This window comes from Rhipicephalus microplus, chromosome 9 (genome assembly GCF_043290135.1).
Source record: "Rhipicephalus microplus isolate Deutch F79 chromosome 9, USDA_Rmic, whole genome shotgun sequence".
In the NCBI taxonomy this organism is placed as follows: domain Eukaryota; kingdom Metazoa; phylum Arthropoda; class Arachnida; order Ixodida; family Ixodidae; genus Rhipicephalus; species Rhipicephalus microplus.
Window position 1 is genome coordinate 102,367,689 of NC_134708.1, and position 144,179 is coordinate 102,511,867.

Sequence of the window (144,179 nt, forward strand, 5' to 3'; positions counted from 1 at the left end):
AAAAAAATTATCTGCAGTTTAATGATTTACTCCTGGATTATTGAGGTAATATTTTTATTGCTGTTAAAAGTACTCAGTGTGTTTTGAGCATTCTGTTATTGCCTTTCGTTCCCATTTTTTTTCATAGTTTGTACTGACGCCTTCATCGTTGTATCGCTACTACTGCTTACAGCCTTCATAGGTGAGCACTATATTGCTAATAAATAAATAAATAAATAAATAAATAAATAAATAAATAAATAAATAAATAAATAAATAAATAAAAATGGTTTATCAGTTTTATTGTTAAGGTGCTATATTTCGGTCAAATATGGCAAGAGCACCACAAGTGAACCACATTATCAAATAATTTTTCACAATAACAGGTGTCATTTGTGCCAAAGATATACACATTTAAAGTCAATTAAACTGCTCCTTTATAACTGTTTATTTTATTCTCGCGTTAATTGCTGCCAACTCGCGTCGAGCACGGCATCACGGTTTCGTCCACATAAGATATATATTTAAAAAAAAAACTTTGTCATTATACTCTTGTGCAAATGGTTGGACTCAAAAAAAAAAGGTATTTCTTGATTTTGGTAAAATCAGAGTCATTTATTTATATCAATACAGGGTCAGTATTCGTCCTAAAAGAGAAACAATACCGCTAATGGGCGTTGCGATAACAAGAAATAAACGGGCTACCCTATTAGGCAACCCTTAAACTGGTTGGTGCCAACAGCACGCATAAACAGCGAGAAAAAGCCCCTCCAATGCGCTCTTCCCTGGTGCCTAATTGCGTACACGTCTGGAATATATAAACTGTATGGCTACACTTAGAAGTGACTTCGATATATAGTGACGTAAACACAAATTTATCTTCAATTAAGCCAAACTCAAATAGCACCGTTCTCCCTCCTCTTTATCTGTATTTTTATTAGCTTATTTGACTCGCGATGGTTCATTTCTTTTTTCAACATGTAATGGCCTATTGAGGCTAACATTTTAAAGAAGCAACTTAAAGTAGAAAGTGTAGATAACACACTGTTTACTTATTTTTTGTCAATCGTGTCATGCAATTGTTTTATCTTTTTTTACATGAAGTCGTGTGTGTACGTGACAGTTTTGCTTCCAGCTCTTTTTCGCTGTCACCCTGTAGAGGTTGGCGTTGCTCATCAAGCTGTCTATGACAGCTTTCTTGCTGCTCCCCTGTCACTGTATTTTCTTGGGGCAGAAATAAACAATATGTCTTTTTTGCACACATCATGAGGACGTAACTGTTTCGCTGGGAACGGTGTAATAATTTATCGATAAGCAAAAGCGAGCAAACTACCATGAAAGTAGCTTGTGAAGGTTTGCGAATAAAACGTTCTCAGCCTTTGCGGTCTGGCTGTCCGCTGGAAAGAACGTGAATAGTGTAAGTAGAACCATACGGCGTTGCTCTGCTATGATTGACATGTAGCTGGTTTTTTTTGTCTACAGCTGAGCACAGCACGGCGGCTGCTCAGAAATGAAGCTTTGGGCTGGAAAACTGAGCAAAATGGCTCTTAGTCATGATGTCCAACAGCGCGAATGAGAAGGAATGGTAAAAAAGAGAATAGGACAGACGCTGCCTGAATGAATCCAGCTGTTTCCTATATGGCGGCCACCCAACAATTCACGCAGTGGGAAGTCAAGCAGCTTTTTTCTTATTGCTTGCGTTTCAGCCAGTGGAGCCTCTGATGAGAACGGAATTCTTTCGCTTATTTCCTATCCTGCAAACTTGTGCTTCCTAAATACTTGCAGAGATCAGAAGTTTCTGTGAACAAGGAACGACGACGCCTGGAAACAAATCCACCTTAGACAACGGAACTGCAAGATCGGTAAGGAATAAGCTCGTATTTTTTGTGTTCTGCTCTTTTTCCCAATTTCAGGTCTCCAAAAAATAACCATAATCATTTACGTCGTTGTAAAAACATCCACTGTCTAGGCTGTGCTACAATAACATTAGTTCTAAAGATGCCACCTCTCCTATCTCGCCGTAGCATAGCTTGCCTAAAATAATAATCATCAGCATCATCACCCTGTATAAGCTCAATGCAGGGCAAAATTCTCTCATGATAGCCAATCAACCCGGTCTCGTGCTTTCTGTTGCCACAAAATACCTGCAAACTATTTAATCTCATCGGCCCAACAATTTTTCTGTCTCCCCTTCATGCGTTTGCCTTCTCTGGGAATCCACTCAGTTGCCCTTGATGACCAGGGGTTATCCTGCCTACGTGCTACGTGCCCGGCCCATGTTCATTTTTTCTATATTTCAGCTAAAATATCCTTAACTGCGATTATCTTCCTGACGCACACTGCTCTCTTCTTATCTCTTCATGTTACGCCTATCATTTTCCTTTCCATTACTCGCTGTGCCATATTAACTGTATTGTCACCTTAATTCTATTAGCCATTTTTTGTAAAAAGTTTGTAGAGAACGGATAGAAGCTGCTCGGCCTGTAAGTTCTTAAGTACTTCACGTCTTCTTTCGTATAGATTAATACGATGTTGGCGTTGTCGTACTTCAAAGATTCCGGTACCCTTCCGTCAAAAGACAAGTCGTGTATAAGGTGGCTCGTTTCTCCGCCATTTTCAGCAATATCTCCCCCATCCTACAGCAGATGAGTCTTAACCTTATCCTCACCAGCTACCCTGCCTGTTTGCATTTCTTCTATAGCCCTTTCCTCAGCTTTCCTATGGTTATTGGTAGGATGTCGAATTCCTTTGTACTGTTATTGTTTCTCACGATATCAATTTGATTGCTTCGGTTTCTGTACAGCTCACTGTAGAACTCCTCCGCCACCTCAACTATCCTATTCATATTGGTTTTGATATTGGCTTATTTGATTCTTATTGCATACATCCGATTTTAGCCTATGCACAAGTTTGCTTTCGCAACTTCCAGGGTTCTTACGCTTACTACAGTATGCTCCAATCTCCCAATGTTATACCCTCTGTTGTCAGCTACCTTACGCCCATTGATTAACTTCGAAATCTTCACTAGCTCTATTTTGTCAGTTCCATTTGAGGACTTCGTTGTTCGTCATCTCAAAGATATTTTTCAACTCTTGACATAGTTTGCCAGTGTCATGTCTAGTGACGGTACCTCCGACTTTATTGCACACTCTTAGACGATACTAGTAAAATTATTATCCATTGAGTTAACGCTACTTTCGGTTACCTTGCTTAGAGCCCTAAATCTATTCTGAAGGTAAACTGAATTCCTGTACTTCCCTCTGACCGCTAGCCCCATATGTGGTTTCTTGTGTATCGGAATATGCCTTTGCTTATTTTGTATCTCGGTGAACGCGTCTTACCAATATACCATTCTATGATCACTGTATCAGATCTTGCCAACTACTTCTACGTCGTGGACCATGCCTGGGTGTGCACACGGAATGAAGTTCAATTTCATTTTATTGCGATAACAGTATTATGGACATTATCAGCTAGCTGTTGCCGTCCATATATATATATATATATATATATATATATATATATATATATATATATATATATTGTAGTGGGGAATTCGCAAGGCAATGACCACTGGGACCATGTGTGAGTGCGAAGCACGAGCGTGTGCACGAGCTGTAGATGCTGGACTGCTTGAGCATTTGTGTCCGTACCGGCTGTCTGCCTATTTTCTGGCGTTGCCATTAAACTCCCTTGCAAAGTGGTGGAGGTGCTGGGTATGACAAGCAGCCATTTACGACCCGCCACTTGATAGTTCCGACGGTATAGCAGGCCATCCCGTATAGCGAAATGCATTGCTTGGCGGCGAAGAGCAGGCGGGTAACCAGAATTTGATGCGTCAGAAAGCATATTCAAGAGCGAGAAAATCCAGGGTTCCTTCAGCTGTTCGAATGGCGTGTCTGTGACGCTGATGGCAGAGAGGGGAAGGTCAAGGGCTGATATTTCCGTATCATCAGATTTCACGGGTGATCTTGATAGCGCATCTGCATCAGAGTGCTTGCGCACCGGTCGGTAGATGACGCGTATGTCGAATTCCTGGAGGCGTAGTGCCCAACGTCCGAGGCGACAGGAAGGATCTTTCAGTGAAGCCAACTGACAGAGCACGTGATGGTCAGTTACCACATCAAAGATTTGGCCGTACAAATAGGGGCGAAACTTGTTGATCGCCCACACAATCGCGAGGCACTCTTTTTCCGTAACAGAATAGTTGGCTTCTGTCTTAGTGAGGGCGTGGCTGGCATAGGCGACCACATACTCCGTAAAGCCTGGTTTGCGTTGCGTGAGTACTGCACCAAGGCCGACGCCACTTGTATCCGTGTGTACTTCGATCGGCGCATTAGGGTCGTAATGGCGCAGTACGAGTGGTGAGGTAAGGAGTTGGCGCTGTGTTGCGAATGATTCGTCACAGGCTGCTGTCCAATTCGAAAGATCTGCAGGGCCAGCAAAGAGTTTGGTGAGCGGAGCGATGATGGAAACAAAGTTTTAGAGAAACCGATGAAAATAGGAGCACAGGCCCACAAAGCTTCGTAGTTCCTTAACAGTATAGTCGGCTTAGGAAATTAAGCAACAGCACGAACCTTGCCAGGGTCGGGAAGGATGCTGGTTTTCGAGAAGACATGACCAAGTATGGTGAGTTGTTTAGGCCCGAAGTGACATTTCTTCAGGTTAAGCCGAGCCTGGCGTTGGTAAGGCACTGTAGAATCTTACACAAACGAGTGGTATGCGAGGTGAAATCAGGGAAACGACCACAACTTCGTCAAGATAGCACAAGCATATTGTTACGGATAAGATGGGTTTATTTACACTGAAAATGTCAGCGCTCTACTGTCACTGCCGAATCACCATCGCTCGAGAGCGTCCGATCTCTTCTTCTTGCTCGTTTTTTCAGTCCGCTTTACACTTAACTCCAGGCCAGACGAAGCTCACCGAGCGAGTAGAAGCGATTGGTTCTTGTAGGCCTTCAATCGGGCAATGTGCACAATTTGTGTCTTGCACGAACACCGGTTCGGAGCTGTCACTTTCGCAACAGCGTAAGTGATGTCACTTAGGCACTGAGTTATGACGAATGGTCCTGAGTACTTAGAAGGAAACTTCTGGCAAAGTCCCTTCTTTCGAACGGGCGTCCACAACCAGACCAAATCACCTGTAGCGAAAGTCACGGGCGGGTGTTTTGCGTTGTAACGGTCTTTCGCGCGAGCGTTGGTGGAAAGAGTTCGGAGCCGAGCAAGTCGACGAGCTTCTTTGGCGCGACACAAAGTCTGTGCGACACTGGCGTTTTCGTTCGTCGCAAAAGGAAATATGGTGCCAAGGAAACTTTTGGGATGACGAGGATAGAGAAGAAAGAAAGGCATAAAACCTGTGACTTCGTGTTTCGCGGTATTAAAGGCGTATGTAACAAAAGGTAATACGGCATCGCAGTTCTTGTGATCCGCTGCGACGTACATTGAAAGCATGTTGATGATGGTACGATTGGTGCGCTCAGTGAGGCCGTTGGTCTGAAGGTGGTATGGCGTGGAATGGCGATACTAATACCCACAAAGCCGTACCAACTCTTCGACGACGTCAGCAGTAAACTGCCGGCCACGATCACTTAACCCCACACAAGGGGCCCCGTGACGGAGTACGATCGAGTGCAGAAGAAACCATGACACATGAGATGATGTGGCTGAAGCAACCACCATCGTTTCAGTACACCGCGTCAGGTAATCTACGCACACAATAATCCAGCGGCGGTCGGTGGTAGACTTGGGGAAAGGGCCCAGTAAATCTATGCCGACTTTTTCGAATGGTGATGTCGGTGGCTTAACCGGCTGCAGTGGGCCGGCCAATAGTGTGGTAGGTTGTTTGTGGCGCTGGCAGACATCACAACTTGCGGTATTCTTTGCGGTCCACAAATTGCGGTCACAACTTGGTGGTCTTCCAGAGTCGAGGCCAGTAAAAACGTTGTCGAATACGGTGAAGGGTTCGGGCAAATCCAAGGGTGCCCAGACGTGATGTCATCGTGCATGGCTTGGAATACCGCAGGACGCAGGCGTTCTGGCACGACGAGGAGTACTGTGGAACCATAGCTGGAGTAATTCTTGCGATATAGTAGGGCGTCATGACTCACGAATGGCGTGGTGCGTTTAGAGCTACGAGCCACAATAACCATTGGTTTCAGCGAAGGATAACGCTGTTGCTCGTGACGGAAGACGTCCAAATTTGCGAAGTCGGGTGAGATTGCGGCCAGGTAGTTGTCCAAATCATCATCATCAGCATGCACAGTCGGAGATGGAAGACGAGATAACCAGTCGGCATCTGTGTGAAAACGACCGCTCTTGTTGGTCACATAAAAGTTATATTCTTGAAGCCGTAAGGCCCAACGAGGCAACCGACCGGTTGGTTCACGTAGTCCGACAAGCCAACAAAGAGAATGATGATCTGTGACAATCTTGAACTGCCGGCCGTACAAATACGGTCTGAACTTTTGGACAGCGAAAACAACCGCAAGACATTCCAGTTCGTTGACCGTATAATTCCTCTCCGCCTTAGTCAAAGTACGACTTGCATACGCCACGACGTGCTGGCGGCTGTCGTGATACTGAACTAGCACGGCACCAACATCGATACCACTAGCATCTGTATGCAGTTCCGTGAGTGCCTCTGGGTCGAAATGGCGCAAGAGGGGCCCGGAAGTAAGCAAATACTTCAGCTGTTCGAAAGCAGCCTCACACTCAATGGTCCATCTGAATGGGGCGTTTTTGTGGAGCAACTCTGTCAGGGGATGAGCAAGCTGAGCGAAGTCTTTGAAAAACCGACAAAAATAAGAACACAGGCTCGCGAAGCTACGAAGATCCTTCACAGACGTTGGTTGCTTGAAGTCTCGAACAGCACTGATTTTTGCGGGTCTGGCCGTATACCGTCCCTGTCGACTAGATATCCAAGCACAGGGGCTTGACGCTCACCAAAATTACACTTATTTGCGTTGAAAACAAGACCAGCTTGTTTGATTCAATCGAGAACAACGCTAAGCCGATGGTTGTGCTCATGAAATGTCTTGCCAAAAGTAATTACATCATCGAGATAACACATACATATCTCCCTTTGAGACCGCGAAAGATGGAGTCCATGAATTGCTCGAAGGTAGCTGGGGCATTACATAAGCCAAACGGCATAACGTTGAATTCAAATAACCCATCAGGCGTGACAAAAGCAGTCTCTTCTTTGTCAGACGGATGCATTGGTATTTGCCAGTATCCAGACCTTAGGTCGACGGACGAAAAGTATGTGGCCGAGTGCAGACAATCAACAGCATCATCGATGCGTGGTAGCGGATACACGTCTTTCTTTGTGACGGCGTCGAGACGGCGGTAGTTTACACAAAATCGCTAAGAGTGGTCTTTCTTTTTTAGCAATATAACAGGAGCTGCCCAGGGACTGCTTGACTCTTGAAAAACGCCTTTCTGCAGCATGTCGTTGACCTGATCGGCGATCACTTGCCTCTCTGACGGGGATACGCGATAGGGTTTCTGGCGTATCGGTGTAGCATCTCCCGTGTTGCGGTGGTGCATGCGGGATTCCGGCAACATTGAACAACGCTTGTTTTGAGCGAAATCAAAGACTCCCGCGTTGCGTGTAAGCAGCTCCTAGAAGGCATTTTTCTCGGAAGAAGGCAACGACTTATTGATCATACGCTTCACCTCGGCTGAGTAGTTGGGCGCAGTCTGACTGATGGCTGGAAACTCTGATACCATTCTGACGTCAATTGTGGCCTGCTTCTGGAACATTCCCAGTTTAAACCGGGCGGGTATAACAACAGGCTCTGAGGTTGCACTGAGCGCCCACAAGCAAGCATGTCCGTCGATGGATGTAAAGACAGACCGTAGGACCATCACATTCTTCTTGAGGGCGTTTGCATGATGAGGCTCCACCAGTCCAGTGCAGGGTCCTGAGCGAACATGAGAAGAGCATACGGGTAAAAACACTGCTGTCCGACCAGGGATCGTCACATCTTCAGACAACAAAAGCGTATCGATGGGTAGTGTCCGAAAATCGTCAACTATTGCAGCGGTCAACGTACTTTGTAGAAGAATCTCTCCAGTTCCACAGTCAAGCGTAGCGCCGCACTCATAAAGGAGGTCTATCCCTAAATTGACGTCATGAGTTGCGCGAGCCAGTACAGTGAATTCAACTCTGAAATTTCGTCCACCAATCGTGAGTACAACTGAACAAATACCAACAGGGCATGACGCTTCGCCTCCAACTCCATGAAAAGTTTCTTTACGATTCCACGCGAACATAACTTTGTCACCCAAGAAACGATGTTTGAAACGAAGACTCATAACTGAAACAGCAGCACCAGTATCTACACCGTATGGTATCGCTGCTTGGGGAAACACGTATGACTGTCATCTATCACCCATTCAGAACATACAAAATCAGGCGATCCGCATTATCACTAATAGCTCACGATACTCCAGTGCAGGCCATCTACTCCAAGACAACAAAATCCTACCTGTTCGTAAGTTATTTTTTCATAGCATAGCCGTTCTTCTGTTTCAATTGTGCAATGCCCTGCTACCGTTTGAGTTCATTGATTCAGTTTTCTTACAAAACAACAATGTAACCAGATTTGCAATGAACCTCAACTTTTTGCTACCCGCGTCGCGCACAAATTATGGAAAAATGACCTCTGCCTTTGCGGCCATTACTTTTTGGAATAACATGCCTCTTTCTGTTAAAACGATGCCCACATTGTCATCATTCAAAAAGTTGCTTAAAAGTTTTCTGTTAAATTATTACTGCCTGTATATGGGCTTTTTGGGGGCTTTTGCGTTTTTGGTTATGCCATTTAGATCATTGCATTTCGATTGACAATGTCCGCCACTGAACGAGATGTTTTTTTTCGTTCTTTCTTTTTTCTTTCCTTATTTGCCTTGCTTTTTGTTGCCTGATGTGTCACTTAGCCTATAATAATTACTCATCACTCTATATTGTATAATTGATTTCCATTCACTCGTTGCTTGTTAACTTGATCTGATTTATTGATTGTTATAATGCATCGAGGGTCCCGTTACAGTTTTTAACTTTGGGACCCTCGTCTGTATATTAATATTACTGTACTACTTTTTTGAAATGAAAAAAATAAACTGAAACTGAAAAATAAACTGAAACTGAAACCGCCTATACACACACGCACTTTGTTCATCAACATCACATCAGAAGGAGGAACTGGCGAAACTGACCGTCCTGCGACCGCACCTCCACCAGTCGCACCAGTAGGTTTCCCAGCTGATGCGGGGAAGGTGACCGACGACGCGGAGACGGCGACCGGCAGGACCGTGTCGGAGGCGGTGTCAGGCTTCGCTCGGAGGCGGGGGACTCGCTTTGAAATTTGTTAGGCCGTTGCTGTGCGGGACGGTGGTCGGCCGGGTGAGAGGCCCAGGTTTTGTGCATACGAGGTGGGTACGTCGAAAAACGTGGCGGCACAGGCATTTCGTACATACGAGCCAGATACGTCGAAAAACTTGGTGGCGCAGGCAGCCATCTGGAACAGAAACGCGAAATATGCCCTGGGAGACTGCATGTGTAGCAAATGGGGACTTGTCGGCTTACATTAGCAGGAGCAGAGGTGGCAGAAGTACGCGGAGACGAGTCGTGCTCCACAGGCACATTTTGTGATGACGCATAGTAATCTTCTGCTAGAGGCCTGGTTGACGACGGTCGGAGGTCCACAACGACACCTCGAAATGATGACATCCAGTTGTGGCCGTGGCCCATCAGGGAAAACGGAAGCCGCGGGGTAAAATTTGCAGTTTCTGTGCGTGGTTCGTTTTCGACATTGCGCTCTCGCATCCAGTAACGAGGTGGTTCGAGGCACGCGGCGAACGAGCATTAGTGGGTAAGTCACCTGCTTGAAGTCGCATGAGCTCTTCTCGAACTACCCGACGTACGAGGAAGGGAACGTCTTCGCAGGTGGCGACGTCTATACTTGCAGCAGTGCGAACATTGTCCAAGCGCCCGAACTTGGGTAAAATTCTCCGGGTCTTCAATGCATCGAATGCGCGACACTGCTGCCTGAAAATAGGAGTGTTCAAGTTTTCTTTCGTAATCAGAAAATTGTACACGTCCTCAGCGATGCCTTTAAACAAATGACCGACTTTGTCTTCGTCAGACGTATTTGCGTTGACAATCCCGCAAAGCTTCAATATTTCTTCAATGTAGGTTGTGCACGTTTCGCCATGAAACTGAGCCCTACATGACAGCGTTTGCTCAGCTTTCTTTTTCATGGAACTCGTGTCCCCAAAGCAGGCCTTCAGTTTCTTAACAAAAAATGCCGCCATATCCACGAAGTGAATGATGATGAGTGGGCGAAGCTCCGGAGGTAAACCTGGTAAACCATGAATCATCCGTACATTTTGCCCACTCGATTTTATTGCAACGCTCCCCCTAGCGTACGTCGCCGCACTATATCGAACGATGACACGCGCCATATGTGGCATCATTCCTATTTTATAACACCTCGCATCTTTCATAATCAACTACACGTACCGCCGTCTAGTTTATAACATCTTGCATCTTTTGGACGGACGGACGGACGGACGGACGCATGAACGGATGGACGGATGGATGGATGGACGGACGGACGGACGGACGGACGGACGGATGGATGGATGGACGGATGGATGGATGGATGGACGGACGGACGGACAGACGGACGGACGGACGGACGGATGGATGGACGGATGGATGGATGGACGGATGGACGGACGGACGGATGGACGGACGGATGGACGGACGGATGGACGGATGGATATGGCTGTACCCTTTAGATCGGGCGGTGGCTAGCGTAATACTTAGAACTGAACGAGAGGTGGCTACATACAGGGGACGCACAGCCCACGCCTTAAGGAGCTTCGCTCCTAATATATCCAAAGTGGGGAGGACATGTGCATGGTTCTCAAACCAAAGCAAGGCTGTCCCGGCAAGGAAGAATACTACGTTCACGAGCTTCACCGGTGCGCCCCATTCGTAGTAGCGGCTCACTTTGTCGAAGTGTTTCAGCCAAGCGTCCACGTCCTCGTCAGTTTTACCTGAGAATATTCGTGGCTCAGGTGCCCAGTTGCCTGGTTGTCGAGGTTGACGGCCACCTTATGCAGTGTCGGTGGCACTGAAGGATGCAGCAGTGTAGTGCATCAATGGTATTTCTGTGCCGTTGTTCATGCTGATGTTCTCCAGGTGTAGGCCAGCTAAGCGTCTTCTTCTTCGAAGAACTTCTGCTGCGGGGTCCAAGATGGCAAGTTACCAAGCACCGCTCTACCAAAGCTGTTACGAATGTGATGGGTTTATTTACACTGAAAAATGTCAGTGCTCTACTGTCACTGCCGAATTACCATGTCTCGAGAGCGCCCGATCTCTTCTTGTTCCTCGCTCTTTCAGTCCGCGTTACAATATGTTCCACTTAAGACCGCTTAAAATGCATTCAATCATTCGCTCGAATGTGGCGGGCGCATTGCAGAGTCCGAATGGCATTACGGTAAATTCATAGAGGCCATCAGGTGTGACGAAGGCCATTTTCGAACGGTCGGACTCAGCCATTCGGACCTGCCAATAAACTGAGCGAAGGTCAAGCGAGGCAAAAAACTCGGCACCTCGTAGACAAGTGAGAGCGTCGTCTATGCGGGGAAGAGGGTAAACATCTTTCCTCGCAATGTTGTTTAGGCGCCTTTAGTCTACGCAGAAAAGGATTGGTTGGTTGGTAAGAACATTATTGATAGTCCGGCAGAGCTTTCGCCGACCGGACCTTAGGTCTCCCGCGTGAGGACGTCAAGACCTTGCCTGACCGCCGCTCACGAGCCTGCTGGACGGCGCAGAATTAATCACCGAGGCTGGGGCTGCACAGGGCAGCGGCGGAAGGGTTCCGGATTTAGCACCTTGCGGATTTCTAGCGCACTCCCAGAGCATGTGATTTAATGTGGCAACCTCACTATGGCATATCTGGCATACATTCGTCGGATATATCTGCATCTTCATCTGCATTTCTGCATCAACAAAGAACCGGATCGAACCATTTTTTTGACGAGTACAACTGGTGAAGACCAAGGACTGCAAGAAGGCTTGATGACTCTACGCTGTAGCATGTCGTCTACTTGTTCTGCAATTACGCGACGCTCCACCGGTGACACACGATAGGGGCGCTGGCGCAAAGGAGTACTCTTCCCTGTGTCAATTGTGTGTGCAACTGTGTTCGTTTCTTCTAGCACCGCTTGTGGAAAGTCAAATGAACGCCTCAACCCGTGCAACAGGGTAACAAGCTGCTCAAGTTGAGCCTGGGCGAAATGGCTGTCAATGGAACGGTGAAATGCATCGGAACACACGCTGTACGAAGCTAGGTGAGGAACCAATGCTTTCAGCTCCATATTCGGCTTGGTGTCAAAGAAATCGGCGGGCACGATAGTACCTTCATCGATAGGCTGAATGTGGCCGAGCGTCTCGTTGCGGCGCAAACTTAGGGGGCACGCGTTTAGGCGTTCGTGCCCCCTCAATAAACTCCCTTTGCAAGGGAATTTAATAGCGACGCCAGGTAGTAGGCAGACAGCTGGTACGGACCCAAATGCTCGAGCAGTCCAGCGTCTACAGCTCGTGCACACGCTCGCGCTTCGCACTCACAAATGGTCCCACTCGTCATTGCCTTGCGAATTTCCCACTACAATATATATATATATATAGATATATAGGAACAGAAGTGTATACCTAAGGGCTCGTTTTTCCGTGTTTTAACACAATATTAATGAGATCTAACAGACAGTAATGCCAAGGAATGTGCAGGAAAAGGTATTACAACCAATGGAATGTAAATAAGAAGAAAGAAAAGGGGATGAAAAAATAACCAGCCATGAGCAGGAAACGAACCTATGACCTTCGAATAACGCGTTCGATGCTCTAACCACTGAGCTACCACAGCGGCCTTCCTTCCATCCACTTTTTTTGGATTTATATGTGAGTTTAGAATAAGGAGTGACAGTCAGCGCCATCTATAAGCCAAACGACGAGTGTGAAAACACTCATATGCGCATGTTTGGTGTCACGTAGCACGTGAACTTATTATGAGAGGGCAGCTGATTAATTTTCCCTCTTATACAACCTCAACACACGACGTCTGCCAGTACGAAACCCTCGTTCTATGAAATAAGGGAAAGAAGTGTATACCTAAGGGCTCGTTTTTCAGTGTTTTAACACAACATTAATGAGATCTAACCGACAGTAATGCCAAGAAATGTACAGGGGAAGCTATTAAAACCAATGCAATGTAAATAAGAAGAAAGAAGAGTGTATGAAAAAATAACCAGCTTTCCTTTCTTTTTATTTACATTCCACTGGTTCTAATTACTTCCCCTGTACATTACTTAGCATTACTGTCTGTTAGATCTCATATATATATATATATGTAAATATATATATATATATATATATATATATATATATATATATATATATATATATATATATAGTCCAGTAGATCCTCCGTAAGCGGTCACAACGTGGTTTATTTCGACGTTACGACCTAGAGTCTGGCAAATAAACCACGGTGTGACCGCTCACAGAGGATCTACTGGACTATATGCAACGCTACGGCCACTCAACCACCATGCCTGCCTCTCTCTCTCTCTCTCTCTCTCTCTCTCTCTCTCTCTCTATATATATATATATATATATATATATATATATATATATATATATATATATATATATATATATATATATATATATATATAGGCCTGGAAGGAAAACGAAGTTGAGTGAGCGTGCTGGCTGCCGCAAACTGGAGCAAGATGAAAGATGACGACGCTGCGATGAGCAACCTGTTGGCCGCTCCAGTGCTACTCTTCGCGACCAAATAAACGGCCCCTTTAGCCGTGTATATCTTGGTCCTCTGTGTGCGTAACAGATTGGTGGAGGTGCTGGGTTAGACGAACTCGATGACGGGAGCTTCACTACCAGAAGTTTGCCGCAGCCGTCGTCTTGCCGGACTCCCGCCTGCGCCTAGTGTAATGGCCCAAGATCAGCCATCGAACGCTTCAAAGCCAACTCCAATGGGTTCTGTGCCATACTACCGAGTCCCACCAACCTTCGGAGTAGAATTGGGTGAACATGTTGAAGCGTGGCTCGTCCAGTACAAATGTGTCAGCAAGTGCAACGGCTGGGATGCCGCCACTCAGCTCAGCAATGCCGTCTTTTGCCTTACGGATACTGCGCTCGTGTGGTACGAAAACCACGAGGACACACTGATGACGTGGGACGTTTTTGTTGCAGGATTGAAGGCGTGTTTTGGCGACTCAAGCGTCAAAAGCAAGTGGGCAGAGCAGACATTGTCTCAACGCACGCAGCTGCCATGTGAGATATGCACCACGTATATAGAGGTTGTGCTGAAGCTCTGCAAAGTGGTCGGTGCTCAGATGTCAAATGACTGCAAAATCTTGCATTGACTGAAAGGCATAGCCGAGGATGTTTATAATTTTCTCATCGAAAAAGAGCACCTGAGCTCGGTGTCCGACGTCATTTGGCATTACCGAACTCTCGAACAGCTCAAAATGCGCAGGATTACTCCAGAGTTCGCCCGGCTCATAAATGTTACAACGGTTCCCAACATCGAGACGAGCTCCTGCCCAGACCTGTCTTCGACGATTCGACAGATTGTTCGCGAAGAACTTTCTCGCTATGGAGAGAAGACACATTTAAAGTCTATCACCATTCTGCGTACGACCAACATTCAGTATACGTGCCACGTGACGCTGTGACTGCGCCGCCGCCTTCTGCGACCCCTTGGCAATCGATGGTTAGTGCAGCAGCTGTTGAGTACTGCACACCCACGCAGCCAAAGAGAACACCACGCTTGCCAGCTCTTCGCCATGACTGACGCCCTCAGCGTCCACTTTTTTCGCGACGCCCGGTCTATCCCTATGATATACGGGATGAACCAATCCACTACACCAGGGAAGAACATATTCGATTAATTGACAAACGGTGTTTCGACATCTCACAGTTTGCTATTCCTTTGGTGTCCCCAGGCATATTTAGTGAATTTGCAATCTTCGACGTGTAGCCCCTAGATATATATGGCCACCTACAACATTTTGCACGACTTTCTGAACGACTTCGTGACGACCCGCGATTTACGTACTATGGCCCACCACAACACTTTACATGATCGTTTGATCGACCGCACGACGACCCGAGGGCAACACACCTGCTGCCTCGCGACGACTACTGGACACGCAGCCTCCAGAATCACTCTCCTACATCTGACAAGAGCTTGACGCCTCCACAACCTCGTGTTCTCCGTTCGCCCACACCGCGGCATCACAACACGTCTCCTTTGCCGCAGGAAAACTAGCAAGTGCGGCCGATAGAGGTGAGGTCGCCGGAGATGTGCAAACTTGTTGAGATGTGTCTGCTGTGTTGATGCTCAAGAACAAAGTGAGTGTTTTTGCTGACGATGTGCCTGTGATGGCTTCGGTGGACACGGGGGCAACAATTTCTGTCATGAGTGCGTGTTTTAAAGATACCTTGGGACAGAAAGTTTTTTATAAAATAGAATCAAGCGTCGCAGTTTTGCGGAGTGAGCGGTGAGCCACTGAATCCTGTGCGAGAAACCTGTGGTGCTGAGAGGTTTCTCGCAGGTCACGTTATCTCAACGGTGTTCGTGATTACTCCGCAGGTGACACATGATGTTATTTTGGGTATGAACTTGTTGAGGGAGTGTTGTGCGACTGTCGACCGCCGCACAGAGACGATATTCTTGAGTGATCACGTGCCGCCAGCACTCTTGGGAAACCCTGTGAATGGTGAGACGGCATTGTGTGTCTGTGGCGACACTATCATACCACCATCATCAACCATTCGTGTACCTGTTTGTTCCAGCGACAGCTATTCCGCCAACTTTGATGCCAACGTAAAATCAGTGTACACCAACTGCATGAACAAAAGTTTTGATCCCACATTGTGTGAGGTCGATGAGACATGAATGCACTTGCTTCTGGACTGCCAATTTCTCCATAGAGCCCGTGATGCTACCAGATTGTCTAAAGTTAGTCATCGTCAGTGGACAACACGAGGCCTTATTGGTGACCAAACTTAGAGATGCACCGGAAGAGCACCGTAATCACAGTTGGAGAACGGCTCTTCTGCCAGTGGTAAATAAGTGGCTAAGCACAAGTGAAAGCCGAAAATTGGTGAATGTACTTTCGAAGCACGTCCCTGCATTCGAATTTGCGCAGGAAGACAAAGCACCCTTAATCCCTGCTTCTAGGACATGTCACACCATTACCACAGGTTTGGCCAATCCCATTAGACAAAAACCATACCGCGTTTCACTATCTCAATGGCAGATTATTAACCAGCGGCTGAACGAAATGAATCAAAACGGAGTCATTCAAGAGTCTGCGAGTCCATAGGGCAGCTCCACTGATTTTCGTTAAAAAGAAAGATGGATCCTGGAGATTTTGTTCCGATTATCGCCGATTGAATGCTGTACCGAAAAAACACGTGTGCCCACTTCCACGTATTGATGATGCCATCGACCGTCTACATTGGGCCTCTTACTTTTCTTCTGTAGATTTAAGGTCGGGTTACTGGCAAATTCCCATGCATCCTGAAGATAACGAAAATACCGACTTTGTAACCCCTGACGGCCTTTTCGAATTCAATGTGATGCTATTCGGACTGTGCAACGCACCGGCGACGTTCGAGTGATTTACGGACACTGTTCTTCGTGGCTTGAAGTGGAGCATTTGCATGTGCGACCTCGACGACGTCGTCATCTTTGACCGCACCTTCAGTGAACACAATTCACATCTGGATATTGCAGTGACTTGCATAGGAAACGCTGGTCTAGTTCTTAACTCGAAGAAAAAATCATAGCATATCCACGGAGTGAATGATGATTGGTGGGGCGCAGCGTTCGTCGGTCTGTCTGTCCATTTGTTCTTGCATCCGCCTATCTGGGTGATCCTTAGTGCATCCGTCCATTTATTCATTCGTTTGTCTGTCCGTCCATCTCGTTTTGCGGCCATGCCTCTGTCTGTCCGTCCGTGCGTGTGTCAGTCTGTTCGTCCGTCCATATGTCTAGTGAAAACTCCAAGCACAGCCATCTCACATCTTTTCATCATGTATTCAGCATATACAAGTGGCCCCATCCAGCAGACATTGTAAGGACCGCTATTTCGGGTATGTGCCACTAGTGGTTACGTACTACGAGGGACGCACAAGCCACGCCATAAGGAGCTTCGCCCCTAAAATGCTACTTCGGAGACCGACAAACCCTTGCTCTCGGACACCTCGTGGATCAGGATGGAATCCATCCAGATCCCCAGAAAACCGCAGCCGTTGAAGCATCCAGTGCGCCGAGCTCTTTTAAGGAGCTCTGTGGCTTTCTTGGGCTTTGCTCCTGTTTTCGCCGCTTTATACCTAAATTTGACGATGTCACGTATCCGCTGACATGTTTGCTACGGAATAATATTCCATTCAAGTGCAATATTCCGGAGTACGACTACTCTTTTCGTCATCTGAATTTCCTCCTGACGTCCTGGCCTGTCCGTCACTGCAACCCATCAGCTCCAAAAGAACTGCATATGGATGCCAGCGGCAAAACAATTGGTCCGTCCTAGTTCAACGCTACGGTAACCGCAAGCACATGATCGCATACGCAAGTCGCTCCTTGAGCACGCCCGAGCAGAATTACACTGTCAAAGAACAAGAATGCCTCGCGGTAATATTTGCGATTCAGCGGTTTCCGTCTTGCCTATATGGACGCTCATTTACAGTCGTCACCCACCACCGCTCAATATGTTGGCTCGTCACCCTTCGGGACCCTTGCGGAAGACTAGAGCACTGGCACTCCGGCTTCAAGAGTATAGCTTCACAGTCTTGTATGAAAGCGGCCGACGACACATCGACGCTGATTGCCTTTCGCCTAAGCCACTGAGCACTACAGAATGGGACGCCGATGACCTCGACTACCTCGTAGCTTCTGTGTCACCAAAGCTTCCCGACCTCAGTACTTTCAAAGACGAACAGCGAAAAGACCCCAGACTATCATCGCTTGGTACATCTCCCACAGCATGCCATATCTGTGTACGCAACGGAATTCTGTATAAAAACTTTACCAGCACTACCACACGTTTTCTTCTGGTAGTGCCGGAATGCTTTCGGCCAGCGATTTCAAATGCTATGCACGATGACCTTACGTCCGGACATTAAAGTTTTGTGCGGATGCTCGCTGTGAGAAGTAACGCTTTTATTACCCGGGAATGTGACAGCCCGTCGAGGTGTATGTGGCCAGCTGCATGCAGTGTCAACGTCACAAACGCCCATATACTGCACCAGCTGGTCTTGTACAGCTCCTTCCACCTCCAAGCACACCTTTCCAAGAAATGGGCATTGACCTCGGGGGCCTTTTTTCAAATTCGGCTAAAGGCAACCGTTGGATAATTGTATGCGTGGATTACCTCACGCGCCATTGCGAGACGGTGGCCATACCAACCGCAACTGGCAGTGACGCCTCTGTTTTCCTGCTGGAGTCCATTATCGTCCGACGTGGCCCACTTCACGTGATCATCAGTCATCGTGGACGATAATTCAGGGCAGATATAGTAGAGAGCTGCTTCGATTGAGTGAGTCCCGCATTCTTCCCTCCCGCCATACCATCCGCAAACAAATGGGCGCACGGAGCGCAAAACCGAACAATTGTGAACATGCTCTTTATGTATGTGGCTTCCGACCACGAGAATTGGGATGACGTGCTACCATGTCTAGCGTACGTGTTCAACACCACTAAGCACGAGACAAAAGGCTATAGGGCCTCTTCCTTGATGTACGCATGAATGCCACGGCGCAGACTCGACACAGGTTTGGCATTCTCAACGCACGAGAACCTCTGTGTCACCGAAGTCCACTGGCTTGCAGAAAAGGCGCGTCTATTGCTCGTTTACGCACTTTGGCATCACATGACAAATCGAAGACATGCTACGACGTCCGCCACTGGCCTGTAACTTACAATGCAGGCGTCGCTCTGGACTCCGGTACGAAGACGCGGGTTATGCCACAAGTTCCTGGCCAGATATGACGGACCGTTTGTTGTTCCCAACAAAATCACGGAAGTCACGTACACAATAACTCGACTCATGAGAAATCTTAGAAGGGCCGCTAAAACCAAGCAGTCCAGGTCGCTACTGACGTTGTACACACCAAGGTGAATCAATTGCCTCGCCCGGCAGGCTTCGTCTGCGAGGGGAGGCATGCTGCGCCTTCCTGGAAAGAAAAGAAGGATGGCTGAATGCGCTGGCCGCCCCAAGTTGAAGCAAGAGGGAGACGATGATGCTATATATATATATATATATATATATATATATATATATATATATATATATATATATATATATATATATATATATATATATATATATAAATATATATATATATATATATTGATTGATTTGTGGGGTTTAACGTCCCAAAACCACCGTATGATTATGAGAGACGCCGTAGTGGAGGGCTCCGGAAATTTCGACCACCTGGGGTTCTTTAACGTGCACCCAAATCTGAGCACACGGGCCTACACCGTTTCCGCCTCCATCGGAAATGCAGCCGCCGCAGCCGGGATTCGAACCCGCGACCTGCGGGTCAGCAGCCGAGTACCTTAGCCACTAGACCACCGCGGCGGGGCATAAATATAAATATAAATATAAATATAAATAAATAAATAAATATATATATATATATATATATATATATATATATATATATATATATATATATATATATATATATATATATATATATATATATATTGTGATGAGCGAGACAGAGAACAAGAGACAACACCCGATCCTGGGCCAGCTGTTCTTATTCTGACTTCGTCTTCCTCCTCCTTGATCTAGCTATCCGCGCGCCGAAGCGCCAGCATCTTTCTTGGTCATGACACTCGGCCATGACTGCGCGCGCGTGGAGCTGGCGGCAAAGTTTCTGGTGGACGGCACTGGCTGCCTCGAGCTGGTCGCTCTTTTGCACGCCACGATGTCTTTTGAAAAAGGGCTGTGGACTCAGGCGGCCGGCACTGGCTGCCCCGTTGCGGCCGACGCTCTCAGCCGCGATTTGGTCCCGGTATCTGCCAAAGGTAGATCTGGTGGTCGATATAGTGGCTGCGTTTCGGAGGTCGGCCTTGGCCACGCTGAAACTGGGTGCCAGAGTCTTCCACAAGTCTATCGGGAGGTCGAGACTGGTTGCTGTCTGCATCTTGAGCGCCAACTTTCTCCTCATGATCTTGGTCAGTGACACCAGCAGTGGTTACCTTGGGCTCTACCGGCGCCATCACCGTAGGCGGTTCAAGCATAGGATATGCTGGTGTCTCCACTTGCCTCAGTAAAAGTGATATTGGGGCTGGCTTCTCTAACTAGCTGAATGAGGACTGGTATCAGCCTCTTCCACTGACATGATAGTATCGTGTACCGGCGCGGGTACTGAGAGCAGCAGTGGCGTGTCACACCTGCGTCTGACGTCATTCGTACGACAGGCGGAGAAGCTTTCTGCCGCGCGGATGGAGGGCTCCGAGGAACCTTCGAGGTGTTGCTCCACTTCAGCTCGGTGTGGGAATGGGGTTGCGTCGGTGAAGGGCAATGCAGCACAGTCGAGGTGATTCTCTGCGGCTGTTTCGTTGGAGAAACGCCCTTCAAGAGGTCCGACTTCGGTAGCGGCCTCTGGCCGCAGTGCACTTGCTTCGGGAACTTCTCGTGTGGTAAGCTGCAGCGCACAGCTGCAGCCTCGAGGTGAAGGCCTCTGGAGCTTGCTCCTCGATACCGGCCAGGTTGGACGGGGTGGTGGTAGAGAGGAGGTAATGATTACGACCGAAAGCAGCTATGAGCTTGCAGCTCCACTCCGCCCATGACTGCTGCTTCCAGCCTTCATACCGGTGCCATGTCGCTGCACCTTCCCTAAGATGGTCTACAGCCATGGTCCATTTTTGATTTTCTGTCCAGGCCTCGCGCATTGCTATCGCGTTGACGGTTGCCACCCAGCTGTCGGCGTCGTTCCGGACCCCGTGGAATTCGGGTAGTTCGCAGACGGCTGGTGTTTGTGAGGTGGCAGGTGGCAACGCAGAGATCACCGACGCGAAGCAGTCGAGCTGGTGTGAGAGCTCGATCAGAGAAGACCGAAGCTCCCTGCGTTGCTCCAGTGTGCTTGCCTCAAGGTCGTATGAGGCAGCTACATCTAACACTGCGTGAATGTCACACAATGCTGGCAACATTGTAGGAGCTCACTCGGCGATCAACGCTGTGAGTTCGCTATAGTCTTGACGTGGAGTAGCCGCAGGTCCGCGGTGCTGTCGGGCGTTAAGCTTGAAGAGTCAGTGGTCGTGGTCGTTGAGTAAGTAGCAATTGCGGCACTCACCCCGGTGAAGTCGACGAGCAGGCGAGCCTGGACGGCGTTCCGTGGCGGCTCGTTTGTTGAAAGAGTACCGCAACGGGAATGTAGGCCATGGAAAACGTGAGCGGCATTCCCAAGGGACAGGAGCCGGTGCGGATCCCTGCCGTGAAGTGGTAGCATAGTGTCCATTGGGTGATATGCCCTGGTACCGCAGAGGAGGCATGGACACCGTCCCTTAGTGTTCCGATGGGCAGCTGAAGCGGCGGCCGGGTTGTTCACTCCATCGCCCAAAGAAGCGTGAACGGCGTTCCTGGATGGAGAAGCCCGCACTGCCGATGAACCACGAAGAAACGTACCGGTGGCTTTCCACAGAGGGTTCACTTGTCGTCAGAATCCATAGCCAAGGACACGTGGACGGCGTCCCTTGTGAAATAGTACCGGTAACTTGTACTGCAGCCGCCGAGGAGGCCTTGACGCCGTCCCCGAACGGTGGTGGCAGTGGCAGCAGGTGAACCACCGCCGAGGAGGCCTTGACGCCGTCCTCAAGTGGCGCTTATCACGGCTGTCCTGGATGAAGATGCCGGGACGTAAGACTTCTTCTTTGTCGACTGCGACATTGTGATGAGCGAGACAGAGAACAAGAGACAACACCCGATCCTGGGCCAGCTGTTCTTATTTTGACTTCGTCTTCCTCCTCCTTGCTCTAGCTATCCGCGCGCCGAAGCGCCAGCGTCTTTCTTGGTTGACACTATATATATATATATATATATATATATATATATATATATATATATATATATATATATATATATATATATATATATATATATATATATATATATATATATATATATATATATGACGTATGAAGCGATGGTTCGTAGAGGCAGAGAAGGAAGAAGTGAGATTAGAATAAACATGGGGTATGAGCCAGGCCACGTCACCCATTCATCATAGCGTCATACGAGTCGACAGGATGGAGACCTGCCTGCCCCTTCATCAGTCACTCATCATCGACACCCTGACCATACATTGACTACCAAATCATCGCCTAGGATGACAACGACCAGCACCATGACAGAACCATCGGCTGACCTCGACATCCCCAAGTACACCGAATCAGCGGACGACGGACCCGTACAGGCCTGGTTCAACCTAATCGAGGTCCACGCCGCCGCTGAATCCTGGTCGGAACGGGAGATGATCATCAACTTCACTGACTACATCTCGGGTGAGGCATTTAAGTTTTACCTCACCCACATGTTTGAAAATGACCAGTCATGGCAAAAGATCAAAGAAGAGATGTTCACTTGTTTTAACGACTATGAACAAGACCTACTCATTGCCAACCATCTGAAGAAAACCGCACACTATCATCAATTCCCTAAGCAGTCCTCAAGCATTCGAAAGCCCAACGCGAATCGAGAACAGCAACAAGACGAAGTGGCACATGCGTTTACCATGCGTGTTTTGGGAAAAACCTTACCATCAAGCACGCCTCCCTTCTACATGAAAGTCAGCATTTCGAAAGTTCTCGCTCAAGGATATGACGCGAGGCGTTGCTCATCAACCTGATGCTCTTAATTCTTCTCCTCGCATATGCGGTCCACCACGCGGTTTTCCATCACCCGGCTTTTCAAGCGCTCCTATCGCTTACCATTTGCCTCATAGGTACGCTGCGACCACGGTGGAGGACCTGACGCTTCACGAAAATACCCTGTCAAGCCATGCTCCTTCCGGACGAGTTCATTCATTACCGTGCAGGTCACACACACTAGACAGTCGAAACAAAGCAGAAGGCTCAGACAAATCGAACACCGTACGCTGCCAAGCGCTAAAGCCCTTCGTAGTGAACAGTGCAGAAGAAGCCTCCAAAGACCTTTTTGTCAATTCTAGTGCACAACCTTCATTTTCTTTTGAGAATCACGACAACCCAACGACTACCAACTATTCATTGGTCACACCAACTATCAAAGAAAAGCAGGCTCGTGTTACTAAAGGAGTACCACCTCGACAGATTCCGCAACATCAGCAGTGCCATCAAGAACTCAAAGAACTCCGGAAAGTATGGCAGTTACATCAAGCACTACGGCGAACTAAAAGAAGATCACAAGCAGATGTGCGGCTTAAGGATGGTCGTCAGGAACGACACCAACTAAAGGAAAGACCAAGTCAACATCTGAGCCATATTCGTAGAAGGAAACGTCAAGGAAGTCTTCTGTACCAGATAACAAGGCATCATGTACAATCCTATCGACGGAGATACCACCACAGACTGAACGCTACCATTTGCAAAGTTCAGGAACACAGACATCGTATCATCAACTTCGGTTCTGGCAAACGCCAGCTGGAAGAAATGCTTCTGTCTCAGCCATGACACAAAATACAGCACCCAGGACAGAAAATTCGGCGCATACAACGTCTGACCATCGAAGGCTACAAGGACGTCCAACCTCTTTAGTTCTTCGCAGCTGCTGAAGCCGTGTCATGGTCAGTGCAGTTGTGCAAGACGTGGTTATCTTTTCCAGAACGCCACCGTCAGCCTCGCCCACCCGAACGCCTGTGTTAACCCCGGACTGCTGCACTCCCTCCTGAAGTACTTGAAAGTGCACTGAACTCCTCTGGAGAATAGAACCAATTGTGAATTTTGACATTTGTCACTTTCCAAACTCTCCTTGTTCACTCCTTGTTATACATACATATATATATATATATATATATTTATATATTTATATATATATATATATATATATATATATATATATATATATATATATATATATATATATATATATATATATATATATATAGTGAGAGTGAGAATTCAATGGGCCAGTTAGTCTTCATGAAGGTATGGGAGGCGTGAGGCATATTTTATTTTCACAATTCAAACATTAGTAGCCGACATCAACGAGGACCCCGGAAGGCTCTCCTGCCTCCGAGAAAATTGGTGAGAAAATTGGTGACAGGAGGAAATTGGGGACAAAGATTGATAGCTGGAGACCATGCTTGTTTTTCCTGACTGACTCGTACCTGTACACTGTCCTTTCTTGTTATTTTTCTTTCCTCTTTTTTTCCTTTTTTTCTTTTTTTCACATGCACATATAAAGTGTTTATGTTCGCCTACCACTTGATGACCATTGAAGGGAAACGAACGAAGATGAAAGGTAAAGAGCCGACCGACCAATTAAGGGGAAACCCTTTCCTTCCGCACGCCGTCACGGACCCCTCCCGCCACCGCGGCGACAATCTTGGGTGGCCCGACACACGTCGAGAACTGACCAGCACGGGATAAGAACCGGATGTGGACGTACACGGACATTTGGTTTCGTTCTCAGTGTTGCCAGTAGAGACATTTGGTTTCGTTCTCAATGTTGACAGTGGTTCTTCCTTTTTTACTTTCTTTCTTTTCTTTCTTTTTCTTTTTTCTTTTAGTTTTTTTTTTCTTCTCTTTTTTCCTTTCTTTCTTTCTTTCTTTTTTTAGTTCTCTCTCACTCTCGCAAACATCTTTCAAGGCAAGAGGACCGCGGCAGCAACGAAGTTTGGAAGTTCATATCAGTATAACTTATCCCCTGACGAAGGGAGGACCCTTCCCGATACTGTTCGGAAATAAATATATTTATTCTTGTTGACAAAGCTCCCGTTGTGTGTGCCATATCCCATCCCATATATATATATATATATATATATATATATAGCGAGGATGCGCTATATATATATATATATATATATATATATATATATATATATATATATATATATATATATATATATATATATATATATATATATATATATATATATATATATATATAGCATATATGTATATATATATATATATATATATAGCATATATATATATATATATAGCATATATATATATATATATATATATATATATATATATATATATATATATATATATATATATATATATATATATATATATATATATATATATATATATATATATATATATATATATATATAGAGCATCGAATGCGTAATTCGAAGGTCGTAGGTTCGATTCCTGCTTACAGTTGGTAATTTTTTCATCCACTTTTCTTTCTTCTTATTTACATTCCATTAATGTTAATAACTTCCCCTGTACATTCCTTGGCATTACTGTCTGTTATATCTCATTATTATTGTGTTAAAAACACGGAAAAACGAGCCCTTAGGTATACACTTCTTTCCCTTATTATATATATATATATATATATATATAGCGAGGATGCGCTAGCCTCCTATTTCTGCGGTGCGATCATCGCTTTTCCAGCGGGTTCATCTGAGAGTGCGCTTATATTGTGAGCGAACAAGGGCGCGGGGGGGGTGGGTGGGGGGCGTTACGGTTGCCGCACTAACGCGGCCGGCAACGATTAGCGCGTGGCTCTTGCGATCACAGAATTCGGGAGCTTCATCGGGCTGCGCTCTCAACAAAAAAAAATGGTGCCAAAAGTGTACTTAGAGCAGCCGTCTACATAAAAATGTGCTCTACACACAACGAACTGGCACCATTGGCGACACATGACGTATAGCCCTTTGTAGTGACATGTGCTGCCCACGAGAGGCGCTTCTCATCAACGCCGTGACTACGCATGAGCCTTGTTGTGGTTATATACTGTGGTTTGCTTCGTAAAACATTTGAATGTACTGCTATCACATTCATTGCTACGGCCTTTTGACTAAACTGTGACTGTTTCATTTCGCTATTAGGGCTTCGGCGCATCCACTTATGGTTAGGTCATTTTCTGAAGAAGGTAATCGAAATCTCTATATTTCTCGTTCTGCGCACTTTACTAATAACTCCTTGCTGTGGCGTTTCTAGAGCCGATTCCATATTCTCTACTGCATGTTCTTCAGCCTGTTTCTTGGCTTATTTGGGGTTAGAGTCGCCCATCAGAACAGCGTACTATGTCTTTACGTTATTGTTGGCTGACCTCAGGTCTCCATAGAAGCGTTTGATCAAGTGTGAATCATGGCTCGATGTAAGTGCGTAGGACTGTACGACCTTCATCTTGTAACTTTTGCTAAACTTAATAGTAATGGTTGTCACCCTCTGACTGATTTTATAGTACCCCTCTATGTTGCCAGCGATATCTTGTGTATAAATAAACAGATCCCTAGTTCTTTTCTGTCAGCTAATACGTGGTAGCATAGAACGTGTCCGCTCCTGAGCCCTGTATAAGCCACACGTGCCGTCCTATATCTTTTCTGAGCCCTAATAAACCCCATTTACCATCCTCTAGTTCTCCGAAAAACACAGCTAGACTAGTCTTACTAGATAGCGTTTTAGTGTTGAACGTGGCCAATTGAAGATTTTAATGGCAGCCTGTCCAGACCCAGGAATTCTTAGCACCCTCTGCTGCGTCGCAGGTCTGACCCCCTCCTTGGACAGTCGCTTCGACGCCGCTGGAGACCAAGGACCGAGATTTAATTTGCGCGTACATTGAAAGGTGAGGGCCGAGTACTTCACCAAGGAGACCAATCCTGCTTTGGTGAGGAAGTGCATTACTGGCAAGTGTTCGCCAGTGACGCCGCACCTAGACCTCTTGTTTTTTTTTAAAGCGATTACTTTATCATGCGTTTCATGTAAATATAATGATGCTGATGGTCCAGCATCTGCATTCAAACCGAATTTTGTCATTCCATGCTAGACTGCTGTGCTATTTCTAATAGGAGTTTCTGTTGGACTTTCTAAGCACTGTACAGTACCACCTGACCCCATCTAAGTTTTCAACTTAACAATACTAATAGCTCGCGTGGCTTTTCCTAACTGTTTAAAGTTCATAATTTTATTTAAAAAAGAAAAAGAATGGTGTGGCTTCGCACCCCTGACCTCGAGAGTTTAAGCCAGCTTAGTGCCAAAGATAAACCTCGTTCTCACGCGTTTAATCTCTCCTACCTTGCTGCTGTGATACAAAACTTTGACATCGTTGGCTTCAAAGTGTCAACTGCTCCCTACCAACTGACGAGTTTAGAGCTCCTGTTTTGCGAAATAATTGGTGACATTTATGTGATTATTACGTTGAGCCTATACGTCGCGGGTGGTTGGAGTGCATGAAAAGGAAACGCGATAAGTTTGTAACTAATGAAAAATAAGCTGGCTCTGCCTTTAAGGCTGTATCCTATTTTGTTGGCGTTTTCAAGTAGTGAATAAAACTCTGGTAAGTCGATATAGTAGTGGTCCTCATTCGAGAGTCAGATTTACGTACTGGTAATTACACCTACGGTGAGCCTAATAGCGCAGAATAGTGGAATAAAGGCAAGGAGCGAATCATTTCTAATTCTTGAGAGCGGCGAAAGGTAAGAAACTTTGTACAAAGTAATGATGAGTCTGCATAACTCACCGCAAAACATCAGATTGAATTGATAGACCCCGATGACATTCAGCAACAAACATATAAACAATGATAAGTCCGCATGACACGTTCGCTTGAAATATTTTGTGAACTATGTCAGGAATACTGCCATCGTAATTGGGTTCTATTTCCGCTGCTCTTCGTGCTTAAAATAGGATTATTTATTGTTGAACTACCATTCTTGGTTATCTTTGTTACAACAAACTGCGCATGTGTGAAACCGTCAGAGAGGAAATATTTTAACTATTCAAGTTGCTCAGGAGCTTTTGAAGTGCTCAGCAACTTTGGTACACTACCAAAAGTTTTACTCGTCTGAATATTGCTGCTGTTATGCTCGTTGCGTGTGTCAAACACCAAGAGCAGAGAAAGCTGTGAGTCAGTCTCGCAGATGAGTGAGGCACCATGAGAAAGTATTATTATGCACTTTCGTACATTCATCCTTATTCCTGAAACTTAGTCACCCTTCACAAAACTTTCTGTGTTTTACACATTATTTCAATTTAATTTAATGTTGCTTTAAATACAAATAGTTAAGTTGAAATTGTTGCGCGTAGCGTGTGGCAATTACTGTCGAAGTGATTTTCAGGTCCCAAGCCACTATTCTTAGTGCCACTTTTCATTAGGTGACACCATTATTTTATAATAGGTTTGTTATACCTTAGCCACTCAGGTGGTGCTGGACCATGAGAGTTGAATTACTAGAAACATAAGAGTGGGTGTAGCACATTCGGCAAGCATTCCTAAATCCTGGCTAGTAGATCGCCACTATTTGTCAAGAAGAAGGTATATAACATGTGCATGTTGCCGTTACTTACTCACAGAGCAGAAACTTGAAGGCTTACAAAGAGGGTTCAGCTCAATTTGATGACGACGCAGCAAGTGGTGCAAAGGAAATTGACACGGGTATCATGAAGGGACAAGAAGAAAGCAGAGTGGATCAGAGAAGAACCTGGGGTTAAATTAGCATAGTCGAAATCAAGAAGAAGAAATGGTCATCGGCCGGGTACGTAGCACAAGGCATGATAACCACCGGTCATTAAAGATCACAGACTATATTCCCAGAGAAGGCAGAAAGTTAAATCACCAGATGAGATTAGGAAGTTTGCGGGAATAAAGTGGCAGTAACAAGCACAAGACCAAGTTGACTGGCAAAACATGGGAGGGGCATCTGTTCTGCAGTGGGCGTTACTGGCTGATGATGATCCACTCGGGCCGAATACCCAAAAAGTTACAGAAATAAACTACAATGCTATAAAAAAAATACACAAGCTCCCGCTAAAGAAAGCCATGTGCAGATGCGAAGCAGCGGGCGCTTAAGCTTACACTAGGGATGGCGCTGACACTGGCACACATTGCGGCTTTGCGCAGGAAAAAAGCCTGGGCAGGCGGAAAGCATGCATTGATGAAGCGGTGTTTCATACTGGGACAAGCCGATTGCTGCTAATGAGCAATGTGAGAGGGCACACTCTCATTAGACACAGAGCCCAACAGTCCGCTTTGAGTTACTGAGCACGCGGTGAATATTTATTGTTCAACAACGCACAGGTGAAATCGCGCACTGACGCTACCTTAAAGGTCAAGATTCCGGGATTATATACAAGTGGTGGCCAGTGAATCGATCAGCGCGAACAGTAGGCGTTTTCAATGGAGAAGCTCCCCAGCAGACGCTTCCTGCGTTGGCATTACAAGGCTAGAGGATGGATCGCAGGATACAAGAGAGCGGGAGGGGTCTGAAAATGCGCTATGAAGTTGTGAACGACGCTTGGTGAGACTAGAGAAGAGACAGAGTGAGCGAGCATAGGCTTGTAGACGCGGCCTGAGTGGTCATTCCGGGGCGAGATAATGGGATAGGGTAGGCGAGCGGAGGGGAAGTGCGTGTGCTATGGGGAAGTAAATAGCACAGGAAGGGGTGCCTGGCGGAAATAGAGGGGGGGGGGGGGGTATGCGTGGACAGGCAGACGCTGCATGCATCGGCGTTGCGAGACGAGGGAGGAGAGCGTAGGAGAGGAGGGGCAGGACACGCGCGTGCAAAATGGAGCTGTAAATGTAACCGGGGAGAGAATCCTATAGGGGAGGGGGGAAGCGAGCGTAAGCCAGTAGATGGTGCCCGCGTCGGTGCTGCGAGGTGAGAGAGGAAGTAGCGCCGGATCTAGAGAGCGATGGGCACGAGGACGTGCATGCGTATAAGGATGTTCGCGCCGTACGCCGGACAGAGCTCGACCATAAGATACTTGGCATCTAATAAATAACCTAAAATCGTTTGAAAGCATTTCGTATACTTGAGGACAGACTCCAGTGGAGTCCAAGTTAGCGCACCACCGTTTCGCTTGGTGAGCGAATGCGCGTCTTCCTACGCCTCATCGACACGGGAAAGCGCGGCCTCGTAGCGTCACTTTTATCTCATTGGGTAGGGGGCTTTATAGGAACATGGGACAAAGAGCTTGACAGATCTCTCCGTACGCTACTCATGCGCACTTCGATAACGAGCAAGAGTTTGATAAAGCGCAGAGACGGTTGCGCAATGTCGCTCACCGAGATAGTGGATCTGCCTAAAAAACTTTTTCTTGGGCCGAGGAAGCCCTGCAGAGCTACCTAAACCATTGGTGTCGCCAATGCTCTTGTAAGCAAAACTGTGAGAACTGAACGAACGGGAATACCTGCATGCCCATGCTGAGGGCTTCTTTAGATTTGACCACAGTGGACCTGTCATATGTTTTAGGGTTGAAGCTCCTTACGCCATGGGTCGTATGGGCCGTGTCGTAGTCGCAGTAGTTCCGTCTCGTTTAGTCCTTAGAATATCCGCTGGAAGGTGGTTTTTCTGTATGTTGAATATATGTGAAAATTTGCAAGATGGCGGTACTTGGAGTGCTCACTACATCACTAGATGGGTGGACGCACAGATGGACCGACAGACAGACAGAGAGATGGACGGACGGACAGATAGACGGAGAGGTGCTCGGACAGATGCACAGACAGGGAGACGAACGAATGGACGGACGGACAGATGGACAGTAGTGGCGGCACCACAGTGAGCCGAAGTTTCAGTTTCTTTTTACAAATATTAAGAGAGAGATGCAAGACAAGAAATGACACGCTCCGATGACCGCCCCACCCTCCGCGGCGAGAGTTACCAGGCGCACGGGTGGTTTGCTACCCTGCACTGGAGAAAGGAGGAATACAGGGGTAAAGAGGCAGCAGAAGAGAAAGAAGAAAGACAGAATCTCGGCTGAATTTTGGGGAGCACATCTGGACTAAACCACCCGATTCAAGGCCGATCCCCCGTAGGTTCGAGCTATAAACTCTGGGAACATCATCACAAAAGAAAGGAACAAGCAAGCAAGCAAACATGTGGAGCACAAGCTTTCGCTCGAATTTGTTGAGTTTAGGTATTTTAGTAGCACTTCAGCTGCTGTCAGCGCTATCAAAGTACACGTCCAAAGTCCAAGAATTTTCTGTGCTGAAGATTATGTGGGGTCAAGTTGGTTAAAAACCAGCCGGAGGGAGCATCACTGGCATCGTAGCGAGAGCAGCTTGTGCACAGTACGTGTTCGAAGGACCAAACGTAGCTAGCGATTCTGTATGCAGGATTAGCAGGTAGAGATGTCCATCATACCAATTCGAAACAGCAATGGCTCGGTGAATGCGACACCCAACCAAAGGCGGCATAAAATCGTCCCATCGTAGCGGGAAAGCTGGGAAAGTTGCAGTTTGAGAGAAAGATCAAATTACAATAGAAATATTGTTACGAATAAGACACGACGCTGTATCGACGAGGCTGTAGAAGAGATTTACTTAAAACCAGCAGTAATGTCGTGACCGTTTCACTAGCGAACGAGTGGAGAGCACCTTTCTTCCTCTTCGTCAGGCACACACGCCCATCGTCCCACAAAATATCAACATGCATGTAGCAGAATCCCCGGCGGCCGAAGCGCCGTCTCGGCGCATCTGGATGTCAACGTCAGCGGGTGCGTGGTAAGGCTTCAAGCGTGCGACATGTACGATATCGGTGGTCTGTGAGGCAGTTGAAGGCGATGGGGCAGCAGGCGTAATTTCGTATGTCACAGGAGCAACTTCACGAAGGACTCGATATGGACCTGTGTAGCGGGAAGGAAGTTTTTTCGACAAGCTGACTTGACGGGTCGGGGACCACAGCAGCACCAATGAACCGGGTAATAAGTGCACGTCGCGGTGCCGTTGATCGTACAAACGCCGCTGGTTCTCTTGAGAGGCCAGGAAGCGAGTGCGGGCGATTTCGCGTGCGTTGGCAGCCCGAGTGATAGCGTCAAGGGCATATTCGCTGCTCGGTGTCGTGGTAGACGGAATGACTGTATCTAGGGGTAATGTAGGTTCTCGGCCGAATAACAGAAAAAATGTGGAGTAGACGGCAGTGTCATGGTGAGAAGAATTGTAGGCAAATGTGGCGTACGGCAACGCGAGATCTCAGTCGGTATGGTTGGTAAAAACACGCTTAGTGAGCATGTCTGTAAGAGTTCAATTTAGACGATTGGTTTGCGGGTGGTATGACGTAGTCAGCTTGTGTCTCGTTTGACAGGACTGCAAGATGTCGGCTATGACCTTCGACAAAAAAGGTGCGGCCACGCTCTGTAAGCAGCTGCCATGGGGCTCCGTGTTGCAAAATCACGTCCTTCAGGAGGAAGTCGGTGACATCTGTGACGCATCCTGTTGGAAGAGCTCGTGTGATGACATAACGCGTGGCGTAGTCGGTGGCCACGGCTATCCACTTGTTACCCAAGGAATACAAAGGGAAAGGGCCAAGTAGGTTCAAGCCAACGCGGAAGACGATTCTGACGGAATGTCAAGTGGTTGAAGGCATCCGGCGGGAAGCGTCGATGGTGTTTTGCGGCGCTGGCATTTCTCACAAGCCGCAACGTATCTTTTGACTGAGCGTGCAAGGCCTGGCCAAAAGAAGCGTTGGCGTATTCGGTCGTAAGTGCGTGACACACCAAGGTGACCAGCAGTCGGAAGGTCATGAAGTTCATGTAGAACTTCCGAGCGAAGGTGTTTCGGAATGACAAGAGGCAGGGTCAGTCCATCCCGCTCAAAACTTTGGCAGTATAATACACCATCTCGGAGCACGAATGAACGATAGGGCTGATCGGAAGATCGTGATTCGAGGCGCTCAATGATAGCGCGCAAGGACGCATCATGACGCTGTTCTTCACCGATGCATGTCATTTGCGAAAGGAAAAAGACGCAAGGCTTGATGGCGGTGTCAGGCATAGAGCTCAACTCAGCAACTGACTAGCGTGACAGGCAGTGTGCGTCCTAATGTAGGCGTCCGGACTTGTACGTTACCGTGTCGGTATACTATTGCAGTCGCAGAGCCCAGCGGCCGAGCCGGCCAGTAGTATCCTTCAGTAACGAAAGCCAACATAGCGCATGGTGGTCCGTTATTACAGAGAAGCTCGTGCCATATAAATATGGGTAGAACTTCGTGACGGTCCAAACAAGAGCAACACATTCACGCTCTGTTATTGAATAGTTGCGCTCGGCAGCTGTAAGAAAGCGGCTAGCGTATGCGATGACTCGGTCGCGTCCCCGCTGGCGTTAGGCTAGGACGGCTCTAATGCCGTGACCACTTGCATCGGTTCTGACTTCTGTCGGAGCGGACGGGTAAAAGTGCGCCATATAGGTGGAGTCGTGAGGAGGGTGATGAGCTGAGAAAAAGCGGCAGCTTGAGCGGAACCCCACGTAAAAGTCACGTCTTTCTTCAGAAGGTCGGTGAGTGGTCGAGCGATTGTTGAAAAATCTTTCACGAACCTTCTAAAATAGGAACAAAATCCCACAAAGCTCCGGACATCCTTGACAGACTGGGGTACAGGAAAGCTCGTGACGGCAGGAATTTTCGCTGGGTCAGGCTGCACACCTGATGCATCGACAAGGTAGCCCAACACCGTAACCTGCTGGCGGCCGAAGTGACATTTCGACGAGTTTAGTTGAATTCCAGCAGTGCCGAAGATGTTGAGAACCACTGACAAACGCTGGAGGTGCGTCTCAAATGTAGGCAAATATACAAGGACACCATCTAGGTAGCACAGGAATGTTGACCACTTGAACCCTTGCAATAGCGAGTTCATCATACGCCCAAGCGTGGCTGGGGCGTTGCATAGCCCAAACGGCATCACCTTGAGTTAGCATAGGCCGTCGGGAGTTACAAACGCAGTCTTTTCTTGGTCTTTCTCGCCCACCACAATCTGCCAATAGCCAGAACGTAGGTCAATTGAAGAAAAGTATCGCGCGCCATGAAGACAATCGAGGGCGTCATCAATTCGGGGCAAAGGATAAACGTCCTTTTTTGTGATTCGATTAAGATGGCGGTAATTGACGCAGAATCGCCACGTGTGATCTTTCTTTTTAACGAGCACAACGGGAGATACCCAAGGGCTCGAGGAGGATTCAATAATTCCTTTGGCTAGCATTTTGTTAACTTCTTCTTGAATTACTTTACGCTTTGTGGCAGACACCCGGTATGGTCGGCGGTGAATGGGAGGAGAATCAGCAGTACTAATGCGGTGCAAGTCTGACCGAGCGGACGGCTGTCGGTGTCAAATACGTCGCGGTAGGAAGCCAGAAGGCGGAATAGGGTGTCGGATCGCTCAGGTTTGAGTTTCGGGTCGATCATGGGGCGCAAGGCCGAATCGAGGGATGTGGCATCCTGCGGGCGACATGGACGATTGATTGGAGCATGCATCTGCCGCAAAAGCGGTGACGTGGGCGTCTATTAAGGGTCGAAGCGTGGCGACTGAAATTTCGTTCGGCAGTACTTGCTGCGTGAAACCAAAATTGATAATGGGCAGACATGTTCGGTTAGAGGCCATAGTTACGACGGAGTGTGGCACAGTGATGTCGCGCGCCAGGAGAACCTCAGGAATGGGCGTGACGACATATTCACCGTCAACAATGGGTGAACTTGTTGCCAATTCAATGAATAAGAGGGCTTTTGGCGGTATCCGACTGAAGTCTGTGGTACAGAGGTTTTTCGGCATCTCGGGGCGAGAATCTGGAAGAAGAGGAAGTTATAAACAGAGAGTTCCGGCGTAACAGTCGATCAGCGCCGAATGCGTCGATAAGAAGTCTATCCCGAAGATGAGATCATGAGGGCAATCGTCGATCACGGTAAATAAAACAAGAACATGGCGGCCAGCAAGGCTAATGCGTGTGGTACACATACCAATGACGGCCACAGTTTCACCATCGGCGACACGAACGGCTCATGTTGCGGCAGGTGTGAGTACTTTTTTGAGGCGGCGACAGACACGAGCACTCAAGATCGACCCCTGAGCTCCAGTGTCAACTAAGGCCTTCAAAGAAAGACCGTCGACATGCACTTCCAGCAAGTTCTTATTAGTAGGGAGCGTCAACGAAAGATTTGGGTCACTCGCACTTGATGCATCACTACCTCCAGGAGCTGCACAATCTAGTTTTCCGTCCGGGAAGATCCGTAGTTAGTCGGCGATGGATCGCGGTGGGGTTGGGGCGACGGTGAACGGCGGCGTTACGGTGACGGTGAACGAGTGGTAGAGTGGCTGTAAGGTGCGTCGGAAGCAGGATACTCACGGCTGGGTGAATACCGACGGGGGTCCACGTGTGGCCGAGGAGAAGAAGAAAATTGGCTCCAAGGGTGGGGCGTCCAAGTACCGCGACAGTAGCGGCAGACATGGCCAACCGGGTGACAGCGGAAGCAAATTGGCTTGTCGTCTGCTGTTCTAGATTCCGTCAGATTGCGGGATCGCGGAAGAAAATATGAGTCGTGGAGCGGTGCATTTATTGTCATCAGGGTGGAGGCGGGTGGGAGACAGAGCAGGCCACAGGAAATCCGAGCTTTGCAATTTCTTGCCTCACGACGGCTTGAATAACGGAGACCGCTGGAGGCGTTTCTGCAGCGCCATTGTCGAGTGGAAGTGAAGGAAATGGCGTCGGACTTGACGCCTCAAGCTCCCGTCGAACAATACGTGTCACGTTCTTCTGCATGGGTGGCATGGCAATGAGATCGGCACAGGTAGATGTAGCAGGCGTGTTTGGTAATCGCGTAAATTGAGACAGGACACGGCGGCTTTTGGCCCTTTCGAAGCGGCGGCATCCTTTGATAATCACATCGACGGTCGTGACGTTAGTGCACACGAGCAAGTTGAAGGCATCGTCCGCGATGCTCTTGAATATGTGACCCACGTTGCCACTCTGGCATTTGCTCGTCAACTTTCCGGCACAACGCGAGCACGTCCTGTATGTAAGAGACATACGACTCTGTTGAGGATAGCACCCGAGCGGCGAGTTCTTTTCGCGCTTCCATTTGGCGACCAGACAGGTCCCGAAAGATGTCACGTTGTCGCTCCTTGAAGATATCCCAGCTGGTGATCTCGGTCTCATGGGCGTCAAACCAAACACGTGGGGTGCCGTCCAAGTAAAAGATTACGTTTGCGAGCATCATAGTAAGATACAATTGGTGTGTCTGGCTAACACGCTCATACATGCGGAGCCAGTAGTCAACATCAAGCCCAGGTTGTGCGGAGAATGTACCGGGATCACGCGGGTAGGGCATCGTCAGGTAGGTAGTGATTGGAGCTGCAGATGGAGACGCAGGCGGGTTGTCATTGGTAGCCATGGTCAGAGACGGAACGGTGCGGCCACTGCGAAGCTTCGTGGTGAGGACGGGGAACGTTCCACCTCCACCCAATATGTTACGAATAAGACACGACGCTGTATCGACGAGGTTGTGGAAGAGATTTACTTAAAACCAGCAGTAATGGCGCGACCGGTTCACAAGCGAACGAGCGGAGAGCACCTTTCTTCCTTTTCGTCAGGCACACACGCGCATCGTCCCACAAAATATCAACATGCATGTAGCAACATCAACTGCATCATAATGGTTGTAGTGGCGGAAATGAACAAAAATTATGTACTGATGCTGGAATCAGCAAACGCACTGCAAAATTTTTTTCATATAAATGCTTCCATTATAGTTCTATTATAGTTAATCGTGCGTGTGGCTTCTTTACTGTACACCCTTCATTGAATGCACGTTCCACCACAGTCAGGTGAGCACCAAGACCCTATCACAGAAGGCGAAATGGCAGTATTCACGTTGGGAGACGTTCAACGCCTGGCAGAGGTTAACATGCAGGAGGACGTTAGAACCTACATTGCCCTGAAGGCAGGTCATGGAAGGACCTTTAGGGAGAACACAGAGGCCTTCAGCAGGTGTGTACACACTACGTACTATATATAGAACGTAAGTTTTGCTGTGAAAGCAAGGAAGTGATTGTGATAGAAATGAAGTAGAATGTTCTACACGGAAAGCCTAGCGAGTCATTCATTTAGCAAACGTGGCTTTTGTTGTTGGCCAAGTGACCGCTGCAGTTTCTATGAATCCACAGCGTACTTTCGTGACACGAGCACAAGACGTACAAGACTATCAGGTATCAGTTGAATTCCCGTATAAGGTAAAATTGGGATGCCCTTCATCTCTAATATGCCTGTGTCATGACAAAGCAACGCTGATTAATAGGTGGGGCCCGAGGGTGCAAGGCAGACGCAACTTGCCATTACCCTTGCGGTCATCTTGTAGTGCTAACGGATCTGTGCAACTCTATGCAGAAACACTTCACAGTCACATGCTTACTGCGGGGCTTCCCATACCTCACAAACAGCTTTGTAAGTTGTCACACATTCTACTATACTACTAAAATTTGTGCGCCACACCGAATATAGAGGCGCTCGTACAGACATTGAATCGCGGTTCTACAAGCGAAATTGTCTTCAAAGCTTCTAGGAGGCGTTGAAACTGTGCCAACAATAGCCGATGCAACGTCAAACGCTATTATACTAGCATTAGAAACTGTGCCTCGATTCGTTTAGCGCCATGTGTTCTTTGGCAAAACACTAGTCTCATGCGAGACTAGTGTTTCCTTGACGTAGTGAAGGGCTCCTCATTTCTGATAGATATATCAGTTCTATTTATCAGAAATGAGGAGACTCATCATTTTACTTCTCATCTGTGTACAGGATAGTTTTCCGACCCCGGATCTTCGTGGATGTAGAGAAGGTAAAGATATCGACCACTGTGCTCGGCCATGAGGTAGCTCTCCCGGTTGGCATGGCTCCATCAACTGCCCAAAAGATTGCGCACCCTCAAGGAGAGATTGGCACTGCGAAAGGCAAGGCCCTCCAACTTGTTCTATATGCTCATCATCACCATCATTATCATCATGAGCTGAACTACGTGCTCAGCAGATCAAATGCCTCTCAAACATTTCGCTAATCAACAGGTAATGTGCTTTAAGCAGCCACGTCATCTAAGTTCGCAATCTCAACTCTCCACCTAACTTTCTGCATTTCCGTTGTGCGCTTGCCCCTTAGTATCCTGAAATCCAGTCTGTTACATCCAATGGGCAACACTTAACTTGTCTCCGTACTAAGTGCACGGCCCTTCTTGCTTTCTCCTTCGTTGCGATAAGATGTCCTTGACATCTGCTTCTTTTTTGACCCACTCTGCTTTCTTCTTGTACCTTACGGTTACACCTACTATTTTGCTTTCCGCTGCTGGCTGTTTTCTCCCGAATTGAAGTTGAGCTTTCATAGTAAGCCTCCCGGTTCTCACTCCGTAAGAGACTGATGGTAATCTGCTGCTGTTCTATACCTTTCGCATGAGGCTTGTGGCTATATTATCATTCATGAATTCAGAATGTTTTCCGGAAAAGTTCAAATCATTCTTTATTGTTCTAAATAGTAAGTCTTACGTTTAGGCTGTGTGGTAGACATATTTTTTTACACCGTCGAGTGTCTGACTACATACTGCAAAGCGCTGTTGTGCTCCGAGACTGTTCAAGGTTACTTAAGTTTACTGCATATTGATGTTCAGATCTACCATTCAGCTACCCCACTTAGTAATCATGAATTGCAGTGAAGGCCCTTAGTTACTCATCAGGGCATTGTCATCACCGAATAACAGGTTACTGAGGTACTCTCCGGCAACTCATATCCGGGACTGTTACCTGTCTAGCCCTCTGAAAATGTCCCGCAAGCATGTGGTGAACGGGTTGGCAAGGACCGTGTATCCTTGCCACACACCCTTCTGTACTAAAATTTTAAGGCTTTCATTACGATGAATATGACAGCTGTTGTGCCGAGTTACACTACTTTCAGTATTTATTTATATAGTTTCCCGACACCATGAATCCGTAGTTTCCACATGTATACCGAGGTTTCGACCAAACAACTTGTCTTTTCGTAAGGCACGATAGCTTCTAATAGGCGCTTGTTACATCACGCTGATTTCTTCGCAATTATTTCCACTGTGGCAAGGTGTCCTTTTGTCGAGTAGCCTATGCTCACCCTGGGGCTCAGTTCAACTCAGTGACATTTTAGAACGGAGTTTCATGTGGAATGCAGGCTTGATCTTTAGCGACGTCTACGCCAAACAACGAGCACAAGAAATCTAGGGGACCACCTCCAAGTAGACGATGCTGGTACGTGAATACATCATATTGAAAGATCACAGGTGATGAAAATTTGTGACGAGATTATGACAACGCACAATGCCTCACTATATGATGTCACTCGATGGCGTATAATTAACTAACAAGTTCAAAAGGCCATGTGCGGTCTGATGGCAGAGGCCGCGCAAAAAATAATTAGGCTGTGCAGTGCACCTTTCATACGTATGTCATCGCTTCATTCGAGCCCAGGCGCTTCGTTGACAGAGTCATGCACAGGGTTGCCGTTCAATTAAGAAGAAAAAGGGCCTCAAATTCAGCAAAAAGTAGCGAAAGATGTCATGCTAGCTATTTTGCGGCCATTTTGTTCACTAATTTGAAAAAAAAAAGTTAAGGTGAGGGCATATTGCAACTAATAAATAATACTGCTTTGTGTGAGTGATACTAACAGCAATTATTGAAGCAATTTGTGGTAAAACAACCATATGATTAAGATAGACATATTATTGAGGTCTGGAAATTGTGACCACTTTGGGTTCGTTAAAGCGCACCGTTAAAGCGCACCGTTAAAGCGCACCGTTAAAGCGCACGCGGGCCTCTACACTCGGTGACGACTAGACTCGACAATTCAACGTCATTCGTGTTGCTTTGCAACACAAATGGCGCTGAATTGTATTTTCATAGCCGTTTCTTGCTACTGGTCAACATGTACAGAGGTTTTATAATGACTTGTTCGGTACATGTGTGCGTAAACAATTGAATATTGAGTAGTTTTTTTGCGCAAGCGACGATATAGCAGTGTATACAACCGGCGTGTCACAGTGTAGATTTCCCGTTATTTTGATACCCACAACCTAAATATTGCTCAAGAAAATACTAATACAACATGCTGAAAAGTTATGCAAGTGCGTTTGTTCCCTACGGCGTACCAAATTACTGACTGAAGATTGCGTGTCCATACGAGGCAGAGAATTTATGTACTGGCTAGTGCGCGGCCGGCAGCTTTCGCTAACAGTCTGCGTTGCTGAAATTGCGACGCATCATTGGTCATCGCCACTTTTTGGGCACCGTACTCGCTGAAGAATGGTTGATTTGGATTGACGAATGTCTAAAGTATATTTTACACTTCTTCGCACATTTTGAAGTTATGTGTACCTAAAGCAAGAAGCGCCGGTAACATGTACACCGATGCTGCCAGCGCGATAGGCCTAATGCTTGCTGGGCCGGGCATGGTTGAGACCACTCTCGACGTATCTGAGCTGGGAAGGTTAAAGTTTCTGCATTTAGCTTTCGAGCATTTCTACCCGTTGCCTAAACTCTACCTGAAGTAAGTAGAAGGATAAGCATGGCGAGACAAGCACTTACGGTGTAGCGGAATCGGACGACAGCTGTTTGTTGCGGCTCCACAGGGACACCTTGTGGAGCGATCGTGAAAGCCTCATTTACATCTCGTCAGCTTTGCGGCGTGAAAGATTTCCTGTTTCTGTTAGGAATGGCACCCAGCTCCAGTCCTATAAACGCTACAACATGGAATCATTACAGCAATACACGACTGATTCAAATATGTTATACGTAGGGCAAGCAGAAAACGTGAAATAATTGCTGAAATACGTACGTGCACCACAACAATTACTGCTGTTATTGACGCTCTGCGTGAATATTAAAGTAAAGTGTTTTCGAAAACAGAATAATCACCGTTGGCTGCTTGAAGTTATTAACATAATTTTTTTCCTCATTCCGAAGGAAAACATTAAAAATGGCAGTGATTACGCATATCTCACACTGTAAATGTCTCGGGTTTATTCTCTATCTCCGCCAAGCGACCAACTGTGAGGCATGCTCGGGACCTGTTAGAGTAGCATCTATCCGTGCCGTCAAATCAAGTGTTTTATATTTAACGATACCGGAACACTCTGCTGCACACGCAACATTAACAGGCACGTGAACTAGCATAAACAGTGCGCACCAGCGCATTTCAGTAAATATTTCAGCCTTTTTAACGCTTCCGAGTGCGCGCCAGCGTCACTGTGGTCAGGCCAGCGCCCCTACCATGTGACCCAGTTTTTTTTACCATTCGCGAATAAAATAGTTTGGATGCGTGTGTTGCTGATCTTCCATCCCATGCTTTTTCTTCCATTCGAGCTGTTGCGCAAATATATGCAAATTTTGACGGTGCGAACGTGTGCTCTGTTCGACTGTAATACTGCTTTTTGTTTCCTCACTCCCCTACAGTAATGCCCACTTGGGCGATGTAAGATGGCCTAATAAATAAATGAATAAATAAATACATACATAGTGAGAATTTATTAGAAGGCAGAGAGGTCGGCAATACATACATAAACAAAAACGTAAGTAGTGATGTAAATTTGATGCTGATGCCGGACACTGATCTAATTCATGTGGTGTATCACGTAACTTTAACACAAAACTCTGAAAAGGCTCAGCGCTAATCTTAGCAGCAGCTCAGCACAAAACGAACTCATATACTTTTGTACGCCAGTTGTTCTGCGAGATACCTTTCTCAGTAGCGTGCTTCGCCAGTGTCATCGATCGACATGCATCCGCTGACGTCTAGCATAAAAAAAAACACGTACGACTACGTCATGGAAAAGTTACCGCACCACTTAAAGGTCGCTTTATTTCATCCTGACACAGCGGCTGAAGACGCCGGCACGGTGATGATCCTGAGCAGCTTCAGCACCGTGTCACTCGAAGATGTGAGGGCCGCGGCTCCCGCCTGTCTCCTATGGCAGCAGACATACATCTTCCGTGACCGAACCATTACGCAGTCCCTGGTGGAGAGGGCTGCCGCCAGGGGTTTCTCAGCCATCGTGGTCACCGCGGACTCACCCGTGTACGGAGACGGCGTGCAGCGTCACGCGTATGCGTACGATTTGCGGCGTGGCCTCAGGTACAGTATTACATTGCACGCAGTTAGGTCCTATGTGTTAACTAATAACATCGACGTCATAACAATCTTGAGAAGGTCGAGTATACCGAGCTACACTCAAAGTATACACAATTCGGTCTTTGCTTGTTGACTGTTTGAGCGCTGGCGCTAGGAGTTAGGTCTGCTTTAAAAAAAAAAGGTCGGGGGCCAGCTGGTGCTGCTGTTCGTCTACTGAACTCAGTCACTGAGAAACAATTTCATTTTTTGACACATTGCTTTGCTAGGAACTTTAGAGCACAAGACAATAACTTGGAAATCAATAGGGGGATAACACAGGCTACACAATTTCACAAGGCTGCTTCCTAATGCGGTTTTAATACAAGGAAACTGAACTGGCACTCAGACAAGTAGGAGTCAAATCAGCCAAACCATACTTTCAAGTGCTTTACTGCGGGCATTGTTTCATTCATATATCTATCCTATTGCAAATTAGTTTGGTGGAATCCAGCAAGCTGACAGCAGAAATAGGAAAGGGATGTTGTGCTGCAAAAGGTGATGACAAGATTCGTACGAATTTCTCTTTTTTTCCCGTTCTCAATTTCTGCCTGCGAAATTATGAGCGCTTGCATTGGCACGAACGGAGTGAGATCACGCTTGAAGCGGGCGACAAATGCGTCCAACTGCACTCGTACTTTTCTGATGTAATTGTTTTCACAGTATGTGGCTCTTGAAGCTAATACAGCGACTGTTCTCTTAAAACTACAAACATGCTGGAAAGGTGCGTGCACCCCTAATCACACATGTCGTTTTTATGGGTCATTTGTTTGCTATGCGTAAAGATGAGTACTGTGGCACCAGTGAAACTAGAGAGAGCCAAGAGTTCGATATTTCTTCAACTTATTTTTAAACCAGATTTCCGACACAAACAATTTGTTTCGTCAGAAATGGCGTGTAACTCAGCTGAATCTTCTGATTATTTTGAATAATTAAAAGTAAGTATATTAAGCCCGCTCATGATGTACTGGTTGTGAGCAGTTTAAGAATCACAATGTGTTTAACTTGTTAGAGAGACGAAAGAGCGTCACCGGTCACATCATAAGTTATGGAGAGCTAGCCGTGCATCACGTGCAAGTTCTGTGCTACTCAGCGCCCCCATAATGGTAAACGCAAGGCGCAACGTTCATCAATGCACCGTACTTTGAATTTCTGCTTCATGGCACTACGAATCATTGCCATGTGAAAATGCGCAGAACTTCGCGGTACAGTCAACTGCTGGTGGTATAGTTTTCACCTGCTAGCGTTATTTTATGCAGTCAAATTTTGTCCCTGCGTTGCTCTTGTTACTGTCCTCGAATAGCATTGGTCTCGTGGAACTCTTATCAGTGAGTCTTCGCAAGTGAAGAAGCAGAGCGCGTCGCTCGTTCGTGAAAGTGGACGTTCTGGTTCCGTCTATTAGTACACCTTGGGTGCTATTCTAGGCAAAGTCTAGTTCCGCCATATTGTCGAATTTCGCAATGGCGACATTTTAAGTCAATAAGAGAGATCGTAGCAGCTCACTTGGCCAATTAGCATTCATAACTGGCGGAATCTGACAACATGGCGGAATTCGACAATGTTCACAATAGCATTTCTCATCGTTTCTGACCCATTCTGACATCTTATTTGTGAAGACAAAGTCATCTGCTAAAGTTTGTGAAACAACACCAGCCCAAAAGTGCGGCGCCCGCTTCGGGCAGGATGGCCACTATGTGCAGCTAGATGTAATCAGAAAGTAATCAGCTGAACCCTTCCGTCGTCAATGAAGCTGATGAGTGGTCCTTCGGGAATGGTGAACAGTTGTTCTCGGTGGTCACGCTTTCTTAGTTGGTCGTGCATCATTCAGCAGCATTCCGGTCTTCAGTTAAAGCGCTGCACTCCAAACTCAAGTGCTCTTGATTGTATGTGATCTGTCTACTTGTGTTCTATTTTTCGTGGCTTCTTGCAATGTTTCTTTATTCTGGTCTTCTTTTCCCAAAACTTGGGTCATTAACCAGAAATGGCAGTTTATTTTGAATAAACCAAAGAATGAGAAGTGTCTTCTTGAATTTCATCTGCTAGAGCTCCGTGGAAAAACATACACAGTACCTCTGCAGTGCTTGCATCAGAATTAGGAATTCCTAAATCTAACCGACGCCTGACACGATCAGCACAGACTAAACAGAGGAGCAAACACTTTTTAAAACTTCTGATAAATCTCACTGAAATTCCGTCCAAACGAAGTAAGTACATCCGTAACATACTCCAGAGGTGCCCGCAAAAGCTCCGGTTAGCCGGAGTGAAAACCCGCGAAAAATGTTCCGGAGGTTCCACGTAATCACTTCGGCCAGCGAGAGCGAAAGTCTTGAAAAAATGTTACGGTGGCGCCACGCAATTACTCCGGCAGGCCGAAACGAAATATCAGTGAGAAATGTTCCGGGTGTGCCACGCAATCACTTCTCATCATGGGCCGGAGTAAACAGCCGGAGTACACTCTTTGCTTCGGAGATCTGGGGCAAAAATTACTGCGAATTCTGGGGTCGCTAGAAGACGACCGTTTTACTCCAACCTCAGAATAATTTTTTATAGTGTACGGCTAGCCATGCCGCAGAGATAAATCGTTCTAAGAGCTGAAAGTGCAGAGAAAAAGTAGCTTGACAGCCCGGATGATGAATACGGCAGTCATCGAGATATTGTTAGTCAACTAGGGCTTTACAATGTACGTTCGTGGCAGGTATTGTCGCCTTGAAATGTTGGAAGACGTTAGGAACGTGAGGTAGAGAGCTAGGTTCCAGCTTGATGCAGCGCTTCTAGGGAAGGTTATCAAGCCAGTAGACTAGATAATGTTGTCCCGGAGAAGACAGAGAAGGCAGCTAATAACAAAGCTATGAATGAGTTGTGGCTCTTTATGAAGTAGGACAATAATAATCCTATGGGTAATCTGGGCTTAGCAGATGCTAAGCAGATGGTTTTCTGATGTTCTAGTTAGTTGACCAGAACAGCTAAAACTAAATGTTGTTTACAGAGACAGATAGTCTTCGAATGTTTATGCAAGCAAGTAACACTGCTGAAAGAGCAGTTAGGAGAAAGTGTGTAGATTTGTGGAGAATGTGATCTGTGCAATTTGTGTGGAACATGTATTATGTATGAAAATTCATTAATTGGCTCATGTTAGGCAGCAAACATTCTCAAGGAATTTGGTCTGTTCAACATGGAGATCATATCATCTAGCCATTACGTAGTATGGTTGCAACATCTGTACGTCATTTCAGATATTTATTGTTCCTGTTCAAAGAAGCCTAGGTGTGCAATCAATATCGGGGTATAGTACTGCTCTTATATTTTGTAGTACAACAAATGAGAACGTCTTCTACATTTGTGAAGTTTGGCGACTTGTATGCTTATATCAATTTACAGTGGGGAGTGTGCATATGTTCCTGAAACATGTCATATTAGAAACAAATCGGCTTTTGTGATTAGTGTGTACTTCTAGCTACATGAAAATTGAATTAGCAGTTCTATGTGTTGTTGTTCTTTTGCTACTGTGGACAATGTTTTTTTTTCTATGAAAAGAACTTTCTTGTGTGTGGAGGGGGAAAGTTATTCTTATGAGTCAACAAAAAAGACTGCGACGACAGCGAAAGTGCGAAGGCGAGCACGCTTGATTTCCTGCTAACTGTGTGTGTGAAGCTAGCAAATCAGTTGGTGACCTGTGATGGCCTATAGAAGTGGCATGTCATGATTGGACCACGTGTTAGGATTGCGTGGCGAGAAGCTTCATGGCTGGGGTAGAGCCAAAGCTGTGGCAGATTGAAGGGGACGATGCAAGCGCGCGATGGTGCAGGAAGTGCTGCGCTTTGGCTCCGTTGATTTCCGGCTCGAACCACAGGCAACTAACCGTACCCCATCACGATCAGCATCAATTGTTTCAGCGACTCACAGGCCCGACGTAGATACCAGTATCAGGACTCGCTCTCTGGATTTCGTGCCGGCCGGTTGTGGCCCCGCGATCTGCGGTGACAGCACAGCTCTGGCCAACTGGGCGCGCCCTACGCCATCTCCTGCCGCCGACAAGAGCTCTCACCGAGTGGCGCCCGTCCTGAGACTCCTGCGACCATGTCCATCTTTCCTTTCTCCTCCTTACTTCCGTCGTTTTCTGTCATTCACTGTCTCTGCACATCGCTCTCTCCTTCTTCTGTCTCTATCTCTTTAACTTTTCATCATATCTTTTTAATTCCTCCTTGCCCCATCCCTCGTGAGTTACTGTTGAGGTGTCGCACTCTTATGCAGACAGTTACGGGGCTCACTTTTCTTTTCTCTTTAGGAATCACATACCAGTATCCTCCAGGTGGGTAGTTCTGGACAACCTTACGGTAAATTTTCACTCGACCACATAGGTGACGCCGTTAAACCAAACAGCGACGCCTACGGCCGGTGACGTATAACCGGCGTTCAGAGTCAACATGGCCTCGTCTACGCTCACTCTGCGTGCATACGACCCACATTCCAAGACGTGGGAGACCATTGCGACTTCCGAAGTGTCCAATGCTGCTTCTTTATCGAGGTTTCAGAGCCAAGCTCTCAATGACGTGGTTGAAAGACATTCTTAAGCCAACGCCAAGAAGGCGGTGTCTGCCGGTGGCCCGGTGTCCGGCACGCCGGTTGACAAGACGCTGCATCTCGCTTCGCGCGCTGCATGACGCAAAGGCAAGACGCTGATCAAGTGAAAACCTCGCCTTTTTTCAAAGCCGAATCTGCACGACTATGTACTAGTCGTTAAGCTACGTGAGTACGTCTCCTTGTGTCAAGCTTTCTCGGAGAACTCGTATGGGACCGAGTTCAAGGCATACCTCGGGCCTGAGCGAGCTGAGACACTGACAGTTCTTTCCTCGAGAGAGCAAAATTTAATCGTCAATGACATGGCGGACAAAGTCATTAGGGACTTCGCGATAACCATTGAGAACAGGCAGGTGCTTCTCCATAGACACCTGCGACAATATTGTGGCAACGTCTGCCACAGAGTAATTGAAGTCCGCAACTCTGATACGACGGAGACGCTCCGAGAGAGTGTACGCTAGAGTTGAGGCATCATTGTCGAGGGGCGCGAATTTGGAGACATCGAACAAGGCGCGTGTAAGTTTCGCCGGAAAGGAGAAGCCGCGCTCTGTTCACTATGACACAATGCTGATCCCAGTTAACCCTTACTAAAGCATAATCCCGGTCTTCGGCAAGTTCGGTGTCATCGGCCATCGGATTAAAACTTGTCCTAACCCAAGACCTGACACATGTGCCCTGTGTGGACAGCATTCCCCTCACAGAAAAGTGGGTGTGGGCTCATGATTGTCAACTCATATGTTTCGTGTGTAGTGGAGCACGTGCCACAAACCCTCGTGCATGCACAGAAGAGTACGGTAATTCCAAGGTAGCCACTCAACAGACGGGAAGCCTAGAGGGGCATCCAAGCAACGCCGCAAATATCACCATCCCAGTGAGCCACCCCGCTGGGAGGTAGTCAAAATAGACAAGCCAATTTCTTATGCTGGATTCGTTTGGCAGCCACCGTCAACACCAACGCATGGCGGAATCGGGAAGTAGGGTTCCTCGATGCCCGCGCCCCTTTAAATGGCGGAGAGGGGCGTCGGGAAGCAACTGTCGACGCCACCATGTGGTGAGGCTGCGTGCTGGGCTAACGCCATTAAAAACGAAGGCCAGATGAGTGGTATGAATAGAGCTGCCTCTTCATTACCCCAGATTATTCCTTCTTCAGCACGTAACACCGACCGAAATATTATCACTAAACTTCAGTAAGAAATCGACGAGTTGCCGAAAAGACCAGCGCCCGCCGAGGCAAAACAGACCGAAGTTGTTTCATCTCCCCTAACCCCCGCAATAGAGGTAAAAAAAATGAGACTGGGGTGACGGCAGCGGACGCGGTAGCCATATTCGAGGCTCGTCGGAGCTCCCTTGTGGTCATATCGGCCTCCGGCTGACTGTTCTCAAAACCCAAATCTCAGCGGCCATAAATGCCACCATTTATAAAACGATAGAGGCTATTCACACGCTCATAGCCCAACAAGTTGAGCGTTTGACAAGACGAGCTGGCTTAATTGAGGACGTGTCCGCGCCGGTACCTTAAAACGCCTAGGTAACAAATGGAACTCGAAGATGGCGACAGCAACTCAGCCTCCGGATTTGAGGAGTCCCACCTCTTCACACGTGCTGGCTTTAGAGCGCCGTTATCACAATCACTCGTCAACTCCGCCGACCATGGCGGGCACCCTTATATTTCGGAAACCTCCGCAATTCGATTCGGCCAATGAAATCGAAATCACTCAATAAAATTGTCGGGGCTTAAAGGCTCACCACAAGCGCGTCAGTCTCTGGCTTTTCCCAGAAACATTTGAAAACCTGCTTGCAGTGGCAGCCTTCCAGGAGCCAGGGATTACTGCCACACTCACAAACTATACGTTTCAGCAGGATTCTGTATTCTGCATCTGCGTGCACGAAGCTTTCACCGCCAACATAGTTGATCTGGATCTTAAGCCAGAATTTTGTAGGTGATAGTGACACCTCGTCTGCTGCGTAAACATGACCTAACCTACTACGTGCTCAGCATTTATTGCGCACCGCGACTAGCCAACGTAACATTTGCAGGCCTTTTTAGCCACGCTTTAAAGGCTGCTGGCAAGGACCCGCTGTTGATCGTGGGTGATTTCAATGCCCCTAGTGCACTTTGGGGGTACGTGCGTGAAGAGAAACGGGGTCGTAAGTTGGCAGAAGTTATGCCCACGCTGGGCCTAACTCTCTACACCGATCCTGCCTACCCAACTCGCGTGGGTAAGTCCGTGAATCAGGACACGTGTCCGGACCTTACCCTCACAAAAACACTCGTTGGATCAACAACGAGGAGGCACTTGGCAGTGACCACTGCATACTCAATACTACTATTCGCACACGTCTTTCAGCAAGACCACAGGGACAGGCGAAATAGCCTCATTGGACGAAGTTTCAAAAAATGTGCGCTGACTGTACCACCATTGAGGAGCAAGGGTACCATGCTTGGTCCGAGCAACTGCTTTTCCTTTCTTCGCTCCACACAAACACACAATAAACTCTCGGAGGTGACTCCGGTGGTGGGTAACCACCTTTTCCACCTCTGAATGTCCCGGCACAGGCTTGTCCGCCGATGGCGCCGGCAAAAACAGATTTTAAAAACTCAAAATTTGCATCTCCGAGCTCACCCTATGAGAAACAGAGTATGCAACCCAGCTCGCTGACTTTAACTGGGTGGACCGATGCAGCATGGCTGCTTGCCAAATGTCCAGCCTGAGTACCTGGCGCTTTTTCCACGCCTTGATCAATCCGACCCAAACTCGAACAGACACAGAAAGGCATGTTCGACGAGCGTTTCACAGTTTCGATAAAAACGTGGCAAAATTGGCATATACACTTCGAGACCAATGCCTAGACATTGATTCTTCCGATGCCCAAGAGAGAAGAAACCAACTCAACAGAATTTTCAGTACCTCCCAAGCTAACAAGCAAATAGTCATCACAAAAAAGGCCCCAAAAGTGGTGCAGCTTTTGTGAAGACTCTCAAAGAAAGCGGAAGTTCAGGAAATATTCTGTCCTTGAAAATATTGTTAATTAAATTAAAACATTACTCATATATGAGCACCAGTTGAAAGAAATCACTTTACATACTTTAGACAGCCAAGATATGTTCGAACATGAATGAAAGCACGTAATTATTTTTTAACATTTCAGCATTCGGTTGAATGCACTTTTAAAGACGCATGATTAACGTTACCTGTTGAATAACCCAACTTACGCCCGACTTGAACAGAAAATTACCGAATGTCATAAATGAACGAAAAGCGCGTTATCAATGAGTGCTCAAAGAATTCTAATAAATTGAAAAATGTGAATAGCCCCCCCCCCTCCTTCCGAACGAAAAGAAAACAGCGCATCTCTTGAAAAATTTTACAAGCAATTCGGCAAAAAAATCTCAAATGCACCTATTGTTACGGAGACAGGTAACTCTGCTTCTGAGCGTGCATAAGCCCGAGACCTTGAACGTTCTTGTATTTTCGCAGTTTCGCCAATGTCGAGGCAGCAGTTCCGAATGGTTTCAAAGCATGTAAGACACGGGACGAGTATACGTGCCTATTGGATCCTCTGCCTTCGGCCACCTGGGATGATATCGAATGGCTACGCAGTCTCTCGAAGCTACCTGTAGTGGTCAAGGGTGTCCTCACTGGTAAGAACACTGTTTCTAGATTCGGTACAACCGAATATTTTAAGAGAAAGTTTGTTTGGCTGGTGACGTCAGAAGCGCGAAAGAAGTAGCCACACTGAACATAAAAAAAGACGTGGTTGATCCCTTCGTAATAGGCATTGGTATAGCACGGAAGTTATATGCGTCTTTACTGAAGTAGTTTAGTATTTTTGTTACATTGATATAATGCTGGTGTATGACAGCTGTAACACTATTTAATGTAGACGCATCCGCGCTTACCCTTAGTGAATCAGCTTCATCTCGACGACTGACGTCCATGAATAATGAAAAAAGGAAATCTTGAGGTCGTTAATGCTTGTGGTAGCTGTACTAGTTAACGGGGAGAGCGAAACCAGAGAACGCAGTATCAGATCCAGAAGAGCGTGACTGGTTGGACGCCGAACTTGGGCTAAGGTTGTACACTCATGGCATAGTCTTGGCATGTTATGAATATTGAACGTCAATGCCCGACTAGAGGAAAACACAACGCGCGCCATGTCTTCCCTTTTGACCAGCAGTGATTTGTCACTGGGCAAACTTGAGGTCGAAGTTACAGCCGGGTTAACCCGGCGCCTCATAAGGCGCGTCGAAAAGCTATTTTCGGTGTGAATTGATGCTATAAGCAATGCCGACGCTTGGGGTAAGGTCACCACCGGGCTTTGTGTTAAGGCATTGGCAAAATCGCACTTCTGTTCGAAAGTTGCCTAATAGAACCGATGCGTGGAAATGGCGCGTTGACGGAATGAATCGTGCTTAAATGTCGCCGTCATGTCGAATTACTTCACTTTACTAAAGACACTGCTAGATACAAATTGCGTGTTTTGAACGCCTACAAAGTGCTTGATCGTGGTGCAGAGGATAGCGTGCCCGGCATCTGCTGCCGCGGACTCAGAAGTCAATTGACTCCACTCCCTTTGAAGAAACTTTTTTGTGCTTTGAAGAATTTTTTTGTCCCATGATTGTGCGTGTTTTTTTGATGTAATTTGCGTAACAGAAGCACGTTACTGCTGCCTTGGTGAACTCCTGAATTCACCTGTCATTGCAATACTGCGTAGCGTGAACTTTCAGCGCTGTTTCACGCTGCTCTGACAATGCCAACTGCGTTTGAAACTCCGGGTATCTTCAGTTGTAGCATTGTAACACTCGCTACGTATTGTCACAGACAGTTAAAGCACTCAAACACTGCGCACCCCACTCTGCGCATTGAAGGCGTCGCGAACCAAGCAAGGTGCCGACGTCGTTCAAGTGTTACTTCGCTTTGCAGCCGTCGCTTATCAAGCGAAACACTTAGAACCATACAGTTTTATACAACAATACCTAGAGGGAAAGCTGGCGCTAGTGTCTACGCGGGCTTCTTCAGCAGTGCTTGTACTCCCATGGTAATTATGGGAACTACAGTCTTCGGATCCGCTTCAAAAGGATTACGTTCTTGAGATTAGCGACGCTGCTTTTCCGAGTATAAAAATATAATATGAACCTATATTTAATTGAAATTTGCTTCATTTATTTGTACGCAAACTATATTGAAAAAAAGTTTTTGTGACCAGGCGGCAAAAGTTAAACCTGGGCAAATTCAACCGTCAGGGTATGCATTGCTCTGCCACTGCGTTCCCAATTTAACATAAAGATTTATTAAATTATTTTTTGCAACACTTGAAAACAAACATGCTTGTTTTTCTTTGGAAAGTCCGCATTATCTATTTCTGGAGATATCAGTACAGTATTGAGTAACAAACGCCTAACGTTCCGTCTTCTGCGATGCTAGGGGGGTCTGACCAAGTGGTTTGCTTCCAACGCACCTCTGGTTTGTTGTCAAGTCAAATAAGCGGAGCGTGACAGTGCATCTACTTAGCTTCGTCATCGTTTTGCAGTCGATATAAAACGAGTTTAGGCAAGACACGCTCGTGAAAAAACATGAACTCGTTCAAATATCCTGAACTGGCATGAGACGCTACAACTATGCGCAGCGGTGAGTAGACGACGCTTTGTTTAAACTCCCAAATATGACTTTTAAAGCTCGAACGTTGCAGCAAATCAAGAGACCCAGCAGTCATCAACATTTTTGAAGAAGAAACGCACTGCTTCAGTTCTTCGCATCCCACTCCACTACCCACGCTTCACGAAGAACGAAACTGAAACTGTAGAAAAAAAAATGGCAGCATATACACGGAGTGAATGATGGATAGTGGGGCGAAGCATCCATCCGTCCATTTGTTCTTGCTTCCGTCCATTCAAGCGTGCGTCTGTGTAGCCGCCCGTGCGTCCATCCCCCCGTCCGTGCGTGTGTCTGTTCGTGCGTCCGCACGTTCATCTGTGTGTCCGTCCCTGCTTTCGTCCATGCATCCGCTCCTGCGCCCGTCCATCCGTCCGTGCAGCCATCCGTGTGTCCGTCCATGCATCTGTCTGTGTGTCCGTTCGTCCACCTATTCAACACTCCAAGTACCACCATCTCGCATCTATTCATCATATATTCCTCCTATAGAAGCACCACCATCCGGCGGACGTTTCAAGGAATGAACGAGAGGAGGCACACACACACTTTCTTATGGCATGCGCTTTGTGTCTACTTCCCACCTTTAACCACCTCGAGTTCATGGTTTAACCACCTCGAGTGGTGTAGTTTACTGTATTCATGGCACTGTGGCCCAGCACTCGCTAAACCTTTCTAAAACCTGGGAGGTTACGCCCAGCAAGTAAAACGTAGCAACCCTTTCTTGTCTCCTGTGCGTTGTTGAACAATAAAAAAATTTTCAGCGTGCGCGTTAACTAAAAGCCGAGTTCTCCTGTCTCTCATTCCCTTTTAGCAGCCATTGGCATGTACATCGAGCACTATCTTTTATTGTTCAACAACGCACAGAAGAAATCTCTCACCGGCACCACCTAGGAGGTCAAAATGTTATACTTGTTACACACTACTACAACGGCTACGAGGGATGAACAGGTGCCGCTATAGGGAGCTTCGCCCCTAAAATAACGGCAGCATATCCACGGAGTGAATGATGGAAAGTAGGGAGAAGCATTCGTCCATTCATGCATCCGTCTGTGTGACCGTCCATGCGTCCATCCGCCCGTCCGTGCGTGCGTCTGTACTTGCATCCGTCCCTGCGTTCGTTCATGCATCCGCCCCTGCGTCTGTTCATGCCTCCATCCATGCACATGTCTGTGTGTCCGTTCGTTCATCTATTCAGCACTACAAGTACCACCATCTCGCAATTTTTCATCATATATTCCCCATATAGAAGCACCGCCATCCAGCGGACATTCCAAGGGCTAAACGAGAGGTGGCACACGCACACTTTCTTACGGCTTGCGCTTTGGGTCTACTTCCCACCTTTAACCAACTCGAGTTCATGGCATATACTAGTTCACTGTATTCACGGCACTGCGGCCCAACGCTCGCTAAACCTTTCTAAAACCAAGGAGGTTACACTCAGCAAGTATAACGTAGCAACCATTTCTTGTCAGATAGCGCTCAATGTACATGCCAATGACTGCTAATGGGAAATGAGAGACGGGAGCATTCGGCTTTTAGTTAACGTGCACGCTGCGATTTTTTTTTTTAATTTTTCAACAACGCACAAGAGAAATCTCCCAGCGGCACTACCTTGGAGGTCAGAATGTTACACTTGTTACTCACTACGACTACGACTACAAGGGACAAACGGGTGCCGCTATAAAAAGCTTCGTCCCTTAAAAAGCGGCAGATTGCTCTCTTGGTATTATGCTATGAAACTCTATGCTTAGAGCCATGTTACAAGCCTTGCCAGCCGCAGCGCACGTGCTATCCCTGTGTGCGCACAAGCTCCAGATGAGGGTGTAGCGCGCGTGGCGGAGGAAGAGAGCGAGGTAAGCGCCTGTTCACACTAGCGGCAAGCATGCCTCGCTGTTTGACGCTTGACGTTCTCAGGCAGCCGTGCACGGTTGTTTCCTTCGCGCCCATCTGCTTTTCTTCGTCTTTCAAAATATGGGTCCGAGACCAATTTTCTCACCGTTTGCTGTTTTCCGGAGGTTGACGCTGCAAATCAGCAACGTAGAAGTGACATGACTGAGCGGCGTCGTCTGTTTTCGCATATCCGCATCCTCTGCATCGGCCGCGGGACACTCCGAGCTGCTTGTGACAGTCCAGTTTTTCGTCCTCAACTTTGCAGCGCAGCCTTTTCCTGCTTGCTTGTTTCTCCACAGCTTTCACGCTATGTCGCACATGTTATTCCCAGACTACGTTCAAGCAGCGAATAGAGCATTCTAGCCCATACATTATTCAAAAAAGCGCACAGCAATTGAACATTATGTCTCCCAAAGCAGGCGAGTGGACAAAAGACGGCCGCCATCCAGCATGAGCAATAAATAACCAACGTGTAACGTATGCTTTCCGATATTTGGGAAAAACTGCTTAATCCAACAGCCTCGAATATTTGCTCTCAAAAACGGTGCCGAATTGATTCGAGTACAGTGTTGTAGAAGCTAAAGGGCTTCAACCTAACGCGAATGGAAGCATCAGTTGAGAGCTTACGAGCTACAGAGCGCACGGCGGCTGCTTAATAGATTCAAGATGGTCGACAACTGCATTCGGAAGGGCAGCCATGTTTGTCGGAGGCTGAAATTCCTTGCCGGTGAAGCTTGCCGTGCATGTGAACGGCTATCCCGCAGACGGCGGCGGCCGATGGTCTATACGGCATTGAGCCGTTACGGCAGGCTTGCCGCTAGCGTCAACCGGCCCTTAGAGGCCAGTCTTCGTGATAGCGACAATTGGACGCCGCCAAATGCAAGAAAGGGTTGCTTAAGAATTGCTCTCTAGAATACATGACGACGCGCGGTTAGGAACCGTGACCTAATTCATTCAGGAAAACGCATATTCATGAAATGGTTGATTGTAATACCCCTCAAATATAGGGGAGAATGTTGGTAAAACATACTAATCTCGGCGTAATCACTTCACGTGCTGCTCACTAAATGCAATATGGGCACACAGCAGATGAAGCCACAATAGTTTCGACGGCTAATCACACCCGGCCGACTCTCTCTCTCTCTGTGTTGTTCTTGCTGCCGGTATTTTACCGTTGTTTGCCTGAAAAGAGGTTTATTACTGCCCTCCTTCCACTTCTCGCAAAGCGAGGAAGGATACGCGAACATTAATTGGTGGGAGTATACAGTAATTCCTTGGCTGGCACGAAATTCACGCATATGGCCTTGCACTTCATCTTCCCATAACTAAAAGCTATAAGCGTATACAAGCATTGCAGTGGCGCGTCATGCTGATACCGCTAAAGCGTGTCACGCGTAGCTTCTTACGGCCGCCGGGCTGCTTCCTCATACTTCTATGTGAAAAACATCACCATCTAATGGCTGGCGTGTGAAATGGGTGTACGTTTTGTTGGTCTCCGAAATCTCCGGCCCGTAATAAAGCTTGGAGTCGATTTGTCAGAAGGCCGGGCATCAGTGGCTTCACGCTAAAGCCTGATGTTGTTCTGTTTGCAAATCCAGTTGGTGCCTGATCTGAAATAGAGTGCATATGTCTTACTTAATATTTATAAGCATATATTCATAAACAGAATACATGTAAATTAAAAAAAAACAATAAGGTGATACGAATGTCCATGTCATCAATATTTCAAGACTTCAGCCGGCTCAGCGAAAGAAGGAAAGGTAACTTTTTGCATGTTTGTTGGGAAAGCTTTTGGCTGGGCACACTAATAGCTGCTCTCACATGTCCTGCCGCACAGACCAGGCCCCACTGGCCACCTGAGATTGCGTCATGCGTGTTCGCCCAGTCACGCGGGACTCAGAAGAAGGCATGGTGGAGTACCCCATCCCTCTTTATCCTTCAGACTTTAACAAGAAGTAGCTTTGATAGGTTTCAAACGCCACGTGTGAACTGCAACCCAACGCAGTTATCAAAGAAAAACAGAAAAAAAATTCATCTGCAATATATGACAGCCCTTCAATCACTAAATCAACCTCTCAACGTGGCCTATCTTCCATATCTCATTAAAACAGTGTCTTATTCTTTCAACGAAATGTCAGTACAGCATTATCAGCCCGCATTCTCACGTATTCCACAAGTTATACTACCAAGCATCAATGCCTACAGGCTTTATGCCCATTTACTACACGTGCCAATCACTTCTTTTTTTTAGAACTATGGTAGAATAAAACAACCTAAATGACATAAATACGACCCTGGAATGACGATGGCGATGTTAACCACACCTTGACTGAATAGCATTGTGACTGTGAGATTATTTTTTTTGTTTATATCTCCTTGCATTGTGCATGAGTATCCATCTGCTTTGAAATAGTTAGAGCAACGGTACTTGCGCTCTTGTTTTGCGCCTCCGGTGCATGCATGGAGCTAGCTGACTGTTGTTATATTCATTACCGTTTTCTTTTTTGCACACTTACCTATTCAACCAGGCATAAAAATCTTGCATTGGCTCACAGTTGTTTCAATAAAAATTAAATAGACCTGCAACTACTTCGCAGCTATCATCCAAATTTGTTAGCAGATACTCTGGCTTCCGAAAACTCAAACGTTTAGTGAGAAGGCAAATTCTACATGACAGAATAGCGCAGTATGGAGCCTGTCGTCGTAGAGCGTATTGCGAGAGTCTCCAAGTCCTGCATGGCAGGAGGATAATCTGCGCTGCTTGATTCGCAACCATAGTTTTCTCCTTACTACGTACCATGAGACAAACCTCCTAAAAAGAATGAAGGTTTACCACACGCAAGAAATGCTGAACGCAAGACAGGCGCAAGCCACAAGCGTCTTGCCTCCGTGTCACGTACTATTTTCGCCATTTTTCGTGAAAAAACACACGCATAGTATTGCCTATATACAAGTTTTTTTTTTGTTGGATTCCAGCCGAAGCGGCTCTTGCTGCGCATCGGCACGGGGCAGCAGCCGTGATCGTATCGAACCATGGCGGCCGCCAGTTGGACGGGACTCCAGCTACGGTGAGTGAGGCATCTGTGGACGACCGTGAGTGAGGTTAAGCGTGCGCGGAACCGACGGATGAAAAGGATGAAACAAGGAGAAAAGGCACTGTCCTGTTTGTTTACCTAGTGCTGCTTGCTTCTCGAACATGCAGATGGGGCCAGCTATAGGAATGTGTGTTCGTGTGAAGCGCTAATTCGAGCTACACTGGTACAGTGAGAAGAAAGAAGGAGAGAAGCGCTTAATTTCAACTAAGCATTTTTTTAGAAAGGCGAAGACATATCTAGGTGAATAAACGAAAGCAAGACCTTGACAAGACGTCGTTCCAATGCGCGTTGCACTTACGCGTTATGAAGATGTATTAAATCGCTGAAAGTGCTATTTTAATTTTCTTTTATAGACAAGCTATGATGATACAAAAAAAGCGCTTGACAAGAGTCTCAGCGCATCGCAATTATGCTGCGATAGCAGCGAATATATTAGCAGTTGTTCGATTCCCAGAGATTAAAAAGAGAATAGAGTAATATGCTGACACCACATAAATAGTTCTGGGTAAAAGTGCAAAAAGTGCCTTTCCCTCGGTAAAACTGTGTGCGCAGGCGTCACTTAGAAAGTAGCCAGAGGACATTCTACGTGCATTATCACTCGCGCAGAATCTCCTGTGTCAGTGGCATGTGAAGCATTGTGCTTGTATACAGCGCTGTCGCTGTATAGCTTGGGGAGCATGCACTATATGTAGATGGACGAAGTGAACATCTACAGCCGTGGCGACGCTGTCAATGCGCAGTGTTCCTGCTGCAGAACATTCAAGTTCATTGCGAAAGTAGCCCAAAGGCAATGTACGGAAACCTTCAGCAGTAGAAAAAATTGCATAATCTTGGTGAGTTTTTCAATAAGGAGAAAAAATTGTAGTACTTTATCAACAGCTACCCACCACGGTGGCCCGATGATTATGACGATTGACTGCTGAAAGGACTTCGCGGGGTCGCATTCAGGCTACGGCGGCAGCTTTTTTAATTCAGGGTAGAGGCCTGTCTGCTTTGCGTAAAGTCTGCGTTAAAAAACACAAGTGGTTGAAATATCCAGCTACCTTTCACTGCTGCGTGTCCCATAATATATCACTGTTTTGGGAAGTAAACGCCAATGATATAACCGTGGTGTGCATGCTACTGCCATTCATATTAGCAGCCTGTCCGATTCGAGAGATGAAGCTTCGTGCATTCTTTTACAGCCATTTTTGGTTTCATGATAGCTGATATTTCCCGACACAGGCATGTATACGTACGAGGCGCATCGATATCTACGAGTGACATTGCTCCTAGCTGCTGCCTTTACACCTTCGCAACAGTGAAATGAGAGATGGAATAAGGTTAAGAGAAAGAAAGCCAATCAGGGCAGTGCATGGTAGGCCACCCTACACCAGGAAAGGGGAATCAAAGTTAGAGAGGAGGACAGAAAAGCACTATTGCTGCCAACGTAACAGCAGTTATGCGTTTGACACCACAAACGGTGAGTCTGTATACTATAAGTAAACAAGACCAGTGCTTTGGCTGCTTTGTGCAACTTGTATTTCTGGTTCCATTCACTCCATGTGCGATCACCGTGGTGGTGCAGCAGCTGTTCGCAGGCAATGGCCTTCAGTAAGCAAAGTCCTGTAATCCGCACACTGTCGTAAACTTCTGCCACTGGTCTCAAACTTGTAAAAGTGACTGTGCCGCCGAAAGTAATCATCACGAAATACTTTTTCAGTACGACGGCTAGATGACCATGACGCTGTGCAATCAAAAACCGTACCCACGGTGCGTAGCCTTGCGCGGTAATATGCATTTACCTCTTGGGCGCTGCCTGATATCTTAATCTGATGTGTTGGAAGGGGGGAAGGGAGAGCTTTACAACCTTTATTAGGTGAGCTCGTGTGTGTGTACGTATGCGTGTATGTATACACATGCAAAATTGCAAGATTTAGTAGAGGGCATGCCATCTGCCAGCCATTCCCCTTCCCTTCACTCTGGCATTGCCATGGATGCATACAGGGGAGATTCAGACACGTGAACAGCCTGGTGCACTGTTTTTATTACACTCTTACTTTGGAGACAATACCAAGATGCTAGAAAGTTTCTTAACTGTATCAAGGATCAATACATTGGCTCTCTGCCAACGTCAAGATGCTATACCACTTAGAACGACATGCCAAGCAGGAGAGATTGTTGATGCCGCACTATGCACGTTTCTTTCTATCGCCATACCCCGTGGCAACAGACAACAGTTCTCCGATACTTCGAAGCCACTGACACAAATGTTGCAGATTGACGTCCTTCCCGAGGTAGTGGCTGCCGTGGGGAACAAGATGGAGGTGTACCTGGACAGCGGAGTGCGCACGGGCGCTGACGTGGTCAAGGCGCTCGCTCTGGGAGCTCGGATGGTCTTCGTGGGACGGCCGGTGCTTTGGGGACTCGCGTACGACGTAAGCTAGCTGAGTGTTTCAAGCGAAGCGCGTTATGACCTATGAGTTCACAAATCGGTGGCAGCGTTGTCGTACGCAAAACACTCGGTGCCCATCGGGTACAGAAACGCGGCCTTCATAAGTGTGCTGGTTACAAGCGTATTTTCAAGCGCCCTTTTTCTACAAATGATCGCATTCTTAACAGCGATCATAATCACTTTCATCTTTTGTAAAGTTTTAGTTTCATGTTCATACACTATTTTGTTGCCTGGCTACAGCGCATTACATCCCGTGCGGGCACCGGTTCCTGAATGTCATTGAATAAACAGGATACCAGCTGCCTAGGTGAGTTCTCATGCCCCACCCACAACCAATTACAAACATTTCGCTTTTGCCGGGAACAGAAAGACAGAAAGAAACAATGATAGAGTGAGGAAAGGATAGGCAGGTTAAGGAGAAATATTTCCGGTTGTGTTGATAGCTAGTGTCATCATTAAAATAAAAATTGTAAGTGGGACTATTGTTGAAGGCTGTGCGAAGCGGTGCGTGAGGCAGGCCCCATTTGTTGGATATGTAATTCCAAATAAAAGAAGATCATTTATGTTGGGTAAGTGTAACTAGGGTTACGAAACCGCCACTCAATGATGCTTCAAGTCACTCGCAGTTGATTAAGATGCCCATTCCTTGCACCACTTTGCAAGCAGCGCTGGATAATTTCTGTGCCTATAAAATGCGAAACAGCTTCATCGAACAGACAAAAAGGCTGTATACTGTTCAATATCTGGACAACATGACATCCATTGTTAGTACCAAACTGGTACGTGTAATAAAAAAATAGAAGGAGCTACAGGGAGGCGGTAAGAAGGTCACAGATAAACTAAGAGCGGTGGTGTAGTAACATATTGAACAGAACATTCAAGTAGAACATGGCCGTTTCATGTAGACCATAAGAATAATTATGTGCCAAGCCCGGTAGGCATAGCTTCTTAGGTCCCCTTAGAGGGCACCTCATCTAGTGAAATAACGAATCGTAGTAGGAATCTGGAATTTGTGGCGCCTCAATAAAGAGCAATATGCCACGAGAAATTCGCTGTTTCTTTAGAAGCAGATAAAAACATATTTCAAAGCGGTGCAAAGCCATGATGCGAGGAGGAGAGCTTGAAACACTTGCGGCTCGCTCCGTGTACCCTTCACGAGCCAAATGTATTCCCTGGCTTCTTCGGCACGTGCGTAGGTAGATAACATGGCCCAAATGCATATACAAGTCATGTGGCACACAGAGCCACGAGTGCATGGCCTGCCGAAACTAGGGAGCGTTTATGTGTACACCTCCGTTCTATGTTCGGAGGTGCGTACATGAAGCTCGCTATTCGACCATTCCAGCGACTATAGGCGGCGCAACGGTACGTCTAAATGGAGGATGAGACGGTGATGCCACGAGCGTGCACGTGAGCGTCGCAGGGCGTGTAGACGCGTTCATTGGTTCATGACTACTGAGAGACCGAACTGCGTCACCAGATTATCACCATGTGACAGTTTCGGAGAACGGCTGCATGGCGCCGCCTGCGTCGTTGGAAGGACCGAATTGCCCTGATCACACTTGAAAGCTTCTTATAATCCTGATCACTCTTGTATCACCCGTGACGTGCTGCTGAGACAATTGACTCGCAAAAGAGACTGAATTTTCGCCTCAATGTTTGCTACCTAACACTACTTTGTTAATGCCAGGGCAAACAAGGTGTCGACAAAGTGTTCCAGATACTCAGGCAAGAACTGGAGAGGACCATGCAACTGATCGGTGAGTTGTCTCCATGTTTTCTCATTCTATTTATTGTACACTTGACATAACTGTAGCGTTTCTGGAATTAAATACCTAAGTCAAGCTTCTGCACCAAGTTTACCTTTGTGTTTGACTAGGCGTTACGGATTGCGTCAGTTCTCGTGGTCGTCACTGCGTAGACTTCATCGCAGCCTGATGAAATTGTGGTTTTCTGCAACCCATCATTTGAGGGCTTTTTATTTCTCTGTGACGCCAGTGACTGCGTTAGGGAGTGAGCACTTCTACGCTTCCTGATCAAGCATATATTACTGACGCAAAGAATTAGTGAATTAGGCTGTATGTGATGATGCACCTTATGTTGCTACCATTTTGACCTTCTTGTCACTGCCTTCCACCTTCCTCGATATGTTCTCATCCCCCTCAACACAACCGACCGCCTACTTAAATGGCACAATTTGGAAGAAACAAAGAAAGCTTCTCTTGAAATATACTTGCAAGAGTGAGAGTAAACTTGTAGTGCCGAAACGAAAAAAAAGAAAAAACCCAGTCACAAAAATAAACCAACGAGAAAGAGCGAAGAATAACTAAACCGAACTGTGCACTGCAAAAAATTGTTGAAAGGCTGCATCTGGTTGTGATCTTGTGCTTGCCGGTTCTCAATGTGCCTCGGGCCACCGAAATTGTCGTCGCAGTGGACGAAAAGAGCCTGCGCCGACCAATTAAGGGGACACCCTTCCCTCACGCGCGGAAGCGCGGGCTTCTTTCGCCTACAGCGGCGACATTTGTGGGTAGCCCAACGCACGTCGAGTACCAGCAAGCACAAGATCATAACCAGATGCAGGCTTTCAACGATATCAGGCCGTGTACAGTTTGGCTTCGTTATGTCTCGCTCTTTCTCGTTGGCCTATTTTTTTAGCAGCGCTTATTGTTTCTTGTTCTGTTTTTGTTCTGTACTTACGAGTGGCGTGGCAGTAAACAAGTTTAAACGTAGACGTTAGTGTAATCATGGCTGGGCTAGAGGAGCGGCAGGCGCTTGCCGCTCGTCCTGCCCAGCCGTTGTTTAACCCAATTCCTGACGAAGGAAGGATCTCTTCGCAAACTGTTGGGAAATAAATGTATACATCTATTGGGGCACCACTTCATGTAGGTTATAACCCATATATATACACACACACACACACACGCACATATATAAATATATATATATATATATATATATATATATATATATATATATATATTAAAAGAGACAGAGAGGGAAAAGACACAGATAATAGCACTACCACTTCGTTCCCTTAAGGTCGCAAAATACCTTCTTTCTTTCCTTTTTTTTGTGTTCTCATTCTAGGTTGTTCCGACATCAGGCACCTGTGCGAGGACTTCCTCTTAAGAAATAACCGCTCTTTGGTGCATTGCAATTCATGTAAACTTTGAAGATGTTGATGGATTGGTTGTACAGCCTGGAGGTGATCTACGCGGTCAACATGAATTTCGGCCATGACACCAGAAGTACTAATATAAACTTAAGTGTACGCCTGCTTCCTTCAACGGACAGTTATATATTTGTGTCCATTGCGTTGTATTGCTTGCGGTAAACGAAAGAGCATTGGTGAAGTAGATCATCATGTGTTGCCAGCAGTTTTCATCTCACGGTTTCATGTGAAAACTTGAAAACATTACAAGAAGCGCATACTGCAGCGAGTTTAATGGTTGTGTTCATTCGAAAGTTTTGCAACTCACCGTTGATATAATACGTCAGTACTCCTTAGGCTTAAATATAGGCTAAATACTGTCTCAGTTGCAAATTTTTGCTTGCTGTAATTAAAGAGGCTGTGAGAAACTAGTGCGGGAACTACTTGGAACATAATGCAGGTAAAGGCATCGCTGCAATGTTGAGGACAGAAGAAACTTGACTGAACAGACAACTGAGGTTGTCTGTGTAGTCCAGTTTAAAATACGAATGCATTTCTTATGCCTAGTTCACACTGAAACATCCGCTTTCTACAGCGACCGAAATTCCCCTGCCGCCGAAACGCAGCGTCGTTCGCACTGGACGCGCCCCGCGCCGCCGAATATGCCATCTACTACGGGGCGGACGCGGGATGGATGCGCTGTCACCCGGTTGTTGCCGCGGCTCGCAAACGCGCTTACGCTATCCGGTGGTGTATACTTCGACGATTCTCGTACGCAAGAAGCAAAAAAAGACAGTACTGCTTACTTTACTGGCAAGTGGCTGTCTTGTAATGCACGAAGAGCAGAAAAACCACCGACGCCAGCGGCGTTGGTAGGTTCGTTTTGCTTTGCTAGACCGCAACAAGCTCGGTCACGCCAACAGCAACCTCGGTCACCTCTTTCACGAAATACGGAGGTGAAGTAGGCACAGAGCAGGTTAAACTCCCATTGGTTTCAACATTCAGTTACGTGCACTGCTGCATAACAAGTGAGTAGGGCTTGGCCGCCATTTTTCAAAATTCCTTGACTAGCGCTCCTATTAGTCCGCGGTGACCGATTCGGCGGCAGACGCCGCAAAAATCGGTCCGAGAGCGATCGGCGCGGAGAGGGCCCTTTCGGCGGATCTCGCCGCCGCCAGACCGGATTCGGAGCACTTTTGGCGGCCGGATTGCTCAGTGTGAACGTGGCCTTAGTCAGGCTATAGGCTATGTCAAGCGCCCATCGGGATCCGTGCACCACCCTCTTCCATAGCAACAGCTGCGCGTGCGCACGTGCCTAGCAACCGGAGCCCTTACCATGCCACGCTTCGGCGTAGGCACGTGTCAGCAACAGCTGCGGGCGCGCGTGCCTATTATCACCCCTAGCAACCGGGGCCCCAGCCTCCTTGACTTGAACGCGACTTGCCACCGTCTCAATGCAGTGCGATTGAAATGCGTTTGTAGCGTTTGTGCTGCCAGTGCTTGTGTGGTGTTTTTTTTTTACCCATGTATGCTAAAGCCAGAAACGCATACCACCTTTCTTGCTACAGAAAAACGCCACGTGCAACTAACAGTGCTGTTGGCGGCACGGTGTAAGGAAAAAAAGCATTATTCTCCGATGCTGGGTTCTCACGTTCCACACGCCTCTATGGATGCTAAGCAATGCAATCAGATTTCCTCACGATCCCGTTCGGGGGTGTAGGGGCCTTTTTTTTTATGGGCGAATATCCTGTTTAGAGAAATTTATTCTCACAGACAGTGAACATCAATTACAATCCAACAGAACATTGCGACAGAACACAACATCCACAGACACACCAAAAGTTGTTACAAAAAGATATGTACCCGTTTACCCCTCGTAGTCGTAGTCGTAGTCGTAGTCGTAGTGTGTAACCAGTCTTACCTTTTGACCTGCAAGGTGGTGCTGGTGGGAGATTTCTGCTGTGCGTTGTTGAACAATATAAAATTCGCAGCGTGCACATTAACTAAAAGCCAAATTCTCCTGTCTCTCATTCCCCATTAGCAACCATTGGAATGTACATTGAGCACTATCTGACAAAAAAGGGTTGCTACGTTATACTCGCTGGGCGTAACCTTCTTGGTTTTAGGAACGTTTAGCGAGCGTTGGACCGCAGTGCCATGAATACAGTGAACTAGTATATACCATGAACTCGAGGTGGTTAAAGGTGGGAAGTTGACAAGAAGCGCAAGCCGTAAGAAAGTGTGCATGTGCCACCTCTCGTTTCGTCCTTGAAATGTCCGCTGGATGGCGGTGCTTCTATATCCGGAATATACGATGAAAAAAACGCGAGATGGTGGTACTTGGAGTGTTGACTAGGTGGACGAACGGAGACACAGACAGATGCATGAACGTACGCACAGATGGCTGCACGGACGGATGGACGCATAAATGGACGCAGGGGCGGATGCATGGATGAACGTAAGGATGGATGCACGGATGGATGTGTGGACGCACGAACAGACGCACGCGTGGACGGGTGGATGTACGCATGGACGGTCACACAGTCGGTCGCATGGATGTACGGCAGCAGAAATTCGGTGGTGTGAGCACCGTCTGTGGAAATTCTTGAACATGTTCCCGTTGCAGTCCACCACATTTGCCGAACAGTGTAAGGCTGCATCTTACAACTGCCCAAATTGCCAATCACCTTATGACGCCTCATTTAAGGAATGCCCGAAAATAAGGCGCGAAATTTTCGTTTTGAAGAAAATGGTTAGGGACTATTCGACTCACCGGAAAACAGCTGCTGTCGTCAAGTCACATTGTTTTCGTCGCAGACGCCCATCAAGAAAGTCTCCCTACCGAAGCATGCTTGCAGCAAATCCATTTTTTGGTGGAATCTACATTGTTAGCAACGCCGAAGTCAAAGAACACGTTCACTCTGAATACTACACCCGAAAAAGAGACTGTGGAATAAGCATGACCATCACTTCCAAGAATAACAGCTGTGGATAAGGTGCAAAGCGCACCGGTGGCACCACACTCCGCATCTCGCCCAGATGAAGCTAGAGAGCGTGACCGTCGAATTTCGACGATGATCAAGTTTTCATTGATGCAATACGCAGCCTTATAGGTGATATGAATACCCCAGCAGCACGATGCGCCGTGCAAGTATTCGATGCTCTGAGTCCAGTGCTTGCCAACCTTGCGTAAACAAAATGGCTCGCCCGCCGCCTTCATTCCGCGAAGAAGTGCGTAGTGTGATGGTCTTCCAGTGGAATGCCAGAGGACTGAAAACAGATTTCCTGTTTTCACCGGCATGTTTTCGGCAATAGATTTCCTATATTAGTAATATGCGAACCAAACCTGTCAGAACCGATCAAGCTCTCTGGTTACGAATCATCGACCTGTTGTGAACCCAGCAAACTAATTGTAGGTATTCGCTCAAATCTAACCTACATGCCGCAGTTGGTGCAGCCCCACAACGAAAATCAGTGTGTGTGCCTCCGCGTTACAAAACAGAAGGTAGCCTTCACGTTTATTGGAGCTTACATCTCCATCTCTTCAATTCGACGGTGAAAGACTGCATGACATCTTGACGGCTACACCTGGTCCCAACATTATCACTGGCAATTTTTGTGCTAATCACTTCTTTTGAGGTAGCACGAAAATTGATTCTAGAGGCCGGAAACTTGCTCACTTCACCTCACGCCACGAACTTCACACTATGAATGACGGTGATCCAAAGTATATACATGATTTCAGTTACGCACAAGTTACAACAGCAGTTTAGATTGGGCGCTGGTGTCATGGCAATTCACTCAAGAAGTGCGATGGTTCACCGATATTGAGACTCACGGCAGTGACTATATTCCAACGTAATTGAAAGACACAAGTTTTGCAAATTCCTCTTCACAGTTTACAGAAAAGTTAGTAGGTCAATATATAGGACGATGGAGTATGAGGCTTCCGAAGGTGTCACGTGCTGTCTGGAGGAGGTTATCAGAAATGTAATGGAAGCGGTTTAGAGCACCATTATGCACACATCAAAACGCACAGAGTTTGATGCGGAACTTGAGTGACTACGCATGATTTAGAGGCGACTGAGAAGAGGCGCAGGCGAACTAATTTAATTCATGGCCGCAGAGATGCTCGACCTTTACAAAATAAAATCCAACGTCGAATGGACAAGCTGGCAGGCGAATGGTGGAGGAAATTTGGCGAATCACTGGGTCTTTGCAAACCGATGTCCCTTATATGGCGAACGGCACGTGGTCTTGGGTGGAATCTACAACTACGACATCCATTCAGCACACTGGCTCTCCAACAAGGCCGCCTTGAAGTTGACATTGCCGAAGATTTCTGCGTGAGGATTGCGGGTGATGTGGTGACCATGAGTTATGAGGTTCTCGGCGATGCTCTTGAGTGCGGATCCCTGAACTAAATGTGCTTTTCTCACTCAAAGAACTCGACAGGGCCCTATCTTCCTGCAGGCATTCATTCTCACCTGGGCTGGATGGCATCACCTATGCTGCATTATGCCATCTTGGAGGACTGGGTCGGGGCCTGCTACCGGAATGCTACAACCAGTCATGGGCTGACAGTGTCGTTTCTCATAGGTGGAAATCCAGACATTTGGTACCGATCTTCAAGCCTAGAAAATCGCCGCTTGACCTCGCATCATACCGATCAATTGCGCTGTCTAGTTGCGTTGAGAATATAAGGGAAAAAATGGTCCTCACACGCCTGGAATGATCGCTAGAGTGCTACAATATATATCCAGAAGCTACGGCTGATTTTCCACGAGGCCGTTCTTCTATAGACAATGACGGTGACCTTGTGACCTCTGTTCAACAACAGAACTCCCTCAAGCGCATATCCGTTGCTATGTTCCTCGACGTGAAAGAGGCCTATGACACCGTAATGCACGACGCCAATCTCGATGCCTTGGAAATAATTGGAATTGGTGGGAGAATATTTAAATGGACTTGGAGCTACTCATTGAAGAGATCCTTTTTCATGCACACTGCAGAAGGCCGCACCATACACCATTACAGATCTCGTGGCGTCCCACAGGGTGAAGTTCTCAGCCATACTTTGTTTAACCTTACGATTATTGGAATTCCCCGAGTTCTGCCTCAATAATTGAACATTTCTGTGTACGCCGATGACATCTGCATCTGGGCTGCAGCAGTGACGTGACCCCAGGTACGGGCAAGGCTCCAAAAAGCAGCGACAACAACATCGAAGTATCTCCGTGCTCGAGAGCTACGTATTTCCCGCGAGAAATGCGCCTAAGTTCCTTTCACTAGCAAGGCGATGTTCTGGTATCCCGTTTCCATCAAGAATGTCAGAATTTCGTATACGAGACGTCATCGATTTCTGGGCATCATTATTGACAGAGATCTTTCGTGGAATGCTCACATCACGGACTTGAAAAACAGGCTCAGCTCTATTGCCCATGTAATGAAATTTCTCGCCGGTAAAACGTCAGTAAAATCCGTGTCAGCCATGCTTTAACTGTACAGAGTGCTCTTCTTGGGGTATTCTCGGTATTGCCCACCCATGCTTTCGAAAGTCGGAAAAACCAACACCCTGGTTCTGCAAAGCATTCAAGGCCAATTTCTTCGCACATGTTTGGGACTGCCTAAGTCTGCTAACACGGTCGCAACTATCGCCGCTGCCAAAGACGACCCGATTACTTCCTTTATAACTGCCGACACACTCCAGGTGCACATTCGCCATATATCCGGACTGCCTAGCCACCACCTTTATAGCCTGCCACTGGAAAAAACGAAGGCAGAGTTCTGCAGAGTGGTGGCGGCTAACCAGCATTCCTTCTCCTGGAGATTCTCACCTACAGTCATACCGCTTTGCCCGGAGTGGTGCCCGCAAAGACCACCTGTACACCTTGAAGTCCCGGGGATAACCAAAAGGCTAGCCTGTCATATGCAGCCCTCAAGCAGATCTGATTGGACGTTTTGCATATATCAAATGAAAACGAAACTCATATCTATACAAATGGTTCAGTCTCTAGAAGTTCCACGGGTGCTTTTGTGATTCCATCTTGGTCAATCACCGTCAAGTTAACGACTTCACACATCACAACATCAATGGGCTCCAAGCTCGCTGCCCTTTTAGCCAAAATTAGATTTGTTATGCGAGAATCTTCTGCTAAGTGGGCTATCTTCTGCGACTCCAAGGCGGCTCTTCAACGTATATGAAGTCTACGACATGGTAACTACCATCAGATCGTATCTCAAATCAATGAAACCTCTCATCGCGCCACTAACAAAGGGCATGTTATTATCTTTCATTGCCTACCTGCTCACTGTGAAGTTGGTGGTAACCACCTCGCCGACAATGCTGGCCATCGTGCTCATGACGTAGCACCCACACTGCTTATACCCCTTTCAAGGGTCGATGCCGCAAAAGAACTTCAGCGCACCGTGCATAATTCTGCGCTTATGCATTGGAATCATCCACTTAGCTCCACTCCATGCCCACAGAATTTCACTTCATTACTCAAATCACAGCTGCCATCAAAGACTTCGCGACGGGACGCTACAATGCTGTGTCGGTTGTGGGTCGGCGTTTCCTTTACCAATTCATTCAGTTATCGTATTGGTATGGCGGACTCCCCATCTGTGATAACTGCCATTGCGTAGAAACTATCGACCATGTCCTGTGGCGCTACCCAGAATTTGAAGAACTCCGGACTCTCCAATGTTCCTAAGGAGGCTGGATGACCGACCCTTTACTCTAGAGAAGATCTTGGGAGCATAGCCTTCACGTACTTCAGCCCCGAAAGCCACACCAGCCCTTCTACAATTCTTGAGGGCAACATCACTGTGCGACCGCTTGTGAAACTTCAACTGTGTGTGCGGTGTGCGTGCTATGTGCAATGTCTATCTCTTCCTCCGCTCTCTCTCTTTTTCTCTTCAATTCCTCTCTTCCTTGCGTAGGGTAGCAAACTGGATCCGACTTAGTGTAGTTAACCTCCCTTTTCTTCTGACATTTTTTCTCTCTCTGTCTTCCCTTATTTGGCAAAATATATTCAAATAGGTTTTGTTTTGAGCTACATAAAAGTTATAAACATTCCCTTGTACTTTATATGCGGTTCTTCTATGTGAAAAACGAAAGAAAGACTTCTCTTACCACGAAAAAAGAACTTGAAAACGTGCTTTGAGTTTCGACATTAGGAGCTGGTAAAAGAGGTGAGCGGAAGTTTTTTTTTTTTTTTTTTTTTTGAGGGTGGGGGTACGACGCTTACAACTTTGAAACAGTCTATAGGATCAATTTTATCACCCATTTGCCGACGCATTTATCCACTTTTCTTTAGTACTTGCCCGATGAGGGTAAAACATGTACTGTACCTACATTATCGCCATACCAATTATACACTGTAAAAAAATACTCCCCGGTAGAAGCAAAATGCCTGTCCTCTTGCGACCCCCTATTCTGACCAATTTTTCCTCCGGTTCTCCGGAGAAAAGTTTTTACTCCATGTGGCCAAAGGAATGGCGTAGCACAGCCTGGGTACACTTAACAGATATTTTACTTCAGCTAACCGGAGCAACTGCATGAAATCACCAGAGTACTTTTTACCAGCATTTCACTTCTGGTGGCCGGACGGACTGCACCTTCGGAGAATTTTTCACGGGTTTGTTATTTCGGCTATTCAGTGCTTTTGCCTGGCACCTCCGTAGCATTTTACGAATGTGTTTACTTCGCCCGGATAGAATTTGAGTGAGATGGATCACTACTTCTTTAAAGCGTTGTCTCCGCCGCTTACTTATTTTGCGCTGATTATGTGTCACGAAATGGTTATAACAAGAAATTCATTTTCACAAAGCTCTAGAAGATGGGGGTGAAGAAAAGACTTGAGTCCTCATTGTTTCATTCGGCCGAAATTAGCCGCTATTTCTGGTTGAGGATAGACATTTCAGGAAAAAATGACAAGAAGAAACAAACGTGCAAAAAGCCACGAAATAACAAAACACAAGACAGATAACATGAAACTAACAGGGCTGTAGTTATGAACGCATCACTTTTTCACAATACTGCAAAATGATGCACGAGGGACGAAGAAAATGTTCCCTCCGGGAACTATTCACCATCCCCCAAGGCTCATTCACCAAAATCATTGGCGACGCAAAAGTTCAGCTGATTACGTCCTGCACAATTTAGCACCAAAACTATTGCTTCGCGAAAACTTAAAATCATGCGAGACGCACAAAAGCTGAGGGCACTGAAGCCACGGGTACTCATTAAATCCTATTGTAGTGGAGCATACGCACCGACGCATATGCGCCTTCGGAAGAGAACGAAAAGCACCGTGCTCTGATTGCGCGAGAGCCTGTGGGGCTTTTGCCAGACTTGCCGTGCGGCCATTTTCCGCTGCGACCTCGTCGCGACTTTTCTGGACGGAAAATGGCCGTACGGCAAGTCTAGCAAAGGCAGCATAGGTTCTCGCGCAATCGAAGCGCGGGGTTTTTTGTTCTCTTCCGAAGGCGCATATGCGTCGGTGCGTATGCTCCACTACACTATACATTTTTCGAGCTCATGAGAACAACCTGGTTTTTAAAACGACCACAAAACAAACAAACAAACAAACAAACAAACGAAAAGCCAATCTCATGTACTCCGGTGTCAGACCACCGTTACATGATAAAAATACAACACCGTGACGCGAAGCAAGTTCAATATGGTAGACGGAAGTTTCTAATATCGCATAAATTGATAGCTTATCCACTTTTGCCTAAATATTCAAAAGCATTTTTTTACTAAAAGGGGTGACTTTGGTGCTCTAGAAGACAGCATCAGAAATGCCTGTATCCATCAGTTCTTTTTCCTCAAATATTATTGCTAATTAGCTCATCGTCAAATCAGGGGCTTAAAGTTGCAAAATAGTCTTTTGCAAAATTGTCCTTTGCAAAATTAGCTTCGACAAAAGTTGTTGGCGACGTCGTTGTTTCTTTTTTCTTATTTTGCGCGGCCCACTCTGTTTTAATATTGGTAGTAGTCAGCAATTTTCACAGTATACTTATTGCTTCGAAACGAACAGCGTCCAACACAAAATAAAGAAAAGTTCACTACTACGTAACCAAATAAATTAGCAATAAAAGGCACGAACATTACCTCAACTATGCCAATTTCATTTTCATCATAAACCACCAGAAATAATGCAAAGTCGACCAGCTAACTCAGCATATAGATAAAGCAAACGTCCGGAGGTCACGTAAAAAGATACACGTGGAGACGTAACCAAAGGTCCACCAGGATTCCAAGAATTTTCTTTTCCCCGTTCTGTTCACAGGCAAGCACTGTCGCATAGTCCAGGTCAGAATTACATCACGTATTCGAGCACTGTTCATCAAAGAAAGAAGGAAAGAAAGAAAGAAGAGCTTTATTCTCGGAGAGAAAGGGGACATGAAGATTAACATTTAAGACAGTTTTATCTGTTTAGTCGGGAACACTAGACTTCCGCAATCCATCTACACTTGCCCCCCCCCCCCCCCTAAAAAAAATTCTGCGTTCCCGGCCATTGTGAAAGGACTGAAAAACATGGAGCAGCGTGGTAATACTGTGTCCCATCATCAACACAGAAAATACGGATAGTTTCTTGAGAACTTGCCATCTCTTTTCTTTCTTTCACTACCGTACCCCCTTCGTCTTATGACGTTGAGCCGTGCAGTGATTTGGGTTGCAGGAATACGTAATTATAATTATTTTTAAACTACTTCACTAGCTCTTTCTTCCACAAAAACTTCGAGCGCCCCGCAACCCCTTTTGCCAAGAAACCTCTCCCTTCTTTTTGCATTCTTTGCCACTGGCCTTGTCAGCTCTTTCCCCCATTCCCTTTCTTGACCTGAAAGCCCCACGTGCCCTGCAGGGGCACTTATATGTCTAGATCAATATCTCACATACCACTCATGCATTCAAAAGGCCCTTTTCACCAAATTTAGTGTGTATATACATTTAAAAGGCTGTACCAAACACAATCTCCTGCTCAATTCGCTACAATTATAAAAAAAATGACATTGATTTCAGTTCTTCATGTTTTATAGTCAACGTCATAGTTTACTTTACGTTTATTAGTTTACATCCTATGTTATTGACGTACAGCATAGATCAAACTAAATTATACGTAATGGTAGACCTCGACCTGGCGTTTAAGTTATGGAAAGCGTACAAATGTTACTTGTGATGTATACTGAAAAGACCAAAACTTTTTTACCCAGTTAGATTTACTCATAAGAACTCTTACTTTCTTTACAGAATCAACGCACCACTATGATGATTTTTATTATTGCATGTCTAATCAGCTCTCGAAGTATGAAAATGATGTGAATAAAATTACCGCAGTTATGTTAAGAAAACGCGATGTCTAAATTATGCATTAATGGAATTCCCACTGATTATGTAATGGCTTTCTCAAACATAAGCCCACTCTTGATAACTCGCTTTTTGGTTATAAACCCAGCATTACCCGATGTTGGCACTACCTCACAGGAATAATCAAAATGATTCAAGAACAGCTCACTCACCAGTTTTACGCCACACCTGGAGCAACCGCTGGCACGCTCACCAGACACGAAATCACTATGCGTCGTTCGCCACCCGAAACCATCACACGATTAAAGTTCCCACAACTCCCTTCTGACAATGACAACCTTTGCTGCCACTTGTAGTAGCTAGTGATATCCAAGAGGTGCACAGAACGATACCCTTTTCCCGAACGCGACCGAAAGCTTCGCACAATGCTCCCTACAATAGCTTGATCTGCACCATGTTGGTTTGTAGAAAACGAACCCAGCGAGGCTGCCTATATCACTTCTTCAAGCGCCAATGAAAGCCGCTGAGCGATGCAGCAGAGCATTCCCAGAGCATCTAGCGGAGCGATGAACCGGAGCGTTTGCAGAGCAACCACCGGAGCCTAATCGGGGAATGCACTCCGTTTTTCTCCGGTTTCTGTCGCTCGTCCCCCACAGAAGGAAAACGGGGAAAAACGAATGTATATGCTCTGGCACACTCCACTTCAGATGAGGCAACTGAAGCAGAGTGGGACAATCTTCCCACTCTGCTTTTGTTCTGTGCAATGAAAAACGAGTCCTTATATATATATATATATATATATATATATATATATATATATATATATATATATAATATATATATATATATATATATATATATATATATATATATATATATATATATATATATATATATATATATATATATATATATATATATATATATATATATATATATATATATATATATATATATATATATATATATATATATATATATAGGAAAGAAGTGTATGGCTCGTTTTTCCGTGTTTTGACACAATAATAATCAGATCTAATAGACAGTAATGCCAAGGAATGTACATGGGAAGTTATTAGAACCAATGGAATGTTAATAAGAAGAAAGAAAAGTGGGTGAAAAAATAACCAGCCAAACAACTGACCAATTATTTATCGCGTACTAACTAAACGCACGATGTCTTCCAGAACGAGATCCTCATGAATGAATGAAGTGTACACTTAAGGGTTTGTTTGTTTTGTACACAATATTGATGAGATCTAACAGACAATATTGCAAGAAGTGTATCGAGAAAGGAATTAGCAGTAATTGTAATGCAATTGTAACGAAATAAAAGTGGAAAAAAAGATAACTTGCCGTGGGCAGGAACCAAACCGGTGATTGTGAAATGACGCGTTCGATGCTCTACCAACTGAGCAATAACGGCGGCTACCGCCTCCCCCCATCCACTTTTTCGGGTATATAAGTGAATAAACGTGGGAGTGTCAGTCTGCGCCACAGGCAGCGATGGCAGCGGGTCACTATTTATCAGCCTGTTAGGCGTCACTTAGCACGAGAACATTCTGCGAGGTTGCAGCTGACCAATAATATTTCGTATACTATCTAAAGACACCAAACCAAGTCTGCGAGCACGAGACCCTCGTTAATGAATAACGGCAGCAAGTGTATACTTAAGTACTTGTTTTTTGTTGTTAGACACAATGTTAACTGTCATCAAACGGACAATATTGGAAGGTAAGTATAGGAAAAGTTCTTAGACCTTATAGTAAATTAGATGTGAAAAAGAAAAGTGGACAAAAAGATAACTTGCCATGAGCAAGAACCGAACCTGCAACCTTCGAATAATGTGCTCGATGCTCTACCAACTGAGCATTACGGTGCCTCTGTTCTCACTCACTTTAGTAGGTATAGACGCTTTTCCGCAGCTAGTTTTTTAATCAAAACTAGATGGCGCCATTGCATCGAAGCACCATGGCCTGCTCCTCCACGGCACGGTCGGGATGTTACGTGGGGCAGGTGTTGCCCTGCAGCTTACGGTGGGAAACGGATGGTGCAAATTATTCGGACGTGGGCGAGTGTAGCAAGAAAATATGTCTTGTTATATAAGCGTCTTTTTATTTGAAGATGAAGAAAAGGGGAAACGGAAGGCGCTTCTTTTTGTCTCTTGTATCGGTTGATTTGATTGATTGATAAGTGGGGTTTAACGTCACAAAACCACCATATAATTATGAGAGATGCCGTAGTGAAGGGCTCCGGAAATCTTGACCACCTGGGGTTCTTTAACGTGCAGCCAAATCTGAGCACACGGGCCTACAACATTTCCGCCTCCATCGGAAATGCAGCCGCCGCAGCCGGGATTCGATCCCGTGGCCTGCGGGTCAGCAGCCGAGTACCTTAGCCACTATACCATCGCGGCGGGGCTGTCTCTCGTATCGGGAACACGGCTAACCGCCTTCCAGTTAGCGGTTTGCCGAGCCCGGTGCGCGGCCTGGTGACGATGCGAGAGTATGCGAAACACCGGCGCTCACCGCACAGTCTGCATTGTCGACTCCTAACCCTATAATCACTGCAGCCGCTTTGCTAGCCTTCAACCCGAGAGCTGTGGTGGTGAATCGGCCGGCCATCGGCGTCGGTTAAAGGGGTCCTGAAACAATTTTTTAAGTAACCATGTAATGAATTCAATGCAAGAGCTTATAGCTTCGCAAATTGAACGCTGCAAAGTTTTTAAGAATCCGTCTTGTACGAGCGGAGTTACAAAGATTTCTCCCGCGGCGATCTGTGTAGCGACTGAGCGTGCCATCTTCAAATCAGCCAATGGCTAATAGATGGGTTTGTTAAATGTGATTTTTGAGCGCCTTTTGTCATTTGTAGAGAGAAGAGAAAACAATTTTTAGCGGAATTTTATAATTTATTGTGAATTAAAGGACGCATGCCGCGCTACATTATTTAGCTCACGTGTTGTCTGGAGCCTCTACTGCCGATAGGCAGCGTTTTCTGACCATGCTCAAAAAGTGTTGTAGGGCCCCTTTGAATGGAAAAGAGAAGGCCATTCGATAACGTGTTCAAATGTGGTAGTGCCCGTTCGCCGCTGCGGAAAACTGTGTATATAGTATATATGTAAAGTAAACGTGGGAGTGTCAGTGAGCGCCATCAGCAGCCATGGCAGCGAGTGTGCAACACTCTTTATCAGCCTGTTTGGCGTCACTTAGCACGTGAACCTATTGTGAGCTGGCAGCTGACCAATAATCCCTCCTATACTATTTAAAGACAAGAAGACTACCAAAACAAGACCCTCATTTATGAATGAAGGCAGTAAGTGTATATACCCCAGGGTCTGTTTTTTTCTTGTTAGATCTAATAATAATGAGATCTAATAATGTGAAGGAAGAGAAGTACATGAAAAGATAACTCGTCATCAGCAGCAACCGAACTTGCGACCTTCCAATGACGCGTTGCATGCTTTACTAACTGGGCTCTACCACGGCTGCTCTAGTTGAGAATGCAAGTCGGCTAATCCAAGCCTTCGACAAAAACTACTTCTTGCCTACCTTATTCAAATGACATGACCATGGCACTCAGGTATCTAGAGCGGAACTGCGCTTCGGTTGACGACCTCATCAATATCCGAACTTTATATAAAATTCGGATTATGTCAAAGGATAGGAGAACAATATAATTCAACGATGAAATTAAGCCCAGTTATCACGCATACAAGTCTCCAGAATGGTGGAACGCTATAATACCTCTATATTCTCAAGTCGAGGTATTTAGCATCAAGACGAAATGAACCATCATGATAAAACGTAATACTACCACAAACAAATTGATAGTTTCTTACAATTGCCTAACAGGAATATGCAGCAGTTGTCATGCTTTTCTTCATAAATTGGAACAAAATAAATGCAGTAACAAATAAAGAAATTACTTTCCTTCAGTTCAGCCAGAAAATTCTGGCAATGCTTCTTGCTCGTACGCGAAAAAAAAAGAACATGCGCACGCTGGAATCCCGCGCACTCTGCTGTATGGCATTGTCTCCGCTGAATGGATGTATCTGGCTGTGCCCTTTAGATCGGGTGGGGGCTCATGCCACCTAGCCATAAAGTCCAGTACTATCATTGTGTGTTTAATGATTGAATTTCACTCGCGCTTCGATTGTAGCCACCAATCAGTTAGCCTCCTTCTATTTATTTCTACCCGTTGGAAGTCCATTTTGTCTTCACTGTCTCTAAACCACAATGCGTTGAAAAATTCGGCACCATTATCTTCGACTATAGGGTGGAGCCTTTTACAGAACATTATCAAATGTTCAGCCATTTTGCCCTCTTCTCCACACGCATACATACTGTGTCTGTGCCTTTGTATTTTGATCGGTACGTCTTGGTCCGCAATACTCCCGTTCTAGCCTAGAAGAATAGAGAACTACCCCGAGAATTATCGCACATCTTTTCCCTTGATATTTCCTACTTAAAAGTTCGGTAGGTCTACAGTGATGATTTCGTAAGCCCTCCCATCTTTCAGATGTCCCTCTCTGTTTCCTTCACCTTCTTGTTAACCGATGTTTTCCTTTGGCTTGGTGTTCTGGTGTTGTCTAAATACTTGATTGACAATTTTCGAGTTCGCTTCTTTCATTTAGCATTGACATTCTTCATGTACAAGTAACTGAAATCTTTCCTAGCACAACGCTCCTCTTCCATTTTTCTCAATCGCTCCTCAAATTATATCTTCCTTGCTTCCTTGCACTCAAACAATGTCTATTCCATGTCTCCCTGTACGCCCTGACTTGGGGTGTTCCCGTGTGCTCCCAAAGCAAGTCTACCTATGCCACGTTGTTAATTTTCCAATCTTGCTTGAGCTTCTGATTTAATGCACAAAACCGCGTCTCTGTCGAAGCCCGCGTTGTATCGCTATAGGTTCAGATACCTGTTCTTCACACTTGATAACAAGCTTGTTACTTTTATAGATATTCTTTAGAAAATTATAGTTATTCCATTTTCTACATTTAGTGTGTCTAGTATTCTCCACAAGTCTTCTTGAATCACACTATCGTAAGCTCTTTTGATATCTAGAAATGCCAGCCACAGGGTCCTGTGTTCTTTTTCAGCTGTTTCAATACACTGCATCAATGAAAACAGGTTGTTCTTCAACCTCATTCGTTTACGGAACTAATTTTGTAGTTCTCCCAGCACTCCCTCATTTTCCACCTATGTCTGTAGTTTTTCCTTCGCTATCTGCATCACCAGCCTGTAAACTACTGTTGTCACTGTTATAGGACGGTAGTTGTTTATAAGGGCTTTCTCCCCTTTTCCTTAAGCGATCATGCTCGTCCTGCTTATTTCCCACCCAGTGGGAGCTTCACCATCTATTATAGCATTGCTCGCTGCCTAACTTATGTTTGCTTGAAGTTTGGTACTAGTTTCTTTATTAGAATGAATGGGATGCCATCAGGGCCTGTTTATGTGTTATTAGGAACTCTTATCTGCCTTTTTCCACTCTCGTTGTCCCAGTGGAGCCACTGAGCTAATTGCTTCATCCTCATCTGGTACGTTGCACGAAGTGATTTCTTGGTGTTTAAATTTTTCTGTCATCATCGTTTTTACATATTCCATTGCCTCATCTCCTTTTAGTCTGACCCCTTTAATTGTAGTCATAAACCTCTGTTTCATGCTTGTCTTATTACTCAGAGAACTCAGATCGTTCCAAAACTTTGCAAATGCCTTTCTATCCTTTTTGTTTACTTCTGCTTTCCATTGGGCCCCTTTCTTCTAATCTTTTTATGGATGAAATCGGACGCTTCTTTTCTGCAGCTCAAAAATTTATCTCAATTTTTTTCGACATAATCTTCCGGTTCACCCCCTTGTTTAGCATAACTGTGTTCCCTAGAAGCTTCCTGACGTCTTGCTATGGCTCGCTTACTTTCCTCATCCCACCAGCTCTTGGGTTTGTGTCTGCTTTTCCCGGTTGATTTGACTCGTACCTTAGCAAGCTCTAACTCAATCAATCGAGTTAGATTTGTGTACGTCCACTCTGTTTAGTATCCTCAGTGACTATTTCCTCAATCTCTTTAGCTGCTATTTCTAGTTGCCTTTCTGAATAAGTATTGCGGTGTGGTTGCTCGTAATGCCGCCTTTCCAATTTAATTTCTCTTCAAAAACTCAGCTTGATACGTTTGTGGTCACTACCTAAGCTTCTGAACCCATGCTCATCTTTGTTCATCACCCTTAGCCGATCACACATCCTATGTGACATTATTGCGTAATCTATCGTCGACTGCAGCCTCCCGACCTCATATGTTATCAGCCCTTCACATTTCTCGGTGCTTTTGCAAATGATTAAATCATGCATTTCACTTACATTCATTAGCATTCTGCCTGTTGGGTCAGTATATCCATCCATATCTTCCATGTGCGCGTTCATATCAGCTAATGTAATTACCTCGCACTCATCTCCTAGTTCGTATATGTCATTTCCTATGCAGTGCATCGTTTGTTGATTTTGCTTTCCGGCTTTTGCCCCTGTCCACAAGTATACGAAACCTTAGAGCATCATTTGCCCAGCCACTTACCCTTTTAGCCATAAATGTTCCTTGCACTCCTGCTTGACCCTTTGCCGGTCTGTACTTTTAAGAACGAATGCCCCAATATCACCCCCTTCCTGCTGCCTCCTGTTTCATTACAATATCTCTACGCGGTGTTAGGATTGTTGGGAGGTTGTTCCATGTCCCTAAGGTGTGTTTCTACAAAACCGTATGCCATTGGCCTCTCCTCCCTTAGCTGTTCTTCTATTTCTTTCTAATTCAGTCAATTCCTGCCACCCTGCATGTTAATATACCTTACATCCGAATTGGCTCGGCCCTCATGGCTACGTCGATTTCCGCCCCAGACTCTACGTACCTTGGATATCGGTGCAACTTTATAATCGAATCTCTCTATACCTCCTGACAAAAAGTCTCCCTGCTTGTTTTCCTCGTTACTAGCTACCCTGCACCCTGAAGGGGCCCGCGTTACCCCCCCCCCAAAAAAAAGCTACTGCGCGTTTTGCAAGTCGCCAACCGACTTCATGACCTAGCCTCACATCGAAGGGAATTCTGTCTCGTTGAAATCCACTCCACCTATGCAACTCTCTGTTTATTTACACCACCTTAAAGCCTTTCTCTCGACTCATCCACCATATCTCTTGGTTTGCGTTGACAACTGCTCTTTGCAGGTTGCCGTCATGCACCACTACCTCCGGTATCGTGCATATCACTACCTGTACCTAGAAAGAAATGACGCGCATGTGATCAACCTCTTTCGCCAGTGTGGTCGCTAGCCCTGCCGCATCTTCATTCAACACATCGTTTAAACCGCCTGCAATTATCACGAGCTTTCGTCCATCCACTGTATATTTGAGTTTTGCGCTCGCTTGCCTCATGACTGCTTCCAGCTTGCGTCCTGCGAACTTCGCTACTGCAACCCCCTTGTCACCTCTTACCCTCACTTTGATAGCTTCTGCGCATCGATTTAAATTCGAGTCCCCGGCGATTATCACATGCTGTGACTGTTCAGCTGGAGCGTCCTACAGCTGGGGGTTATTCGAACCAGTGACGCCGGCTTCTTTGTCCCCTCCCAGCCCAACCACTACTTCGCTAAGGTTGGATCTTGCGACCATTGAACCATCTGAGCCTATTTATTCCGAACTTGCTTGCTCTTTCTTTTCCGCAGTTCTAGTTGCCGGCGCTCTACCATTCTCTCCATCGGCCACTCCTTTGTTCACCTTCGCTAGGGCCTCCTCGCCGGACTTGAGCCGTTCTCCCATAGCCCTCGTTTTCTCTTGCTCTGTCGTTAACGCAGTCTCCAGCTCAGTGATTGTCATCAGCAGTTCACTCTGGGCAACCATCATTTTCTCCATTTTTTTCATTAACCTCATATGCCTACACTTGGCGTCCGCTTCCTCTTCATTTGCATCTGCACTCGGGTACGATTTCAAACGCACCCGCATTCTGAACATTTTGGTCTTTTTGATCATGTATTTTTGACACAAATTGAGCTTATGAATTGTTGCATTTATTAATTACCATACACGGCGTACGACCAACCCAGCTTCATGAAAAACAGAAAGTATAAGCTCTACTACAAAAATTTTCGTGAATAATGTACGTGAACCTCCTCCCCCACAGGATGGCAAAAGAAAAAAACTCATACAAACAAACACACACAAACTAGTAAGTACCTGGTGACTGGCCCCCGAAAAAGCCATACAATGTAATAAGTGCTACAAGGGTTTTAACTGTTGCCTTATTAATTATTAAACAAGCTGGAGACTTGCAAAACTACTTATCTCTGCAGTTGATCGAGAGCGCTCAAAAGACACGTCCGTCCACCGTGCCAGTTCAAACTGAGCCGCAGATTCTGCCGCCGCCGGAATCTGCGCCCTTTCTCCGTAGCCGGGCGCGTGAGGTGATACTGGTTGGTTTTGCTGGGGCCGGAGAAAAACACATCGTGCGCCCGCCATCTCGGAGGCCATGAAAAAAAGCTGCATAGCTTGCACTGTCACCGCGAGAAGGCGTCACGGGCCTACTTGCTTGCTCGCTCGTGATCACGTTAAAAGGAGCCGTGTGATGGTGGTCGTTATATCTTTACTACTACCAGAAAAAAAAATTAAAAATGGAAGAGACCAGTGCAGAGACTGGTTGCACTAATTCAGAGGAGGTCGATGGTGATCCCGGGATACCGCAGCCTCCACCGTGCGCTGGACGAGCCAGCGTCAGTCTTTTCACGCGTGTCCCCGGAAACAAACAAGAAAGTGCTCAAGGCTAGTTAACGCACTAACGGGCGTATTTTTTTTTTTTGCCTCCTTGTCATCCCCCCTCTGCTTAGCTCGAAGAGCGCTTTCTAGTGCGAAATCAAAGCGAAAGTTCCTAATTGAAAAGTGCTACAATGTTTGATTTATCTGCCTCTAATTGACAAATTCTAAATGTTTTGAATTTTTGTGGCTATTGACGTGGGAGTTATGCGAATATAAAGAAACCACTCAATGATTGCTTGTTAAAGTTTGCCGGGATGCCTTTTGTGTTAAACACTACCTAGACCACTTACTCAGGTGCCTGCTGGGCCCGAGATGAAGCTGGGTTGACTGGGCTGGATAGACTAAATATTATACCGTAATTATATTGAGCCCAGCTCTTACTTTGAGTCATCAGCTGGTTTTGGGTGGGTAAACATGAACAATTTCTGGTCCCAGGTCTCGCGCAGGCCGAGAATATTGGCTCCTGTTGTACTCTAGTACTAGTACAATTTCGGGGCATTGCTGAAGCGACACTTCTTATACCTTTGTAAGCAGTATAATAATGGTTTCGGCACAATGGAACGAGAAATCGCGCATGTCTCATTTCAATTTTCAAGTTTCTGTAGCCCAGTATCTGTGAGTATGCCCTACCTCAATATACACTGCAATAATTAGTTAACATAGTTCACTCGGCTTGTTGACTCGGCGTACTAGGCGCAGCATAAATCACTGCTGGATTAACTGGGTAGTTCATTGATCATAGTTTACGTTTATCCCATTCTATTTCAAACTGGTTGGGCTGCTGTTCGCACGTCTTGAGTTGCTTTCTCCGCATAACGTCAGACTGTATTGGAACGTCACCGTAAAACCACTCCTACAATGTCGAAACCAAGTGTTGTTTCTGGTAGTCATATTACAAGTATGTTTAGAGCATAAGCAAACACCACAATGCACATTTTATGGTTCTTGGGACCAGTGTTTTAACCCAGAAGCTTTCCTTAGACGAGTCTTTCGTGTCTCATGTTGACGTAACGCTGATCATTTGGTTTTACAATTATGTGCTACAAAAAGAGGCTAAGTTCTAGTACTCACCACTGCTCCACTAAAAATGAAACAAGCCAAACACACCACATCTTGTGGTCGGCTTGGTTTGGACATCTTTTATTTTCTTTTACTGGCGACAAAAGCAAGCGTGCGCTTCTGTGACACAAAATAAAACGGCATTTATAAACAATGATGTTATTATCCGCGTAAGTAAATGTGCAACAGCTGCATACGTCACGAATTATGTCTCTGTAAGTGCGCTGTCCGCCTGTATGCAGTAGAAGGTGCAATTATAATAGGAATCTATCAGTGATTAATAAACAAAAATGGCTTGTTCTTACAACATATGATTTCATTGAACCTTATCTGATTATAGTAGTTTATCGATCTCGGTTATCCAGCGTGACCTCATACTGATTGAAACCTCCAGGCCAGTGCAAAAGAAAACGTTCTCACGTCACGTAACGCATGCACCTGTCTGCCAATACTTCTGTACAAGATATCACAGGTGAACTTGAGTCACGTGTCCTCTTAAACGATCGGCAGCAGTCCAGTATGATAATATATGGTAGGGCAGATAAACAACACGGACAAAAGAAGGCGCATTGTCTTTGTCTGCGTTACCATATATTATTATGCTACCATACCAACAAGCCCAAATCACCACCCTGGTTGGCGGCAGTCCAGGCTTGATTCTTAGACATTCAAGCAAGCGGGCAGTGTTACAAGGAACGAACATGTTAAGCTGAGGAGTTCGCCATCCCAGTTTCATAGTGCAATCGCGCAAAAAAGTATCACAAATGAATCGCTATTTATCAACCGACGACGATTGCACACGAATAAGTATTAAGCGCATGAATATGACTTGCCACTGGTTCAGAAGCAAGCCTGGACTGTGGCCGTTGACGATTTTATTAGGCAAGCTCTCACAAGCAGCACCCACTAATGTCCTTCAAAATAACACTTATCGAAATATCAGTACGTTGCGTTAAAGCATTGAAACCTAGGTATCGATTACAGAATAGAAAAAACGATCAAAATGCTTAATAATGCTTCAAGCAAGAAGTGGTGTAGATCCAGCAAGGGTTGCATGTCAGAGATGCACTGATGTGTGAAATTACTTAAAGCGAACATTCATTTTTCATTTTCGGTAGGCAACATTACAAATGGACTTCGCACTCTATAAGTGGAATCCGACATCACCTTTGAATTTTCGTTTCACCCTCCTTACAGACCACAAGTTTTGGTAGGCCATGGTGATTGCTGGTAAACTGTTTGAAAGGTTAACCTAAACAGTTGTAATATATATTGGATTTTAAATAGAGGTAAAATAGAAGTAACTCCAATTAGTTTTAAATAGAAGTAACTCCAGTTATTTTGACGTCATAAAAAAGACTACTTAGGCTCATAAATAAGTGCACAAGTTTCCTTGTCTCTCAATCCACTAATATCGAACTCGTTATCAACCATGACTACAAATTATTATAAAAAATTATTGGCAATTCTACAAGCTCGTTTTGATTGACTGTTTATATTTTAGTGCATCTTGCATTGGTTTTCAGGTTCAACATTTTAATTCTAATATTTTTACTAATCTGACCCTGTTTCTGTATCTCAAATACTCGCAAATGAATTGGTTTCTGATGTCACAAACGTGCGATGGCTACTTTTAGAGTTAAATACATTTTCACATGCTCTTCTTGCATAAGTGGTACAATAAAAAAGACAGGAAAGCATTGACTGCTTCATACAAATCAAAGAACTTCATCTTATCAATACTTTCGCTCATAACACAATGCCAAATGTACTAAACTAAACTGACTTGTGCTCGAATCTTAAAATCTGGCAGCTGAAAAGAAAACAGAACTTCAATCAACCACTTTGCATAATAAATAGTTGCATATTTCCGCCTACATATAATTCATCTCGATATCTCAGATGCACGCAGCCTTAGCGTCATTCGCGACAGAAATTTATACTTGGAAAGTACTAATTGATGATGTTCCCAAACTATGCTAGCATGACGTGTTTTCATAACAGGTTTAGACATGTTTGATTACATCAAGATATTTTTTTCTGCTAGCATGACGTGTTTTCATAACAGGTTTAGACATGTTTGATTACATCAAGATATTTTTTTCTAGTGTACTAGGAATAAATGTTGTCAATGAACAAAGCGGTAATGTTATTGAGACTGTCTTTCTCCCCATTTATTGAGCACTGTATTTCGATGGAACGAACCGTTTGTAATTGGGCAAAACATGAAAACATGCTTGTCAGACTTCCTGTTGCACCTGAAAATGCACCTGAATCGCCAGATTTACCTCGTGCATGAAAATTCGGACATGAAAGGGTGAAGTCAAGTGACCACAGGTGTAATTTTTGCACCAATGCGTGGGCGTAAGCTGGTATATGTTGAATCATATCGAATAGAATATATCGAAATATATAGTTTCCTACTAGTCTTCGGTTGCGTATGAATTGACGACACCTAAGGTAACTTCAAACATTCGTGCATGCCTAGCATGAAACAATTGGAAAACATTTATAGTATCTATATTTACTTTGGACTACAACCAGCCAAATTGGCGATCTGCTGGTGATATAGCATGCGTAATTTTGCACAAAACTAAGTGGCAAATATTCCCAGAAACGTAAAAATTAAAAGAGCCTTCAGGTTGCAAATGATAACCTTTTGAAGTTGAATTCACTTTGAAGACTAATAGCCTGAATTATAATGTTTGCGTAAGCATAAGCTGTAAAGGCCAAATAACAACAGGTTGCGTGCATAGGAGAATCGATACGAAGCGGAAGGCGCTCTAATAGCGTGATGAGCAGCAACATTGAAGTGGATTATGCATACGGGCATTGAATTTTCGAAGCGTTCATACTGTGCAAGAAAGTGGGTGTCAAGCATGATTCCCAAGCATATTCTCTGTGACGTGGTAGGCGACACGATACTGTCGAGTGGCTGGTTATGAAATGCAAAAATAAATTGTGTGATTAAAATACGAGACAATAGACTACTTTTTTTCCCCTTTTTCAACGAAATGTTGGCATTTTATTCTTAATTAAAAGCCAGGTGTGACTGCAGTTTAAGACATATGTCTTATAACTAGCCAGCAAATTTATAACCTTAACAAAAAGCGTAGGTTGAAGATATGTATGCATGTACGTACGTACGTACGTACGTACGTATGTATGTATGTATGTATGTATGTATGTATGTATGTATGTATGTATGTATGTATGTATGTATGTATGTATGTATGTATGTATGTATGTATGTATGTATGTATGTATGTATGTATGTATGTATGTAAGTACGTATGTATGTATGTATGTATGTATGTATGTATTTGTGTGTGTATGTGTGTATGTATGCATGAATATATGTGTATATACGTATGTACACAATCAGAATGCTGGTTGCACGAGTTGCAAGTTTTTAAACCCTTCATAAACCTGTGCACATTATTGGCCCAGATCATTTCAAGGATACGTCCTGCTATGCAGTGTTTATTCATCGCATCTTTTCAAAGAAGGAAGCTTTTAAACCTTGCACATTTATATGGTCAATCCACCTCGAGGTGATATACGCGTGTACTCCCCCCCCCCCAAAAAACAAACAAACAAAAAAAGTTAGAATAGTTCTTATTATTGATGTTTGCAGGAGAATGTGGCAGCAAATCGTTATACCCTTTTGAGAAGGGGTCTCGAACTCAACTCAGCTAACGGGCAGTAGTCACAAAAATTTACTTCTGCAAGGGCCAGGATAACGACAAAGGTATTAGCAGAGGGGAGAGGGGGGGGGGCAGAGAATAGATGGCTTAGTATGTCAGCTGAAATTGCCACTGGAAAGAAGACACTTCAGATATCTCGCATAACAGCCATTACATAAGGAGATTTGACGCCATTATTAAAACAACATAGCGATAGCTATCTCTAAAATGACTAAAATCTTCACTTCAGTTATTAAATGTAGAGTATTTTTTCCGTTCTTTGGTAAGAACATATGGTGAGCGCTTAGGGCACCTCACTAATAAAAAAACTTTGAGAAGATGTCATGACTGCATAGCTGACAAACACACCTTTTAAGAGAATACAAAAACTATGAGCCAAACATAGTAGTGTGTGGGCCACGGGCCGAAAGCGAGACGCTCGCAGTTCACGTGTTTGAGATTGCTGCTTCAGTTTCTCTGAAAGCGTTCGAGGAAAATAATGTTCAAGCATTAAACCTTTTTTAACGTGGAAGATGAGCAACTTTTCTGTAAAAGAAAATTTGCTCAATTGAGTTAGTGTTCATAAGCAAATATGCTGCCACCCGTGAGACACGATTTGCATATTTCAGTTGGCAGCGCTCACGGATTAACTGCACGTACTTCTGTCAACTGAGAGCTCTAGCAAATGCGTCACTACAGGTGACACTAAAACTCATTCTGCCTTCTTGCTTGCTGGCCACAAACGCCTTCTTATCTTACTGTTTGTTCTGAAGAGTACCGTAACGTTTGATATCTCATTATTCAATGTAAACTGCTATGAGCATAACACAGTTTTGGGCAGAAAGATCGACTGGTGTGTTGCTGTAACTTATGTTCCAAACTCTTGAACTGGATGCAGCTGTATCAGTGCTTTCTTTCATTGATACAATAAAACACATGAGGCATAGGTAGTCATAGAGCAGCCTGGATGATGTACACATCAATATGCATATTCAACCGAAAACTTGAAAAAAGAAAGAACAGTACACTTTTTGCGATTCAACATAAATGTAGAATTGGTAGAGCTGCACCAAGTGTGAGCACTTTGCTTTGTTATGTTCTTTACACTCGATGCAACGATGTGGTGTTACGTAATGCTACGTTTGATTTCTATCCCTGCCAGAGGTGATAGGAATAATCAGAGGTATGATACTGTCGTGTTAACAATATGATTATAGGACATATCGAAATGTCACATGCCAAATCACCACGTCACCCGTCTCACAGAGCTTTCTTTGAAACTAATCAAACTTTGTACTCGTGGATATGACATATATCTGCTGATGCATAAGCAGGAAGGCGTTACCAGACTCTTAGCGGTTGAATTAGACCACGAAGAATCAAGAAGGAACTAAAATATCAATACATCACGCTTTTTCACACATCACACCTACTTAGAAGCTATTTAGAGACGTCCCATTCAAAAATTACCGCCATTCACCACATCCTTCACTCGCAGAAGTTCTCAGCAGTGATATACAAATGCAGGCGAACAATACGTCAGCACATGGCACCCACCATCAAGAATTAGAATACACACATGCAGTTATCTCAACTTTGTCTTTGTCAACATGTGCTTTATCTAAGGCATTGCAAGATGACGCAAAAAAGCCGCCTTCCCACACAACCACACGCGCACAGCCCGCATTTTGCGCGCGTCGTGATTATCCAGATTGCTCCCATAACAATTTTTAGGCTTTTTTTCCCCTTGCTGCAAGACAATTTCTATAAGCAAAAGTGAAAATAATTTTTGTTTGTCAACTGTGGTAGGAGAAGCTTCATGGGTCAGAAAACGACTCCCTGACAGTAGTCATCAAGATGACATGAGAAAGACGAGTTGATGCACCTGACCTAGGCACAAACGGCATCGACATGAAGGCTGACAAAGAAGGCAACGTATCTATGGTGTTTTTTTTTTTCAATTCTCCCGTTGTTAGTGGCTACCCTGGTTTCTCTGCCTGCTTAGGGCCATTTGCACAGCCATATATACCACTGCCGATAAAATAATTGATATCTCCACCACAGCCTTTTTCGTAACCGGTTAAAGCAGCCCATGGCGATGCAAAACTCTAGGTCACGATTCACATACAAAGAAATGTGTAAGCGCAAGTCACTTATGGCAGCGACGATACGACGAGATGGTCACCTTGGGAATAGGTTCCCAGGAATATACTGTCACCTTCGAGTCCAGAACGCACCCACGAGTACGCACACACACATATGTGTCATACGCACACACACACACTGGACATTGGCGTATCACCCGGAAAATGCAGGCAGTCAGGGCAGATGTCACGCTGCACCGCTGCCCCTAAGGTTCGGTCAGCGAGCATCCTGTTCTGTGATGACGTATGCCTTGTTGTCGACACCGTTCACGCTGTAGGAGGCGTCACCCTGGGAGAATTTCTTGAGCTCGACCTTGACGTCCGTCTGCGCCCGCCCCGTGGCAGCCTTCCATTGGTCGTGAAGAGACAATTTGGATGGGCCCCAACGCTTCGATGGTCGGCAGGCGAAGCGCATTTTCTGCGAATAAATTGTGAAAATATGCAAACGACCTTTCGTCTTAAAAACCGATATACCACACGCATAAAAGAGAGCTAAGTTTTTTGGCGATTCATGTCGTTGCCTTGTTGCGCTTTGACCGGGAGTGTTGGACCTTGGGATGTCCTGGACCTTGTATACCGTCCTCAAGTTCAGAACTTTAACTTGACCACCACATGCCACATGTCGCTACTATTGGAAATCAATATACGTCTGACCGAGAGAGGGTAGTGCAGGTTACAAAGTTCAGGACACCATAAATAATTTTTCCTGTGCTATTTTTCAATTTTTTTCGCAAAAGTGTGCCATGGCAGCGTGGCATCGATGGAGGTCACGCCGCAATGCAGCACCGCGGCCTTTTTAGTAGCTGTAAAGGAATCATCAGTGGGGAGGAGGTCAATTTCTGATCCGCCTGATAATTTCATACCTCACACGGGCTTCCATACACTAATGTCTGACCGGACATTCTTTACGACATTCTCCGTCATTCTGTTGCAAAACGAGTGCACATCTTTATTGTTTTCCCCTTGCTCATTCCTGTTGTCACGGAACCTACGAAACGAAGCTGTGGTCCCAGAGCACAACTTATATGTCTGGAAAAGTTTGCGGGAAAGAAATTACCATTGTGAACGAGTTGCACGAGACGCACAACTACTTGAGCCAACTATGTTGCCGATCCAGGCCTCGTCGTCTGATGACTAATGAAGCCGGCTTGGGTCGTAGAACAATGAGGGACACGAGCCATAATTTAAAATAAATAAAATAATGCCGCCCTTTGCTGACTTGCTTTTATATGCTTACAGCTCCCAAGTAACTTCAGTAGATGAATTCATTTCGCTATATTCATTCACATGACAATCTTGCTTCTTTAAAACGAGGTTGGAGGCCTGTCATGCTGATACTGTTAGTCTAAAGGTTTCTGCATGAAAGAGTGTATCGGTAACCATTATATATTTTTTTCAGAAATCGGGTAGCATGTTCAACGATGTGCCAAGATAGCGCTGTATTGCCGCCAGTGCTGACTTACTGTTTGTCATACGCATGCTCTCCTTGTTCCTTTGCGGAAGCGACCAATGCGAGTTGAAGTCGACATCACGTATTGTTACCTAAAAATTGCGAGGCCCCAAAAAGTAATGAATGTTCATAGCCTGATTTGTAATGCTTCTCGCACGCAATGTAATCATGCTGCAAGTTAGAAAAGATACAATCTTGAAGTGATGATAAAAGGTGTGAGCACTTAAAAAAAGTGGTCTCCGACAACTTTTTTTCACAAGTACAACAGCATCGCTTGTCTTGTGTATGCGCATGCTTGGTACCTTTCCCCCAACAAAAGTAGGGGAGGAAAAGAGATGCCCTCTCTCTCTCTTCCCAGAATCAGAATAAGTGTGTGAAACATGGCTACGATATGACACTGTTTCGATACTACAATTGTTTGCAACGAAAGCAAGGTTAATATTTAGGGCCATGGATGAGATAGACTATGATGTTCGCCCGTGGATCCAACCACTATTAACATTACCTGCATCAATGTGTTGCCCGGTGCCCTGTGGACAGCAACGATAGCCCAGAAAGGTATTTGCAACATGACGAACAGAGTGATGGTCCAGCCGATGCCGATGGCCCAGGGAGGATACTCGTAGGAGCCGTACTTCACAGGTTCATTCTGGTCCAACATCGAGAAAATGAAGATCACCTGCGCGACCGAAAATGAAAGTTCAGCGCACTACCTTTTACTGTTTTGTGGCCTGACGGCTGCAGAGCTGTGGCCCCAATACATTTAGTATTGATTGAAATATTCATCACAGGCGAAAACGAGCCCTATTTGTAAGCACGAGTCCGCGGATTCCTCAATATGTAATCATTAGTTTCTGTGGTTTACTTCTAATGACCATGGTTTTATTACGTGTACTCTTTTACATATATCTTCGTATGTTCGTTAATGTTTAAGTTTAGTGTTGTGAGCGCTCGTCAACAATTTTCGCGATTATTGTTCGTGAAGCATCCTATTTATATTTTCAATAGGAAACTTGTATATATTATAATAATGACTACTTTTTACTGATTTTCATATGTATGCTGTATTTGTTAGTGCCTTAAATTTATTTTGCGCTACTCATTTTTTAATTTTTCTTTTATTTTTCAATTTTGCAATACATCTAATGTGGGTTTTGTTTTGTTTTTTACATATAGCTCACTTTAGTTATTTTTACATTTCTTTTTTGCATCACGTAAGCGTACATGATTTGATTCATGTGTCTGTTTCTCTATGTAACTATCCTTTAGGAAATAATATGTGTTACCAACTAGATAATATAATAAATTATGAAGCGCACCATAGTGGAGTGCTCTGCAAACACCGATTATCGGTACCCGCGTTGACATCGCCCGAGTACGACAATGCGAGGACCTCTAGCACTTCAGGAACAAAGTATTATGTAGAAAACGCAGCACACGAAAGACAGAGATGACGACACCTGCGCGAACTTACGACTGTTTTATCCACACTCTAAATGGTTGTATATGGGACAGAGAGAATGCATAAACCAGATAGGAGAGACTCCGACATACGAAGATTTAACTAAAGAAAAGAGATAGCTACCTAATGTTGGCGTACACGTTTCAAAAGTACCTTTACCTTAGGTACCCAAATACTTTAGCCACCCACATTAGCGCTGATTCTCTTCAGTACAATAAATTTTCTACTCTTTGCGAACACACATAATAGTCGGGATTTTAAATAATAATGACGGCAGTCTACTCCGCGATTAGCGATCGCGTCTTACCAGGAGCACAAGTGGCGATGTGACAGTCCATGTGACCTTCCAATACCATCCAAGACGCCTGTTCAGCATGAAGTAGACATCATCTGAGAACCTGGAGTATCCTGCGAAATAACAACATCCAAGTTTTTCACTCAAAATTAATCACACACTAGGTTGGAACTTATTTTTGCATTAATATCCACTTTGATGTTATACCAACGTCGTTCGCCAAACAATAGCGAAATGCCAGTGCCATCGCAGATACCGTTGGAGTCACTAAGAGCATTTGTGGTTGCTAGTCGGGTAACGTCATCGTCAACGCAATCAGCTAAAGCTTGACTCAGAAATAGGAACATCACGCGCTGCCAGGAGAAACAAAAGCTCGCTCGTTAAGCTATTTTGTGCATCCTCCACCGGCTATAAATGCGACAAGAAGTAAAAAAGATTAGGAATTAATCTTTATCCAACTCTCAGTATAGCGAAGGAAGATCAATATAAATATTGAAAAAAAAAACGTACCAGCAAAAGGCATTGTTGATTCTGACACTGAGGCATAGTTTTCTGCCAGAATATTAAGTTTGCCTTAATGCCGGGGAGATGGGTGACAAAAATCTACACTTTAGCACAGTGCTTCTCAAAAGGGGGTCTGCATACCCTAGGGGGTCCGCGAAATCATTTCTAAGATTCGCAAAATTAACTCTGTTTAATTGCGACTGTGCCACGTAATGATAAACTGTCAGAAAACAAAGACACGTTTGTTCGATGCTTTTGGTAGCATCAAAAGCCACCTGTTTCACCCTCCAGTTTTGTCAATTTACCTACGTATGTCCCTCTCTCTGTTCTAAGGGGTCCCCCATCACTTCCACCAGTCCATAAGGGGTCCCCGACACATCCATGCCTGAGAACAGCTGCCCTAGCAAATGCGCCGCAAAACAAAATAGTAGATATTCAGACTTTCGCCAACTCCCAAATAAACAAAATATCGTCATGTTTGTGTCAACATTCATTGGGCATAAATAACGGAGTATCAAATAATAATTGACCCTATTATTCGCGTCAAACTACAAATGGTTAACACCAAGGAGATGAGGCAGAAAGTTTCAGTGGAAAGATAGGGAGGTTAGCCAGTTCTTAGACCGACTGGCTACCCTGTGCTGGGGAAAGGGGTGAGTGGAATAAAAGGTGTTAAAAAGAAATTTTGCGAAGAGAGAGAGAAATTACAAAAACATTGCGACAGAGGAAAGGCAACATCAAAGAGAGAGCTTTGCGCAGAGGTGGTGTCGTCACCAATGAAGTGATAACTGAGGGGCGACTATTGCTAGTTAACACCAGCTGGTGCAAGAGTTTTCGTGCTCACTTTTTAGAAGTGTGGTGGGCTAGTTGGAACCGTAGCTCATGATGATTGTTATAGCGCGAGCTAAGAACGACAACCAATGGACAAGAAGATGAGCACAAAGCAACAAGACGACGAGCGCTCGTCTTCTTGCCCTTTTGTTGTCATTCTCGACTCACGCTAGAGCAATCGTCCTCACTTTTTAGTTTCCCAGAAATGCAGCAAGAACCACTGAGGACGCTGCCCTTCAGCTGTCATGGCACCAGTACGTGCATAAAATTGCACATTGAAGCTTCCATAAAGCATCCAAGCTTCTAGTATATAGACAGACACTATGTAGAATTCACAAGATGGTACACGACTTTTCTTTGGTTTACATGGCATTTACCTTTCTCCTTGCAGAAATGTTGTTATTGCATAAGACCCACCTTTAGTGTTTTTGTTGTCATGTGTGGGTCGCGATAGATTTTTTGAAGAGATGCTGATGTATTTTGAAATATTGGGTTCGCTTGCGAGCATCTAAGTGATAATATATTGAAGAAAACATCAAAGGACTCTGACCAAGGTCAAAAATATTCACCGACGCTTGGGCTCCCCTATGAGAGCTGGGTTCACAGTTTTGACCAAAACTCCCGCGTGGCAGCCGAAACGCTGCTTGGTCAGAATCCTTGAATGTTTGGCACCAATGTCTCGTAGCGAAAAATTGACATTTCTCCAGACTCGTATCTTCAGTACAGGAAACGTTAAAAATCGTCGTAAGCGCAACTTACCGTAAATGTAAGCGAGTGAGATGACTTCCACAAGACCAATAAAAGTCAATGTCGTGCTGCCTCCGAATCTGTCCACTATCTCAAATATGTACTGGCCACCCTGTGAAGAATATTATATACAAGTCACATACATTGTTTAGCACACTGCAAAGAATGAAAATGAGTCAGTCTCCCTAGAATATAGTTGTTGACTATACAACTTGACTTTAACGTCATGAAAAATATATGGTGATTGTACGAACATTCGGAGAAACATGCACGTCCTTGCATGGCGTTCAACTGTCTTCGAAATTCTTAGACGAAGCTAAAATGGAAACTGTCAAGTGCAAGGCCGCCCCTTAACAAAAGAAGTAGGAAGCTACACTTCTTTATATTTGCCATGGAGTGTATATGAGGCCTGTTGACAACCTCTGTCGAAAAGTGCCGTTGCTATTTGAGGCTTTCTTGACAAACCGTGAAGCATAGAGATGACACATAAACAGCTTGGTGGAAGAAGCTATAGCTCTGACCCAAAGAGAGCGCTTGTAACATGATGCGTTCTTCCTTCAGGCAGTGTGGACAACTATTTATTTATTTATTAAAAACACTGCTAAAGGACTTCACGAAAAAGTATAGTGAGAGAGGTTGGCAAGGATAAGTTCTTCAAGTACAAAATGAGAGAAATCGAAACAAAGTGCAAGCATTTTATCATGGGAAATAAATCATGCAGGGCACCTTGGGAAGATATAGATGCATAATATATAAGACTATTCAGTGCAATGGTTATACTAATTCGCCCACGCTTAAATTAATAATATGCAAAACCGCTTCTCCCTAAAATGTTAGTTATTGCTCAGTATTAACTTGTTTGTTGTGCTTTGAAACACTGCGATGCGTTTGTCAGATCGGTAGTGCTATCATACATGTTCAAGAAGTGTTTGCAATCTGTAGTTAGCTATATGCAAGTAATTACACTACTACTACTTTTACTACTACTACTACTACTACTACTACTACTACTACTACTACTACTACTACTACTACTACTACTACTACTACTACTACTACTACTACTACTACATACAGATACAGAATCAATAGGATGCCGTATACGAGAAGCACTCGTCACCAAAATGAATATATGGGTGTTTGTTACTGCTGGAAGCTCCCATCATACACAGAATGAATAATCCGCTCGCTCACCCTGGTGACCATAGGTAAGCCAAGGAGGAAGCAAACGACGCCCATGGCCATGGTGAATTGCCACTTGTGTTTGCGTAGGTACGGTGCCTGGTCACACAAGCTTGTCACGAACGTCTCCAGGATGGCGAACTGTGCAACACATAGTCGGGGCTTTCAGCACAAGAATTACAGTCAATTTACCTAAACCGAAAAACGTAGTAACAAGCATGTTCACTGCCGATAGTCAAATAACGACCAAAGTGTTAGACAGAGGGGAGGAGTGACAGCAATTACAAGATGTTTTACCTCAATAAAAAAAGTGGCCGCTTAGAACTCCATATATATCGTCCACCAGAGAAGCCCAAACGCGAGCTAATGTTGCCAACACGAGCTATGATCAATCAAAGTATCTTCCCCTTTGCCTTTCGATTTCTCTGTCACTACATTTAGGAGACTAATGCTTAAGATTTCGCGTTTGGTGAAGTTTGCTTAAGGAATGTAAAGAACACCTAAACTAGCCTATGGGTAGTGAATCTGCGGCAGATATCATCTGTAGCTATACGTTCTGAAAAAAATGTGAAGTGAAAATATTATGACAATGGAGACTCTTCAAGGTAGCGCATGGTAGCATTACTACTTCATTGTTGTTTCTAAAGACGATTGTCTTTCTTGGAGTACTTCGACACAAAAATTTTGGTCTGTCGGTCTGTCTTTCTGTCTCTGTGTACATTTGTCTGTTTGTCTGCTGTAACGGTACCCCAATCTGCCTCATACGATACCCCAAACGGCCAACCCCATCGGCAGTCCCCATCAATATTGCTCAAGTTTCAGCATTTATACTTGTGCGATTGTCAATTAAAAAGCAATTACTGCACATATCTGAGGCACCACAACAATACGTTCATATTTTGTATGTGTGTTTATACTATAGAAGGCATACACGAGTAATTCTAAGGATCTTAGCGTTTACCACGCTGCGCTGAAAATGCAACGCGATGTTCAAAAATGAAAGTGTTTCCAGCGCTTTGCTAAGACGACACGGCGATGGCACCTGCCCGTCGTTTTGCGTTCTGCACCTTATCGCCTCCGAGACAGTCGTGCATGCCTTCCTTTGTTTTTGAAGAATACTTCCAGATAGCGGTCGTGTCTAACGTGCCTCGATGCGCTCGTTCACCTTCACTGCCCGGATCGAGACACTCTAACTCAGCGCCTACAGGGCGCCAATTTTTTCGCGCACAACGTCGCGCAAACGTTTCGTTCACTCTCTCCAGACGCCAGACTATCTTCTTCGACGACATTTTCAGTGAAACTTTCAGATACGGGGCCAATATTTCTTTTTTTGCTTTGCGCTCGTGGACCACCGTATACTACGGATCACCTGATCATGATCACACTCAAGAATATTTTCCAAGCCATACACAGAGTGATTGTAGATGTAGGCTCCAAAACAGTTTCCTTTACGGGGATTATCTTTCTGGATAGTAATATTTATAACGTGGCTTCCTTAAGTACCGCTTCTTGAAGGCTCCCAGCTCACTACTACCCTATCATGAACTGAACGTAGTCGGTGCTCGGACAACGTTAATGGGAGAATAGACATGCTAGGAAGAGTATTGTTGTAGTGAAGGAAAAGAGGCCTTTCAGACTACTGATTTCACAGCTTACGGTTACGGTCGCAGCTATGCTTTGCTATCACGTTAGAAACAAGAGAATATTAGCGTTCAAAAATAGGAGTGGAGATGAGTGTAGAAGACTAGAACAAGATATCAGGTACGGAGGTCACTCATAAGAGTATTGAGCATAAACTTTTCATGTTCCTTCTCTACCCTAACTGCCAGTCACCACTACAGCTTCTTTGAGAAAATTTATTAGTCCTTGCGATTGATACTGCACGAGGAGGCAGTTTCCCGGCGTCAGGAATAATCACTTACCTCCGAGTCAAGACCGAGGATGAAGAGCATGAGGAAGAAGAGAACGGACCAGAGTTGTGGTACCGGTAACCGCGTGAGGGCTTCGGGATAGGCAACGAACGCTAGGCCTGGACCTGCGAAGTGTGTTCCACACCATATCACGACTCATATATCTAGCTCAACGGGGCGAATAACGGAGTAATTCCTCTTCTATAGTTGGATTATTCATTTATTCTCCTAACTTGTTTACTGTAAAATATTCTGTCCAAAACGAGAACGCAGAGCGTGCCAATAGCGGGGTTGATTGGGGAAACTTCTACCAGGGTGACAAATTGATTGTCGTTTTCCTCTGCAAAATAATACTAAAGCGATCGATAAATCACATATATCGTGCGTAATAAAAACCAAGATAAAATCATACAGAAACTCGTAACAGAGTGTACTATCAAGCTAAGTGGTTCTTGCAAAACACCACATGCATAAACGCATTCTTGAACATGGGAATCCACAAAAACAAATAGGCAGCAATCTGAGCGTAAGGAGGAGTTTTGTTATCTGAGCTTGGAGACCAGACACAACTGTAGTTTCCAGAGGTGAAGCAACATGAGATGCGTTAATTGGGACAACCGTCGTGACGTTTACCAAGTGTGCATTGAAACATTGCAGCTTTTCTAGCTAAAATGACGCTACAGAAATGTATACGCACCTCCTTGCGCCACATCCTTCACGTCGACGTTCCCCAGATCATGGGCCATGGCTCCTAGGACCGAGAAGATGACCATTCCCGATATGATGCTAGTGAAGGTGTCAAGCACGCTCACAACCATGGCATCCCTGTGGAAAAGGTGAACATATATGTACGTTAAAAACCGATTATTAATTCAGCGACTTTAATTTCTATCTTCAATTCGTAAGTTATGGTGAGAACACGGTGTAAAAAAAGTTCAGTTATTCATATACATTAGCAGTCACCAATGAACCTCACCGACTCTCGTGTGAGGAAGCAAAGGTTTAGATGGTTCTGGAATACAATATAAAAGCTGTAACAATTGACGCTAGCTAACATTTCGACAATGAAGCAATACCGTAATTACATTCCTGAGTTCCCACACTGTATAAGTTGGCTTCTTACCTGCGTGATGTTGGGATACAATGGTGGGAAATTTGTTGCACGTACATGTAAAGGAGTTATCATCTATAAACACGATATCGACTATGTGCCCTCTCAGGCAGTTTATTCTTAAAAAGACCAATAGGGAAATTCCGAAAGGCTGGGATAGTAGCAGGAACAGAAGCTTCTCTTTCGTCATCCCCCCCCCTAATAAGAAACAGGCGCATTTGGTGAAATATTTAGGGGAGCTACAAATACAATATTCAGAGTGTTTAATGAGTCAATTAAACATAAATCGTTATAGTGGCTTGACAGACTTCTGGTGTGACTGCATCCTCCGAAAGTGGCCCGTCAGCTAGCCCTATCTACCTTATCACAATCAACTGCTTCAGCTCGTTACACACAGGACAACGCATCAGTGCACATTATATATCACACTTGGAGCTGCGCTGTACACGAGCATCATTTCTTTGCGAATGACAAAGAAACTTGGCAAAACAAAATCAAAGCAAGCCGCAGTGCCTTGGCACTGCGGCTTGCTTTGATTTGACCGAAATGACGGAACTAATGTGGATTGACAATGGAGAATAAAGGGCCACTCAAAAGGCCCCATTACATATTTTAGTCAGACCGTTGAAGACGTTGTGTGTCCGATGAAGAGCACTATGTCACAAAAAATTTTTCAATTGGTTTCAATTGTCGTATACGGACGGACTGGAGCAGTCGCACGCACGTGCGCGTGCGCTGCTTCTCCGGTTTGGCCGTGACCAGCGCTTCATCTTTCGGCAAGCAATATCGAATGCACCTACAACCTGTTACTGAGCCCGCAAACCGTGACATTTCACTAGCTCGAGAGTGGTGCTATCATGATCCAGTACCCACACTGACGTTTACCTAGATGTGGCACAACAGATCAGCATAATTTTTACATTAACGTGTACGAGCATTACTTTCGCTTCCATGGCTGGCGTCTGCTTGATGCACTAACAGCGCATACACGAAAGCATGTGAAACACAGACACAATAGACCCGCATCTCGCTGCAAATCGCGAGCAAAGAAAAAAAATTTAAAAGACTCGTACACTCCCTTATTGCGTCTCCTTGTTTATCTCAACTTTTATTCATCTATTCAAGCAACAAATTCCATAAACTAGACATATCGTGTTAAACAACTTTCGCCATGTCACTTGCTACTGTTGGTAACGTTAGAGCACAGTCATCTACGTAAAGGACTGACGTCACAGTGCTGCCGCGTACATGGGGCAATTCTTACGTGTACGTCATGCCCTCATGCTCTGGGCGCGCGCCCGCGAAAAGAAGGGAGATGAGCGTTCATCTTGAGATTTGACATATTTTCTTGGCGTATAGCGTTGCGAATTTCAGCAGATGTAATCGTGAATGCCCCATGTACGCGTTGCGCTTGTCAGCTCAAAATGGTCAAACCTGGATAGTGACCCTTTATTCTGCCAAAGTACGATTGGCTTTGCTGCAGTGGATAGGTAGAAAGGGGTTTGAAGGCTTAGAAGGTGGAGTAACACTTTTAGTTTTCTTAAGTGCTAGCACACATAAACAAACATGCTGAAATCATGGTGAATCTCTAGCAATGCTGCGACGCTTTCGCAGATTCGCACTTCTCACAGACACGAGCCCATGGTTCCAGTAGCTGTGAAAGCCCTGTCATAATTTCTTTGTATTTAAACTTTTAGGTACCCTGATGTTGTCAAAAACGTAACACCTGAGAAAATATGTTTTGAATAGACGCACTTTAGGAGAGTGCTCGCGACGCAGCATTCACGTTACTGACCTGAAGACGTTGTTGGAGAACTTGTTGTAGCTGCTGTACATGATGAGACCACCCATGGACAGGCTGAGCGAGAAGAACATCTGTCCCGCTGCGGCCTGCCATACCTTGATGTCCAGCAGCCGGTCGAAGGAAGGAGTGATGAAGTAGAGCACGCCATTGATGGCACCAGGTTGGCACAAGCCCGTTATCATGAGAGTGATGAGGATGACGTAAGGAAAGGTGGCTGCGAAGTAGACCACCTTGCCTGAGGTCTTGATGCCCTTGACCAGGCAGGCGACCACGATGATCCAGCTGAGTAGAAGGCACAGTGCCAGGTCCCACTTGACACCACCGAGGTCTTCTAGCCCGTCACTTATCTCTAGGACATAACGCCTACGGAGGTAGAGCAGAGGAAGTAATTATAAGCTTCGTTATTTTCGTTTATATTGCTCTCATGAAAGAGCATCATCATCCTTTACTTCACTATCACCATTATGTAATTTGACTCATTTCTGTATTAACCACCCCTCCGGTACCGTGAACTGTATAACGCCCGCCCCGACTCCATCTACTATATTACTACCACTCTACGTTGACTACTTTTACTACTACTACTAGCCTACTACTAACCTACCGGTTACTGTGACTATTACTAACTACTGCTACTACCACTTCTGCTACTACTTGCTTACTACTAGCGTACTGGTACTACTCCTACTACTACTGTTACGGTGACTATTATTAGCTACTAATACTACTAATACCAGTACTACTACTGCTACCACTACTCAATGACGAGGGTGATGGCACAAAGTAAATAAGACAGCTTTGCTGTAAAAATGTTGACTGATTATCCCACGGCTGAAAAGCCCATATATTTTCGTCAGTGATAATTGATGGTTGACAAGTTTATTCGGCTGCTTGAAATCAAATCACGCGTTGATGGTTAGTTTGAATAGCTGTGTGATTAAGAAAGCTGGCTTAGTGGACAACTGCTGACGCAACTGCTGATGAGCATATGCATTCACTATTGTTGACAGAAAAGCCTATAGACAAAGAAAAGGACAGCGGAGAGATACTTGAAAAGAAATTACATCCGTTAGAGGTGGATAAACCGAATACATATGTACAGCGCTTGCGCATTCTTTGCAAAGGCTACATACGCGGGTATATTTTAAAAGTGAAGCTATGGAAGCTCGAAGTAAAACTTCTATGGTCTTCAGAAACCCTTTACCCCGTTGCCGAGCAATGACAAAGCCACCGATGTGCACCATCCGAGTTTAGCTTCACATTGGCACGCAGTATGCACTGAAGCCGCTCCAAAAAAGTGGCCACCCAGGGAGACAGTTCGCACCATCGCCAGATCTAGTTCGCACTGCGTTGCCGGAGCCAAGAACGAGCTACGAATGGCTCGCGCTTCTCTCATTGGTTTCACAACCAGGTTAGCATGTGAGTTTCTGGGGTTGGAGTTTCGCAATTTTTGCAAGGTCTGTAACAGGATGTGGTTCAACTCGGCTTTGTCTAAATCAACCAAGTAGGCCCCATTAGACCTCTAAGATTGATCAGCTTCAGCGTTACTTGCTTGTGCTAAACATTTTCATTGCCTTACCTTACGTTTCCGTAGAAAACTCCTACCCTGGCCTGTTGTCAACTTCCTTTCTTTCATTTTAACGTTGAATGGACTGCATTTATGTTTCGAGGCCGCAGGGCGTGTTCTTTCAGTGTATATTCGGAGTCGGCAATGTTCAGTGGTGGCGTACCAACTCTTTCGTGAGTGAGGATGGCGATTCCGCATATATATATATATATATATATATATATATATATATATATATATATATATATATATATATATATATATACATACAGGCAGGCATGGCGGTTGAGTGACCGTAGCGTCGCATATGGTCCAGTAGATCCTCCGTGAGCGGTCACAACGTGGTTTATTTCGACGTTTCGGCCTAGAGTCTGGCCTTCATCAGGAACCAAATATTCTACTTTTTCTTTTTTCTTTTTTCTTATTTTTTCGCTTTTTTTCCTCTTTCTCTCTCTCACCCTATGATTCAAGATTGTATAAAGTTCAGCACCAACAAACTGTAGCCTCATTGCTGATGAAGGCCAGACTCTAGGCCGAAACGTCGAAATAAACCACGTTGTGACCGCTCACGGAGGATCTACTTGACTACCTGCAACACTACGGCCACTCAACCACCATGCCTGTCTACAGAGAGAGAGATATATATAAAGCGCGAGAAAGAAGTGAGCACGTCATCGACTGTTGTCCTTTCATGTAATTCATCATACACAGATTACAGAGGATCAGTTATATGGTTCTTAAGAGTACTATAAAAAAGAGAGATGCTTCAGTACCATGCACTAGGACAAAACAGATATGCGTGTTATGCGTGTAATAGTATTATCCGCGATGCTTTTGATCCATTACCTCACACCTTTCAGCATAACTATAACTGTTTGCATCACAACCTTCAAAGGAGTATATATTCGTATAATTCAGTGCAATTTTTGTTATGACTAAAACCTGCTCAATAAGAATGAGTTTTCGAATGCAAAGCGAACCTTATGAGAGGAAAGGTACGTGAATGCAATGAATGCTACAGCAACAAATTAATACGTCAGATGAAAAAAAAAGGCAAGATGCTCGAAACTTGGAGTGTGAAGGTCAAGAGGAAAACACGCACAAAATCCGCATACACAGGGCAAGCGCAGACCAACAGTCACAGCTCGACACAAAAGGAGCTGCTGAAACAAAAAATCACAGCATATGCTGAAGTGAATGATGATAATTAGAGCGAAGCTTCGAAGGGTTTGATTTGCAAACCGTGAACCATTCACTGGCCGCGTCCGTGCGTCTCTCTGTCTGTGTGTTTATCTGCCCATCTGACCCTCCCTCCGTTCGTCCGCTGGCTACTACATACAGGACAGGCACGACCCACACCTTAAATAGGCCCTGCTACACTTTTCGACGATTGTCTGAAAATGCTGCCGATCGGTAGTAGAGGCTCCCGACAACACACGAGCTAAATGCTATAGTGCAGCGTGCGGCCTGGAATTCACAACAAATTATAAATTTCAGCTAAAATTGCTTTCTCTTCCTTCGACAAGTGACAAATATGCTTAAAAGTTACACGTAGATTACCCATCTACAGCCATTGGCTGATTTGAACTTGGCACGCTCGGTTGTTACAGAGATCGCCGTGAGAAACCGCCACTTGTTCACGCGTGCGCGCACGATCCCACTGAGAAAGCCGCGTAAGCGAAGAAAAAAAAAGAAAATGTGATCAAGGTTTTGAGGTGCGTGTGAAGTTTTTGTTTGCCCCCCCCCCCCATCCCCTCCTGCTTAGCTTCCAGCGCTTTCGTCGGGACGAAAGAAGAGAGAATGCGAATGCGATTGGAGCGTGTGACAAATCTTTGTAACTACGCTCGTACTGGACAAATTACTGAAAAACTGCGCCACTGAATTTGGTAGGCAATATGGTTTTCCAGTAAATAACTCCATGGTTACTCAGAAAAAGTCTTTCAGAGCCCCTTTAAGGATCTTCCCCTCTAAAATAAAGACTTACCAGACGAACGCTTGAATATAGAGAGCACGAGTGCGAACAACTACCACAGTTCTTTTTTCATCATGCGCGAGCGGCGTGCTTCTTTCATAACTGCGGCCGCGGCAGTGAGTTAAGTGACCTTCATGCTCTCTCGAATCACGAGATAAGTGCGCGCGCACGTCAGACCATGCTTCGTGGAGGCGCGCGTGCACAAAAACGCGAGGGGCGTCAACCTTTGGAGCGACCCAACGCCGACTAAATTTCAAGGCCGAAAGGCTGCCGCAACGACGTCCGAGTGCGGGGGCCCAGTTACGCCGCAAACGCAGCGGAAAGCCTGTGTTTCGCTCACGTTTTAGGAGAACCAACGCTCCCGCTCTCGCAGCTGCTGCGGCTTGATTGGACCGAATAAAAGATGTGGAAAAAAAGTGTTACTGAGCATGCTCAGTTGGGCAACTGGGCTCCCAACCTCTGACCTCACTGCGACAGCCTTTCGGCCTTGAAATTTAGTCGGCGTTGAGCGACCTCATCGCCCACCCTTCGCCCCATCTCGCTACTGATGACAAAATTGTGCTGAAGCTGCAAAGCTCTGATGTGTGTCAAACAGTATATTGTGTGTGATAAATAGCTTGGCGTTAGCCAACTAGAAGACGTACGCTGCGTGGCTTAGCGGCTTCACGCCACGTGTGCGGAAGGAGAGGTCGTACGAGTGACATCCGGTGACAGAACTTTCAAATGCGGAGCATTTCTTAGTCACACGATGTCACGCATCGTGCGTCGGCGGTGATGTCCACAGCCCCACTGCGCATGCTCGTTCCTCACGTAAAATGCCGCATGCTTAAGTCTCGTGCCAACTGTTTGCTTCCCTCCCTCCCTCGTCTCGGAAAGCCGACGAGGGCAGAGTCTGCTAGTAAAGATGGACTGCTCGAGCTGAAGAACCGTTCACTGGTTACCCAGTACATGTAGCAACTAGGTCGCACGTCAGCGTCTCGCATCCCTTTGAAGGAAACGCTTCTATTTAATTAAAAACTGATAATAATAACGAGAAAGAAACAATTAAGCATTCCCAAACCATCGCTCCCCTCCCAAGGCCAACGAGGGCAGCGTCTGCTAGTAAAAACAGACTGCTCAAGCTGCACAACCGTTCACTGGCCAACCCGTACATGTAAGAACTGAATCGCACATCAGCGTACCACCACTCGAAGAAGTCAACGCTTCTGCTTCATTCAATAAATAAGACTATTAAATACGAAATAACAAATAAACATTCCCAAACCATACTCTATTACGTAACATTCCCGCGATACCCCACCAACCTCTTCGGCACATTCAATCGATTTTTCCGCGTGGGAAGATGCGGGCGAAAGTTTTTAAATACGAAGTATTTCTTAGCGAACTTCGGCGACATTGAGCGTATCTATCTATCTATCTATCTATCTATCTATCTATCTATCTATCTATCTATCTATCTATCTATCTATCTATCTATCTATCTATCTATCTATCTATCTATCTATCTATCTATCTGTCTATCTATCTATCTATCTATCTATCTATCTATCTATCTATCTATCTATCTATCTATCTATCTATCTATCTATCTATCTATCTATCTATGCCCCGCCGCGGTGGTCTAGTGGCTACGGTACTCGGCTGCTGACCCGCAGGGCGCGGGTTCGAATCCCGGCTGCGGCGGCTGCATTTCCGATGGAGGCGGAAATGTTGTAGGCCCGTGTGCTCAGATTTGGGTGCACGTTAAAGAACCCCAGGTGGTCTAAATTTCCGGAGCCCTCCACTACGGCGTCTCTCATAATCATGTAGTGGTTTTGGGACGTTAAACCCCACATATCTATCTATCTATCTATCTATCTATCTATCTATCTATCTATCTATCTATCTATCTATCTATCTATCTATCTATCTATCTATCTATCTATCTAGCCGCCTACAATGTTTAGCTCTCCTTGCCCTTTCGATAATGGTATTGACACTAAAGTTAGGATGGCATACCATGACTGTACGACAAGCATAACTGACTAATCAGAACATAAAAATCACGATAGGTCATGAATACCATGATCTACATTTCATGGTTTTGCTGCTGTTCCGGTGGTTTCGTTCACATAGCATGTTGGAAAACTGGTAAAGTATGGGATGACTACATGGCGAACACAAGCAACATACCCTAACATGAAAATAATGACATGCGTGTCATGTTACAACATGATATACATGCACACTCATGATGCACTCGTGGCCATTTCGCTAGCTTCACATGTACCAATTCGGTATTTCGTGACGCGAACGGACGACATACGTTAATTACGCGTCCCTAATCAGAACATGAAAATCACGACAGGTCAGGAATACCATGATCTACATTTCATGGTTTTGCTGCTGTTGCGGTCGTTTCGCTCACATAACATGTTAGAAAACTGGTAAAGTATGACATGACTACATGGCGAACACAAGCAACATACCCTAACATGAAAATAATGACATGCATGTCATGTTACAACATGATATACATGCACACTCATGATGCACTCGTGGCCATTTCGCTAGCTTCACATGTACCAATTCGGTATTACGTGACGTGAATGGACAACATACGTTAATTACGCGTCCGAACATGATAGCAATGACATGCGTGTCATGTAACAACATGAATACATGCCACACTCATGATATGTTCACGGCCGTTTCGTTAGCTTAACATATGCCTAATTTGGTATTACGTCACATGGATACATGACGAAGGTATGTGACTGGTGCAAACATGATAATCATGAGATGCATGTCACGTAAGAAAATGACTAGATGCCACATGCATTACGCCAAGACGTTTCGACGTGGCCAGGTGCACGTGCGCGCCGGCGTTCGTTTCGTGGCGTTACGCCGCCGACGCCACGCCAGGCGCTGATCTGCCTGCCGTATACTCGCAGGCATAGAGTTTCCTAATATTAACTAGAGGGGACTCTGGCACTGCGATCGTTCAGCGACCATGGGAATGATGGGTAGTACACACATTTGCCTAGTCTTCGTACTTGCGGCCGACTAACCGTACTTGCAGCTTCGTTCATTGCTGTCTTTCGGTTTTGTTTTGAAAGAAATATTCAACCTTTTTGATCTTCGTGGCCCGATTTGGAAAGGTAAGTCTGAAAAAATAAGATGGCGAAGCGCAACCGCTGAACATTTGCTAATATTTGTTTCGTCAGAAAGAAGCTCCAAGCCACACAAACACACACGGAGCCAAAAGCAGGCCAGAAGTACGAATATTAGACAAATGTATTTACTACCCATCATTCCCATGCTTGCTGAAGGGCCGTGCATTGCGGCTCCCATAGTCACTAGTGCCAGAGTTTCTTCTAGTGTATTTTAGGAAACTCTATGCTCACAGGTGCGCGAGGTGCTGCGTTGCTCTGACGCATGCGCGTTTGAGCGCACTCGGTGTCTCTCCGTCACGAAGAGGTGTAGCTGTCTGGGTAACGTGGTCGGCGCGAAATGCACCATGTCGAATTTCGCGCCTGTTGCCGACCAGCCGCGCCGAAGGAAGCTGGTCGCACCGGTCGCGCCTGGTGTCAGACTATAAAGTGCTAGCGTCGAGGCGCCGTTACGTCGGAGTATATTGGGCCGTCCATGATGCGCTCGCCTCAGTTTATATATATACCAAGTTTATTATTAGGGGACGCGAATGAACGACGAAGGTATGTGATTGTTGCAAACATGATAATCATGGGATGCGTGTCATGTAATAACATGACTACATGCCACGCTCTTGATGCGCTCGCGGCCATTTCGCTAGCGTCACATGTACGAAGATTGGTATTACGGGACGTGAATCGATGACGAAGGTATGTGACTGGTGCGAACATAATAATCATGAGAGGCGTGTCATGTAACAACTTGAATACAAGCCACCCCCGTGATGCCCTCGCAGCCGTTTCGCTAGCTTCAAATCACTAAACTTGGTATCACGTGACGTGCATTGATGACAAAGGTAAAGGACATGTCCAAACATGATAATTATGACATGCAAGTCATGTACGGCATAATTTGCCTCCGCCTCGTAACGTGTTGCTGATTTTCAATTGTCATATCAACCTTCCCCATTCGTGCTTCACATATATTCGATTACCACTGTACGTAGAACCTGTAAATTTTAAATGTGAAGCATTTCTTAGCGAGCTTCGGCGACTTTGAGCGTATCTATCTATCTATCTATCTATCTATCTATCTATCTATCTATCTATCTATCTATCTATCTATCTATCTATCTATCTATCTATCTATCTATCTATCTATCTATCTATCTATCTATCTATCTATCTATCTATCTATCTATCTAGCCACCTATGACTTTTAGCTCTCCTGGCCGTTTCGATAATGGTATCGATACGAAACTTGGTATGGCATAGCATGACTGTATGAAGAACATATTTCAGTAGTCATAACATGAAAATCATGAAATGTACGTCATAAATGTCATCATTTACATTTCCTGGTCCTGCAGCTCTTGTGGTGGTTTCATTCACATGGCATGTTGCAAATCTGGTATGGTATGACATGATTTCATGGCAAACACAAGCGACAGACCCTAATATAAAATTCACGATGTGCGTGTCTTGCAACAACTTGACTACATGCCACGCTCATGATGCGCTCGCAGCCGTTTCGCTAGCGCGTCACATATGCGAAGTTTGGTATTACGGTATGTGAATGGATGACGAAGGTGTGCGAATGGTGCAAAATGATAATCATGAGATACGTGACATGTAACAACATGACTGCATGCCACGCTCATCATGCGCTCGCTGCCGTTTCGCTAGGTTCACTTATAACAAATTTGGTATTAAGGGACGTGAGCTGATGACGAAGGTGTGATACTGGTGCAAACATGATAAACATGAGATGCGTGTCATGTAACAAGACTACATGCTACGCTCATGATGTGCTCGTGGCCATTTCGCTAGCTTCACATGTACCAAACTTGGTATTACACGACCCGAACGGACGACAAAGGTAAAAGACACATCCAAACATGATAATGACGACATGCGTATCATGTAACAACATAAATACATGCCACACTCATGATGCGCTCGTGGCCATTTCGCTAGCTTCACATACACCGAATTTCGTATTACGTGACGCCAATGGATGATGATGGTATGTGACTGGGGCAAAAATGATAATTATAAGATGCGTGTCATGTGATAACATGACTACATGCCATAGTCAAGGCGCCAATGCATTTCAACGTGACGCGGTGCGCGTGCTCGCCGGTATTCATTTCGTCGTGTCGGGCCGGTGTTGCCACGCCAGGTGCCGGTGCTGCTACATATTCGCAGGTGCAAGCCATGCGGCGTTGCTTTGACGCATGCGTGTTTCAGCGCGTCCGGCGTCCCTCCATCCCGAAATGAGGGAGACGCAGTGTACTCTAGGTAACGCATCGGCGAAGAGTAATGTTACTCATTAGCATCAGCGCGAAATGCAGCATGTCGCATTTTGCACCGGTTGTCATCGGGCCGCGCCGACGGACGCTGGTCGCGCCTGGCATCAGACTAGAGGGTGCTCGCGTTTTGCTTACGCAGCGTCGCTGTGCCCAGTGTGAGCGCGCGTCAACGCTACATTGGAGTATATTGGGCTCTTTATTCTGCCATGGCGGCCGTTTTGCTTGATCCGCATATACCAACTTTGGTGTTACGTGACGTCAATGGATGACAAATGTATATGACTGCTGCAAACATGATAATCCTGACACGCGTGCCATGTAAGAACATGACAACATACCACGCTTTCGCAGCTGTTTCGCTAGCTCCACATGTACGAAATTTGGTATGACCTGATGTGAATAGATGACTAAGGTAAACGTCACATCCAAACATGATAATCGTGACATGGAAGTCATGTACGGCATCATTTATCTCCACCGCGTAACGTTCTGCTGACTTTCAAGTTTCATATGAACCTTTCTCATTCGTGCTTCTCATATCATCGATTCCCAGGGTACGTGAGATCTGCCATTTTCTTCTTCCCGTTTTTTCTGTGAAATCTGTTAGTATATATTCTTCAGCGTCATACCCGTGACAGAAATGCGTTGGCGGAGCCGTGCTGGAAGCCGGCATAAAACACTTCCGTGTTAAAATCTGGGATTAGCAGCGTTGATCCCACAATTGCAACGAAAAAAAATAAGAATCCCAGTTGGCACAAAATCCAAACGTTTGGTGTGGCAGTCATGCATTCTACTACAGAACGACGCAGGAGGTTGAATCTTCAGTTGGCACAAAATCCAAACGTTTGGTGTGGCAGTCATGCATTCTACTACAGAACGACGCAGGAGGTTGAATCTTGTTTGAAAAAGGCACAATGCAGACATCAATATGGTGTAACATCCATTGTGTTTATCGTACCAGCTATCTCTACTGATAACAAAAAGATAAACATTGCATATGTACTCCTGTTATAGAGGCTGCGTGTGGGGTAAACATAAATTGTGGCTTCAATGTCGGCTTTGCTTTTAGTAGTATCACAAACGTTATATATGACCTCACACGACTCAGCAAGCTATAATGAACCGTTGCTCGCCAACCGAAGACTGCGGTAACAAATGGTATTCACTTCATGATACCGTATTGTGCACTTCAATTCCATAAAATTTACCTCCGTAGCTTAACGTCTGTTCTGACGTTGGGTCTGTTCAAAAATTTTCTGTTAAAGAACTGCGTATTAGACATGTGTAGTGAGCGCACAATTTACACACTACTATACCCCACTAACGAAAACGCGTTGCATACCCTGTAACACCTGTCTCGAATGGAATACCCATTGCGGCAGAGACGCGTAATCGCTGACTGCTTGGCATGAAACGTATTCCCATAGCTCATGGAATCTGTCAAAATTTAACACAAAATTGTTGTATGCTATGGTGCACTAAGACCTGAGTGACGTATTTCCGTCGTGGAAACAACGTCGGCAAAGTAAGCGTAAAAGATCATGCGTGCCATAAAATCACTTGCTTGTTACATGACATCACCAATCTATAATGTCATGGTGTTTAATACAGTGCATGCACATTAAACAGCGGATTCGCGAGCTGAACATTACATAAAGCATTTTGGAATAGGTAGGGAGTGTCTCCTTCCAGATGTAGTTCAATGCAAGCCTCCGTTAACATTAGCAGTGGCTACTTTTAGCAGCCTGGAGGGTGAATTTATGAGTACAATGAATTTTCACTTGCAGTGTAATGATGTTAAGCAGTTTGTGTGCGTATGCATCTCTGTGAGCTCATCCTTGCCGAGAGAGGAAAGGGGGAAAAATAGGCAGCGTTACCTGTGTTTGTGTGCCTCTTTGCCGTCCGAGTTATGTTTTGAGGTGTAAAAGTCAATTAAAGTTTCTTTGAAACCAACTAGCTTGACTCGTAACAAAAAAAAAAAACTGTTTGGTGCGAGAAACCTTCGATCTTTACGACCTTCCTGGTCTAATTGATAAAGTTGCGCGGCAAGCTTAAAAGTTGAGCTTCCAACTGTACTCGAGTTGATGGCTTTATTTATTCATTGCGACATTGCAAGCTGCTGCCATCCCTCCAAGCTACTTTAAGCAAAGCTGATAAGGTTGATCGACTAACCTCCCCTAATATACCTTTATTTAAAAAATTTTGATGGGAGACTCAAGCAGTTCTTGCACTTCCAGTCCGGCGTTCGAAAAGATTCGTCACACTCACGGCCTCGCAGCAGCTTCGGCAGAGTAGTGGTGAGCGATGCTATTCTTTCACGATGACATAAAACCCTTTTGCTGAAGCAGTAAACGCTTTGACCAGTTCGCTATTTCCTATTCGTATTTGCATTACCAATGATTTGAGTTTAAGGCCAGGCAGAGCAGAATAAAAGCATGACTAATGTTATAGAGCCTCTGTTCAGCGCTGGCCTGCTCTGCAATGCTACAACACAAACAGCCTACAAAAAAATCGTCGCAGCAGTAATATTGTAAAAAATGTCATTACATATTGTAACATTGCCTTGTCATATTCTCGTACTCTCGTAACGATGTATTTGAGTGATTACCGTGTTGAAGGAAAACTTCACGACCACCTTACTTGTTGCTTTCCCCAGCGTGCAACGAACAGTTACCACTGTCAAGCCCCCCGAAATTTCCACTATTGGGCGGGATGCAGCACCCCTTGCCCTTTGCGGCTGGTACGCCTATGGCTATGCTTGTGTTTGTACTTTTTGCATAAGTGAGAAACCCGTAATTTATTGGGTACACCATGCATGGAACGAGGTACTGCACGCGACAATTACAGTTTTTAGAGGTGAACACGTTTTATGTTTACTTCCATAGGGTATTGCGAACATTAAGGCTAAAAAAAGGGTATGAATGTATAAAGAGCACCCATACATATCCTGGATTTTCGAGATGCATAGTTTAATGTCATTCCTTTGTGCGTAAATGCCACTCCATGGAATTAGAAGCTGCATATTCGCAATGTAGTAACGTTCATTTTAACTACGACAAAATATTCTTTTTCAATGCTGCATGCAATGATGCCCTGGTGATGCGCTAACTGCGATGATCGACTGCAGAATGCAAGGTCGTGAGATTCATCTACAACAGTAGCTGCTGCATTTTAGACGGAGGCAGAAATGCTAGAGAACCATGCCGTTTGATTCAAGTGCAATTTAGAGGGACCCTGTTCATCAAAATTTCCAGAGCCCTCACAACCTCGTGCCATATATCACACGTTAACTTCAGCGTGCGAAGCCTAAACAATTCTTATATTGGTATTGTACTTACTCCCAGTAGACTTGGCTGGAAGGCTTCGTCACATTGAGATCCGTACCCGAAGTCTGCAAGAAAAGACAACCAAAAAAAAGGAAGTTCCAATGAACGCGATCTCTAATACTGCGTGCCCCACTGCCAGTAACAATTCAACCTACTCACGCGTGACCGTTCATCGCTTTCCTTTTAAGGATAATGAATTGCCCAGCAAAATGGCAGGATTGAACGCATTAACGTCCACTTTACATTCACAGCAATGTCATCGTGTTGTCCGGAATTCGCTAGTAAATAATTAGCACTTGTACTCTACGTGTGTCCTTGAAGCGATCAAAACATATATGCGAGAACGTGCAGTTCACAATCTTCTTTTCAATTTCTCTTACTTTGAATAAATGACCGAAAATTTTTGCACCCCAAAGAAAACTGTGGCCTCTGCAATCTCTAGACTATGAATTTTCGTATGAGATGCAAGACACATGGTGTCAATGAACTTGAGTTATCCATTTTTTAGCTCAAATTTGTGATTATAGTTTGCTAACAGCTCTTTGGATGAAGCTTTTTAAAGGACCACTAGACCACTCCGAATTCAAGGACAAAAACAAACTTTTTTGTCGACTTTCCAACTCTTTGTGCCCCGCCGCGGTGGTCTAGACGCTAAGGTAGTCGCCTGCTGCTCACAGGTCGTGGGATTGAATCCCGGCTGCGGCGGCTGCATTTCCGATGGAGGTGGAAATGTTGTAGGCCCGTGTTCTCAGATTTGGGTGCACGTTAAAGAACCCCAGGTGGTCGAAAATTTCCGGAGCCCTCCACTACGCCGTCTCTAATAATCATATAGTGGTTTTGGGACGTTCAACTCCACATATCAAATCAATTCCAACTCTTTGTATACAGCGCTGTCACCACCTCCCCCCTTGTTTCTTCATGAGAAAGGTGGCCAATATAAACACTAAGCTGAAGTCTACGGCAAGCGTGAAGCTTACCAGGATTTCGCACTTTTCCACTGCAATCTGTTATCGTCTATTGGACTGTCTAAAACGCATTAAACGAAGTGAAATTAGTTGATCGCTCATTATATTCGTGTGAGCCGAAGCAGAACTGACGTGCGACTGCATGGCAAATCAAGGTAGGAGACAATAGAAAACTAACATTCTTCTTATATGGGCCAATCGAGAACTCATTTCTGCATGGCGTCACGTGAACGGACTTCACGCGTTAAAAATTGTGCCGAAAAGGCAGGAAGCATCAGGAAAGGCAAATATGTGCTCGTTTTTGGTGTTTTTAGACGTTGTTTAAGGGCCATTCAGCTCATTTATATTTAGCAACGAATGAGCACGACTCGGAAGACAGACACAACACAAGGAAACACGAACTCGGTATACCTCTTGAAATCATCGACTCCGCGGTCAATTACTAACTTTCCCAAACATTCGCACTACACTCTGTAATTTACCACAGGCCTTACAGCCTAATGACAGTTATTTCTAGATAGATACCACTGTAGCGACTTATTCCATGAGGCGCCGCATAAACGTCTCGGCTTTCCCAATAACAGGTCTTGCCATGGGAGTGTGCGCATCGTGACGTAGTAGCACCATTCTTCTATCACAGAGGAAAACATTCATAATCAAATAGAGACAAGACTCTCACGTTCTCAGACCGCACAAAGCAGGGTGTGTCGTTGGCCCACTGCGGATCACAGCGCGCCCACGGCACCTGCGACTGGAACGTCGAGGCGGTGTAGTAGATGGTGTAGGCCATGATGACGTTGTAGTACACCGCCACCACCATTGAGACGCACACCATTGCGAAGCCCACACCTGCATGCGAACGTTCAAGGGGCGTTAGCTATGATGCCACGAGGCAACTCAGGCTTTTCATAGCCGCGGTATGAGTTGCTCCAAGGTAAACAAAAAAATCTAGACCACAATTTTGTCTGATCAGTTGCAGCGGTGGCACTGAAGCAGGAAAAACGCTCAACTCATTATGACTACTTCGTTCGAAACTCACTCGCATAAAAACACGCGCACTTGTTAGCGACAAATTCAAAGCAGTGAATTGGGATAAGTGGTACATTGTACTTCACGGTGCGCCATGTAAAGGACAAAGGACTAAATTACAAAGATAACTACTCGCACTCCTCCTTCACCGAGTCCGACATCCTCAGCATACCGCTATAGGTTTCCCTGACTGGTATCATCATAATCATCATCATCGGTCTCACTACGCCTTCTGCAGGACAAAGGTCTCTCCCATGTTCTGCCAATCAACTCGGTCCTGTGCTTTCTGCTGCCACTTTATACCCACAGACTTCCTGGTCTCATCTACCCACCTAACCTTCTGTCTTCCCTTCCCCCGCTTGCCTTCTCTTGGAGACTGGTATAGCTGGTCCTTTTAAGGAAAACGAGTTCTGTATTGAGCGCTGTACAGGCTTCATTATTTCAAATGTTGCTCTGGTTTAGTATGCAATTGCTAGATTCAGCTTCAGCCGTTGAATGGGTGACTGGAGACCTACCTAATAGGTAAATTGGGTAATATGTGTTTTGGGCAAACTTTAGTAGCGATGAGAATTAAGGTGCCATAGTGAGCTTATATCACTACACATGTCTACAAACCGTGCGTAAAAGTATATTTCAGTCCGAAGAATACCAAATGCCTCAAGATGTAACTCTGCACCATTTATTATGATATACCTAACGCACCTACAAAACGGCGAATTTCGTGTTGGTACCTCAAGGAAAAGCAGACGCAGTAGGTAAATAGACTTTAGGCTATGAAGAAATTCAAGCTAAGGCCTAGCTTTATTTTTGAATTTACCAACATTGTGCGCTTTCACACACTAAAGAAAAAAATTACGGCATATTCACGGGGTGAATGATGATGAATGGGCGAAGCTCCGGAGGGATTCATCGGTAGACTGTGAATCTTCCGTGTAATTCGCCCAGTCGACCATCATGTAAAGGCGTGACAAACGCTGTGTGTGTATATACACAAATCAACTTTTATTTGTTCTTAGACGATGGATGGCTTGCGATGTCCCTTGCCTCGCGCGCTCGCACATCGGGATTCTGTCTGCGAGCGCGCGCTGCTGCCGCCTTGCGCTCTCTCCGCTGTGCAGCCTTATCCATCCGGCGACTCCGAGCGCGCGCCAACAGCGAACGGATTTTATTACAACGCTCCCCCTAGCGTACGTCGCCGCACTAAATCGAACGATTGCCTTCAACCAATGACACGCGCCATATGTGACATCATTCCTATTTTATAAGATCTCGCGTCTTTCATCAACTACAAGTACCGCTTTCTAGTTTATAACATCTTGCATCTTTTCATCATCAGCTACAAGTACCACCATCTAGTAAACACTACAAGAACTAAACGAGAGGTGGCTATTTACAGGAGACGGTACCGCCATCTAGTGAACACTGCAAGAACTAAACTAGAGGTGGCTACATACAGGGGACGGTACCGCCATCTAGTGAACACTGCAAGAACTAAACTAGAGGTGGCTACATACAGGCTACAGGGGACGCACAGCCCACGCCCTAAGGAGCTTCGCCCCTAAAATCAGATTAGCTGTTACTTATTTAGGTGATTCCTGACCTGTCACACGTAGAACTCTCCTAAAGTCAACACTCCTATGAAAATTTGCCCGGCTACGGACTCTTCAAACAGAGTGCAAGTATCTCCAAGATAGTGCTAACGTATATTATTTAGAGACCTTGACGTAAGCGGGTATTGAGGACTCATCTAAAAAAGAAAAAAAATGTAAGTGAAGTTTCAGACCAGTCAAGCTCCCTGAAAATTATCGCAACTGTCAATTACGAAAATGATGCAGGGCATTATAAATTACGCAGGATTGCCTGTAGGACACAAGTCGCACACGTGACGTACCTTTGCAGATGGGTGCGCAGGCCCATATTGTGAGTGGACCCTGACCGGCGAATTGTCCGAAGGCGAGTTCGAGGAAATACATGGGCTTGCCGGCCAACGCAAGCATGATGAGGTACGGGATGAGAAAGGCACCTGCGAACAAGAATGTTGAAGAGAATGTCGTGAGCACTGAAGTTCGTTTCTAAACATTATTTCTGGTTGATTGACGCAATTCTAAACGGTACGTTTATATCTGTTATGTATGCTCCCCCCCTCGCCTTATGTAATAGCCCTGTAGGGTCCTCTAAAGAATAAATGATGAGAGTTATTATCATGAAGATGGGGATTTTGATTGTGCTTTTAATGTAACCCTATAGTCATTCGCTACAGTCCCCTCCCCGAAGTTTCGATAGGCGAAATGTTGCAGACCCGTGTGCTCGGATTAGGGTTCAGTTTAAAAAACTCTAGCTGGTCGAACTTTCCGGAGCCCTTGAGTACGATGTTTCTCATAATCATATAATGGTTTTGGGACGTTAAACTTCCCATCTCATATTGCTTCACTTTAATTCAAACAATGAAACTCTTCAGCGAATCTATTTTAGTCAGTCGTTCCCAGAAAAATAACACCAGGCCTGCGTGAAAGGCGCAGCCCAGGCACAGCGAATGCGAGTAGATCGGCCTTTCAGAGCCTCTTTTAACTCCTACACACACACTTTCTGGGTACCCACCACGCCATAAATAGTATAATTATTGCGCAGTAGGTCAGCTATCCCTATGCTATTTTTCGTAATTCTTTGGAGAAGCGTGGTATCATCTACGCACTTGCTAGAGATATTGCGTAATTTTTCAAGGAGTTGCTCAAGATGATTAAAAATTATGCCTGAATTGCGTATGTGCCACAGTTAGTATGTGATGAAGAACAAGGTTTCTAATGATTTGGAGCATTGGACGACCCAATCGTTACGAAATTAGGATTGTCTGACGCCTGGTTGTTCTTTTGATGTTCTAATTGAACATCTTATTACTCATAATAACGTGATCCCTTTCCCGACATGAAGCTTGACTAAGGCTAGTTGATAAGTAATTCACTCGCACCAGCGTGGCTCAGTGGTAGAATGCTTGGTGGCACACAGCGGACCCTAGTTCAAATTCCACTGTGTAATTCATGCGTTTTACTTACTGAGCATATTTTTTCTTGTTTCCTGCGATACTGTCTATCAACGACATCTATGGCGCCATGCGTGACCCACGTTCTGCTCGTAGCAGCTTTCACTGTAAAATTATGATCATTTTGACTTATATGGTGCCTAGCGCGGCCTACGCTGTTTGTTTCATCCTAAGCAATTATCATCGCACTGCTAGTGTTTCACTTACTGAGAGTACGCTCCTCTTTGCATTACTCTCTATTCACAGAAATGAATCACACATTTCGTTCTTTCATAAAATCCATCACCACAACGCTTTCCTTCACTCACTGTGGATTCGCCCGACACGGTACCATTCAGCTCGCCATGATCCCGTGCACAAAGTCAGAGTACCTCGTCACAATACCTTAGCATGTTCAATTTCATTCCGTCCTGACACCTCAGTTGATTGGAATAACCTACCTGCATCATTAGTAAGCATCACCACCTGCACTTGCTTTAAGAATGCACTAACAAACTCGCAAATCAGAATTGTACTAACCGGCGTGAGTGTTATTGGCTGCTTAGTGTGTTCTTTGTGGATTGAGTCCAGTTGTTATTTATTTAGTGTACTACTTGCGCGTAATAATTTACCAATATTTATCATTATATTGATCTTCATTGTAATGTCTTTACATAAACCAGTCTTTATTTGTTGTTTAACTATATATACGCCCCTACCCTCTACAATGTACAAATGTACCCTGACGTTCTCACAAATAAATAAATTAATTAATAAATAAAGGAGTATGTGCCACAGAAATAGCGTATATATAAAGGGACTGCCTACCGTCCTTCACTGCTTTTCTGTTTAGTTTCGAAATAAGCAACGTGCCATCTGAGGTGCCTAATCTTGCAGGGATTTCTCTGAAAAGTGCGTAGATATTTTTAAAACAGAATTTTGATATCCGAGTTCGGTCACCTTTCATAGGCGGGATGAATGCCCACAACACTGGTCGGTGGAGGCGCTGAAAATTGTACTGCCAATAAAGACGAAAACTGGAACTGCATGCGATCTTTGCAGGCTTTATCAAGTTTTGTTTATAATTAAACAATACATTAGTGGTCATTTACGGCACGCACACACTTTTTCTTGTTATTAGCTGCGGCGAAGGCCGTGCTCGCGTTTCTCCGCCGTCCGCAAGCAAGTGAATGAACACACCGCTGGCAGCGCCACCAGGCGCTTATTTAAACGCGTGAAGAAAAAAAAAGCAAGAAATTAGTCTCTGGTGGAGCCTCAAGCCGCCTCAAGCCGCCTCAAGTGCGTAATATACAATTACAGGTTATACATGTTTGTTTTAAGCAAAATAAGTCTTCCTGTTAGGATTTCTTGTCCTACCAGTAGATTGCACCACATAGATTTTGGGAGATGCTAGCAGTCGGCTTTCGTCGACTTTCAACTTCAAGTTAAAATATAATTTTTTTTATGGGAGAAAAGCACGCTCGTTGTCGCCGAATTGATGAACCATCTCCTCATTAGCGCTACAATTAGAAAAAAAATTATCCGAATGGTACCAGTCTGCTGAACTATTCACAACTGGTCTACTAAAAATGAAGAAGGCAACAAATAGCTGCACAGAGGTGGTGGTGAGCGAAAAACCCTGAATATTTACAAGTAGCTCACGCTACAAAAAGAAAAAAAAACAACAGCTGCTGCGTGAATACCCCGAAGAGAAGAAAGCCGTTCTCTTTGTGGTATTTGATGAATTACGACGAAATGCCTGTAGATTTATGAGAGGTGCGAACACTTGACCCTATTGCGTGTCGAGATACGAGTCGTGCGTGTGCTTTGACTCACATCTGTCTGTGCTTGGATGCGACATTTTAGCTAACGACTACAAAAAACCTAGAAGCAACCTAAACGCTGTGTCACCTATAGCTAAAGCCTGGAAGTGAACATATAGAAGCAACCAGGTGAGTCTTGAGAATCGTCAAATTTAACTGTTTCAACCTTTGTGCGGCTTACTGTGAGGTTCGTTTTTTTTCTCTCTATCATGGAGTTGGCTTTCTCTCAAATTCGACCTCCACGGCCATTTGACAGTTTTATAGTCGCTATTCCATTTTCTTTCACTTACTATTTTTTTGACGAACTCTAATGGTTTATCGATTGAACTCTTTCATCTGGACCCGTGCAAATGCTATCACTGTTTAAACTTTCCAACAGCTAAGGTGTGTCACGTAGATAAACAAACAGCCTTCGGCTATTTCGAATAAAATGGGTAGAAACTTGGCAGGAGGCTTTGTCTAGCAATTTTACCAAGATGTTTTTTATGTACATTGCTCATGCATCACGAGAAAGCTAACAATGTAAGGTAAAAAAACAGAAATGATTAAAGAGGTAATAATCTGAACACATATCTGCCTTTTCCTACTATCACAGCCAGGAATCGCAAACATTGACGCAGCTCGGAAATCTCCCTCCAGATGTCACTATATACAGAAGCTAAAAGAGTGCGTGCGCTCCGCCAGCACCAGTTGCGAGACAGACTCGTAATGCAATCAAGCATCCTCTTCATCTTGATCCCCTACACCCGCTTCTGAGCACTGTATTCGAAAACTATGTCAGCACTACAAGCTTTTTCGACACACCCTGTCATAATGCAGGAGGTTATGGGGGTTTTGGAAACAAGATTTCAGGCCGGCAAAATGACCCGAAAAGTCGCAAGGCTTTGGCTACTCATTAAAGTTAGACTTGAATTGAAGCAGTGTTTCTCAGGAAATTTACAATCAAAAGCAGGTTTCGAAACCTCTCTCCTTATCATTGTAAGAGAACTTGAAAGAGGCCAAATTTGGACTAATCTGAGGCAGTTTTTATAGGCTCTGTCGTAATGCCTTCAACTCACTTGGGAAGAGGGGCGCATTTCGAAACTTTGTTGGAATTACGCCTAGAATGTGATATCACTTCCGTAATATCTGAAACGGAAAGTTGTTTTCATTATCATATTTTGTTCATTAGGTATGCTCTTCTTTTTCGCTCTTCCCTCACAGTTCTCACGTCCTTATACCCCGGTGATGACCTGAACAGATAAACTTAAAAGTTTAAAAGCCAAATAGTTGAATACTAGTCATATTTTTAGTGCTAGACTGCAAGTTATGAGGCATGCGATGCATCGACAAGCTTCTTTTTAAAACTATTAATAGAGTTTTGTTATGCAAAATAGGGGAGCCATTAATCAATATAAGCCAAAAAGCAACGTAAAGGAGGCCCATTATTACACTAAATAATTAAATAGGGTCCTTAAAGCTGTATCGGTGCAAGTACATGAGTTTAAAAAAATTCGCGCGTAAAGTAGCCTTCACTGACACTTGCCTGGTGTCACCACTAAAAGACAGCGAATGGGCCGTGCGCAGCAGCAGCAGCAGCAACAACAACAAATAAACAAACGCAGCATCAACAACAACAAAAGTCGACAAGGAGAGATGGCTCATGTCACTGCACGCGCCCTGATAAGGCTCAAGGTTACGGAGAGGACCGGGCGAGTGCCTAAAGTGGTCTGGCTGTTATGCTAATGCCTAGCCAAATTCTTCGCATGCCGCCGAGACATTCCTGCATGCAGACTCGCATGCAGTGCGCTCTTTGTGTTGTCGCTACACTGTCGCGGGATCTTGTTCTAATCACAGCTTACGCCTGCCCTGCCCTGCGCTTAATCCGGAACTAGCCAATCGGTCGACAGCGCTCTGTTTACCATCGCTATTTAGGCTCAGCTTCTCAGAAAGGTTTCATTACCTTAACAAGAGATACGGGTCACAGCCTTTTGGAAATAGAAAAGGCTGAATAATAAACGCAAAATTTTAGTATGGTTACATTATATTGTCCACGAGCCTCTTCGTGACCTTTGATGTGTACTGCAGGCGGAACGCTTTATTACCAATATTCAATTGCCGCTGTTTTGAATCAGCCGATTCTGATTTATGCGTAGAACTTTTCTGGTGTAATGTCGTTGTTGAAGTTTTTAGTATTCATCAAGCCATGCCTATACTCTTTGTTAACACTTGTAGTTGGTAACAACAGAAGCAAGACAGAATTGTTCAATCAACCCTAGGTGCCGTTTCAAGAGATGTAACTTTTTATTTCTTGATGTTGTACCTAGTTGAGGGATTCAACTGAAATTAGTGCCAACGGTGTGCTTTATTGCTAGCTCTTTTCATTAACTCATGAGCTCAACACCCTTTTTTTTCTCGTAATTTTATTGAAAAACACTATATTTTCTTTTCAAAGAAAATGGACCCAAATTTCTTTCGCCATAAAATAGTCGCTGGATTTGCGTGAAGAGCGCTAACAAAGTCAGTATAATAGACATAAAACAACCAAGTTATTGCCGTTAATTTCGAGCTGAGTGTCAGTTGTTACTTGGTAGCAGTCATACCGTAACTACTTGAACCAGAAGCCCTGCTGAACAGGTATACAACCGTGAATACACACAGCACCCCAGAAAACGACTTTAGGTTAACTATGTAGCGATGGTAGTTCACTCTTTCTATATTCTTCTGGGCGTGCTTGACCACATTTGAAACGTATGCGTCGTAATTCGTCAGGTAATTGATAGGCAAAATCATCGCAACGACACGTCACACCAATTCAGCATGACTTGCACTAATATTACGTATACAGTAATGTGCCACGCCCAGACCAGCTAGCCTGTAGTCACAACTACGAGCGGACAGTTCCCGGCCCTCTGGCTAGTTAGAGTCAGTGCTCGCCTTGAATACATTTCTTCTCATCCCTATCATGTTGTTATGATTGATGTGTCTAAACGGCATCAGATCCACTGCGTTCAGACAGTCAGACTGTAAGTTTTGACACCCGCTCGGAGGCATCGCTATTGAAGGTTCGAACTTCCCAGTGCTTGCAGCGGAATTCTCCTCGACTTGATCAGCCCAAACACATCGACACTCGCCTGACAGGTCTTTGCCAAAGACACTCTTCCGTCACATAAGGCTGCTGCCACATGCATGGCCGTCACTATATTCCGGTCCATGTTCGGAAACCCAATACTAATGCGTTGTTTTAGCGTGATGGGCTTCAAGCTCAGGCAGGTTAGTACAATTTTCATGCAAATAAAGCCTGCTGGAAGTCACCTGTCTCTGTCTATGCTTCTCTGTGTTTTATAAACACTTGTGCACGGTAAACACCTTTTAATGATGTCGGTGCCTGAAGTTGTAAATAGTTGTAGCATCCAAATTTCAGCTCTTGAACTAAACGGGAAGCATGAACTGAAAAGCTCACCAGTTTCTCTAATTGCCCTGTGTTTACGGTGCTCGGCTGCTTGGTGCTAGGCAGCTCAATAGATGCGGCTTCAGTCGCGACCACGGTGGTTCACATTTCGGTGGAGGCGAAGTGCTAGAGCCTGCTGTAGAGGTGATTTCCGTGCGCGTCAACGGATCTCTTATGGTTAAAATTATCACGACAACATAAATGTGATGTTCGTCATAGCTTAAGGTACTTAAAGACGTTCATTCAAAGAAGTCATAGGGCTGAAAACAGAGGGAGCAAAGAAGACAGAAAAAACTTCTTTCTCAACACTAAAAGTGTTGGATGTTATCACTGTGTATATGTCGTTATTATATCCTCTGTTTTATAAACAAGAGTCTCTAATGAAGTAAACTAGATTACCAGCACGCCGACGCCTACGCTTTATTAAGAAGACAGGTACGCGCGCGCCCAGTCATTTTCCTAGGTCGCTTTGTTTAGAGCGCAAGAGTTTCGTCGTATACATACCAAACCAACTAGACCAAAGTCTGCAAAGTCTGTACTCCTGGCAGGTCAACTCACCAACAAACCAATCAACCTAAGAAAATAATTAATTGGGCCCCTGTCTGGAATCTTAGCCGCACGCAGTGCTGCACCGATTCGAACCAGCATTCTGGGACGGCGCTGGAATGCCAAATGCAAAGCGCGTTCTACGGCGGTGAAAGTCAACACGGGAGAGGGAAAGCGCGAGGGGTGACATCGTCGGGATTTCCCGCGGTGATCGCGCACTGAGAAACCACGCGAGCCAGACCACGCCACTTTCGTCGACCCACTTCAGCGATCCGCGGGAAAGCAAATCGCCAGTGGGTGACTGAACCCCGTCGCCCGCTTGGATCTGCATTGCTCCACCCCGCGAGTGAGAAAGGGTAGAGAGGGGCGCACCGTGTAATTAGCGAGAAATGCATGCGTAACACCGCATTCGTAAAGGATCCCGGCCGTTTTCCTGCGAGTGCGATAGACAATGCCTTGGCACAGTTGTGTGCGAATGGGGCGACAACGTAGGACGCAGCTCCCGCTACGAATAAATGCTACCGGAAAAGTGCAGTGTCTGCATTAAGGACCGTTGACACATTGTATGAATGGCCTCAGTTCTTTTCGTAGTATTTTGCTTTTACATTTTTGATGGTGCTCCTTGTTTTGAACATCTTGTTGGTGTTTATTCCTCTCGGGTGCCTCGCCAGGACCTCTTTACTCGAGAGGGGAGGACGCTATTCATGACAATTAAGCCCCATGGATGAGTGGGGGGAGAAGACAAAGAAGCGGGAAACTTATGGGATGTGCTGGTTACGTTTAGTGTGGGGCAGAGGAATGCCAGAGAAAAGTCTGGGAAAGTTGCAGAACTCCACCCCCCTGGTGCACTTATTTTGTTTCGCACGGGTTTTTTTTTTTTTCGTCAGTGAAGTAATAACAAAATTACGGGAGGAAGTAAAAGAGTACAGTTTTGATGTGACTTCAATTTTTGAGGATGTACAACACTTTGATAAATCATGGTTGGTTCATTCGCGTGTAATAATAACACTCCACTCCGGTGATGCAAGGTGATGGCAAGTGTTCTTTAGACAAGTCAGAAGGTCTTTAAGACGAGTAAAGCATTTCGAAAAATTCTGTGAAAGGGTACGTTGTCTGCGGTGTAAAAGTAAGATGTTCCACTTGGTACCAAGAAATAAATTCGCATCACACGCTCGAAACTGGAAAAAGCGTTTCAGAATCTAAAAAGCCTGTCATTAAACTCGTACAACACAGCAGGTGTGAGGAATATGGTCTTATGGTGAACTTATACGGCCAAGAGAATCTGTCAGTAGCCAGACATGCGGGGCCGAAAATGAGAACTATTCAGAGGGCTGTAAACAATCCAGTGCGTCATGAATTCATGGTAAGGGGTTAAAATCTTCCCTGTCAACATCACTTAGACGTTACTAATTGGAACGAAAGGTTTTCCTGCAAAACAACATTTTCGCAAAGTGGTAATGCCCAAGCTGAAGAAGACGTAGATTTTCGGGGTGACACATAGCTTACATTTTTAGGTGCAATTGCGACACGTGCGTTTGTGTTTTCGCTTGTAATTCACTGCGCTTAACACCTGTCTGAAGCCGCCTCCCCCTCTTCTTTTTGTTGCTTTATTTCTCGCCTTCTCTTCACTTTCCTTCCTGTAATCTCAAGTAATCAGCCGTAGATCACTGCGATGGCAAATGAAACAGCACTGACTCAAACCTCATGCTCATTCTTTAAACTCTGCTGTGTTGTGAGTGTAAACACTCGACAGAAGCCTGTCTATTGTGTGTTGTGTAGTAGCCTACAATGTGGCGTAGCCGCTGAAAATTCAGGGACCCTAGCCCCATCGAGCAAGAGGTGGGGGCGAAGGGGGTAAACGAAGTCTCACTGGTGAGTGCCTGAAGAACTATTTCTCTTTCTTTCTTTCTTTCTTTCTTTCTTTCTTTCTTTCTTTCTTTCTTTCTTTCTTTCTTCTTCTTTCTTTCTTTCTTTCTTTCTTTTTTTCTTTCTTTCTTTCGCTCTATCTTTCTTTCTTTCTTTCTTCCTTTCTTTCGTTATTTCTTTCTTTTTGTGGCTTTGCGTACTGCTGCTGTCTAGGAGTTTTCTTCCTGCCTGCCGGAAACTGTAATTTCATCCATGTGCTTGCCAAAGCAACACTTGACTCTCTAGAGGCCACAACGACTACCATGTGTTCTTATCCAGGCAAGAAGAAAATGTGTCAACGTGAAATGAGAAGCCACTTCGACAATAGATCGAATTGCCATAACAGAAACGGCTCAGTGCGGAAAACCCCACGATCCTGAAAGCATCCCTTATCGGAAGACAGTCAGTACAAAGGTCCATGCCACCGGCGCACTTTCGAGAATCTCACTTCTGTAAGCTCGCAGGGGCGGGGTTCCTCGCCTGCGTAGCTCCCATTGAAATCAATGAGTTATGACGCGGTTCACTTGAAGAAAAATGGCGAATTTTAAATAACGTGCTCTGTATGTCCACAACAGGTCAACACACCAGCAGGGTCGCAAATCAGGCCAGTTTGTTTACGTTCATATCTGAAAATTTCGTTGAACCACGCTGCAAAATACAGACAGCAGAAAACAGACAGGACAGCGCTTAGACTGAAAAAAAGTTTTATTAAACATAAAACGTATATGAAGCAGATAAGTCTTCTTTAGATATCTAATTAATGATGCATTTGAGCATCGTGTACCTAAAGCAGATGTATCTAAAGGTATATAAAGCGAATGCGCATTTCCTTGTGGCGCGCAGAATCGTGTATCTGCTTTCTATACCTTTTGTGATTATTAGAGCTTCTGATGTGATTGTAAGCGCTCTCCTCTATATATGCTTACTCTTGTCCGTGTTTTTCAGTTCGCTTAAACCCAATTCTGAAACAGATCAACATGGTCTACATCAGCAGCGCAGGCCGAAAATAACCGTGAGTACTTTACTAAAGGAAGCAGGCTAAATAAACGAAATATGCGTATGCATTAACTTTTCGCTATTCTAGATTCCGACGTGCGCCGCCACGTTACGTTGAATATGCAGGAACTTCACGGAAGCGGGGAAATCCCGCAGCCTCCCACGCTTGGGCACGAAGGTGGTCCGCATTGTGTTGTGCCTCTGTCATCCTGGGGCGGCCGTACGCCGTAAACCACACCCCGTTGATTTATCTACATTCAGGTCATACCTCTCTTGAAGGCATAAGAATAACTCAGACGAGTAGTGGCTCGTATTTCAAATATCTTCAGCTTGTTGCTCAAAGTAAAAACACGGGGGTCGAGCACCCTTAAAGAAGTGTCTTAGCGCTTGGTCGTGGTCGAATTTATCCTATTTTTTCACGCTTTCATTCAATGTGATGATATCTTAATGAATCATTAACCTATCAGGTAGTGTTAGGTCCTTCGTTTGACATCAGCAGCACTAACGTAGTTATAGGAGCCATCATTACATTATTTCAAGCCACTGAACTTGATGCACGTTCTTATATAAAATTACCCCAGCCTCACAGGATCATATTCTCCTCTCCCTATAGCTTACCATCGTAATTTGTCACTCTTTTTCTCCACCGTTCCCTCTCCCCATGTAGAGAAGTAGGCCAGAGCAAACTGTAGCCAAGGCCGACGTCTCTGCCTTTCTGTAAATAATTTCTCTCTCTCTCTGTCACACACACACACACACACACACACACACACACACACACACACACACACACACACACACACACACGCACGCGCACACACACACCCACGGACACACACACGCACGTGTGCGCGCCACGCGCACACACGGAATACCATATTGTTAACATCTTTGCAAGACCCACCCCAAGGCGCTGGGCAGCTGACCCACAGTTCCTACGATCGAATCCCAGCTGCGGCCCCTGCGTTTCCAAAGTGGGCGAAAACGCACACTGAGAGGCTAGTGTCTAACTGCTCTTCTCTGGGAATGTGATTGTCACGAGCATCATTCCCTGAAGAGTACCCCTATATTGCCGTAACGTGAGATATATCACAGAGTAGATTAGGCAACTTCGCCTGTTGTTATTGAACTCGAAAACATTAGAAAATATTTTTTTTTTAGTATCTTGACATATGCTGTTGAAACGATGCATTTTTTTTGTTTACAAGCACGTGCTTGTGGTTCAGTGTTATATTAATTGCTTGATCTTTTTTTTTAGTACTAGACCTGTTAAGCTTTGTAGTTCTTTAACACCTGTTTTTGTTCTTATTATGTGCACTATTTCTTGTTGGTTTCTTTCTCTGATCCATGTAACCGCCAATTTTCCGCAGTTTCATTATGTTGTGTTAAATACGTAACCCTCTCCCCTCTGTAATGCCCTCTGGCCCTGAGGGTATTGAAATAAATAAATAAATAAATAAGTAAATAAATACATAAATAAATAAATATTGCATTCGATTAAGCGTAAATGATAGACTTGCGTTTGCGAAACCTATTCCTTCTTATCTATTGTTATACCTTGTGCAAAAAGCAGTGCAATATTCAGGTCGAAGTTGTAAGATATTTCATTTTATTAGGACAATTTCATTCGACTTCGAATGTAATGTTCGGGGACCCTAAAGCTTTGCCTTTAAGAGTACAGCGCTATAGCGATATTCAGTTCCTAGTGCATGCTTCAAACACTTTGTGCGTGAAATCTTTTTGAACTTGCCTTGCACCCACTACGTGCCTTTAAGGGAAAGGGAGCAGTTGCGTGTATGCCTTTTCTAGTTAATTACCAACTTTCAACCTCGAGTCGTTATGATGGTCACATGTTCTCATGCCTGGTGGTAATGGGCGCTTGTACCAAGCATTATTGCTGCAATGCCACGCTGTAATGTGAAGCATGTGTATAGGACGCATGTGTTTGTAAAGCGTGCTACTCTCACTGCAGTTCCATGCAGAGGAAATTATTTTCACCGTATTTACCAGCAGACGCTTGGCCGTGTGGTAGAACATCCTCTTGGCACACAATTGACCCGGGTTCGATTCCCACTGTGACCAAGGATTCATTTCGCTTCGTTCTCAATTTTTTTGGTCACGCATAACATAATTTTTCGCTCACAGCCATCGACGCCGACGGTAGAATTTCTATAAAATAAGCTCTTTAACGCTATCATGTTCAAATAGTTTGCGTGAAGTACAAAGAAGCAAAGAGAAGCATCAGGTTTTTCGCATGACACGCATGTGGGCAACAATTTGTTAATATTAATATTCGTTAGGGAAGCGCATTGCAGGTTCTTGTTTGTAAGCTCCAAATTTATTCGAATGGTAGATTTTGGGTGTGAATAATTGTTGTTCTTTTTTTCCACTACGTATGTAGCAACAGTTTATTTACAAATGAACCTCATGCCGAGATAGGCTTCGCTAACGCCGGCCAAACCATCATCATGACGTCAATGTTACGAAACAAGAACTGAACAAATGAAAACAGAAATAAGTAATGATGAAAAGCCGTATGTATGGATTCACTTTCTTGTGCGTCATGAACACCTGCAGGGGCAGATGATATACTTCGTATACTACAGGTAAATTTGCAGAAATAGAGTTCATGCACCTCAGTATAAGTGCCCTACAAATGGAATATATTTAAGAGAAGCAATAATGTCAATGTCGAACAGATTGTTAAAATTGCGCCCATCAAAATACTCGCATTCTTTCTTTATTGTCAGGATGTTGCCACGGTTCAAGCCTTCGCTAGTTGTTGGTGGTCATCTATTGAGGCTGTTGAAATAGTATCAATCAGTTAATTACATTGCGAAAATTATTGCGGAATTTATGATTCAGATATTGCCCTGACATGCATTTTGAATGAAGCCTTTCGATATAGTTTCACCCTGTGTTTGCTATACTTTGTAGCTTGGAGCTGTTGTTTCAAGGTATGTCTTGCACCCGATTTAGCGAAAAACAATTCAGTGGTATTGATAAGACACACACAAAAAACATTGGCCCCGTATCTGCATGTAATCTGCAAATGTCGTCGAAAGACGATAAGTCTTGCGTGTGGAGAGAGTGAACAATACAGTTATTTGATGTTCTGCGCAAGAAAATCAGTCAATGGAATTCTGGAGGCGCTGTGTTTGAGTGCATCGAGCGTGCAGCGGAGGTGAACGAGCGCATCAAGTCACGTCACACGTGAGACATAAGCACCATCTGGCAGTTGTCTTAGAAAACAAAGCGCGTGGCTTTGAGACGGATGTGCGCGCCTATCTCAGAGGTGATAAGGTGTAGAACGCAAGGCGACGGGTAGGTGCCACCACCATTTCGTTTTAGCAAAGCGTTGGGAACACTCGCCTTTCCGTGCAAGCGTTGCATGGTCAGTGCAGCGTGATAAATGCTACGGTCTTTAAAATTACTTATGTATGCCTTTTCTAGTAAGAGACACACATGCAGAATATATACATGTTGTTATGTTGCGCCAGACATGAGCAATAATTGCTTTTTAATTGACAATTGCACAAGCATGAACGCTTAACATTGAGCAACGTAGTTGGGTGCTGCGGATGAGGTCGGCCTTTTCAAGTACCCGACGCCGTTAAGAGTGGACAAATCGACAAATGCACAGACAGACAGACAGACAGACAGACAGACAGACAGACCAAAAGATTTGCGTCGAAGGTCTCCAAGAAAGACTATTGTCTTTAAAGAAAGCGTAATAAGTGTCATGCGTTGCGTGCACAATCTTCGTCGATACATGTCTACCTCGATCGTACATATGGTTCAGCCCGGACGGCACCCACCTCCTCCATTCTGATAGGCGAGGTAAGGAAACCGCCAGACGTTGCCGATGCCCACGGATAGGCCGACGCAGGAGAGGAGAAACTCCCAGCGGCTGCCCCAGTTACCGCGTGACGTCACCGACTCGGAGCGCTCCCTGTGAGGAGGGGGAGGCGCAAACGGGTCGTCGTCGTCATCTTGGACTTTGTTTGGCGTCACCGTCGGAGGTTGGTGAGGGGGAGCTGCGTCGTAGCCATTCAGGTGGACTGGAGTCAACGTCAGAGATCCAGAATTCTGCGTAAAGGTGAAGAGAATTCAGATTATAAATTTGAAAAGAAATAAAACAAATAAATGTACAAAATAGAATATAGAGTGCACTAACAGATAACAGCCCACATATAAGTCACTTCTGCGTATGATTCCAGGCTAAACTAATGGTATCTAGAAGGCATCGTTTGGTACAATAGAGGCATCTTTTCAGTGCAGTAGAATATAGCTTAATATTCTGCAGCAAGTTTGGCTTAATTCACTTTTTTATTCGAATTCGAGGATTGATTTGATGTATGTTGTGCTATATTTTGTTTTATTATCACGCATACCGATGAGTGGATTTCTCAAGGGGAGAGTTAAATACGCTAATGTTAAGACCGTAATATGCAATTTTAATTTCTTCATAGTATTGAGTTCATTATTGCTATGGGAGGTTTAAGGCAGCTACCATGAAACGTTTTCTCATGCACCTCTGGCCCAACATTGTGAAAGGTCTCAGAAAAAAACGAATACCAATCAGCTATTCTTACTTCTGGCTCGCTGTCTCAGTGTCTCCTCTTCTTTCTTTGGTCCACTTTATTTATAATTTAAAAATACTAATAATATATTAATAATATTATAAGAATATATGTGTTTATAATTCCTAAAACCATTATTTTCTGTATGAGAGGTGCCGCGATGGAGGGTTCCAAAAGAGTTGACCACCTTGTGTTCTTCATTGTGCGCCGACATCGCACCCTACACGAGCATCTATAGTTTCACACACTGTGACCGGGACAGAGAACCCTCGACCTTCGGATAAGCAGCCGAGAACCATAGCCACTGCTCCACCGGAAGACTGCAGAAGCCTAGACAATGCGGGGAAGTGGCGTAAAATGGCAGTAAATACAGGTATGAAAACGCAGGCACAGACAACTGTGATTATTTCTCAGGAGCCTTAAATGTGAGTCAAAATTAACGAGAACAATCGTGTGCTAAAGCTATTACTAAAAATTCTCGCATATCCACGAAGTGAATAATGATGAAGAAGCTTTCTCTAGAGGTCAAATCCGGCAAACCATGAATCCTTTGTACAAATGCTCAATCACCATCATATAAAGACATGACATGAGAGTTGTGTGGTTGTATATACATGTTATATACACAATGTTTAGTATTTACTTATCAATGTACTATATACAGATATTTACATACTGATACAGTATGCAATTTTTGTTCAAGAGCGTATTATGGTAAGAACGTTTTCCTTTTAGTATAATGGCTTTGTGAACCGTACAGTACAAAGCCAGCGGAACTTGAATTATAGGGCGTTGTTGGAAATTCGAGAAGGGTCCTGGTGGCGAGCCCACGCTGCAGCCGCATTTCGAGCCCTCCACGCCACCACCTTGGCTTCTGCAGTGCTAAAAGTGGGTAGGTGTATTGACGCGCACAGAATGATGTCAGGCGAAAGAGAAAGGAAGCGCGCCGAGAGCGAGCGCACCATACCAAACGCAATAGTGATGTGGAGAACAGCTGCGCCTCTAGCGGGAGCAATGAGCACTAGCGTACAGACCGGCGCAACCATGAGAGACAGCACCCCCCCCCCCCCCGAGTGAAAGAAGCAAGCTCATAGAAAATGGACACGAGATAATTACTATATTTTACATATTAATATTTAAGCCCACTACTCAGCCTGACAGATTTTGAAGATCAACTATAGCAACAGTCTTGGTCACGCCTTCAATGATTCACGCTGATTAAAATAATCGCGACAGAAGCTGACTAATTGTTCATTGCGCTGGTTCGAGTGAGCAGCACGTGCGTTACAGTGAGCGCAAGAGACTGCGTAGATGCTGCGAGCATCGTAAAAGCTGGCAGAGTTGGTGTGTGTTCAATTTGATCAACTTGCAGTGCAGGGCGGGAGTTGGGACACACCAAAGATATGAGATATAGAAGTGCAGAATTAAGGGAAACAAGATAAAATCAAACTTCAAGAAAAGTGAACGAGTTTGTCTTTTTTTATTTCGTAACGTTCCGTTTGCTTTGATGCGAACGTTACTGGTTGGTGCCCATTATAACTCTCCTCTAAAACAAGATGTGTAGATCCGGTTCGTCGACCTACTTATATAGTCAATTATGAATACCAAGTACGTGTTGCTTTCCATTCCTACTTTTTCGCAGAAACATTGCAACACGTTGAAACAGGAGGAAATATGTTCATAAGCAGATGGAAATTAGCATGCGTCGCAAAAAGGGAGACCACTTTGCATCACGGGAGCCCGCGAAGTGTTGTGCTACACGAAGACACATTGGCATTATGTTTCGCTTGCCAGCGTGTGCAAAACTGCTTCACCTGTCGGTAGTATTACAAAACCTGCTTAACACGTTCTCTTCAAAGCATTGTAGCCGTAGAATAACTCAAAAACAGACACGCATTGGCTTTCTTAAAATTGAATAACCATCGGTTGTCTGTATGGCGAAGTGTAAGGGGTTCCTTTAAAGATTCAACAATGACGACGTCTAAGAGTATGCACCTACATTAATGAAGCTTTCTAAGAAGATGTACCCGTTTGACCAGCATTTCCTGTTGTGGTGAAGACTTCCTTGCCTGGAGAAGTGACACTTTGTGCGCCAGTATTTGTGTTACACGGTCTGGTTCAATAACTCAGTAGAAGGGTCCCACGAATTCGGCTGGATCGACGATGCAGTTTGTAAATAGGCAGCCTCGCCAAATAAAAACAAATACCGAGCACAGTGATGGAAAACTTCCTTTTGTGAGCTGTGGATGGCACAAGCACAGCTTAGTAACATGTAGATGTTCGCCACATTGGTTTAATGGCTAAAGGTGATGTACAATATCAGCCTTAAAGTTGAAGACAGCAGGTGAAAATAATTTTATTAACATGTGGGGTTTAACGTACCAAAGCTATCATATGTCTGAGTGACGCCATAGTGGAGGGTTGCGGAAGTTTTGACCACTTGGTGTTCTTTATAATGCACTGATATCCCACAGTAAACGGGCCCCTACCATTTCGCATTCATCGATATGCGATCACCACGGCCGGAATCAAATCGGCACCATAGCCACTGTTCCACCAAGACGGTGGAACATGCATGGCACAGGACTCAATGCGCTCAGCGCATCGCATTTCTTTTTCGTTGCGAAGCATTTGTTTTGCGGTTCCTTAGCACTACGCAGCAGGGACACTACACACAAGCTGGACGTTCTAACAGCCAATAGTCTATCAGTTCCAAGCAATGTCTGCAAGCCGGGCACAAAATTCTAGACCCATTGGAGTCATTCAGATGCCATTTCTTTTATGGCGGTTTTGCTTATAAACGTGAGCTCTAACAAATTTACCGTATTCTTCATGTATAGCCCCGCCACAGTGGTCTAGTGGCTAAGGTACTCGGCTGCTGACTCGCAGGTCGCGGGATCAAATCCCGGCAGCGGAGGCGGCGTTTCCAGTGGATGCGGACATGTTGTTGGTCCAAGTGCTCCAATTTGGGTGCACGTTAGAGAACCCTAGGTGGTGAAAATTTTCGGAGCCCTCCAATACGGCATCTCTCATATTCACATTGTGGTTTTTGGGACGTTAAACTCCACATGTCAATCAATCGATCCTTCATGTACAAGCTGTGGCATTCCTCTCAAATAGTTCTCAAGACATATACCAGTATCACTGAAAACTAGACAATGGTCTCGTCTACAGCCACGATGTACGCAAGTTTGCCGATCGCAACGCTTGTTCAATCCATTGATTCGGCCGGATTTCTTTTTATCTTTCACAAAGTGTGAGGTGACTACTGATGCGCGGAATATCTGAGGTCAGATATCTGTTTTTCTGCTGAAAACCATCGTTTCGACGCAAGAATCAGGCTAGCGTGAAGATATGCGCCTTTCTAATCATCAGTGACACACCTCCGACTTTCCATTATCAACAATGAAACGCTCGCTACGGTATTCGCACACGAGGAGTGTAAAGATATCACACTTGACAAAGCGCTGCCAGCAGCGAAACGGGTCCTAAGCAATCTGGCGTTGCCGTCTATGACCTAATGTGTTTCACTCGATGACCCCTCTTGATAGTTTAGCCAGAACAAAAACAAAATCGCAGTGGTCGTTGAGTCGTAATGGCAACGTGTCATTACGCAGGTAGAAGCTGACGAGGCAAAAGACTCCAAAGGTATTCTTTGTCAGTACCTTATTGTTCCACTGCCCCTCCACTATCCAACAGCCTTATGCAATTGGTTTCGCATGCCTTTGAGACCGGCTAGCCTCGACTAAGAAACGATGCTTTGTGCAGACGCCATAACTTAACGTCATGTGACGTCCTCGAGCGTCACAGTGACGTCCCAAGTTTCAGAGATCACTGTCAAAGGTACCACGTGGGGAAGTCATCACGTTGTGAGGATATTTCTATCACTCGGGTCGATGCAGCCGACACCGCGACTGTGAATTTTCGTCTTTGATGAGACATCTAAGACTTTCACGTTGTTTTATTTTTCTCGCGACATTATTATGACGCAATGTGAAGCGATAACGTTGATCTCCTTAGTGGCATTGTTGCGTGCTCTTATTTCATAAAGAGCAACAGCGAGATTCCAATCACCGTCAGATGTGGGACGGTCACGTGAACTCAGTGCAAACGTCACGTATGACGTAAAATTACCCACAAATTTTAAATAAAGAGCAAAAATTACCCTAAAAAACTTCAATGAGGGACAAATATTCTGTCTTGCATCGCTTAAGTGTAGATATCTTTCAGTATCAGTGGTTGGCCCGTGTCGCGTCATTAAGCTGACGTTTCAGCTACTATAAAGAGAAACAAAATTAACCAGGGCAGCTCATGTAATGCAAAAGATAGATAACAAATGGTCAGCTTTCCGGATGGATATCATAGAAACGAAAATATAGCGAACATGGTCGAAAAAGGCAATTTTATCTTAAATGGCGCAATTAAAGTTGCAGACCCAACGCGGATACTCACCATGCAGGACTGGGAAAATTAGAAAATACTTGTACTCGACTTCGTCTTGCAGTTGGATAAGAGAGGCCGAACTTGAAAATCATGCTGCTGATGTTGAGGACGATTAGGAAGGACACGAGAAGAATGCTTTTATGCTATCTCTCTCTTCTTCTTTCCTTCCGCTGAAATGGACGGGTTTGCTGAATGCGCAGTTAAAAAGAAAAAGGTGAAGTGTAAACGCATCAATTGTCACATTCTTGTAGCCTCGCATCGTTACCCGTTCTCTAAGCGTCACGCCCATCCCTTTATATATCGTGAAAAACACTCGGCTCTTATCGGGTGGCATGCTGTTATCTTGAGATAGTACTACCTTTGTGTCAGTGTGGCAGATAACTGAAGCGAGCTGTTGCATTTACGAAATTGCAAAGTAGATGTTTTTTCTTCTTCAGCGTGCTCATTCAAGATTACGTGCATAATGATCGTCGCAATGATAGGAACCCGTCAAAGTATGTGCTTGTGTTTGCTTAGTGTATCGCGAAATATTGATTGATATGTGGTGTTCGACGTCCCAAAACCACCATATGATTATGAGAGACGCTGTAGTGGAGGGCTCTGGAAATTTTTACCACCTGGGGTTCTTTAACGTGCACCCAAATCTGAGCACACGGGCCTACAACATTTACGCCTCCATCGGAAATGCAGCCGCCGCCGCCGGGATTCCATCCCGCCACCTGCGGGTCAGCAGTCAAGTACCTTAGCCACTAGACCTCCGCGGCGGGGCAATATCACAAAATATTACGTGTAAATTTCAGTATTTATTTATTCTTTTTAGGGACACCAACATTCCTGATCTTAATAAAGGCGGGACATTTATTATTGGAATGTTTTTTTGTTGTGAAAGCACCTTAAGCAGTGCACAGATAGGTAAACTTTAACAAAACCAGCTTTTATTAAAGAAAAAACTCAACAAAGAGACATATTATCTACAAGACAAAATCAAAAAGCTAAAGCAGTAACGCATGTAATAAAGACATGCTATTTTTCTTCGAATCTACAAAATAAAGAAATTATAGAAATATGTAGAAGGGGTCTGCTATTGAATTTGTGGTGGCAATATGCTGATGATAGCTTAAAATATGACGCGCCTAAGCAATCTCGGTAGTGGTACAGTCGTTGCTGTGCTCAGCTGCTGACTCCAGGGTCATGGGTTGGATCTCAGCCACGTTGGTCTCATTTGGAGGTAAAACGGAAGAGTATGGTGTATTGTGCTGTGTCAGTGCATTGTCGGAATATATTAATCTCATCTCTATGGCATGCCTCAAAACATATTGTGGTTCTGTCACGTAGAACTCTGCAAGTTATCATTAAGCAAAAGCTTTCAATGGGCATCTACCCCTTCCAATATGAGATTTAATAGACACTAATCTAAGGGGCAAGAATGAGTATGCAATATTTCGGTTTTTCGGGAGCCATATCTTCGTCGGGTATAGAGGCTATCGTGCGTCTATTTTTTTGTATACAGATTGACTCATGATCTTTCGACACATGCACTAAAGAAGCTGAATAATTTGACTTGTCGCAACTGATTCATACGACTGTCTTACTATGCAGATTGTTCCCGGTACGGAAGAAAGGAAAAGATATTTATAAAGGAGCGCTGCAGATGTGAGAAAAGTAAGTAAGTTAAAAAAAATGGCAAATCCCACATACTGTAGGAATCTATTACATGCGAAGCACGAATGAGAAATGTTGATATGTTACTTTAAAATAGCACAACGTTACGAGATGGAGGTAAATGATGCATTGCACGATTTCCGTGTCATGATTTTCATGTTTGGATGCGTTGTTAACCGTCGTCATCTATTCACGTCACGTTATACCAAACATTGAATATTTGGAGCTAACGAAACGGCCGCGAGCATGCTATAAGCATGGTGTGTTGTCATGTTCTTACATGACAAGCGAATCAGGATTACCATGTTTTTCATTTATTTCGTCATCCATTGACGTCACGTAACACCATATTTGGTATATGTGGAGCTAGCGAAATGGCCGCGAGCGCATCATAAAGAGCACAATATACTCCAATTTAGTGTTGACGCGCGCGCACGCTGGGCACAGTGACGCTACGTTAGCAAAACGCGAGCACTCTAAAGTCGGACACCAGGCGTGACCAGCGTCCATCGGCGTGGCCCGACGGCAACCGGGGCAAAATGCGACATGCTGCAATTCACGCCGATGCGTTACCCACACAACACTGCTTCTCCCTCGTTTCGTGACGAAGGGATGCCGGACGCGCTCAAATGCGCATGCGTCAAAGCAACGCAGCCCGGCGCATGCCTGCGAGTGTATGGCATGACCAGTGCCTGGCGTGGCCACACCGAAGTGATGCGACGAAATGAACGCTGGTGAGCACGTGAACCACGTCACGTCGAGATGTATTGGCACATTGACTGTGGCATGCATGACACATGTTCTCATATGACACGCTTCTAATGTTTATTATGTTTGCACCACTCACATATCTTCATCATCCATTAGCGGCACGTACTACCAAATTTGGCATATGTGAAGCTAGCGATATGGCCGCGAGCGCATCATCAGTGTGGCATGTAGTCATGTTGTTACATGACACTGATGTCCTGATTATCACGTTTGAATGTGTCATATACCTATGCCGTCAGTTCGCGTGGCGTGATACCGAGTTTGGTACATGTGAAGCTAGCAAAACAGCTGCGTGCGTATCATGAGCGTAGGATGTATTCATGTTGTTAAATGACACGCATCTCATGTCTATCATGTTTGCACCAGTATCAAGCCTTCGTAATCCATCCACGTCCCGTAATACCAAATTTGGTGTAAGTGAAGCTAGCAAAACAGCCGCCAGCGCATCATGAGCGTGCAATGTAGTCATGTTGTTATATGACACGCATATCATGATTATCATGTTGGCACCAGTCACATACCTTCGTCATCCATTAGCGTCACGTAGTATACGAAATTCAGCATACGTGAAGCTAGCGAAACTGCCTCGAGCGCATCATCAGTGTGGCATGTAGTTATGTTGTTTTACGACACGGATGTCGTGATTATCACGTTTGGGTCTGTCGCTTGTGCTCGCCACGCAGTCATGTCACACCATAGCAGTTTCGCAACATGTCATGCGAACAAAACCACCGCAAGAGCTGAAGGACCCAAAATTGTAAATCATGAAATTCATGACATACATATCATGATTCGAATGTTATGACTACTCAAATATGTTCTTCATACAGTCATGTTATGCCGTACCAAGTTTGGTATCTATAACAAAACGACCAGGATACCTTTATCGAAACCACCAGGATACCTATAAGTCGTATAGGTACATAGATAGATAGATAGATAGATAGATAGATAGATAGATAGATAGATAGATAGATAGATAGATAGATAGATAGATAGATAGATAGATAGATACGCTCAATGTCGCCGAAGTTCGCTGAGAATTTCTTCGAATTTAATACATACATACCTATAAGCTGACCTTTCCCCCATTTTTCCGGAAAGCCTCTTATTTTTTCACGTGCAGAGCGCTGTAGGGTGCCCAGATGTCATATTCTGCCGACACTATTTGACGTATAGTGCTCTATGTACCGCATATACAGCGGGCACTCGCACAAATGAGAAGTCTTCTTCACCTTGTTTTTTCAGCACTTTGATGGTGATCACTTATCAACGCAAGCAAAAAAACAAATTGTGCATTTGGCGTAACACTTTCAAAACCACGTAAAAAAGTGGAAAATAAGGAAGTAAGCGCGACATAGCCAGTTCAGTCACAATGTGTATAAGTTTACTTGCCAATTTTAATGGCATACCATGCACCGCGTGTTTCATCGAACGGCTAGAAACTTACCCCCGTATTCACAAACGGCCCACGACTCGACTTTCATCCTTCATTTCAGAGTTGAGCGCTGCGCCACTGCTAGGCAGAAAATGACGCTGCGCTACACAAGAATCGGAGCAGATTATCCCTGATAGACAGTGACTTGCCGTTCTTAGAGATGGCGCTCCCATCGGCTTTCTCAAGTGAAGCTGAAGCGTTGAGTGAAGAGACGTTCTAGAATACGGGGGTTAGTGTGCAAATGCGCACGTGCCTCCTGAGTGGACAACTGGCAGTCACGTAACTTCAATGTGCGGCGTATTGCTGCAAAGGATAACTTTGCCGCATATACCGCGATCTTCGGCAAATGTGCGACGTGAAGCGCGTGCGAGCACCGATGTGAAAAGGATTTTTCGTGTTTACTAGAAACAAGTACAACCAAAAAATAAATTGCGCATGAACTTTGGGCCGAGTAGGGGATTCTTCTCACGCAACTACTGAAGTTGACCGGTGGCAGAATAACTGAATAATTAGTTGCAAACGAATTACCTTGATTTATTATAACCAACACAAAACATAACTTTCTTTCATATTCTTAAATTAACTGCAATACTTGGTGCTTTGGAATCGCTCCACGTCAATTTAACGCGTTTTACAGCGAAAGCTGTTAAAACACCACTTTTCGGGTCACGCGCAGTTGCATGTTGTCCGCCGCTGCCGCCGCTGCTGGTGTCCGTAACCACATCACGTGAAATTAAAAAAAAACAAAAAAAAAACCTTGCACCAATAGCACTGTGGAGCTCAAACCCTGGTCCGCTGGGTAACCAGCCAAGCATTCTACCACTGAGCTACACCGGTGCTTGCGACTTCTTGTCATACTTGCCTTAGGCAGGCTTAATGTCGGGAAAGAAATCGTGTTTATCCGACTTATAAAGCGTTTTAAAACAGCGAAAGAGCAACTAGTCGTCGCACAATGCGATTAGCATAACGAGTGGGTCGTAGAATGCTCCAACCGATAATGAAAGCTTGTTCTTGTTTCCCTATTAACTGTGGCGCATACGCACTACAGCCATTATTCCTCATCGTCGTCTGCCACGGCATGGATAATTGGAACAAAATTCCTTGCAAGTGTTTAGCGGATACCACGCTTCTCAGAACAATGACGCAAAATAGCATAGCGAATGCCAGCCTACTACCCACAGGTTTATTATTAATGCCCTAGTGGCTACCAAGCAAGTGTGATTGGAGTAGTTAGCCAACGAGTGTTTTTGAAAGGCTCTGAAAGGCCGCTCTTCTAGCTTTCGCTGTGACTTTGCTGCGTCTACCACGCATGCCTGGCGTTTTCGGGGCGAAGCTCCTTAAAGCGGCACCCGTTCGTCCCTCGTAGTAGTCGTAGTCGTAGTCATAGTCCTAAGGTGTAACCAGTCTTACGTTTTGACCTGCAAGGTGGTGCCGGTGGGAGACTTCTCCTGTGCTTTGTTGAACAATAAAAAATTCGCAGCGTGGCGTTTACTAAAAGCTGAATTCTCCTGTCACTCATTCCCCATTAGCAGCCACTGGCATGTACATTGAGCACTATCTGACAGGAAAAGGTTGCTACGTTATACTCGCTGGGTGTAACCTCCTTGGTTTTAGAAAGGTTTAGCGAGCGTTGGGCAGCAGTGCGATGAATACAGTGATCTAGTATATGCCATGAACTCGAGGTGGTCAAAGGTGGGAAGGAGACACGAAGCGCAAGCCGTAAGGAAGTGTGCGTGTGCCAGCTCTCGTTCAGTCCTTGGAAAGTCCGCTAGATGGCGGTGCTTATATATAGAGAATATATGATGAAGAGATCCGAGATGGTGGTACTATGAGTGTTGAACAGATAGACGAAAGGACACACAGACAGATGCATGGATGGATTCATGAACGAACGCATGGACGGATGCATGGACGAACGCAGTGACGGACGCACGACCAGACGCACGCATGGACGGACGGATGGACGCATGGATGGTCACACAGACGGACGGAAGCAAGAACGAATGGACGGACGGATGCTTCGCCCCACTCTCCATCATTCACTCCGTGGATATGCTGCCATTTTTTTTTTTTGCGAGCCATCGCGGCACCGCGGCACCTTCCGAAAACAAAATCTCCTCATTCCAAAGAACAGAAACCCTTTTTTTGTGTTGTCAATACATTTCATTGTTTTACTGCAAGATCCGCTGCTGGACATGATGTCGTGGTCTCTAACGCACACTTGATTGCATTCAACGCACAACAAAGAAGCAACTTCTTTCAATTTGAACGACGGGACAAAGCTTGAAAGGCGTTTGTTTATTGAGTAAAATAAATTGTTACTTATTTACCTTAATGAAACTAGTTGATGAGTCCCGACCATAAGCGCTGTCTTTTCAACTACATAGTACTGCAATGTTGGAACACACCTTTAATAGGACGTCAAAGATTACAGGTAAGCCGGTTCTCCCTGCTGGAATCAGCCCTACTGGGAAGTACCAAAATGAAGCTGTCAGTGTAAAATGCCAACTACGCGTTATGTAGTCACTAATATAACTGACACCCGGCCAATGAGGAAAAGAATAATCTCCTGGAACATGTGCCAAAAGCATTTACAGGCGCAACGTATATTGAATAGTCTTTCTCTTTTCCTTTGTAACGTTAAGCGTCGCTCAAACTTCGCTGTCTCTTCGAGTTTCCAAGATCCCCGGTTTCAAAGACCGGTCCCGTATTGAATAACGAGCACGCTTTCTAAGGTATCGGAGTTTCCCGCATTGTCCTTTTTATATGTTGAGTGACGCTCAAGAGGACTGGCACGTGCGCGTATCAAATCGCAGCCTTGTCACCGTCACGCCGCTCGACACGGGATCGCAACACGTCAGGCAAGACAAGAAGAAATGACATCTCTGTAATGGTCCTCGTTTCCAACCAGACTACGACCCCCTTTCTCCTACCTCCTCTCAACATTTCTCTCGTTTCCTGCGGCCGAGTAACCGGATACCATGCCCCGCATGCCTTCGAGAGCATCGAAGCCCGTCCTTAAATATTTTCCTAGAAATTTTGTACAATGTTTCACTTGTCGGATACTCACTATGACAAGCGCTGCACAACGAATTCAAGGCGGCCAGAAGCGCGGACACACGTACTAAGCACTTGCACAAAGATTCATGCTAAGTCTAAACAAATGAAGACGATGCATAGATCATATAATTTTAGAAACATAGCATAGCGGGATCATGACAATCAGGCAACATACACTGAAGTGAATTGAACTAATAAGTGAGATTTTGCGTGCCCAAACCACAATATCATATCGAAGCACGCAATACCATATCGAATCACGCAATTTTGATTAAAAGTACATGGTCACTGGGAAGAGATAAAGTCACGCCTAAAACAAGTTTTACAGTGCTGCTACCAATGTCTGCCTTCAAAGCTTATGTACACAGGCGTTCTTCCCGAGTGTGCCCACCACCGCAGCTGAGTACGAGGGACGAAATACCCGCGCCTCCACCGAGGTGCCGCAGCCAGCTTAGCGTGCTAGCCAAGGTTTTGGCACTTTGTCTGTGACAAGCCATGGTTCAATCCTATATACTCTATCTACGCCAATGAAACACCTCGCACCAGCCAAGAAGGCCACGTTCGGCCTTTAGGATGAACATGGCTTTTCGATGTTTTCTAGCTTTACAAGGCTAGAGTAGACTTCTCCCTATTTTGCAAGTCTGTTCCATCCCTTCAAAGTAACGTTTTTCCTTCGTTTTATTCAGTCTTTCATCATTTCATGCAATTAAAAAGTATATTCTTACAATCGCAGTTCTCTGCGACGGCCACCTCGGTGTGTCATGAGACCCAAGTAAACAATCGTGGCTACAGGCCGGGCGAGAAAAACGAGGAGTCGCGGGAGGGGCAGTGGGTGCAACGCCGGAACTGGGCCGGACGTGCCCGAGTGTCGACACGCTCCTCGCAGATCGCCGAGGCCGGGGCGTCCTCACGCAATGCTCCCATCTGGCCTTCGACCGAGGCACGACCGGCAGACGCTGAAACACCTGCTGAAAGGCCCTCTTCGGCTCGTCGATGTTTTCATTACCGTATTCGTATTTGGAACAGAAGGCACGAGGTTGAACGCTGATCCAACACTGCCGCGCTCTTTGTGACGCCTAACTCGTTATTGAGCGGAAAGCGTTCGCGCTCTGAATACGGAATGTCCTACTGCTGCATGGAATATATTACGAGCATATCTTACGCTTTTTTTTTCATCGCGCGCAATACAATGGTTACAATGACCTTGATGACATCCCCCCCCCCCTCCTTTTTTTCGCGACGAAGCATAGAGAGCGTTATGGCGGGTTTTCCTAGAAACAAACATTCCCGAAAGATTCTGCGCGAAAGGGATATACATAAGAAAGCTCAATGGTACAAAGTCACGAATGCGAGCAGCTGCTCTGACGGTCATGATAAGACTTCGTAGCCTAACATGCAGCTCACTGAGTCATGTACAGCAGTGATGAATAGCGTGCTCGTGCGTTGAATGGCCGCTTTTATGTGCTTTTACGCATTTGTTTTCCCTTCACATATAACAAACGAGTGTTCAACTATCTGTCACATGCACTTATCTTCTCCGTCCTGCGTGGGGGCCGTTCAATACTATTCGGCTTGACGACGAGCAGCCCACCTAGAAGGGGCACCCTTTCTTTCTTTGTGAATATTGAACGAAGGTTTTATGCCTCACGGCTTTTAATGGTGCCTTCGCAAGCCACAAACCGCACGCCGGCGAGTGAAAGGCGTGCCTCGCAAGTACGCCGATCACGTGCCTTATCAATCGTGTGCAGTGTGTTTCGGTAATCGACGCTACGTCGAATATGGGCTTGCCGGCGTTCAGCCGTTAATGATATGGCGATCTCATCTTCTATCACGGTCACATGTTATTTCATGTCACCACATTTTATTGTAGCCTGAATACATATGCTTCCTATCGTTGTTGCTAGCAGTAAGTGATGGCTTGCGTTTTAAGCACGTGCACTGAGCGGCTGTTTCCGGCATGGAAAAATGAAAACTT

At 45.2% G+C, this 144,179-nt stretch overlaps 2 protein-coding genes and 1 pseudogene across 3 annotated transcripts in view; 2 read left to right on the top strand and 1 right to left on the bottom strand.

Moving 5' to 3' along the window:
- The first annotated feature begins 1,701 nt into the window (after nt 1–1,701).
- Nucleotides 1,702–63,090, top strand: LOC119164668 (L-lactate oxidase). The gene is made up of 10 exons (XM_037416887.2): nt 1,702–1,841; nt 26,755–26,834; nt 36,793–36,959; nt 37,764–37,915; nt 41,849–42,104; nt 50,195–50,358; nt 57,236–57,327; nt 59,613–59,771; nt 61,479–61,548; nt 62,879–63,090. Exons 3-10 carry the CDS (start codon nt 36,829–36,831, stop codon nt 62,962–62,964), a joined length of 1,110 nt encoding a protein of 369 aa, XP_037272784.2. The 5' UTR covers nt 1,702–1,841; nt 26,755–26,834; nt 36,793–36,828; the 3' UTR covers nt 62,965–63,090.
- Nucleotides 63,091–88,922: 25,832 nt separating this feature from the next.
- The window catches only part of LOC119163119 (sodium- and chloride-dependent glycine transporter 2), a 149,777-nt gene continuing 94,520 nt past the window's right edge, over nt 88,923–144,179 (bottom strand). For both annotated transcript variants that reach the window (XM_037415060.2, XM_037415062.2), the window contains exons 2-13: nt 130,066–130,336; nt 116,423–116,554; nt 114,182–114,351; nt 112,550–112,602; nt 100,221–100,592; nt 98,012–98,139; nt 97,327–97,439; nt 95,417–95,545; nt 94,235–94,334; nt 92,153–92,253; nt 90,889–91,062; nt 88,923–89,351 (exon numbers count right to left, since the gene is read on the bottom strand). In XM_037415060.2, the coding sequence (XP_037270957.2) occupies nt 89,151–89,351; nt 90,889–91,062; nt 92,153–92,253; nt 94,235–94,334; nt 95,417–95,545; nt 97,327–97,439; nt 98,012–98,139; nt 100,221–100,592; nt 112,550–112,602; nt 114,182–114,351; nt 116,423–116,554; nt 130,066–130,336 (1,944 nt within the window). In that variant the 3' untranslated portion in view covers nt 88,923–89,150. The remainder of the gene's footprint in view (nt 89,352–90,888; nt 91,063–92,152; nt 92,254–94,234; nt 94,335–95,416; nt 95,546–97,326; nt 97,440–98,011; nt 98,140–100,220; nt 100,593–112,549; nt 112,603–114,181; nt 114,352–116,422; nt 116,555–130,065; nt 130,337–144,179) is intronic.
- LOC142772358 (U4 spliceosomal RNA) lies at nt 93,392–93,459 on the top strand (annotated as a pseudogene).

Coding starts and splice junctions, on each gene's coding strand:
- LOC119164668 (XM_037416887.2), top strand. CDS start 36,829: ATGGCAGTATTCACGTTGGGAGACGTTCAACGCCTGGCAGAGGTTAAC. Junction 59,772..61,478: donor TTTGGGGACTCGCGTACGAC/GTAAGCTAGCTG, acceptor TGTTAATGCCAG/GGCAAACAAGGTGTCGACAA. Junction 61,549..62,878: donor GAGGACCATGCAACTGATCG/GTGAGTTGTCTC, acceptor TTCTCATTCTAG/GTTGTTCCGACATCAGGCAC.